Source organism: Catharus ustulatus, chromosome 12, assembly GCF_009819885.2.
Source record: "Catharus ustulatus isolate bCatUst1 chromosome 12, bCatUst1.pri.v2, whole genome shotgun sequence".
Lineage (NCBI taxonomy): Eukaryota > Metazoa > Chordata > Aves > Passeriformes > Turdidae > Catharus > Catharus ustulatus.
This window is the reverse complement of record NC_046232.1, coordinates 10,096,787-10,240,965: the sequence shown is the minus strand read 5'-3', so window position 1 is coordinate 10,240,965 and position 144,179 is coordinate 10,096,787. Positions and strand designations below refer to the sequence as shown.

At 39.7% G+C, this 144,179-nt stretch overlaps 1 long non-coding RNA gene across 1 annotated transcript; it reads right to left on the bottom strand.

Annotated features, from left to right (window-relative positions):
• Nucleotides 1-41,307: 41,307 nt before the first annotated feature.
• LOC117001823 lies at nucleotides 41,308-141,698 on the bottom strand. The gene is made up of 3 exons (XR_004419134.1): nucleotides 141,655-141,698; nucleotides 61,351-61,431; nucleotides 41,308-41,432 (listed from the first exon to the last, which is right to left on the bottom strand). It is a non-coding gene; the product is annotated as an uncharacterized LOC117001823 (long non-coding RNA).
• Nucleotides 141,699-144,179: the final 2,481 nt, after the last annotated feature.

Sequence of the window (144,179 nt, the reverse complement as noted above, 5' to 3'; positions counted from 1 at the left end):
CACACCACATCCACATATTAACAACTTCTGTTTCCCAGGAAGGCCACTTTACCTTGTTTTTATGCAGCTCTTATTCTAATCTTGTTTATTTTTCAGTGCATAGAAACATCTATGATTCACGTTTGGGGGAAAGGTGACTGAGGGGAATATCTTTTTCTCTTATTTTCTTTGCTCTTTTTTTTTTTTTTAAACTCCTGAGGCTCAACTATGTCTGATATATTAAAGACCACGTAGGTTTAATGAAATCCATTTATGATTTTATGAGTAAAATCTGTCCCTCAGCACCACTTAAGCTTGCACACAGGCCACCACCAGAGAACTGAAGTGGCTCGTTCGTGGGGAGAGGTCTTGCTCCTGCTCTTTGCAGAGGGGTGAATTGCAGCTCCTAGCACTGAAATCCAGCTCTCCATCACACTCTCCTCTGCAAGTGCCAAGTGATGGCACTGCAGGCAGAGCGAGCACCATCTGTCCCCCCTGCATGTGCTCTCCATGTGATGCCTTGCAGTGGGAAGGGAGGGTGGTCCTTGCAGGAGGCTGCTGCTCCTGCTGCTGCCCCTGCTCTTCCTGTGCTGGCCAGGAGCAGCCTCGGGATCGCAGGAAGGGCTCCATGTGCCCAGCAGGGACCACTGCAGAGGGGGATCTGTGCCAGGGGAAGGCAGAGCCACTCCAGCACCACAGCTGAGTGCTGAGAGCTGAACTGAGTGCTGCATCATCACACACCCCCGGATCCAGCCTGCTGCCTCTGGGGGCTGGCAGCTAATGCACAAACCGTCCCAGATTTTGGGGGAAATAATCTGTGACTATTTCACAACTCAGAATTTTCCAAATAATGTAGCAAATTGGGAGGGGAAAAGGGAGACATAAGTTTTATAGTTCAGCTCAAACTTAGTTTGAATCTACTTAAACCATCACTTGATTACGAGTATAATAACAATGCTCAGCAGCACTTTACTGCTGCTGAGTAAATATTTAAAAGTAAATATTTAGATATCATATATTCTGGAAAAAAATATTTCTAATCATGACCATTTTCTTTCACTCTCATTTCTTGTGTATGACTTGCAATTGCCTTTTTAACAGTTTGACTGAAACTACAAAACATTGTGGAAGATTTTTGAATTAAACTTACATTATCTTATCAGGCACTGTTACTAAGCCTTATATGACACAAGTCATTAGGGATATTTAATTTATTTAAACTATGATTTCCTGAATGATACAAACAGGTTAATTCACTGCTGTCTATTTTGAAAAGTTTGGTATTTCAAAATGAGTCTATGAAACCCTGCTTATTATCAACCTTAAGCATGTGATTCCAATGAAATAAATGCCTCTACTTGCATATTCAAAGGTAAGCATGTGCCTACTGCTTCGTTGAGCTGGGGCTCAGACATTTCCAGAGATTTTAATATCACATTTGCAAACCAGATGGTAGAGCCTTAGTTTAGTAACAATGGAGCAAAGTGTCCTTCGTTTATACTTTAATCTCAGAAAATGAGATCAAGACATTTTCAGCAACTAGTTGATTGATACTATGTGAAAGCTGAACAACCTTGTTAATTAGGCAGTCCTGCTGGAGTGTCTGAAGTGCATGATGAACCATAATTAAAATATACATTACAGTGATCTGTGGAGGCAACCTGCTGTATCCCTCCCCAGGAGCTGCTCTCCTGAAGGTGCACTGCGGCTCTAGAGGGGCACACAAAGAGCGCTGCCATGCGATCCGCCTACAGAGGTTAGCAGCCTGCAGTTTTACAAAAGGGTTAATCAGACTGGAAAACTAAAGACAAAAACTGTTTTTCTCCAGCTAAAGATCTGAGTGTTCAGCAACTACATTCCATGTTATTTGTTTGGATTCCCCAGTTCCCAAACACAAACAGAGTGACTTTGTGGCTCCCACTAATGCCCTGTGAAGAGATCATTTTTGGCACAGCAGAAAGACGTGCATGGCTGAGGAAAGTTTCTCATCTGCACCGGCCCGAGGCAATGAATATTCAAGAGGTGCTTACCTTACCCAGTGGAAAGAAATCTTCAGGGAAACTGGAAGGGTCAAGTTCATGTAATCGCTTGTCTCGTAAACAGTGAGTTTGTTGAGACTGTCCTGAGATAGTTTCATTTGGCTACAGCCGGAGCTGCAACGGGAAACTTCAGCAACCAACTTTATCTTTAGATAAGTTTTCCACAGCTACTTAGTAACTTGCTTGGTTTGCAGATCACATTCTGTATTTTCAACTCGCTCAGCAAGCTTAGAACAAAACTCACAGATGGATGTACTATTTTGATGCAATTAACAGTATATTTAGATATACTTGTATTACACTTCTGGAGTCCGTATAGAAATGTTTAGTTTAAAATAATACTGGAACAATTGATATTTCCATAGTTTTAATTACTGTCAAAATTTGTATCCACTTTCTGAGACCTGGAGGCTGATTTTGGCTTGGATATTTGTTTTGTCTTTATTCAAAGACACTTTGTGCTACTGAAAATATCCTTTCCAGAGATGGCAAAATATGATCCAAAAAAACCATCTCAGTCAAAACTCTGAACACTAGAGAAACTATAAAGTGTTAAAATAGCTGGGACTACGTAGAATAAAGCCCCTATATGTTGCTAAGTTTAACTGAGAAAATCTTTCTCTACAGCAATATCAGTCTCCTGTAGGTAATATTGTTTTTAATTCATCACATACCAGCATTCAAAACACACTTTATTTCAAAAACTGCAAAAGCAAAACAATGGAAGCATGTTAAAACCCTATTATTTATTTAAAAGCGGTAAAGAATATGTCTTAAGTTATACAAAATTACCATATTTTTATTGGTTTTAAGCTCTGGGAGGAAATGTGTATGCAATTATAGTATGTCTTCTACATCTGTCTGCTGAGTTTATAGTAAGAATAAATTGTGGTTAATCATGTACAGTCTTGTATTTGCTCATAACCACAACAGTGATATGTATGCATGGAGCATCCTGCTGTTTGTTATTGGATTTTTCCTAATTCGTATAGTATTTCATGTTTTGCTACTGACAACATAAAGCTTTCAGTCTTGCATATATTAAACAAAATCACATTATTGAAGTGACCAGAGTTCCCAAACCTTGCTGATTATCATAATGTACATACAGATCAATGTATTTGCACAGCTTTGGAGTGGGGTGTGTGTGTGTTTGTGTGTTACCTAAGTAGTAATGAATATTAGGCGTGCCTCCTGATGAAATAACCCAAAATAGGAAAGAATATTCTTTACAGGTTGACATTTGTGGGTTTTTCTTCTCAATTTCAAAGTCCAGATTTTTAGAATTAACCTTGCACTCAGTGAGAAAAATTCCCTTAGGCACTATCTGTTCTGAGGCTGACTCACCTTTGTGGGTAATTTTTTTCCCCCATGCCCACACCTTTTGAACATCCTTGCTAGTTTTAGTGAACAGTTGAAAAATATGTCTTTTTAAAAATAAAAAACTAAAAGGCAAAATTTTAAATTCTCTGCTCATAAAATTATTTCATTGCATTTTGCCTTTTCAGTACTAAAAGAGCACAGCTGTGGTTTCCTTGAATCTGGACCATGTGAAGAGCCAGGCCACCCACCAGGTGAGAGCTGCTCTAGCTCATGGGGAAGCAGTGGGAAGGACATGAGGAGGTCCTGGTTTCCATTATTCATTACCTGACTATATCCTGGTAGATTAGCACTTGTGACTTGTCACAAAGTGTGGTGCCACCACACATGTCCTACTATGTCCAGAAGACTTGTGATGTGCCACGTGGTTATGGCCAATAATAGTGGAATCTAAGATCTGACTTGATTCACGTTTTGATTTTCTTGCTTGGCATCAGTACATACAGAATAAAAGTTATTTGGGGCTCTAGGCCTAAACCCATGACACTGGAGGGAGGCATGAGATCCACTCACTTTCAGAGACACTTTCCTGTGTCTATGGATACACTGGAAATACAAACGACCTCATTGCACAGAAATACCAGATGCAGAGAAAACAGTTTTCTACTGACTGAGTTTGCACTTCTCTCATTCCCTTTTTTATAAAAGGATATATTTAGATAAAGAATTAATATTCCAATTGGTTGATTTGCAGGGAGTTCTGAATGGTATTTAGATGCTAATTACTGCACAATTAGAGGGCTAAGGTCAGGCACATCTTCCAGTAATGGAGCAGAGAAATTTACAGTGTTAAAGTACCAAAATAATCCACAAATACAGATATGAGAAGGCTTTTAAAAAGACTACTGCACATGGGTTTCTGCAGTTCAGAGGGCAAGCCTTGCCCTTGTTAATTATATTTAAGTCCAAGGGGGCAGGATGTGACTGTAGTGCCTGCAGAGCAGAGCAGAGCAGGTTACACACTCCTCACACCGAGAGCAGCAGGCGCGCATTTGGGGTTTGGCGCTTTCGCTCTCTCTCGCTCTCTTCTCTGGCCAAGCTCCACATGTGCCCATTCAACATTTTTCACTAACTACCGCACAACAGATCTGCATGTTTCTTACTCAGATGTTCAAGGGGAAATTACTGTGTTAATAGCATATCTATCATGTCTTACTTCCTGCTCTGAAATCTGGACAGAGGAGAATTTCTGTGTTAAGGAATGCTGGCATCAGAATGCAAAACAATCATAAAACATTTGAGATTTGGGTGCACAGGCAGGGCACAATCTGTTTTATTGCCACTACACTGTATGATCAGAACCTTTGCAAAAGCAGGCTACTGGAAATGCACAGATTTTTATTCTTCAGTGTGTTACAAAGAGGTAACTCAAGTTCTTTTCTAGTTTGAAACATCTAAAACCTGTCCTCCGTTAGGAAGAGGGGTTTTGTTTCCTTCCACTAACAGGCTAGTCCAAAGGTGCTACTATTTTGCATTCAATGCTGCTGAAATTGTATCTGAACTGGAAAATCAACGAAATTATATTAGAAGAAATACTTTTTCTTTAGAGCTTGAATGGAAAATAACCAGTAAGTCCTGCAGAAGAGAAGGTGGTCCCATGCTCACTGGGTCTCACTGAATCACCTATGGGTAAAGGCAGCAGCACCTGGCTCAGGTCAGGTGTCAGGGCTGCTGCTGCTGCCCCAGTTCTGGGAGCATGTGTGGGAGAGGAACCAAGGTCTGGGGGATCTTCCTTCAGCCCAAGTGATGAAGGGCCCTTGTCCTGAATAACAGGATTAGCTTCGCTACTCAAATGAATGGTGTCGTGCTCTATTCAGCTGTGACCAGAGCAACATTCATCAGCAACTGCAAAACACCTTCTTTGTCCTTCTGGGGAAGGAAACGGTCAGACTAAGGGGAACTTTTCCCTGGTAACTAAGGCCATGCACAGCTTGGGAAATCAAGGGAAAGCTACACTGCTTTTTTTTTCTCCAGTATCCTCTTTTGTAGGGGAATGAGAGCATTTCCATTTTCATAACTCTTATCCAAAAAAAAATCAGCTGGAAAGTAATTTTTTCTTTTCCTTTAAAAAAAATCCCAAAAATGTAAAGCTCCTTGTCTGACCGGTGGGATTGGTGTTTAGCAATGAGACTGGAAAAGGGGCAGCATCAATAACATGAAAAGACAGCCTAAGTTTTCCAAAATTCATGGCTCCCTGAGAGTTTGCAAAGCACAGGATCAGGTCATACCTGTGAGCAGCACTATTTCTTTTAATTCACTCCAACTCACCAGGAACCAGCCTGTTTCTATAAGTAACCTTCTCTTCTGAACAGATACAATGCAAAATTAATTCAGGAGAATATTTGAATATTCATGGAAACAACTAAAAGACACTTAACAACAATATATTCACCTAGATCTGATGGCAAAAAGAAACACACTTGCTCAGCTCCAGCAGTACTGACCCCTCAGTGCTGGGATATGTTTCCCATTGCCTTTCTAAGTCAGTCAAGAAGCCTCAACCTCTTTGGCTTGATGTCAGTGTCAAGCCAACGATGGGCCAAAGGAAGGAACCAAGAGCAGATGTTAATCAGCAGCCCCTGGATATCACACTCTCCAGGACAGGCAAGCCAAATGAGAGAGCAGCAAACACACACCCTCACTCTGCACCTGCCCCTTTCCTGTCTTTCCTGCAGCCTCCTCTCTTTCAGGTCTCCAGTGTCACACTTTGTTGGGTGCCACCTCCCAGCACATGGCCAACATACCCACCCACTGTGGGAGCAGCTTGTAGTATCCGAGCTGACCTCTGTTCCCTGGCTCCTTCCCAGCTTTTGGTACCCAGATGTCTTCACCTGGGCCTTGCTCCTGCAAGTAGAGGGTGAATTTTCATGCCCTGCCTATGAGCTCTGCCACAGGAGGTCCCTGTGTTGTGTGGCTCCTGCTGTGCCATTTTTGACCCTTCACTGACCCAGGTTCATATGAAATTATCAAGGCTGTTTTTTCCATTTTTCTGTGAAGACAACTCTGCTCAGCCTAGCACTCTCCACACTGCAGGCTGGCTGCACTCAGGCCAGCTCTGCTCTCAAGGCTTCACACCAAAGTTAACACAATGCTGAGGTACCAGTGCCAGCCTCAGAATAAAGCTAATTTCTCTGGGCTTAAAGCTCTGCTTTGACCTTTCAGAGTGGAGCTGAGCTGCAGCTGGCCAGCATGGGCAGTGCTTGTGGCATACCCCCAGGCTCACAGTTCCTTGTGGAGGAGCTCGAGGAATTTCATCAAATAGCACAGAACTGCCTGGGCTGGTCCCATCACTCTCATTTGTTTCAGTGTTAAAAAAGAAGACTGATGTCTTGGTTCTGGGGAATGATAGAACTGAAAATCCAGCAAACTTTCAATGCTTGCCAAGAATGAATGCTTCACTAACAGAAATATTTTTCCCTCTTGATCTTCTATAACATGGCTGCTCTATGGCAGTCAGGAGTATGATGAGCTCAGGGCATAAGAGTCCTTTTAAAATCAACACTTATCCACCAAAATTGGGGCTGCTAGGAGTTATATTGGACACAGGAGCCATTCTTAATATGTAGTCCATGACAAACCTGATTTACAGATTAAAATAACAATATTATGGCATTTATAGGATATATAAATTTAAAGCTGAACTGTACTAGCCATAAAATCTTGGATGTTTTTGTTACAGCTGCAACCAGCAGCAAAATAATACAGCAGCAAAGCTTTGAAATTAATAATCTCTGAGTTTAACACATTAAAAAAATCAGGGTCCCTTTCAGAGTACATTACATGAACAGGTATCATGTCACATCAGACTTTCTTCAGGCAATAGCTCAGAGCTGACATAACAGATGCAAAAGACTAAGATGAGAACATTTAGAAATATGGATTCAAAGAAGGGTCATGTGACCTTATTATTCAGTTTTAACTACTGTTCTGTGTTGTATATTTATCACAAGATTTCCAGTTTCCTTTAGCCTGATGCACAGGAAAAAATGGTCCCTGAGAACTCTCAGTCCTTAAGGGTATGTGTAATATAACATTTCTACCCTGTTTCAGTCAGCACTTGTGCTGTGCTTGTGCACTTGGGTAGCCAGCCTTCAAGAAGCCAGTTACAAACCCCTAATTTCCAGCATGGCCTGCTCTGCCCTTGGCCTGAAGGCAGACACTCCAGGCAGCTTCCCTGGGCTCCAGCAGCCAGTCCTGGTCCTGAGGAGCCAGGGAGGGCTGCACTGCTCTCTGCCTCCCTGCACAAAGGGTCAGGGAAGGCTCTTTACCCCCGATGGAGAAACGAGAGCTACATCCTTTTGTACCACAAGAAAAGTGACAGTCAACACTACAAATACATAGTTTACAAGACATATTTAAAAATAAATGTCTTTTTAATGAACTACTTTCTCCAGGCAGACAAGCAAGGACGTTTTGCTATGCCAGTTCTCTCTCTAGCATGCCTGAAGGTTCTCAATTCACTTCCAATAATGGGTATTACTGGGCCAGTAATTCTCATTCTGGTTTGAATAAATTCACACTGGGAAACTCAACACTTGAAAAATGCAAGGGGTCAGCTGAGGGAGCAGACCCATGGTGCAGGATCTCAGCCAGAGACAGGTTTTAGTTCCCACTGGCTGCTTTCCTATTTAGAGAGCAGTAATAATTCTGTGTGCACTCTGGTCCATGCCAGGTTTGTGAAATTAATGATAAAGCTGGGTGCTGCTGAAAATAAAAACCCTCAGAAGAAATTCTCAGAAAAACATGCAAATTGATTTCAGTTAATTGTGGCTACTATGATGACTATATTTAATTTGCAGCATCCTTTGACTGGATATGGTGAGGGATAGCATTAGCACCACACTACTAAGAATTAGCAAGTCAGAGAATACAACAATCTGGCATTTCACACTGAGTAATTAAGATCCTGCTCACCTTGTTCACCTGAGTAGTAGCCACTGGCACCAATGCAAAATCAACCATTGATCCTAAACTGTCTTCAGCACAATGCACAGATCACCAGCCCCATACTGCAAGTGGGGAACCTGAAGCCCAGGTTTAAACACTGCTGAAATAGCAGAGATGAGAATAATTATTATCATGGTCTTACACAATTTCCACTCAAGTCAGAAAAGTGAGAGCTCTGTAGTGAAGTTCCTGCCCCACAAAAATCAATAGCTAAACCCCCTCCTTGCCCCTGTTCCTATTCACTGAACCATAATAACGACAAGAGAGCTATTTGCATGTTTAAAGAAGCAGAACTGAATGCATATAGACTCCTTATAATTAGTTTCACAGCAGCTGACTGCAAAAACACGTAATTTAGGTTCAAATAATATATACTTTTAAAAAATGCTGAAATGAACCTTGGTCTGTTTTTTGGCTCTGAAGCCATAAAACGCAGCACGGTGTGACTGAAAAGTGTTCCACGCAAAAAGGTAGAATGCTGGGCTTTGGATGAACATATTGTGAGTCTGAAAGCTGGATAATCAATTAGCATCCACTGGAAGCCTGACAGCCTGTCGTGACCCATTAGGAGGTATTCGGTGCTCTCAATAGCTGTGGCTATAGGGACCATTTACACAGATAGCAGGTAAGCCCCTACAAAGCTGAATATGGTAAGGTCAGCTCTTTGTTTTACTTCTAAGTGCACTTCCAAGATGATTTTCTCTCGGGTGGAATGAACATTGCAGTGCAGCTAAAAATGGCAACACTGTATTTCAGGTAAGTGGGTTGAAAAGTCATTCTCACTGGGAAATGAACTCATGACCTTTTCAACGAAAGGTAAAGCTCAAGTCATAAAAGTTTGCATGCAAGATGCACTAAATATATGGTTGAGAAATAGCTCAAGAGGGCAGTAACAACATAACCTGCCTAACAGCTCGTGCTAATGCAAACATAATGTGCCACGTAAAAAGAGATTAATCAAGTTTTCCTACAGGAAAACTGACAGCCTGTCACGACCCATCAGGAGGTATTCTGTGCTCTCAGTATCTGTGGCTACAGGGACCATCTATGAACTGACAAATTTGGGTGATTGGTAATATCACACCACGACAAAAATAAAGTCAGCGATGGGTGTCACATTTCTGGTCCTTTGCAGCACTTTGCTTACAGACATTTCCCTTCCATTCCTGCTCTTCAATGTACGTACACGGTGTGCACACACACACACCTTGTGTTAGCTAAGCACAGTGAATAACTGTGCTGTTAACGCAGAAACCTTCCCTAGCTCCCAGAGCCACTGCTTTTGGTTTCTCATCACAGGCTCATGGGCTCTGCTTTCAGCAAGGAAGCACAACTAAAACTGGTAAGGACATTCAAACCATATCTGATTCCTTTCACAAAAAACAGAGAAAAACCACATTTTTCAGATCATAATTTAAGGTCAGAGATGAGTAAATATGATTTAACAACAATATCACCAGTCTTTGATGAGGGCAACCTCAAGTCGCTGGCTCATCTCTTCCATAAATTGGAATCCACTGTGATTAGACTCCATTTGGCATTCTGCTGTGCATTAGTCAGTGAATGCAGAGCTTATCCCAGCATTATTTAATGAGGCAGCAGGCGTGCCTTCCTTTGCAAGAAAGAGCTTATCTACATGTCTATAACTGATTTCCTAAGTGAGGCAGCAGATCCTCGGGCCCTGTTTGCTTTCATCTGGATGTTTGAAAACATTGTGTCCTGCGGTGGAAGGTAAAATATTGCTTCATAAAAAGCTGCCACACGTGCTGTGTTTTGAAAAAAACCACAACAACACAAATCCCCACTCCCCTCCTGCCTTCCACAGAATAATAGTTATAGAGTAATAGTTTCAGACACCTTGGTTCTTTGCTGTGTTTGTGATGGCAATGTTTTATCTCCTTGTGCATATCACATTGTGATTACTTAATCAGGGATTTACTGGATGAAGCAGTTAAGTGAACACTAAAAAATTTGAAGCAATAGTTTCACCTAGCTATACTCTAAAAAAAAAAAGATGTTTCAGTGAATTAGAATCACTTGAGCTAATTTATTTAATGGCTCTATCTAACTCCAGCCCATCAAAAAATACTGGCAGTCTAACTCAAAACCCCCTGCCACTGCAGCTATCTACCCTATTGCAAGGCTAGTGTCAAATGCTACCAGATCAGAACGAGAGCCCTACATATTCATTTCTGTAGGATGACAAGGTATACTGGTGAGACGAGTGAGGATCTGTAAGTCAATGTTCATTTTCATCCCAAAGACTCCACAAATTGTATTTTGATTAAAGCCAACATCACCCACTCAATTAGAAATGTTGGCAATGTAGAGACACTATCATAGGATATTTATCTCGATTTTTTCCTGACAGAAACTGTATAAACTTGTCTTAAATGTAACAAAGCACGTATGAGATCACTTAGGATCCAGTAGTGCTGTGGCAGCTTAGGTGGATATTTAGCAATGGAACAAATTCCAGGCTGAGTTTGGAGCCTCTTTTGGGTTTACATCTTTTGGTACACAGCTATGGGGGTCACTTTGTACCTTAGCTCAACTGAACCACAGAAAAGAAAAAAATGAGGTTAGAGGGGGCCACTAAAGATCATAATCAAGTCCAAACTCTTGTTCAAAGCAAGCCTAACTTCAAAGTTGGATCATGTTTCTCAAGGATTTGCCCAGCTGTGTTTTAAAAACCTCCAAACAAGAGATCCTACAGCCTCTCCGGGCAGCCTGCTCCCTGCTCTCACAGTGACAATTATTTCCTTATGTCCAACTAAAATTTCTCTTGCTACAACTTGTGTTTACAGCTTCTTGTCTTTTCACTGTGTGCTTTGGGCGGGCTCTGGCTCCATCTGCTCTGTAGCCCTTTCTGGAGGCAGTGTAACGCTGGTTACACCCTCCTCAGCCTTCTGCAGGCTGAACAAACCAAGCTCCCCATGCACTGTGTGTTCCAGCCCCGACTGTCCTGCCCTGGCTCCCCACTGGACATTTGCTGTCCTCAGGCACCCCAAACCAGCTGCAGTGCTCCAGATGCAGTCTCAGAAATGCCAAATAGAAGGGAAAGATCAGTTCTCTTGTCCTACTTGCTCTCCAGCCAGATGTCCTGCTGTCACAGGGCAGGAGCATTACATCACAACCTTGAGCCTACATTAGCAATATTTCTGGGCAGTTTACATTGATAGTCTGTTGTTTATATGGAAACCAAGAATCTTCTGTAATCGTATATATTTCATTCATTAGTATCTTACCTTATTATTTTTTCCAGTGTACTCTGACTGTTGTGACATTTTTGCAGGAGTATTTTGTGGGCAGTTCTTTCCCAATTCAAAGCAATGTGATGAGAAGCAGAAGAGATTGCAATATGCTAACATTTTAAATGTGCTTTTGAAGGGGCCTTTGGGCACAGATGTTCCATAAAACTGTATTTATTATTATAATAATCTGCTAAAGAATTCAGCTGTTTTTTCAGGGGTCTGAATATTGCAGACTCCCTAAATCTAATGATTCTGAGTCTGCCCCACTTACTTCACTTTCAACAGTAATAAGAAATACAAATTTGCAAAATCTGTATATACCAATGCATTTTAGAGCACCACAGAATAAACACTGACTTACAGTATAAATGCTGCTAGAAGAAATCTTTCAGATGGAATTCCTTCAAACTGCAGGTGATGCCAAAAAAGCTTCTAAGTAAAAGACTCAAATCCACAATACAGAGGTACAAGTAGAATTTAATGCCCAACCCACAGAAGTATATTAAGAGTAGATGCCTGAGAGTACCTGGCTTGTAACAGAACCAAAACACATTAAAGACTGGTTCATCAGCTCTCCTTGAGACACTGTGGAGATGCAATTTTAACTCCATGTGACTTCCTGGACAATGTTATTTCCTGATACTAGTTTGAAGGGGGGAACAATAGCGGAAAGAATAATTGGAACATCAGAAATGTGAAAAAATACATGACAAAAGTATAAATGTCACAATTTTTTTTCTCAGATGATTTGGCAATGCCTTGCTCAAACACCTCCAGAACTGGATTTCTTACCAAATCTGGGATGCAGTGATTGAATAATTTTCTTTCAAGTCAAGGCAGATAAGAGAGATAGCAAAAGAATTACAAAAACTTAGTTTAAAGATGTAAACTACTCTCATCTGGATGCACAAATATTTAGCCTGACTGTAATTCTCCATTCTGATTTTTTCCCCTGGAAAGCTGAATGAAACCCAGAAGCTTGCTGTCTTTGCTCTGAGAATGCCTCAGTGAGAGCTTCCTTGGGAAGCTTTTCCTTACACGCTCAGCTCATCCCCAGCAACGAGCACTGGGAGGTCTCGGAGCACCTGGCTCTTGAAACAGATGTTTGGCACATGAGGCTGGGGGCTGTCTGCTGCAGATAATCCTGAAAAACCCAAATCACAATAATTATTTACTTTTATTAGCCTCAACAGGGTTCAAACTGGCATCTATTTAATCATATCATATTTACTATTGTCAGGAGCAAGCTCTGAGGAGTCTCCAGAGGAAACTGCCTGTAGCTCTACAAACCTCCTTGTGAGCCTGTTCTTTTCATACTGTCATGCTCTTAGCCCTTTCTGAAAAATTCTGATTCTCTGTATCCACCCAGTAATGAAAATGTGTTATTCTTAGAGATATTAAATTCATATGCTATTTTAATTCCAAAAACATTGTATTCCACTGAGGAAAAGTCCTTTTTGTTCATTTGTTCATGAACTCTGCAGTCTGTGCGTTCACTGGGGGTGACTAAAATACTGCCGAAATTCTTTGGCTTTTCCTCCTCATTTTTGCAGAGAAATATCCTAGAAACTGTTAGTTTTCCACTTCATTATTTTATTGTTAAATACTCTAATTATTAACAATGCATGAAGAAATATTTGAATTATTCTCTTGCAGATGATTATGATACAGGAAGCCACTATTCCAAATGGGAAAGGGTTCATTTCATCTTGTACTGAGACCTAACAATTCCCACACCTTGTGTTTCCAGGGTCCTGAATTTACTGTGATAGATTCTCTGTGGAATTGCTTGTACTCCTTCCTTCTTGTTTGGTCTGGAGGTGATTTCTTGGTGGGTGTGCCCTCTGTGTCCTCAGTCTCTGTCCCAGGCAGGCTCTGAGGTGCCCCAGGAGGCTGATCCATGTCTCAGGCACAGGAAAACCCGTCAGAGGGTGAGTGAGACTGGCCCTGCACGTCTCCATCACCACCAGCACTGCTGGGAACAGGCAGCAGGACTAACAACCAAGTGTTCCTCACACGTACAGCTGTCCTTGCTGCCATGTGTGCACATTCCCCAGGATATTCATACACTTCAAGGAGGAACAGGCCAGAAAAATAAATGAAGTTAGTCCAGGCAGAGGTGTTTCTGGCTACAGTATGTATTCTGTGCTAATAAAAGATGCAGAAACCAGCAGTCCTCTCAACAGAGCACCAGCTGTCTCCACATGCTGCAATAATAAGCTCTGCTCTAAAAACCTGGCCTTCCATATCCCGTGTGTCAAATACAAAATCAGTAATGGCCTACAAACTGCCTACAACTGTAGTTGTGCTTCTGAGTTACCACACAATTTATTGACACAGAATAAAACAACACCTTTAAGTTCTGTCTGCTAGAGCAGTACAGGAGTGGCTCAAATCTCAAGAAATATCCAATCTTCTTGACTTGACAATATTTTATGCCCTTTAGTGAGAGAAACACGCCAGGAGTGGTTGTGTAGTATAAAATCACACTTAGCATGAGGTCTGATGCCACAGTAGATTAAGATTGGGAGAGCTGAAGAAGCAGTAAAAGTGGGTGCAATGACATGCATCTTTACTTCTTCCAGTCCATAAATTTATCATATTTTCTCTAAGCCATTAATGGACTTGTTTTTCACCAGCCATGGAGCTAATTTTCTTTGGGAACATCAGCAGAGAGAGAAGGCTGCTGCTAAAGGACTTCCAAGTGTGAGAGAGCAATGGATTTTAAGAGCTCAGCAAAGCAAAATAAACTTTTACCAGAATAGTTGAAGGAACCTCTTCCCCCAAACACCTGCCAAATTTAAGCTTCCTAGCCCAACTGCTGTGGCTTTTGTGTAGCTCATTAACAGTCCCATGCAATTTTTATAGTGGGGAAAGTGTCCTTTATGCTTCATCTCTTTCTCAAAAACAATAAACTATTTTTTTTCTGAAACTTTACTGTAATTAATTTTTAAATGTAACTAAAAAAGAGTCACTAAGAATGGGAAATTTTTGCTTGAAAAGCAAGAGATCCAAAAGATATAAACAGCTGCTCACATAACCCCTGAGTGGAAATGATCTTGGTCTCAGAAGGATGGTATTTAAGCTGGCATGTGATTTTAAGCACTTGAGTAATTCCTAAGAAACAAAAAAAAAATCAAAAATCATGTGCTGCAAGTTACATGCAAGTACAAAATCCTGCTAACCCGGGACTGTGGACTGTAAGCATAAGCCAAAACCAAAGAACTTCTATATAAATGCTGAAAGTTACACACTCATTTAAGAGCTTGGAGTAGACAGAACCTAATGGAGTTCTCAAATTGCTACAGTATTTCTGAGTGCTGTGGTAATATATTCTGCTGTATACAGTGTGATGTTAATTTTTATGCCTTGCAGTAGAATGTGCAGTGAAGTTGAATTACAATTGCTGTGGGAATCATAACACTGGAAAACATGTCTAAATCTCAGCTTTAAGGCCGTGCTAACTTATCTTTTACATTTAATTTCCTTTAGGAAAGAAAAAGAAAAAAAAGGAAAAGGAACAACTGGCTGTTGTTGACTTTGCCAGTAAAAAGAACCAAGATACTCCAGTGTGGGTTATCTGGGGATCTCTGTCACAGTCCCCTTGTTCTCTCACTGGTTTGTTCTCAGCACTGGTTTGTTCCAGAGACACCCCAGTGAAGTGTGCTCTCTGCCACCTTCCTAAGGCCTTATGGAAAAGGGGAACAAGGATGGAGTAAATATTTAATCTTCTCAAGGTTATTCTGGATTCACAGTCCACAAAAGAAATGATGTGAGGCAAAGTTACATCTCTTGGCAATCAGGGACAACTCAAGGTCTCTCCATGGAAGAATCGGCAGAGATACACTTAGAGCAAGGTGAAAAAAGGAGAGAAGCAAACCTGACATTCCCATTGAAAAGAGCCTTTGTCATTCCACATGTGATACAGGAGCAAGGTGCAATAAAGACTTTTTACAGCCAAAATGTCATTTTGTTGACTAGTGACCTCCTGTCTCCCTTGAACTTTGGAAGTGATTTTAACTGGCTTTTGGATGCTCTCTTTCAGTTGCCTTTTCTTTTTCTCTTAGACTTACCAAGTGGCCTTGTTAAACCTGTCCTTTTATTGGATTCCTGGGTGTTTTAACAGAGTATTACCAGGATCAGAACCCCTCTGAGAGTTTTTAAACTATAATTGTTTCTATAATTTCTGTATATAACTTGTAGAATAGTTTGGTGCCTTTTTCCTTCACAGGGATGAATTTCCATAAAAAGAAGGAGAGTGCCAAGGTTGAAATGGGAAAATCACTAGGTTAGGAAAAGGAAGGTGATACTGTGCTCTTAGTATCTAAAACCAGCATTCCCAATTCATTTTGGTGCCCTGAAATGGTGCTAAGAGTCAGAAAGAGAATGGGACAGGCCATCAAATTTTCATCATTTGGACTCCATCTCTCTGAACCCTTTCATGACATGGCATTAGAGCAGTATGAAATGGAAAGAGGTGAGCAGGTCCACATTTCTATGTCTGAAATAGCAGAAGGATTATTCAACTCCTGTGGTTTTCACCTGTGTCTCCTCACAGGAATCTCACCAGTACCATCAAGTTGTGACTGCATGTACATGAATATGCTCAGGTGCTGTGCATGTCTGCTTTCAAAAAAACCATCTGTGAATATCTTACAGATCCTAAAAATACAGACATGTTTTTTGGAACTTGGTAATTTTACAGTGTTTGGCATCTTTCATTTAAGAGTTTCTTCCTTTTCCAAAAAATGTAAGTTCTTTTGAAAAAGAGTATTGAGGGTGGTCTCCCTCATAAAGAGCCACAGAGCTTGGGGCCAGCCAGCTCTTTTCAATTATCAGGTCCAGGTGGGAAGAGATCAGGTGGTTCCTACAGAGGGTGAGGGACTGCCTGTGGAGTGGGAGGTTTCTCTGAAATCTGTTTTGGCCGAGGGGAAAAGAAATTATATTTTACTAAGTTTGAAAATAATCTGACTCTTGAAGATGTGGTGTTTGATGTTCTTGGCCTGGGGGCTCTTAACTATGGAGTCCTGTGTGTACCTTCAACAAGTCCATTAGACTTGTTAGCATTATTTTACAAAGTTATTATTATTTACAAATTATTTTACTAAATCACAGAATATGCTGAGTTGGAAGGGACCCACAAGTAAAAAAATAACAATGAAACTCCCTTTTCTCCCCCCTCACACTAAGCAAAAGCACAAAGCAACCCAACCCCAAAGAACACACCACATACATATTAAAAATTCTGGCTAATGTACACAGAGAGAAAAATGACTTTTGTGTTATAGACTGCTCTTGAATGAGGCCTAATGGTGGAAGCATCATTGCAAACTGTTTCCCATTGTCAGCATGCATTTGTGATAACCATTTTGTCCAATTTCCTGTTTTTTGCTGGCAGAAAGGGACTGAGTCCCCCTCCCTTACACTAAGGTTTTTTCGTGCTGCCTGGGCTCTACTGCACAAGTGCTCAGCCCCTTCCTGGGCAGCTGAGGAGATGGAATGATGATTGTTACACAATAATTATTTTTCCTTTATTTTTCATGGTAGGGGGAAAAATGTATAAAACTACTGGCCACATCTGCAGTGCACCAATTAGAGATAGAGAGGAGAGGTATTCAGCCCCCATGGATGGTTCAAGGTTAGAGAAAATTACCCACTTTTAGCAGATAACAGAATCCTAACTATCTGCCTTAAACTGGGATTGACTGTGCGCTATCTGAGCTGATAGAAGGTACAATATTTCATCCAAAGACAGGCCTATTTGCCTTCTAGTTTTACCACTATGTAATATTATTGTGTTGACCTTCAGCCACACTGGCACAGGAATTGATGTAACATGAAGGGATATGACAGAAGGCAATCAACAACAGAACAAGATATGAAAAGTCCTAAGAAGAACTTACATCCTCAAGAACAGGACACCAACTATCCAGTCATACACAGAGTTCTGAGTGGTGAAGAGCTTCCAAAAGATATAATATAAATCAATACATGTCCACTTTATTCACAAAAATGATGGATAATGTAGCAAGCCAAGTTGATTTACCTTAATTTGCAAATCAATTTCCTACACATTTTTTTTTTTTTCTTTTTATAAATCCCACTAATCAATTTCAGATCAAAATAGACTGATGTACAGGGGGAACTGCAGCCCCACCTTACAGTTGTGTGGGAGCTGTCCTGGGCACAGGCAGGAGGCACCTGGAGCTGTGCCATGCTGGGGCACTCACTCCATGCAGCCTGTAGGTGGGATGTGTATCCCTGCACATCCAGCTTCATCCTGTGCCTGAGCTCACAGAACAGCACTGGCTGTGCACTGGGGAGAAGTGACAGGAGCCCAAAGGCAGCACTAGCAGCAGCAATGCAGGCCATGTGCTAGGGCTTAAATGACTGCTGTGTGCAAATTCACCTTTGGGAAGCCATGGATGGTGACTGGCGCTGGCCTGAGAGAATTTATGGATGAGTTGGAATTGCAACATGTGAACTTCTCTTTATCACTCAAAGAAATGACTGCAATGCAGGCAGATCTGAACAGGAGCCAGCCCGCAGGCTGCCCTCATCCTCCCAGCCAGGCACACAAACCATCCCGCTGCCTTTAGGCTCCCACAGCAGTTTGTGGTGACCTCGTGTGCACAATGTCACGTCTGACCAGGGACACTGCACAGGGGCTCATGTGGCACAGAAGCTCTTGGGAAAGAAGGGGCAGCAGGCCAGGGCTGTCACACCCTCCTGGGCCAGGACAAACAGAGGGAACTGGTGGCTCCCCAGCGCTCAGTCCTTGCTCAGCCACTCCTATGGCTGGGGCTGCAGCTGAGGCTGCTCTTGCTGCCCTACCCTGTGTTTTTACTTCAACAAGGGGCAGGGGTGCAGGCCAGCTGATCTATGCCAATTATTAATTTGGTCAAAGGTATTTTAAGACACAAAATTGCAAGACTTGATACATAGAGCTCTGTGGGATTTTACACTTGGAAAATAATCTTCAAAATGTTCTCGAATATGTACAGTACCTTTCTGTGGTGAATCTGTATGGGAGCTACACCTAGCCTCACCTATCACAGTATTGTAGCAGCAAAAGTAATTACTACATAGTCTTTTAACCAACAAAGGCCTTAAAGGGCTTGTGAGGGTGCAGAAAGAGACAGATTTCAACAGACATGGAAAGTATTTCTTATGTGAGGATTTTAAAGGGAAAGCAGCTTTAAGAGAGAAGATATTCAGGAAGAAGATCAGATCTGTTAAAACACTCAGATACCCTTCCATGTCTATACTCAAAGCAGCACTTTGCAGAATACATGCAGACCAAACTCTGCTCATTAGTCCCATTTCACACTTGGCTGTTCTTTGGGGGACTAGGAGAAAACAGCTGCAGAGTAAAACAGCTTAAAGCCTGAGCTCTCGAAACAGACATGGGTAATACTTCTCCATTTTAAAATACAGACAGATTATTTCCACAGATGATTTGCAGATGTAACATTTAGCTATTTAAAGACTAGAGTTTTTTCCAACACTTTTGGAAGAGCAGTAGAAAATCATGTCTGTGGCAGGACTTAAACTGAAATTGTAGAGCTGTTCCAGTAGTACCCATAGCACCCATCACATTTTTGCTCTTTGTTTTGGTCAAGGGTTTCCCCTTTCTTGTCTTTGCCTTTTCTGTATCTCACACTTGGCTCTTTTCTGCCTGTGTCCATAGCAGCACCCTCTGGAAGACTGCAATGATGCTGAGATGGATTTGTACCAGGGAAGGAACAGAATCAGCAAGCAACAGGCAATGCAGTTCAAGGTCATTCTGGGTTTTTCCCCTTCAGTGCCCAACCCTTCTAAGAAGCAGTACCTGACTGTTCTTTCAGTCCTGATAATCTGGGTGAAGTGGGGCCCATTCTGCTTTCTGTTTTATCTAATGTGTCAGTGGATGCCAGTAAAGTCCAGCTAACCAATCAAAGTTTACTGCAACATGTGCTAACAGGTACAGCACTCAATGCCCAACATTTGAGTTGCCTTCACATGCTTCTAGGAGCATTTAAAAAAGAATGAAAATGTTTGCTATTGTATACAGCAGAGAAGGTGCATTGAAAGCATTTCTATTTCTTACTATTTCTGTGTCTTAGGGAAGACACAATGTGCAAGCAATTGCTGCTTATTAAGAGATTTACTCCTACTTTAAGACTCACAAAGAGATCCCTTTGTAGACAGATGAGTAGAGAAAAATTACAAAGAATGATGCATTTCTAACTATTTGTGGTCTCCACACATTACAACATAAAAATAGTTAAACACTGCTAGGTCAAAGCTTTAAAGAACCTGGAATCATTAGAATAAGATTTTCCATGTGGCTGAGTTGAAGATTTTATATATCCACATTGTGATAATTTTTTCTATAAGCAAAAAAATATTTGGGAAAGTGGGTGGGGTAGATGAGTGGTGAATGGATGTTGGTCATTATTGGCAGATGGCAGGCAGAGAGGCAGGGATGCCAAATCAACGAAAAAAATAAAATTAATACAAAGGGAACTTGTGGGACATGCCAGAAGCAGTATGCATAAGGAATGTCTTAGTTAGATGTAAGTACTAAAACATTTGGGGGTGTGTGGGATTTGAAAAATATCAGGATGAAAGGGATGAAGTGTGCTGTCACCCCAAGGAGTGGAACAGAGCCAAAGAAAGGATCATCTGAGGTGAAACAGCAAGTAAAGCTCACTGACTGTGCCATTTATTTGCTTCACATATTCACTTTTAGTTACAGCCATCCATTCATAGTTGGCACGTATCCAAAGAAAAATTTGTGAATCTCACAGATTAATTATTAAACCTTTCCTTATTCAATCAATGCAGCATAATTGCCAATAATACTCTGCCAAAAAAAACAAAATCAAAAGAACCACCACCTTCACCTACATTAAAAAAACAACAACAAAAAAAAATAAACAAAAACCCAATCCTTCAAAAATACTCCAATGCTCAGAAAAAGAAATCTTGACTATGACACATCCCTTACAGACCTACTGATTGAATATATCTCAAATGGCTTAAAGGAAATACTCTGAGAGAAATGGAGTTTAGCAGAATCATTTCAAATATGGTTTTTTGCGACTGCAAAATCTCCTCCGTTCAATCACCTGTGACAATTACTCCTGAATTTCAAAAATTATATCAACTGCCTTGAAATGTCATGGACAGGAAAAAAAAATAGTATCTTGGGTAGCTGGACCATGGAATGATACATTGGGACATAAAGAGAGACCCAGAGGGGTGGCTGAAGTGAGGACCACATGAAGTGGATGTGTGATACTTCCTCTGAAATATTCAGTTTAATATACAAAGCAGTGAGCAGAGGTGGGGGGAAAAAACCCAGTTATACATCCAAACACTTATGTTTCTTTAAGCATTTATAGATGGAAAATTGGAACCTCCAGACACTAAACCCTAAACCTGAAAATCCCACAGTTCAGACTTGGAACAGTTTCAAAGTTAGCAGAGTTAACCACAAGCCAGTTTATCAACCACGGACTCAGCTCATTTCTTGCTTAGTCCCAAACCATTATATTAGCACTGCCTGTGTAGTGCTGTAAAAGCAACAGCAAGTTTGCTTTCAGCTGCTAGAAACTTTGACAGTTCTACAGGAAATGGGTAGCCCTTTAAAAAAAAAGAATGGTATGAATAAATTTGCAACTAAGCTACGCTATCACAGAAACCAAACTTTTAAAATGATGTGACCAAAGGCTGAAAATAATGACTGAGAAAAAAATTGCGAAGTTGCTATGGTAACTATTAACAATTCAGACAGGCTGTTGATATGAGATCTTATTAAATATGTCAAACCAAACATTTTATTTATAATTTAAAACTCCAGCGTTGACACTTTACAGTTAACAGAAATTAAAAAGAAATTCAAGATGTAACTCAATAAAGACTTGAAAGTTACAGCTGAGACAACACTTTCATTCTACCTTGTCACTTCACACATTCTAAAAGACCTTCAAAAGTCCTTTTATGCTAAAATTTTCTATGCTTGGACATAGCCTGGAGAAAGGCAGAAGCAAAACCATTCACCTTCTTTTGAATTATCTACTTTGGAAGGGGGAGAGATGTGAATGTCTTGATTTTTAGCCCTGACTTAATCACTCTGGTGTTTAAAGATCACATTGTGACTGTGCACTATACACTGCTGCCCTTACTTGGAATAAGTTACACTTGCTCCATTGTTCTTGCCTCAGTGAATCTAGCTAACTTTACAGACAAAAACAACAGAAACTTTCCCAGAAATCCAAACTTTTTCAAGCCTCCCGTTCTGCAAAGCACTGGTATCTTCACTGGCATTACTCATGTGCTGGAAATTAGGCATGAGATTAATTCACAGTGTAGTCTAATTTATTCTGTGGTGCAATTGCAATCCTTGAAAGAACATTAGCACATTCATGCTGTGTTACAGAAGCCAAGATTCTCCCTTTCTTGTGGCCATGCTGGACCCTGGGATTAGCTCAGTTGGTTAGACAAGAGTGCCAATGATGCCAAGGCTTGATCCCTGCATGGGCCATTCACATAAGAGTTGGGCTGGATGATCCTTGTGGATCCCTTCCAACTCAGAATGTTCTGTGCAAACTGGAAGAACTGTGGCTCAACTGAGGATCTGTTGAAGGGTCCCAGATTCCACTCAGCTTGGCTGACAGATGGTCTCAGAGACCATGGACCCTCCACACCCTCAGGTGCCAGCCTTGCAATCCTGACCCACCTTTGGGCACCTTTATGCCCAGACTGGCACTTGGATCTTGGCTGTGAGAGCACAGCTGGGTCCAAAGGGCAGTGGTGACCTGCAAGCACCAGCTGCCACTGGAGCTATCTTGTGCTCCAACTCAGTGTGCTGTGAGCAGTCAGATGTGCAGTGGTGACTTCTTTGTGAAGCCCTGGGTGCTGCCATGGCCACCTAAGACTAACTTCAGGGATAACTGAAAGTTCCAGAAGGTGCTGACATTTCTCTAAAGAGTGGAGTAAGTGTACATGTTGTGCACTTGGTTGAGTAACTGTGACCATGCAGTGAGGGGCTGTGGAAAGGCACATTCCCAGGGAGGCAGGACCTGCAAATTTCTGCACCTGTCATGAAATAATGCTGAAATGGCACTGATCTACTAATAAAATTACTTTTTCCTGTGGAGAAAGCCTGTAACAGGGTGGACCTACAGCTAACTAGTTGGATGACATCTAAATATCAAGATGTATCAGCTGTTTTTACCTTACAGTCAAATTAAATTATATATAATATTACTGTTTTTATATATGTGAATTCTATTCTTTTGAGCAAGATGCATTAGTAGAGAGTTTGGATTTCTGTTTAGTGGAATGTGCATTTTTCAAATGTCAAACTGCATTTTGCTTGAGCCTCAGAGTGGGCTCTATGTGACAGTGTTTCCACAGGCAAGGCTAGCTGCAGAGATTTCCAACTCTCCCTCTGCTGAACCACCATGCAGTCATGACCTTGGTGCTGTAATTTCCACACCTTCAGAAATTCTACAGACACATCTGCTTGTGGTGTTACCCACTAGCTCAAGTTTTAAATAAAAAGTGCACTGGAAAACCTCTCATGTGGAGACCTCTTCTAATCATCACGACATTTCAGCTTTCCTCCCAGAATAAAGTACATAAACACTGGGTCCCAAAACCAATCTATGTTTTCCTTGATGACCAATTCCTTATCCAGTTAAAATCTGGCCATTGCATATTACTGCAAAGGTTCTGGTTACTGTTTACTGGACACATATGGCAGGCCAATGCATGCCTCCATTCATACAATTATTTGCAGGTGCTGTTAAATCCCTAGCAATGAAATTGCCTACATCTAATATTTCTAATTAGTTTATTTAGTAATCATGAAGGAAACACAGGAAGCATTTAGTGGTGTCCTCTCAGATATCCTTAAAAATGAGGAATGTCACTAGGGGCATGTCCTGATGTGGGTGTTTTTCCAGCCCAGTCAGTATGCATCATTTAAATGTGACTGTGATGATAGCCCCATTGTGCCTGCCAATCCCAATTAACAGAATCAGCCATCCTAGGGCACAATTTATTGCTGCATGTGCAGCTCACTGGGACATGGAGCAGCAGCCTTGCAGTCTCCAGGCCTCTGCAAGAGCCCTGCCACTGGGAACAGCACTCAGCTCTCCTCAGCTGTGAAATCTCTCTGTTGCAAGGGACGTTCCTGTCACATACTTTTCCTTGTGGCAGGCTGAATATTTCCCTTTTTTGATGACTCTAATATCATCAGTGGTATCTAGATAAACCTGAGTATATTCAGGAGATAGCCCTGCTGTTAATCTTGAAGTTACCATTCAGCCTTGAAAACTAGGGCAGGTTGGCTTATCACTGAAGACTTGTGGTTTGTACCAGCACAGTGAGTTTTACATCTGAAAACAACATGGCAACAGGCTTTTTTCACTCCAGACTGATGTGCATGCCATGTTACATGTGTCAGCACACAGCTGAGACATCCATGGTGTATCACACAGGTAATTCATTTGTGTGGCTCCTCTATGGCCCAGCACCAGCTTTCTTCTGCCAGTGTCAGCAACCTGACTTTTGGTGAAAACAGCAAGTAAGTCTTTATCAAACAAGACATTTTTTGGCAAAAAGCACCAAGAATTTCGGCAGAAACAACCAAAAGGCTGTGCACAGTGCAAAAGATATTTCATATCTTTTTGTATCTCCAGAGACTTTCCCTGGAGTCTGTGGCAGACAGACTGCAAAGAGATTGCTCACAGCTCTTTTGTTCTTTTGTCTCTTCTCACCAATTTTCATTTAAAATCAAACACTTTTGCTGGAGACAAAAGGTAAATTTTCTGGCTTCATGTCCTAGAATTTCTGTAAATTGTTCTTGCACATGTCTGCAGCTGACATACAAAATATGCAAACTCTTCTCCTGATTTATGCTTTATGCACTGCATGAAGCCTGTATAATTGTGGAAAAAAAAAAAAAGGCCAGAAAGTAGTTTTCCTTGAATTTCAGAAAGTAATGTACACTGTTTGAAAAAGAATCCACAGCTTTTCACTGCTACCCTCAGTAGAACAGTTCATTTCCACTGTGTGTCTTGTAAAAAAACCTGAAAGAAACCCCAGAACTTTTTTCAACAGACCTAGTTATGAATCTTAGCATTTGAGAAGGCTTCCTATTCCTACCACTGCATTTGATAGCAGAGAAAAGTTGGGAATAAGGTTTAGGAAATTCATTAAAGGCCACTTTTCCAAATGGACTTGCAACCAACCTTTCAAATACAAAACTCTGGGCCAAATTATCAAAAGAGCTCACCTCCCATTTGGCACAAGATTAAGGACAGACTTTCAAAGCATTTAACCACTTGAAGTTCTCAGTGTGACACTACTGGCCAGATTTCCAAACTTTCCACTCACTTAAGGACCTAGAAATGAGCTGAACTCCTTTGAAAACTGTTATTGGTTTTGGACATTTCAAACCTATATTGTACTGAATGCAGTCCAGAGACTACACTAACTACACTACTTGAAATATTAATAATTACTTGATAAAACACAAATGTTTCCTTCAATTTCTCCACACAGTTTTTTGGTTTTTTTTGCATTTCTCAGAAAACTTCTGGATCTATAAGCAGAAAGTTTCCTTTCTCTTCAGAGTACTTATTCAAAAGCTCAGATAAAAGGGCCCTTGGTGGTTTACTGATAACTTGAGTAACTTCCACCATTTCTCTTTTAGATTCATAATCACCCTAAGATTAGCTCTCTTCACAAACAGTAAACTCCTTAATTCCCTTATAAAGACTTTGAAACAACACTTCTGCTAGGAAGTGATTTTTATCACTAAAATCACACTCATTAGAAGTTAAAGATACTGAATGAAATGGAGTAATCTCAGATCAAAGTAGCCTGCTCTCAACAACATAAAAACAAATTAGAGCAACTAATGAGAAACAGGATAAACACATCAAGGACTAAAATAATTAACTTATATTTAGCAATTATTTTGACAACTTACTAAAGCAGGACTGAATAACACTGACCAGCTTTTTCTAAATTAAAGCTTATTATATTTCGGAATTTATACGAAGGAAGAAATGATGGTTTGGTTATTTAGCAAGATCTTCCTTACCAGCAAAGAAAAAGCAGCATTCTTAGCAGAAATAAACTGACCATGACAAACATGACTCTCCAAATTATGTTTTCTGCATATCAGTATGGCGATACTACTGATTCCATAGTAAAAACCTTCAGTGTTATCACAAACCCAAATGTTTAGGGTTTGATCACATGCAGTATTAATCCATTTAAAATTAGCAAGACTACACTAAGCTTTCTATTTCACCATGATTTATCTGTAGTATCAGGGAGATTTTAGAAGTCAGTTTCTTTTATCTGCAAGTTTAATTTTTTCCCCCTCCTGATATGGTTTCAGTTATTAAAAAGGCAATGGAAGATGAAGAGAAAGTTGTAAAGTACAGGAACACAAGACCAGAATGAACTTCAAACAACAAGAAATGAGGATTGAGACACCTATATTAAGAGAGTTAAGGAATCATGGAATTATTCAGGTTGGAAAAGACCTTTAAGATCATATAGTCCAGCATTGCCAAATCCACCACTAAACCATGTCCCCAGGTGTCACATCTACAGGTCTCTTGTACACAGGGAACAGTACACTGTCCAAGCCACAAGCAGCCAGTTTCTCCAAAAGAATGTTCATTCTTCATCTTTGGCAGGAGAGATTAGGGTTAGCATGTTAATGCTGTATGGAATAAAAAGGTCTAAAGCCTCCAGACAATTCTATATATCGAAAGACAGACCTGCAAGTATATTTAGTGAAATCAAGTATAACATTTAAACACATTAGTGAGCCCCATACTAGTTCTACTTTGTATTTTTAACAATAGAGTTTGATAGATATGACAGTACTGAACAAACAACTCATATTTATCACTTGCTGCAGCAGGAAGATTATTTGTATTCAGACTCAATTCTGTCTAAAGATATCTTGTGAGTTATCTCATAATATGCAGGAAGAGGGACTGGAATATGTATCTGTTGTTGAATGTCCACAGGCTGTCTAGGAGGGCTGCATGTCCTGCACAGTCTGTATCAATATATAATATAAAGCTAATTAATCTTGATATAAGAAATAAATTTTTTACAGTGAGAGCAATCATTCATGGAAGCAACCTCCCCAGGACTGGTAGAGTTCCAGTCACTGGAGAATTTTAAGATGTGATTGGACAGAGTGCCAGAAAATCTTATTTAGGTTCCCTTTGCCATAAAAGGTTGGACCAGACAATCTCTTAAGGTCCCCTCCACCGTGAGCTGTGTTGTGGCTCTCAGTGATAATGATAATGTTCTGCAGGTATCCACAGTAAGGTGCAGAGGCTGCTGTCACAGAGCAGTGTCCCCATCCATACTTGTCTTCCTCATCACCCTTCTGAACCTCTGAGCTATCACAACAATGAGCACACATCACAACAAGCTCTGACCTATCACAACAATTTCTCTCATTGAGATAAACTTAAGTGTTTCAAAGATTTATTTTTTTTTAACATGGTAAAAGCTGAACATTTAGAATTACAGAAAAAGCTTAGGTTCTGGAACACAGTTACAGGGCAAATTGGAAAAAAAAAATCTAACACCCTAACAGTTATGCGGCAGTTGGCTCAGCAAATTACCATAATCATCTTGGAAATACATCACTGCTTCTTTTCTTCTAGGTGTGCAAAACTACTCTGTGCCTTGTAATTCTGGGATACCAATGAGACCTTTCAAAGAGTAACTAGAGCTTCAGAAAATACTTGAACACAGACATGTACAAACCATTACCCTTCAAGCACAGAGTGGAGTGCATCCTAAACTTAACAGTGAAGTTGAGAACTGAAAAAATTCAGAGAGTATCTCAAAAGGCTGGATGATTTGACTGATCAGTGATGTATAGCTCCAGCCTGTGGGCATGTCCTAGTGGATATTCATTTTACAGATCACCTACCAGCAAGAAATACTCACCCAAGGCTGGTGAAGAGGGCTGTGTGTGATAGCACAGACAGACACAGCAGAATTAACTGCATGAACTCTTTCATGCAGGTGAAGGTTGTGCTCACCTTTGTCCTGCTCCCAGCACTGGCAGCCTGGAGGAGCACTGTGGGCTCTGTGCAGGCTCCCATGGCCCTGCTCCATTGCTGGGTGCCCAGGGGCAATGGTTCAGGCACTTTGTAGATTAAATCCAGTTGATGCCTTAGAAAAATGCCAGTAGCTGTCAGCAGCTCACTGGTCTGGCCAAGGCTAGGGCTGGTATAGGCACCTTGAACAAATTTTGGGAGCTTGTCCCTGCTGGAAGGGCTCCTTCCCTGCGGCCTGTGACAGTGTGCCCCGGGGCACCAGCAATTTCCCAGTGGCCAGGACTTCACTCCTTCTGTCTTAGGAGCTACTGCTCGATGAGGATGTGACCACAGTGCTCACGTGGAACTCACACATCCCCTTCCTGCAGCCAGCACCTGGGGGGATGCTATCTACCTTGCAGAGAGCAGATTTCTGCATACCTCATTTTGTATTTCCTCTGGTTTGTATTCTATTTTGGGCCCCTGGCCCAGACTATATCTTGAAGAGACCTCAGGCCAAATTCTGTTTTCAGCTACAATGCAGCTGTTCTGAAGGAATTGCTTTGACTTTCACTGCAGTGTTCTGGATTAGCACTTTAGTAATAAAGGGTAGAATTTGGATCATTACATTCTTTTCCTGCCATCCAAAGAAAAAACAGGTTAACAGATTTGCATCACAGTGCATCAGATGAGGAGTTCTGAAGAAACACAAAAAATGAGCCCAGACAGATAAAAAAAGAATGCCTAAACCCAGGTAGCTCAATTCAAATGACAGAATCTGCTCTTCTGACTTTTCCTGGTTTCATCTGTCAACAACATTTAACTGTACATATATTTAAAAAAATAACAACCTTGAAGAATGCAAATGTTTTTAAGCAATCTGGGGGAACTTTAATCACATTCAACTAAAATGCTCACTCAACTCTCAGATCTAGTTTGAATTCTTATTTTTGTTCTTCTGTAACAGTCATGTGAAAAGCAACTATAGCCTGGGGTTTTGAAGTTGAAAGATTATAATTTGGCCTTCTGGCATGTATCTTCGTCAGTTTTTTAATCTTTATATGCCGTCTTTCAGCTTTAGAGAGAGAGCAATTGATGTTCCCTGAAGCATGTATATTCTTTCAACACCATAAAAGAAATCAGCCACTATAATTTTCGATCTAAACATTTTATTCTCTTTATTTTCAAATTAATTTGTCTTACTAGTTCAATTGGCCATGTCAGGTTCAAAAAACAAGAATTAATGTAATCTGATTGCTATGGCTATCTATAGGCCGTTTGTCACACAGCCTGATATCTGAATGTGATACAAATATACTCAGCAAAACCAGACACCTCAAATGGCTTAAGAGATAAAACCCTTTAAATAAGCTTGAGACAGATCTGAATTTATTTAAATGTCTAATTCTAAATGTACTTATGCCTGGTAGTAATGTTTACCATCTGCCTGATTCTGTCTGATGAGGTAATTGTAAATCTATAAATAGCTTAACATATGCTGCACATACTCTGGCCTTAAATATAACAGCCTTTGTGTAAAACAACTGGAAATAATAAGAAGGGATATTGGTTCAGGCATTATTCAGGGTAAGATGGGAAAGAAGTATAAAGTGTTTTCACTTTGTATTATTTGTATCTTCTCCTGCAAAGGCCTGCTAAACCCAAAGCATTGTTTATAGGCCCAGTTGTAAGGAGCTGTCAGTACTTTCTGTGATTCATACCTACCAAAACAGACATTTGAAATGTAGTAAAGCAGTTACACTCAGAGTACTGTATACTGTAAACCAAAATGAGAGCTACATTCGTTTAAGATTAACAAATAGTTTTGATTTTCTTTCACATGGTAGAAGACGGGAAAATGATGTACAGGCATGGTGAGCATTAAAGCTCATCTTGAAAGAATTGCTTTACAGCCAGATTAGGGGATTCCTGACACTACTGCACCTACAGCCATTGTATGAGCAGTCAAAGTGCTGTTTCATAATTACAACTAAGAATACCATTAAAGCCAATTATCTACTGAAAGACTTGTAATTGCTCATGTGCACTCACCTAGAATGAAACCACAGGAAAGGAACAATGCACTCTGAAATCACACAGCTTTTGAAACCACACTTACTGGCTCAGCTTTTTGCCTCCATGGTGGTGGGACCATGAGATGTACCACAGAAGGCCAGGTTGGGTAACTGGGTAATGCCCTCTTCTGGGTCACTTAGAAAAATAATTTCTTAGACCTTAGAAAAACCATTTAGTTAAGAGAGATCTTATTTTCTCTTGCGTGATTCGTGCTCCAGAATCAAGACTGCACTGCAGATTGCAATGAATTAGCCTGGGAAATCTCACATTATCCTGCTTATTCAAGCAATCATTTCAGCTGCTTACAATGGCACCCTAGTGCAGGTGGGGGGAAAATGATACACTACCAAATTAGAAATAAAACAGTGAGTCACCCTGCAAACCTCCTTCAAGTGGCATGGTCAGTCTCTATCTTGTCTGTAGCGTTGATACAAAGCTAAAAAAAGGGCCTAAATATGCATATAGAGTCAGCTGCCCACTCCAAACAAAATTCTTAATGTGGAAAGCTAAGAGCAGGGCTATTCTAAAGCTTCTTACTGAACACTGGGTTCATTGAACAGGATGTTGGCTGTTGTGCTGTGAATTGTGTGTCACATGTGCAAAGAGGCAGTTATTGTATTTGTTGCATCATTAATTTGTCCCTGATGTTTGCATGGGCTTTTGATTTGATTCACTGAAAAGTTTTGCTCCATTTGTATTTAAAGAAGGTTCTTCCCAAGCATCTGTTTCTTGACCTTCAAAGCCCTCACTTGGCCCAGGATTCTCCCCAGGTTATTCTGCATCAGCATGAAAATTTTAGAAAGCAGGTGAGAAAAAATCAATTTCCAGCTGTGTGCAACTATCCCCAGCCAGACATCTTCATACCATATGAGTGGCTAGACTTCAATCAATCAGGCAGGACTGAGAAGCTCAGTGGAAGAAGGAATTCTCTGAGAAAGCTCATCTCCCCTAGAACTATCATTATTTTGAGAGTGCTTGCACATATTATGTCAATCTTTACTCTGCTTTCAATGACCAGTGAGTCTGGACACCAGGTGACCTTGGATCAAAAGGTGCCCAGATGTGCCTGTGACCTGACACAACTGATGGCAGCCCTCCCAAGGAGCTCGCTGTCAGCCTGCCCACTCACACTGAATACAGCAGCTCTGCCCACCCCAGAGCACAGAGCACCCACCACAGGGAACAGGACAGCAGCAAGAAGGCAGAGAGAGCACTGCAGATGAGGAAAAATTAATGAAAAATAAGCAGCAAAAGTGATTTTCATCAGGGCAAAGCAAAACATGGAGTGAACCAAAGGAGAACTTCAGAGCACTAATATTATTTTTTAAAATACTTAAATTAAAAGCACTATCACAATACCAATTAGTGCACTTAATTATTTGTTCTGCAATCATAAGACAAGGATACACAGATTAAAAAAGTGGCAGATACTTATAGAATGCTTTCAGAAATTCACTAAGGGTATTCCTGGCATCTTCTTACATGGAGGTGTGGGCCATGCATTGTCTGCCTTGGCAAGTGGGTGGAGGGTGGTGGGAGGTGAAATAAGGAGGTAGGGTCAGGTGCTCCTTCAGCAGTAAAGGAATAATTCAATTTATAGATCACAGGATTCATGTCAATTGAGCTCAGATTGTCATTCTGTTTTCAATATAATAGATTTTATGCAGCTTTTTTTTCTCAACTCCTAAAGGTAAAAGTTTTAGGTAGCCATCTAAATATGTGAACCTCCTCATCACTTCCTGTAATTTTTTTACTACTTCACAATAGGGTCAAAGCCAGTTTTCTTTTATATGAACAATTTCAGTAATTTTACCTAATTTGCAACTGCAAGCAGATTATGGCCTTCGTTTCTTTTGCATACACTCGTTATAGAGCAAGTTCTAAAATAAAGGCAGAATGGAGCTCATATCAAAGTAGACTGTGCTTCCTGTCCCTCTAAAGCAGTGACATATGCTAGAAAAAAAGTGGTGAGGTCCAAGAAAATAAACAGACAGAACACGTGAAAAGAAAAATATTAAACTGTCCTAATTCAGAGATACAATGACTGTGTATCTCCAGTGGCTTCTCTGTGATCTACCCATATCCACAGGAAAACAAAAAGTACTAATTTCTTGCATAGCTTGAGTGTCAGGAGAAAGCCACTTCAGAGTAGGATGCTTTACAGAGACTTAATTAAAAGCCTTTATGATTTTCATGCTATGTTCAGACTGGGTCACCACCCAGGACATGGTCCCAAAGAAGTCATGATAAAATCCACGTGGTATCTTCCTCCCACTTTCTTACTTTAATCTCTCAGTAAAGTCAAAACTTGCTGCATCAGAGAGTGTTAATGGATGCAACATCCAGGTAGATCTAAAGGATTTTTTGCCACATTGCCAAGCCCTGATCTCTTTTCTTTGAAGATTCAGTTTAAATCACTGTCGATCCAGTGAAATCAATGGGATTACCTCAAAACTGGGCCAGTGTAAACAGAACACGAACTCTGGCTAGAAATGGCAGCATGTCTTGACTGTATATTCCAAAGGAAGAGACTGATGCACTAGGAAAGGTAGAGGTTGGATTTGCAGGCTGTACAGTAATTCCTGAGGCCAGTGCCATGAAAACAAAATACAATATTACTTTATTTTATCATAACTTACCATTGCCTAAATGCCTACACAGCAAACATTTGCTTGTGCCCTTAGTTTATCTGTCCCTTGGTAATTATTAAGATAGCTGTGGTTACTGTGCTGATCTAAGGTACTGAGCAAACATTCTGAAACATTTAGAATTGCTTCATTTATGGTAGAAGGGGAGCCAAAATAACTTCTATCCTTGTTCTTCACTATCAGTGTAATGATATGTGCTGGAACAGCCTGGGGCCAGGAATATTAGATAACTGCTTTTACAGAACAATGACTTAGTGTCAAAGCCCAAAAGTGGGGGTTGTTTCACCTTCCTTTTTTTGTAATAGCATCATAAAATGAAAGGTATTTAAAACAAGACCATAAAGAATGAAAAATATTTGTCACTCTCTTTATATTTCACACACATTCCCACTTCATCTTTCCTTGCACAGTGATTCCATTTCTCCTTCAATTATCTTTTGAAGCCTTCTTCTCTAACCTTTCTCTGATACAGATAAATTTCACTGCATCTTTGGGGTAATGTGAGCTTGTAGACAAAAACCAGGGTTTGTAATGCAGAATCCTCAGGGCTACCTCCTGAACTTCCTTACACTAGTAATGGGTTGCAAGAGTACAAGAATCCATCCTTGAGGGAGGCACAAGAGGAAGCAGAAAGTGTTATGTGCAGCGATGCAAGGAAGCAGAAAAGTGTTACATTTCTGTATCAGTAGCTAAATCACACTGTACCATGGATCAACTGTCGCCAGCTACAGCACTCTATTTCAGCAACAGAGATAAGGATTTCAAATAACTATTACCAAAACCAGATTGTTCATAATAACTGGGACACAAAAGATGAAATAAAATCAAGAATTTGTCATTGAGTTTAGAAGGAATAATCTGGCACATGCGCTGTCTCACCTTTACAATACTTTGGATGGAATTTAATAGAAAATTGTAGATTTTCCCCTTGCCATTTATTTGAATCTATCCTGAGAGTTGCTTAAGGTCAAATGAAAAATTTGACTATAATAAATATTAAGAAGATCATTACATTTAATTAACTTCTAAAGTACTTCAGTCAGGCCTCTAACTGAACAACACTTTTGAAGGAGTATGGCAAATATCACCAGAGCTGAGTTTTGTTGTATGGTTAAATTAAGGATCCCGTAATTCTAACACATTTCATGGAAACAACACCCTGGCCTTTTGACTGTCGTGATACACAGAGATGAACAAAAGATCAAGGACAGACTATGGGTTCTGGAAATTGAGTTGTATGGGTCATGGAGAAACTTGGGTGCAAACCAGCAAGACAGACACTGTACTTGAATGAATTAATAATTGCAGCAGCTACAGGGGCTGGACAATCTAACATGTCCTTCCTTAGAACAGCACATGCATCAGCTGCTAGCATAATCAATACCCAGCCAGGGCAGAAATTTCTCTGCACACAGACTGCCATAAGAATGGTAAATGACATTTGGTAGTCACATAAACCAATTGCTGCTGCAAGGACAGATTCAAGTTGTGCCATTTCATGTTTGGTACATTCTTTATAATGAGCAGGTGGATTCAAAGTTTTAATCCTGCTAGCAGGTGACCTTTTCAAAATTCTGTATTTTTACTGCCTATCAATTTTGTTTCTTTCTTTCAGGCTCCTGAGATTGTAATCAAAGATGAATAGGAATTGCCAGAGAATTACTGAATACTGAAAAAGCCAAAGCCTTAAAGATGGCTTTCACACAGTGTATGCCCTAATGCAGCCATCATATCTGATTTTTAATAGATTAGGTGCAAATATGCACATTATCAAACTAAACAATGTAGTAATATCCACAGAGAACAGGTTTCATCGATTAAATCATAAATATAGCATCTTATTATGCTTTTGGGGAAGCAGAAATATGAAAAGCAATGCATGCATTTTTGAATTATAAGAGGAGGGAATATTGGCAAATCTTTCAACAGCTGTTTATCATGAAAAAGAAGTTACAGTTACCATTCCCCAGCCATGCACTCTGAAAAACTAAAAACTGTACATTAATAAATTATAACAATGATGCATGAAGCTAATATAAAACTTTTGAAGGCGGTTTCTTAGTCCAGAGGGAGTTGTCAAATTTGCTATTTGTGACTTTAATGTTACTTGAAATTTCTTCTAGGGCATTTAAAACTCCTTTTGTGACTCTTCATCAGCAGTTTCACAGACAGCAAAGGCCTTGACAATATACATTTTCACTTTCTGCATGGCTGACGGACTTCATATGCTATATCCAATTTAAGGGTAGAGCAGTAGATTACATTGCTAGAATATAGAGAGCCATTGCCATTGAGACTGAATCATTGCTGTTTATAGTAATTCTTACTATTTGGTTTTTGACAGCCCTTTGTGACTGGAATAAAAGATGATGCTGAGATTATTGTCAAGCTACTGTAATAGCCAGTAGTGCATGAAGTCTGCAGCAGATGGACTTGAACTTATGAGCTCTCAGATTCTCAATAGCCTTTCAAATGAGCAGTGTTCTCCTTGGCCACGTGTAAAGTGACTGGCTTTGACAAACCCTTATTTCAGAAGATGAAATACTATTTCAGTCAGCTTTCTTTGTTCTATTTGAAATGTTTCATAGCACTTAATTGGAGAGGCAGCTTAGAATTGAAGAGAAAAAATTGATTTTCAGTTGCATGAGGTAAACTATGTTGCAGGTACATCCAAGCTGAACAACAACAAAGTGACTTGACATAGTCTGAACACTTCAACAAGTGCCCCCCAGCCATTTCCATTACAATACACAGTTGCTAGATATCTTCCTTTGGCTAAAGACATAATTTTCCTCATGAACCCCACTAATTCACAGACCTTTAATCTGAAATATAAGAGGCAATAGTAAACATTTGTTTGGCATATGCTACCCCAGAAGGATTCTCTTGAAACACAAACAACTGCTATTGACTTGGATGCTGTTTTAGCTGCTGTCAAGAACATGGATAGAAAGCAACCATCTTGTATTGCTGCAGGAATGTCTTACACCTGATTTATCTCACTAAAGACCCCTAAACAAGCACATTTCTCTCAGGTCACCGGTTTACTGATTCCTTCTGCAGCGCAAACTGAGAGTCCTTCATGCACAGTCAGCTGCTCACGCCAAAATGGGGCAACACAAACCCATCAGAGTGAGCTCAGCTTCAGCAGCTCTCTGGACCAACCAATGCCCACCAATGCCCCAAAGTCAAATGAGGCTGGTTTAAAACTCTGTCAGATTATTACTTTCATCAATATTTAGTATCTTTGTATTAGGATCCATTACTCCTGCAAACCCTTTGCTCTGTTTTGCATATCACCATTCTTTCTTTATAATCTAGCATTACAGTTTGATCTTTTATTACACTGCTGCTGCTCAAGATTCTATAGTTAAAGTTGTGTCAGCACTTTTACTACAAAACTCATTTATGAGGGGTTTATAACATAGCTATAAAGATGTACTATAGAATTGAAAGGTGGTGTACAAAATCTCAGTATGGGGCATTGTCTTTTTTTTTATCACTTTTTAATAAACAAATTAGACTTGCTATTTTAAGCCTTTATGAGTGTAAAGCAATTCCAGTTTATAGGTTATTGCCTATATAATGTGGCAATCAACTGTTATTAAAAAAAAAAGTAAAATGAAACAACTTATAAGTACTATGATTAAAACTGATTATGGAAAAAGTGGAACTTTGCAACAGTAAAGACAGGCAAATACATGTTTTCTTCTGTGAGTGAGCACTGGGAATGTGCTGAGATTTACCAACTGGAGAGTCCAGCTTGGGATGCAAAGTGTGAACCTGGAATGAATTCCCCTGGAATTTCTTGTGCTGTTGCTTGTGTTGCAAGGACACTGGTTCCCAGAGAGAGAAGACAGGGTAATGCATTCTTCTGTTCTCAAATGTCATTGGAGCTGGCTTTCTGAAAAAAGGTTTTCAAGTGCTTTCAAAGGGCAGGATGCTTATGCTCCTCATGGATGTTGTGTGTTTTAATAAAATCATACTGATGAGGGTCAATGAAGGATTGAGTGTGTGTGTTTTGGAATGTGGTTTACCCTCATTACTTGCCCTTCTACTCATAACTTAGCAGTGAGAACATCACTTATCTGTTGGTTCTGTTTAGTCACATCCAACACTATTTTGATGCTCGCTGCCATACCCCTCCATGGCTACTTGGTTGAGCAACTTTCCTTGATCAGCTACTGCAAGTCACTGGGGTTTGATGAACAGTCTCAGCTTCTCACCAGTGACTCATCCTCCAGAATGAGGGCCCAGTAGCCAACTCAGGACCCACAGGCCTGGAGTAACATGGAGTAATGAGTCTAGAGGGATTGCCAGAGAAAGCTGGTCATAGTGCTTGCAGTACTTGAACCAGCTTGAATTTCATCTTCCTGGAATTCTGTGTTGCACCTTGGAGACATCCTTAGACACACACAGTTCCCCAGACAGACTGGTGACAGACTAGGAGTGCCCCACTAAGTCACTACATCTGAGAGCTCACTCGTGGCCCTGGATGGGGCTGTGGTGTGATGAGGCTGGGGGACTGGTTTCAAAGTATGCTGACTATAAAGGGGATTCAAATAAAAAAAAAGAGCACTGACTATGTACATGGATGAGTGTTATCTGCAAAAAACTGGCAGTATAACTCTAAAGCATCTCATCTCACTGGGACCAGATGTAAATTCAAAGCTGCACCTGTGAATGTCCTGGATGAAACACAGTGGCCAATTCAGATACCAAGAGGGAACTGCACCAGCACAAACTTCAGCCCAGGCTGCTCATACCTTCCAAAGACTTTGGAAGCTTCTCAGCTGAAGTATGTGCTGCCAGAGTCTTGGCTATTAGCATTGCTACAAGTGAGACAACAGATGTGCTACTGCCTGCAGTGCAGGGAGCCCTGAAGTCCAGGTTCCGCTGGCTTTTACTGAATTGTGGATCTGAAGTCATTTTAAAATGTTAATATCTTGCACTCAGTGAAATTGGGGCTGTCTTGGATTCTGATCATGCAGGCAACTACACAGATAACTTTACACATGGGACTTTCTCAGAGCTGCCTAAATTACAGTATGTTATTACAAACTCCAGCGAAGGCTGGCACAGAAATCAGGAATGATTTTTAAAAACAGACCACAAATTCCAAAGGAATAACTAAAGGCAATGAGGGGAAAAAATTAAAAATCAGGTTTTACAATGGTGCTAGCCACATATTATCAGAAGATCTCCTGTCGTCCCTGTCATAATTACTGTGTATTAAAAAGAATTCATATAATACAAATACGCCTTCATAGGAGATGAAACTTCAATTGTCTGTACATAAAATACCTGTGATGTATTTAAATAACCTTTTAACAAATGAACTACTAAATATATTTTCCATTACACCTGGGAAGGAATCATTAAATTAGTCATATTTTCCTAAATATTTAAAACATCACTGCTTAGGCTAACAATATATTTCTACCAATTTAAACGGTTCTGTAATAATTTAAAGCAACCTTAAGTACCAAACGTAGAACTGCACAATCACCTCCCAGTGACCCTGGATTTTTCCTCTCTTTTGCAAGGAAGGTTGCTGGCAGCAAGGTTGTTACACGAACTGACAAAAGCAATTGGAGACAGTGAGCTGTGCTTATTTAAGTCTCTATTCTTCCATGCCACTCAGCCTCAATCCTGTGCCTGGCAAAACATCATCAGTATTCTCTGCCTCTTTTAACTAAAGGAAGCAAATCAAGAACCAGACAGGCTAATGGGAACTGAACCTCATTTCTTGGCCTGTCCCTCAACCTGGGCAGCCAAACGGAAAGCAGGCACTTCTGCAGGCCCAGCTCCCCTTGGCAGCTGGGAAGGCGAGCAGCTCCCAGCCCGGCTCCGGCAGGCAGCACGCAGACTGCTTTCCCGGCTGTGCGCGCCACCGGCCAGCTGGGAATCTCACTGCTTCTCCAGGTCTCCTGTCCACTTGCCAAACTCAGTCTGCAGGGCTCCTTTTCCACTTGCCCCAGCCAGTTAGGAGGTGATCTATAGTGCTATTATCACAGCTAGCGAAACGGGCCAAAAATCTCCGCACAAAAATGAAATTTTGGTAAGGTTCCACAAGAAGGGGGACCAAAAGAGGAATTTAATAAGGAAAGGGCATCCTCTGCACCCTTTCTGAGCTCCCTGTGAGTTGAGTCATATTTAGGGGCTGTATTTCCAACCCTTTTCCTGTTAACACTTAATCTGAGGCATATTCAACTTGAAATACCAGAGACACATTAGAGGGAGGAAACTGAAAAAGCAACAGCTACTGACTAGAGCTGTTTGAAACATTTTCAGCAAAACCTGAAACCCCATGAAATCCACCACGTTTCATATTTCACTGCAACCCGAAACTCAAACCAGATTTGCTGAAAGGTTCTCTGAGGATTGTGGTTCCAGTCACAACTGGCCAATCCATTTATAGTACACAACTTTATTAGACAAACTGAGGGCTGGTACAGCTGGGCTCTGTTTCACAATTCTGAAACCTAAAGGAGAAGGGCAGCTTGTCCTGCACACTGTCCGGTGTGGCCTTGCCAGACTCTGAGCCCAGGGAACAGCCCCACTTCCCTCACACAGACATTCAATGGCAAGACAGGACATATCCCCTCTTTTCCATCTCCTTACGGGATAACCAGACAGTTAAAAGACCTCAGAGATTAGGAGCCAGGGATGCACAGGTGCAAGGAAAGAAGCATCCTTCTTCCCCATCAGGAGAGGACAGATTGCTCCTGCCACACACAGGCCTCAGCAGCCTGGTCTTCAGCCCATTTCTCTTCTTGCAGTTTGTCCAAGATTAGGTTACTGTAATCACCTGAATTAGCTGCTGCATTGAGTGACTTGGCAGATGCAAGCACATAAAGTCTGCCTCTGAAGTCTTACAGACAGTTCTCTGTTGTCATTCATGTTCTGTGTCTGCTCAGCTTCAGACAGTACAAATCAGACTATTTCTGGTTGGTGAGTCACTGGTCACCATTTTTACTGTTTTATATTGCCACTGCTCACACACATAGGTGCTAGTAAACAAAAAAACCCACACATCCAACCTTAAGTACACCCACAAGCCTCAACTGCTCCAAATTTGCACAAAGAGCAAACACACAATCATCCTGTCTGTACACAGATCATGTCACCAGCTTTAGTAGTGTGGATATTTAAAACTACCTTTTCCATTTCCCTTCTTTCTTCTCTCTCTCTGTGTTTTTCCAGGTTTAGTTTGAGTTTAGTTGTGAAGAACTGGATTCATTCATACATCAAAGAGAAATTGAAGGCATGAGAGCCCACATAGACAAAAAACAAAGGCACAGTTTACAAGGCAGGAACTTGCTGAGAGAAGCAGCTGAGTTTTGCAAGGCTCACCCACTGACTGCCTCCTTGGAGGTACATCAAACACTATTACTTGCTCCATCCAGTCAAACATATTTCTTTCAAAGACTCCTAATATAATGGATTATTTGTATTACTGTAGTAATGAAAAGTCCCAGCCCTGACCAGTGCCCTGTACAGAACACCTTCCCCTTTACTGAGTTTTGCTGGAAGAGAACAGTCCAGCTTTATGGGCACAGAGGTCCCTGTGGGCTAATCTAGATCAAATTAGGCTGGAAGGAGCCACTTCCTACCACAGCATCTCAAAACTAGGCATCCATGTTAAGGATGAAACCTTCCCTATTCAAGGGTCTGTACTAAGTCCAGAAAAACAAAGATCTTTTTTATCCAGATGAGTACCTGTCACACTCATTATATACTTAGACTAACATATATTTGGCCATATTTTTGAGGTCCTATTTTCTATTTCTCATTTAAATAACAAATGTTTTATAATAACAATACATTATATATATTTATAATAAATGTTTTCCTTTTTCAGCAGGGTCAAAAGAGACTCTGGCATGGGAAGGCACAGGCAAGCTGGCTGTTTCATACACAGGATTGCACTTTCCAAGCCAAGTGTGGAAAGCCACAGCATATTCAAAACCCATCTTCCCTCCATCTGGCAGAGCAGGAGCTCAGTATCCTTCCTGTCTTCTAGTTTCACCATACACCAGCCTTTGTCCTTTAGCATAACTTATTAATTATTGTTAGAATTTTGCTTTTGTTTGTTTTTGCAATGTTTTTGCTTCTATGCCAGGCTGCATATAACGCATCCAGTACTCTGGAAATACAGCCTGACATAGGGAAATACTAGGGAAATACTTACCCTGACACAGCTGACATAAAAAAAGAGGGCATAAGTATTTTAAATGGCATTATCTTGCAGTTTCCATACACTATGAATATTTTTTCTTCATTCTGGATAAATGTTTTAGCAGTTAAGTGAAAAAACACACAAAAATCTTTACCCTGTTGCTGCACAACTACAGAGTGCCTTGTACTGCAGAAGTACAATGGACTTCCAGTCCTTCAGTCCTTTGCAAAACTTGGAAGAGCGCCTTGTCAGTCAGAAACTTTGGTTAGAAAGGCCAGGTTAGTATCAATATTAACAAAAAGCCCAGCTCTGATCACAACTTGGAGGAAGCAGACTCAAAGAACTGTAAGGATTTTGTTGGTAGTATCAGTGCCATAAATGAGAACAAAGTAGAGGGCACATCCAGTTCTGGATAGCCTTTAGAAATTTGTTGCTAGTGTTTATTATATCAGATATACAACATTGGCTTTCCTATTAGACCTGATTTTCTCCACTCTTGGAAACACAAAACAGTGCTTAAACTCAAATAAATAGTTCCCTTTTAAAATGTGTACACATTAATTTGGCTTACAAGATAATAGCCTTATTCTAAGAAATGCATAATAAAGTCTAGTTGATGATTCCTGAGGAATATGTTGGATGACAGCACAGACCACACCTGTGCCTGGTGACTGTTCACACTGAGAAGGGCATTGCTTACCTATGGCTTCTTTGGGAGAGCTGATTACTGTTTGCAGTGATGGGGATGCTGTGTTGGCTTCACTGTGCCAGGTCAGTGAGCAAGAAGATTTGAGGCTTATGCAGAGCTTGCACTTTCATTGGAAGCAAGATGCAACAAATAGCTATGAGGAGCAAATACAAGGAATGATGAAGAGGAATAAATGTTATATATAGAAAGAAATTGTAAGCTAACAAAATAGTTATTTCACAGTTTAATGATTTTAAAATAATCTGAAAGGTTTTAACAAAAATCTCCACCTTTGATTTTGTCTATCACAGAACCCCTGCTGTCCCTGTGTGTGACTTCCCATGGTATCACAGCAGACATTTCTTTAAGGAGATATTGAGAGAAGAAGAGCTTTTCATATGTTCATTAACTAAGGCACTTGAAAAGTTATAAAATGGAAATAGTGATCACATGAGGATAAAGTACCCTGAGCTAGAACAACTGGTGTAAGGAGAAGAGCAAGGGGGCAACACAGCATTTAGAACCATTCTGCTTTGTGAATAAGGTCCTGTGGCTGGGAGGGAGAGCCCAGCAGAGCCTGATTGACTCTCACTGAGAGGCTGCTGCTGGACACAAAGGAGAGCAGCAGGCAGCAGGAGCAGTGGGACCCCGGGCCAGCACCTCAGCAGCTCCACTTCAGGGACAAACACACTCAGAGAAAGCCAAAAGAGGAAACTATTTTTTATTTCATCAGGAAAAAGTAATTGATATTGTGGAATTGTTAAGGGAAAGCTGAAAAAATCAAATCCCATCAGATCAATATTTCTGTAGATGTCTAAAAATGCAGGAAGTTGGAACAGTTTAGGCCTTCTTTATCCAGTACCACAATGCCAAGAGTCTGACAATTAAGAACCATCTTTTCACTCCTTAGCAATAGAACTGCTCCTGGCCAGAGAGCCTTGGGAAGAGCAGGAACAGAAGTGGGGCTCTCTTGAACCTTTGCCCCTCCATGGCAGAGGACTGTGTAGGAGCCCATGATTCCTCTTCTATCCAAAACACGAGAATCAAATTCTCATTCTCTCTTTTCAAATATACACCCAAATCTTGCTCTGTATGTATATCTAAAACTACATAGGTAATCTCAGTTATTGTATTATATTTTACTAATCAGAGATGGATATTCAAAATTCTCATTGCATCAGGAGTTCTACTTCCTCAAATCATTTCTTCTAAGATCTTTCACAAATTTGTACACTAAAGCCCATGCTTTCTATAGCACTTGAAATAAACCCTGTGTAAATATGTTTTTCTTAAGAACAAATTAATGCTTTCTATTATGGGAAGAAAATAAAAAGACACCAAATTGTTTGAATCTCCTCAGTGAATACAGCATATACTGAGCATATGTGGAGTTATGCATTGACTCTCCTCCCTCCTCTTGACTAAAAAATCTGGCCATAAATATCTCAGTTATCCAAGACATATATATACACACACACACATATATATGTGTAGGTATTACAATCCATGTTGAGCAAAGTTGCATTTGTAACACTTACCATGGCTAATAAACATTTAAATTATTGATTTCAGCTGAAAAATTCCTGAGGTTGAGCATAAACAAAAGAAATAAGTATCTGTCTGAATGTTTTTATTCAAGTGTAGAGGTGAAGCTATAGATCCAAGAGATGGAAAAAGCAATTTGCTATTCTCACTCATATTTAGAACCCTGTTAGTGGATTTGTGGAAAAAAAAAGTCATATACTTCAAAAAAACTGGTCATGAATTAATGTTTATAGATTTTATTGCTTTTTCCACCTCTCTCTATTTTTATTCTTTATTCTTCTTAATAGTCTCAAAAAACCCTAGAATTATACTTTTTCTATTAAACAAACATCGATCCCTTGCTTTTTCCCTTGTTTTGTTCCCCCCTCGCCTTTTGTTTCAAATGGATGTGACATTATCTCAGATATTTTTGTGTTTATCATCAACAACTTCATTTCACATGGGTCTGATACAGAGTCCATAATAATCATCATCATCATACTGCTGTATATTACAAAAGACTTCATATTTTTCATTGCATAAGACTTCCTTTCCTATTGATTCGGGTCTAGACTTGAAAAGCACAGCCTGCTGTCCATCATGGGCCCAACCTGCTCACTGGGAAGTATCAGGGAGGAGGCAGAGCTGGTGATCTGCTCACTATCCCCAGCACAGATGACCTTTCCCTGTGTGCAGGCCTGTGGGGCTGCTAAGAACATTCCCAGAGAGCAGACAAACACACATTGATGGCTCTGAAAGCCTGGCCAAATGTACTGTCACCAACAGATAGGGACACATAAAACTTCCAGTTGTTCTGCTTCTGGAGGGTCTGGATCACACTGGATTCATGCAACACAGTTCACTTTATTTAGTCATCGTGTTTGGGTTTTGCATTTGGCAAAGAGCTTGCTCTGAAACTCAGTCAGAACAGCAAGGCACTGGCCCCAGCCAGAAGGGTACAGCTCTTCTCAAATGCACCAGCATCAACATTGGCACAGCTGTGTGGGGCATATCTACTCACTTCAGGAACCAATAGGAAACCTGATGTGGGATGCCCCCAGATAGCCATATTCTAACAGTTTAGGTTGTACTGACACATCTTTTCTTATATGAGAATCAGATTAGGGTAACTGAGTCTGCCTATGAAACAACTGTATGATGTTCCTGGGCTTTTGATATTTTTATGATATTCAGCCAGGTATGATGATCTACATGACCAGAGAGCACACTAGTTAGACAAAAACTTCAGGATTAGCACCGTAAAAGTTCTTTTCCTCTTTTAATTGTATTTTCACTAAAAAGAAATTTCTATCCCATTGAAATATTTTGCATTACATTTTTCCTAGTGAGAGAGGACAAGTTTAATTCACAATTGTCCTGGTCACAAAAGTGCTGGTGTAACAGGATGGAAGGACTGGAGAATCAGACCTCAGAATGTTTCTCTTCCACTCCTTTTTCTGCACCATTATTTTGAACTTATTTTGTGACAAGACAAGGACAACAATGCCCCTGGATTCACACTGATAAAACTTCACTGACTTCAGCAGTTAATGCTGGTTTTGCTGTTATTAAGTGCCCCAAGGGTGATATAAAGTCCACACCTAACATCTGAAACACATTCCAAGATCAACAATAGCAGTCACCAGATAATTTTCTTCTCTGCTGAAGGTTGCTCTAAACTTTAAATGCTTCTCTTCACCTCATGTTATACACATTACAAATGACTGTTCAGTTGCACTTATAAGCTTAAATCCATATACTCCAACTTTGTACCCAGAAGGCAATTTACAGATTATAAAAGGCAGATCCCTCTTTTGCAGCACATCTGCTCATTTTACCATTCAGTCTGAGAGAAGGAGAAACAACTGGGAGTTGGAAGATCCTGGTGCCAGGAGAGAGGGGCAATCAGTGAAAGGAAAAGGTGGATCTTTAAAAGAAATCCTTTTAAAAACAACTGAAGGCAAGCTGATAGGAAAGTCAGATATGGTGGCCAATTCAATGGCTGGGGAGAGACACAGCCCCATTGCCCAGGCAGCACAAACCAGCACATCTCCTGCTCTTACTCACCCAGTGAGCAAACCAGGAGTGTCAGTGCTGAGCTGCTGTGCATGCAGCCACAACAAACCCTGGAGTTTCCCCAGCACTTAGGCTGGGCGCTTCCTGCGCTTGTTTGTTGATGCAGCCCTCCCACAGGGCTGTCCCAAGAACAGGTCATGCCCTGGGGCAGAGGCGGCTTCTGCAACACCCAGGCACCACCCGGCTCTTGCTAAGCATCCCCTGAGCCTTGCAGAGTCCCGCATGCACAGCTCTGCTGGGCTGGGCTGCTCTGCCTCCAACAGGGAGTAAAAGGTGCAAGTACAGCATCCTGATCATAAGCTATTGCACGAAGTCATGATTTTTAAAAATAAAAGTACATTGAGAACTTATGGACACGTGTGACAGATAATTACTTACCTATGTCCCTTGCCTAAAAGAAGTATCTTTGTGTGTTTTCTCTAGTGAAATATTTGTCATTCCATGTCATAATCTCACTTCATACATGCTCACAGTAATTAGATCAGACTATGAGCACAAGACTATAAGGAACTAGACAATCTTTCGTTGAAGCAAATCACAAACTATTCTTATTTCTCTTAGAATTTTTCTTCCATTTAAATAAATACTTTTATTATTGAACTTCCTGCTTTGACAGAATTTTACTAAAAGAAATTGATTTTACTAGCTCACTGAAGGATATTCTGCTGAAAGATAAAGCATCATACCTAATTTTTGGTCTTGATTTTTGTTAAGAATATTTTTTAAAATTAAATAAGCCATTGACTAAAATATCCAGTATCACAAATGCTATTGCTTTAAAAGACTATAATCTTTGTAATCAGATTTCAATGTACTAGAAATTCTATACAAAATTTTAAAAAAACCCCTTACTTTTAAGATATTCTTTCAGGAAAATTTAATTTTAACAACTAAACACAACAATATGTTAGATTACATTTTGAGCAGAATGTTTACCTTTCACTGAGTTTCTCTGCCAGCTGTGTCAGCATTGGCTGTATAAAAAATATTAAAGGGAGCTGTTTATTTTTTTTTTAATTGCCACGATCATGCCAAAAAACACAATGTGTGGGCTGGAGGCAGAGTGCTGGGAGCAATATTATTCATGCTAAAAACAGTTGCCTGATTTGCTTTCTTTGAAAATTAGGATACTATAAATAGGAGCCCAGTGGGATTTGTCGATTGCAAGTTATGTTTTAAAAGCTGCTAGGATGAAACTTTTGAAAGGCTTACAAAAGATAGAACAACTCTTGCTTGTCATTTACCTTTGGCCTGCATTAGACCTTTTTTTTTGGAGAGTGATGTATTTAATATGGAGGTACCTCCTGTTTCTATGCATATGTCAAAATACATGATTTTTAAAAGAAAATTTCTATAAAGATTTATTTCCTTTCTAGATGTCTTTCTATAAACCAGGTATCTTAACTCACTGTTCTGTTAATCATCATTAAAAATGTTGTATTGCCAAACTCATATTAACTCTTTGTTGCTTGCTTTGCAAAAATCCTTCCCCACAAATCAGAACTTATGATACAAAAATTCATCACAAAAAAGTTGTGTCAAGCCTCTGTCCCACAACAGTACCACAGCTGTCCTTCCCTTTATTTATTCATACTTTAGCACCTTGGTGCCTCTCCTTTCTTGCTTGCTTTACAACCAAAGGCAAGCTTCCATTAAAAAAAGCCAAACCACCAAACACGACCAAAAATCCAAGGAAGCAGCAAAGCCCCAAAACACATAAAGCCCTAACATGAATAACAAAACAAGAAAAAACTATTGCAGAGATTTTATCAAGCACTTTCTTTTCCATGAGAAATTATACATGACATTCACTGTTAGCTGGCATTTTGACCTGCATTTGGAATGGAAGCAATGGGAGCTATTGGGATATATCAACATTTTAACAGCAAATAGAGGGAAAGGAAGAAAAGATGAGCAGAGGGCCAACAAAGCAATGACACAGATTGTGAGACCTACTTAAATTCCTAGCTTTGCCCACTGAATTCTGTTGAATATAAAGAAACATTTTTTTCCAAACATTCACTGTTTCTCTTTCAGAGAAAGAATTTTTACACAAGCATTTTCATAGTGCACTGCTTACATAAACCAAACATCTTTGAAAGGGGTGTAGGATTTTGCTGTGCATCTTAAAGCATGAAGCAAATGGCTTAATGGCATTTTCCTGAAGGCACAACCTCTCCTTGGGAACGTGGACCCGCTCAGAGGAGTTTGAGCTGAAGCACTTGAGAGTGCTCAGAAGCTGACAAGCCAGGTTCCATGCCTGTCTGCGAGTCTTTTTGCAACTCCTCTGTTCTCTGCGTGTGACCTTTGAGTTTTCTTAACTCCACAGCCTCTGACTTGCTACATCTCGACTGTAGCACTCAAATTTCAGAAGAGAACAGCAGAAAATAGGGAAAGAGGGCAAGGTGGGAAAGAGGGATGTGGTAACAAAGAGAGGAACACTGTGTTTAACACTGTTCCAACAAACTTTTAACTAGTGCCATATTTTCCTTTGGAAGCTAAGTACTTCATGGCGTGTATCACACTGCCATCCTTACCTAAAGACATTTTTTGTCCTTATCTAAAGCTTTTCTTAGTAGAACTGTACCTGAGTCAGAAACAAAGAGCTCAGTCTAACTTTAAAAAAAATATTTAGCATTAAGAGGTGATAATTATCCTCTGTCCACCAGAAAAATTCAATCAAAGTACGGAAGCCTGGGTTTATCCTATACAAACCATGGAGAAACAATTAAGAGTGTGACAAAAAGCCATCGTATTTCTCAGGAGAGCTGACCCTGTTCCAAGGATAAAATGATAACCAGTGTCCTGAGTCCAGCTCGGTGACCTTCTGGAGCTGGAACTTTCAATTATGTCAAATTAGCCGTGTCACATGAGCTGGCTTTGTGAGTGAGGCTGGATCAATGCAGTGCATTTCACTGATGATGACAATGATCTAATCAATCTCAGCCACTCAATGGACAGCAACGAGGTTGTGAAGTAAGCAGAGAAAAAGAATGCTGGGATCTGTCATTGTCAGGGTTACCTAGAGGCTCCCCATTTGTGCTTTTCCTTTAAATGCTAATTTTAAACGATGAAAAAATAACACTAAGTAGCAATTTCCTAGAAGGGGTTTTGTCACATCTATTCAGACTTACATTCTGCTTGCCAAATTGCAACCTGATGTTCAATAATGCTGTTTTTGACACTTCTCTGTAATAAAAGTGAAGATCCTTCTTTGCTCAAGGATGTCTATGACACTTTTGACACTTCTCTCCCAGAATTGCAGGCAGCCCAGATGTTCTTTGCATTAAGAAGAGTGTTGCTACAGCTGCCATGGCATGTCAGAAGATATTGGGCTCTAGGCAAAAGCAGCAAAGGGCATCCTTCCTCTTTTTAAGTGAGGAGTAATTTTTGGAGAGTAAAACCTTTTGATTGAAAATTAAAGCCTCAGAGGGACTTTGTAGGCAAGAGACATATTGCATTTTCTCTGCTCATGTTTCAAGGTAACTCAGAACCATTACAGAGCAGCTGTTTCCACTTCTGTTCAGAAAAATATTCCTTACCTATCAATGCCAGCATGGCATTACTGTATCTGCTGGACATCTGGATGTTATGATACAGGCAAAACAAAAAATAACAGTAAGAGGTCCTGGTGATAGACTCAAGCCTTGATTTCTGGGAACTCACAAGGGTGCAAGACTCCTGGATTGTTTAGGCTTCCCAAGACTTGAATCCAGACATTCACATTCACAAGTGTCTCCTTCCACAGGAGTGACAGGTGAAGAAACCTTGGCTACAAGAATTCTCTGCACCCCAGGATTCTCTGCAGCTGGACTAAAGTATGGGTTTGAAGATCACATCATGTTCCTGGAAAAAGAAGTGTCCCTGGGTAAAACTGAGCATTTTTTAGCATCATCCTCCTAATGTCTGTCCTTGTACTGTCCCCAAAACAGCTGCTAGCTGGACCAAGTAATTGACTGGACTGTGTTTCTCCTCTATTTGAGAAATACATAGGTTCTGCTCTTTAACACAGGCCACACAAGCAGTGGTTCTGTGCACAACAAAGCGATCTAGGATGCAGGGCTCCATGGGTAGCTCCCTCAGAAGAAACACTCCTTAAACTTAAACTAAAGCCCCAGGGCTCACACAAGGCACCACTCCTGTCTGTGGGTGGGCTGATGAGTCAGGGTGTTTTCCTTCATCCTGCTGCTCTTCAGCTCCATCTCCTGGAGTCACCCACGGCGCTGGGAGAGTCACCTTCCCACACCATGTACTGCCCTCACAGCAGAAACAGGTTAGCACAGTCTGACTAATAAGTTTTCTCTGAGAGGGAAAAAAAAAAAAAGGGTGATGGAAATAAAATTTCTAATTTGGAAATTTCAGTGCAGGGATCTATTTTTGAGTAATTGCAACAGAAGTTTCTCTGCTGGAAGGATTTTTTTGTTTGTTTCTTACCGAAATCTGTGTGATTAATACAAATTTTGAAAGTCTTAAAACAGCTCAGAGAGCTGTTATTTATAATCTTTTATAGACACTCCAAAAGCTTAAGGTAGACTCACCATCTCCCTTATAATAACATTAAATGGAATTATCTTTTTTTTAAGAGTCACTGTTAAGTCTTTCCTGTCATTTCCAGGGAGCCAATAAGTGGCACAGAAATTTCTTAAACAACATCTTAGTGGGATTACTCCTCGCCTGACTTTCCTCTGTGCTGCATGGTGAGCTGCCATGTGCAAGCTCTGTAAGGTTTGGTGCTGCTATAGTCACAGCAGGAACAGCAGCAGCCAAAGCAAGTAGTGGGGAAAATTAATATTTCAGGGTGCTGGCAAATTAGAGTTCCTGTAGAATAGAGCAGTTCCTGTAAGACTTGTGGCATCCATACTGTGATTTTTGTGCTGCACTGCCAAACCAGTTGTATCAAGGAGCCATCAGCCTACCCAATGAAAGGCAATGAACACCAGCATGAGGTGTGTACCCTACCAGCAGGTCCTAAACCATACCTGAGATCCTAAACCATACCTGAGATCCCACCAGGCACTCCAGCCCTCCTGCTCAGCCAGGTGTTAAGGAAGACAGGAGCACTACCTAATCCCTTATTCGAAATCCAGAGCAGCACTGGCCTGCAGTTGATCCTGCTGAGCTGCAGGGCCTGAGCAGCTGGAATTTTCAGTCAGGTTTTTGGGGTAGAGTGCTACAGACCCACCCAGGATGATGCTACTTTAGCAAGAGTTGTGTCCTAGTTTGGATCCATGTTGTGGGCTCCTTCTGCAGACATTTTCCCTGGTGTGGGTGTCACTTTCACACTCAAATGCCACTGGACACAGAGTTATGGCAGTGATTACTATGGAAAATAAGAAACACAAGGACAAATCATTTTAACTGAAGCGTCAGCAATGGAAAATGGCACTCATCCTTAAATGTCATAGTGCCTCCCAGTTGGGCCTGGGCTCTGTGAAATGGGGAAAGGACTCCAGAATTGCAGAGATCCATTATCCTCAATGGTTCAGGAGGACAAGCTCATTAGGAGCTACAGCTTCATTAGGTACCAAGGGTTGCCCTGTTGTCAGGCTATGATCTATTTCTTATCTAGGATTGTGCCACAGATTTTCTCTCCCACAACCCAACCACAATTGACTACCACACCTCGCTGCTTTTGGTGATGGAGCGTAGATCTTGCTTTAAGAATTATAAGCTAGAGTTTCAGTAATACCACAGGAAAATCTGCTGAACATTACTCAGTATAACCCTGTGCAGCTTTGCCCTTACTTCTCTCTAGCATGGGAAGGGATCACTTGCCAAATGGCTGCAAATAGCAGCTCCCATCACAGGGCTAATCTCTGCTCAGGGATTACCCACACCTGAGTGCACAGTAACAACAAAAACACTGAACCACACCGCTGCCATATATATTTACCTTTTAAGACATGCTACATATACTTACCATTTAAGGGATGCCCACATTTACAATGTAAATCAAGAAGTAAAATGAAACTACAAACACCAATTCAAAATACCATTTTAAAAAGTCACTGTTCTGGGCATGCTGGAGGCTACAGGGAAAATGCAGGACACTACTTTTTTCTATAGAAATCCTTTTTCCTTTTAAAATTTGTTTTTCAAAGGCTACATGAATTTTATCTCTCATTATAATGTTATATAGTATTTATAAAGAATTGAAAGAGTGAGAAAACAACAATTTCTATGTTATTTCTTAGGCTTCCAAAAGAAGTGCTCAGATATAATTGCTTAAAGCAAACTTCAAAAGATTCAATACACAAGAAGCTGCAGCAAATACATGGCTTTTTCTATTTTAATTATCTATTTCTTCTAATAGGTTTTACAAGACATATATGAATAGAGATCAGAGGGAGAGACAGATTTGATATTTTACCTATAGTATTCTGAAAATGGGATATTAATTATAGAAATGGCAGAAGCTTGCATGGTGGTTTTTTTGTACAAGAGAACTCCCCCAGTGTTTATCTTTTCTGAGTTCAATGATTAACTCCACTTAACACCCAATCCTTGTGTGTCTGTTGACAAAAATCTCTGCAATATAAAAGATTTAATAGCAATACTTGGCTTAAATATTTTGGCAAAATGAATTGAATATCATATCAAACACAGTTGAAAGGCAAACCTCCCAGCCAATAGAACAGTTTGATCAAACTCCAGATGCCAGTGTCCTTTTGTTGTGGCAGAATAAAAACTACTTCAATCTTACAGAATTTCTTTAGTCAAGGTGAAAGAGCTTTAGATATTGTTATTTGTCTACTTTGCAGAGTTGTTGTACATATGGCAAAACTCTCTGCTTCCTTGCTCAAAACTATAAAATATATTGCTGTCCTGTTTTGCAAAATTTAAAGCTGTTCTGATGAATACACAACTTTCATTTAGTTTTAAAAAAAACCCTTTCATGCTTCATTTATTTAGAAGCTCTTTGCCTTATCACTGCTCTAGCTATTTAAAGCACTGTTTTTCTGTTTATCAAAAGCCAACTTTCTTCTTTCTCCTTTACATTTTTAAAGAAAAAAAATTAAAAAGCAACTGTCATTATTCTCATAACACATACCAAATTGATTTGAAAACATTAGATTTGCCAAATTTCTCCTGTTTGTTGAACTGGAATCTAAATATTGCTCCTTTAGTCAGGTAAGTAGAGGCTTATTTGTTCAAGAGACAATTTTTGGAGGATTTTTGTAATGAGCATAGTGAGAGCAAAATTTGAACTTGTGTTTTTTGTGGGTTTTTTTGTGGTTTTTGGGTTTTTTTTGAACGTCAATTTTCAGTCAATTTTTGGGTCTATAATTGAACATGAGGCTAATTATCAGTTTTCCTTTGATGTGTGGCTCTCACTGCAGAGGCTGTAATGTGTGCCCAGCACCACTCCAGGTAGGAGAGGGGAGAGAATGACCATCCTTCACTGGCCTCCAGCAGGGGGCAAAGCCCTGGGGCTGTTCAGGGAGGCTCCTCCATGCATGTCCACCAGCATGGCCAGAGGGAACCTGCAGAAATGGGGAATTCCCTCACTCAGAAGGAGCTTTTGGCCCCTGTTTGTTACAAGAGGTGGAAGTCCAGTTGGAAATGCATCCCATAAAATGGAAATATGATCTCAGCAAAACTCCCCACTTTCACTCCTTTTAAAATTCTCAAGACCTGCAGCTTTTGTGCTGGGCTGTTACATGATTCAGCAGGTATTTGAAGGAAATTTTGAAGGAAAACTCCTCTGGAATTTTTTATGTTGTGAGGATGGCTGATGTAGGGAGCCTCACATCTGTCTGGTTATTTACCCCATGCCAAAACTGCAGCCCTGCTGTGCCTGAGCCCTCCTGCAGCGAGGGCAGAGTCCCAAAGTGCAGTGACCAAACACTGGGACTGACCGACCAGGTGAACAGTCCCCACTGAAGTAAAGGGACACAGAATTGAGTCAGAGGTAATAGAAATTTTTAGTTCTCCAAGGATCCTACAGAGAACCCTGTCCTTTTGGAGTTAATTTTAGTAAGTCTGGTTTTTTTTTTTTGGTTTTTTTTTTTTTTTTTTTTTTTTTTTTTTTTTTTTTTTAGCTGAGCTAACAACACAGAGGTAACAAATTCTACCAATAAACACATCTGTGCTACCAGAGCACCAAAAGCATCACACACCTCCCCTGAAATGTTACCTTGTCAACGAGCTGGAACTACATCTGTTCACTGCTCCCCTCCTTTCACACTCATTTCAATCCTGGGCTCTTGTCACTCCACCAACTACAGGCAAAAATATCAGGTAATTCCTAAGCAATTTCCTTCGTGCACACACGAGCCCATCATCTCTTCCAGCCACAGGGTATCATGTACATATTGTCTCTTGTTCATTCCACCACAATTCACACAATTCTGAAGTTTAAAATTATTCCTAATTAGTACATACTAATAAGAAAACAAAAGAAAACTCAAAATAAAGTTACAAGCATGCAATTAAATTTAGAAAACAGACCAGAGGGTATAAATGCTTAATCCTTTATAGACACAGTGGTGTAGATGTGAAGTTGACTTCTGACATGGGTGGAATACTTCCAAATTTATACTGGCAGAAAGAAGACAACCTAGCCAGCAGTTCCTAAAATAAATAATTGAAATAATAACTCTTGAAATACATATTTGTAACATAGATAAAAATATCACCATGTTGAAAGATCTCCAGACAAACCAGGCAGGATTATACTGCAGATAGAAATGATACTCTAATGAAAATATAGACATGAGTTTAGTTTAGGTGAGAAATAAGTTTCTCAAATATCAAACATTCTTTTCTCTGCAAGAAATATCTCTGTATTTACAGTACCTGCACTGGTCAATGTGACATCTAATTTTTATACTGATATAAAAAAACTGGGATGATAGAATTGGTTATGAAATTGTTTCCTACCAGAGGTATCCTATTCCACTAAAAAAGGTTTCCTTTACTATTTGAATTCTGTTTTAGGTAACTCTTGTTTAATTTTATTGTTTATATTAAGTTGCAGACTTGCACTAATATGAACTGGTATTTTGACAAGAGCTGTAATATTCTGCCCTTTAGTTATCATAAAATCCTGCATTCTGCACATATCCTCAGCTAATGTGAATTATTTGTTAGCTGTTAGGTAGATTTATGCCTTTCATCTTAGCCTGAACTTCCCTCAAGAGCATTCAGATAAATTATTTTGAAGGCATTCAGGAGCTAAGCATCCAATTGTGCTATGTTAATATTACACGATATCTCTGTACATGCATCAAAGGACTGTGCTGTAGTTTACTCAAGATTTTGCTTTATTATATAAATATGAGTCTTCATGCCAATGCACGAGTTGCTTTTTCTCCACAGTGTTGAAGGTTTTTCTGAAATCCCATTGATGCCATAATTGAGGTTGAGCATGTGCCTAAGAGCTGCCTGAGATGGGTCCCTATTCCCCAACGTGCTGTTTGGCTCTGGTAGCTGATGGAAGATTGCCTTGCTCTTTGCTCATTAATATAAATACATCTCACCCTCTCTTTGCACGAGCTGTGTGCCACAAAGTCAGGTTTATCATTCTGTTATTTATAGTCATGCACATTTTAGGAATATTCCACACACCTATTTGTGGAATTACACCTAAAAATGTAGCAATTCACTTTTCAAATATTTGGGGGGAAATGGAGACTTCTAACTTTAAAGTGCACATCAGTGAACACAACAGGGCTAAATTAAGATTAAGCACTGAATTCAACTCCGCCTTTTCTGTCTTTGAGCTCAATTGTGCCACCTAAATATTGGGTTAACACAGTACACACATAGAGTATTTGTTACAAGGTTTGTGAATAAGTGATTCTCATCTCCTTTGTAAGGAAAATTGACTCCATTACAGGAGAGGAGAGACATCAAGCTAACATTACATGAAGTCATAATCCTCCATTGAGACACTGCACAATGACATTGTTAACATTAGTATGCAATATTTATTATAAATAAAAGAGGCTATTGAGGCTTTCAACCCATAATCAGCTCTGTGTGGATGACTTCACTGTAGGAACACAGTAGAGTTATAATGAAGATAAAAGATTTATTTATACCTAAACATGTTCTCATTAGTAATTCTGCACTAGCATGTAACAGATACAATTGAAGGACCAGTAGGGTTTTTGTGGTTTTTTTTCATTTGTTTCTTTGGGGTATTTTGTTTGTTTGTTTGTTTTAAATTACTACTTACTGTTTGCACTTTGACTATGAACGTTTGCTAAGAAAGAAAATAAAGAAACTAATTAATGAATTGATTGTACTGTGTACTATTAATTCTCATGAATGAAGAATGATTCCATTTTTATAGAATACAGTATCATCCCATCACTCCATGACATGGAAATCTAATTAGCTCAGACCTTGGTAAAAAGGGAGAATTGTTTCTGAAGAGCTCCTACCTGCACATGTAACACAGTCACAAAGCACCAGTGTCATGTAAAATGCTTACTGACCTGCCTTTATATGATCCTCTTTTCCAAACATCCTATTTTATATTTCTTTTACCAGGAAAGGACTAACCCTCGCTCCCTGGAAGGCACCCAAACAGCTGCCTACAGACCCTCCCAGGATCTCTTACAGAGTTTGGGCTGTATCTCAGTCTGCTTGGAGGAAATGGAACTCAACTCCATGCCAAATCCTCTGCACGACCTCACTTTGTCTCACTACAAATTTCTCCCTCCTCCCTGGGGCCTGGGTTTACTTTCAGACCACAGTTTCACATTTATCTTTGCCAGGTGAAACTTAGAAAAAATAAGGCAATGGTTCAAATACATGTGCATACTTCAGTGGTTTGAAAACCACTGGTTTTGTTCAAAACCAAATCTTCTTTTCTGGCTGATTTGTCGCCTTTAATTACATTTTGATGTTCTCAAACAGTTCTATTGGTAAAATCTCTATTGGTAAAATCTTTAAGACATTTGGGGATATTTCACTACTTACAAGAAGTGTTAGTATGTTTATATATAATTTGGTGAACATTCTCTGTCTAACAAGAATCCACACCATATCCACTACTTAACAGAATCACCAGGAATAAATGTTCCAGTTGTGCATTATTTTTTATCTTGGAAGAATGAAGTTCATCAGGTATTAATTTCTCATCTTGGGAAATACACTGACATGGTTCATCTCTTTCTAAAACTGTGCTTAAGTTGATTATATGTAAGCTAACTGATAAGAAAATCTTATTCATATTGAAAAACAAACAATTTAATTTAGAACCACTCAGCTCAGGAGGGAAAGTTCTTAACAGCAATTACTCAGAGATCTGAAGAATTCTACTCCACCTTCACATCTAGATAAAACATTTACTTTTTCTGTTAATTTCAGCTGTTCATTTTCAGCAAAATAAAATATCAAACTTCTTTTTCTTGAAAAAAATCAACTCCTTGAGAAATACTTTTTCCTTAGCATTCTGTGCTCTTAGTCTTCTCCTCTTATTCAGTCTTTGCATAAAATTTTATTTATTCTACTGAAAGTGGGATTTTAAAAAATAAAAAAGCTTGAATTTTGAAAACCAAGACACTATTCCTAGTCAGATCTGCTTGAAGGAAGTAGCTGCAAAAACTTAACACAGCTGATAGAAGTTTCCTTTTCATATGCTCTTTCTCTCACCATGCTTCCAAACCCACAGGCTCCATTTAAACAGATATAATGCTGAGAGCAAGCAAGTTCTAGTTACCATGTAAAGGAGCAAAAAATAGAGAGACTGTGTGAGCTTCATATCATAAATACAGTGTCCTGTTTAGATCTTACTACTCTAGGGCTTTTTGCCTCAATAGTGACAAAGTGCCTGAAGTGAACAGAAAGATCGGTTTCATAATTTAGATTAAATTCTTCCCATTAAAAAAATTAAATATTTGCATATATGTAGTATTACACAAGTGCACAGTGCAGATTTTCAGACTATCCATTTGGGATATAGATTATGAGCTCCTGCACATTAAGTGAAATATTTAGAAAGTATTTCCAAATTTACAATTTCAATTATTTTGTGTTAATGATGCACAACAAGAACCAGGCTTGGAAGGTCCCTACTACCTCTGCTATCAATCCAGCTCTCAACTCTTTAATCTCTGAGGGTCTAGGCCAGGTCCTATTAAATGCAGTGAAAACATTTGCCTTACTTCACCAGAAACCAGATCCACAAAGATCTTAAATTCACTTATTGAACTAATATTATTTTCTTCTGATTCATGCATTTTTCAGGCATAAAAATAACCCAGTTTTGTTTCTTTAATGGGTTTTTCACAGCAATCTGGGTGGCTGATGCATCTGCAATCTGACAGAACAGATATCTCTTTTTGCAGAGAGTGTATATAAGTTTCCCCATCTATCTCAGAAAAAGTCTTACAAAGCTATTCAGAACTCAGTACACGTTCTTTCCTTTTCACAATTCATTTTCCTTTTTTTTTTTTTTTTTTTTTTTGACAACCTAGGCAATAATTCACAGCTCACTGGGTCTCCTAAATAACCCCCTTTATATTTACATGGTAGGCATTCCCCCCATTACCCTGCGGGATCCAGCCGTATTGGCAGGCAGTCATTAGGAATTCTTAAGACCATGGAGGTTTAACATCCCCTTCTCCAGTGTCTTTGAAAACAGCCTGGATGGTTACAATCTCAGCAAATACACAGAAAATTTCCACAATTTAACAATAACATAAAATGTGTCATTTTGTAATTTCTAAGTGGTTCCTTCTTTGGGTCCCATCCAGACTCACACATGAAGCCTTTCAAGCTCAGAAGTATTTCACCCAATGGAGGACTGTTATGTTTCTTTCTTTTGCTAGAAAAACGAGTAAATCACACCTGTTATTGATGAAGGGAGAAAAGTCCTTTTAGGAAACACAGATGAATTAATATAAAGGTAGTAGAATGCATTATGAGAAAGATGCTTAAATCTAACACTTACAGAGATGAGATTTTTCACTAGAAGGTCATTTTTTCACCAGAAAGAGATGATCTGAGTACAAAAGAAGAGCCAGATTTCCAGGGTTTATGGTCTTGCTCTGACTGAGAGGTTCCCTGCAACTGCCTTCCCCCAGTGCCTATGGAAAATCATCAGACACAGCTCTAGAGACTCACCACTGACATCTCCCAGCTGGTCACTCTGCTTCCCTTCCCTAACACACTACAGCAACAACAACACCTCCTCAAACCCTTCAGCCAGAGCCAAGTACTATTATGGGGGCTTGGAGGAATATGAAAGGAGAAACTAGAGAAGTTGATTCATATTAGCACTGCTGCTGCTTGGTTCTGGGAGTGCCACTTGTTCTGAAGAAATCTCCAAACAAACCTGGAGTAGCACATTGCCAATCACACCCCCAGCAGTTTGCATCCCATGAGCCTTGCACTGACACAAATGTTCAAAACTGGATTTATTGACTGCATGGATAAATATTTCAAATTATTGTATCAAGAGGCTTAAACCAGAAGAAAATCTCAAGGAAAGTGATTTCACTGCGAAGGAAAAAAAAGAAGAATACAACCACCCTTTTTTTACAATTGGACTATTCTCCTTTTAGTGTTATCTGAAAGTTTAATTGGGGTATCCGTTTCTTTGATGAGAAGCAGAGCCTTCATGATACAATGCCGTGTATGTGTCACATACAGAGTTATTAGATATGTCCAGATTTAAGGAGTGGATTCTGGGTAATTCTTAAAATTAGAGCCATTCACACTGATCCAGAAGCCATGACAGAATATGAAAACTATGCAGTGACAGTTAAATCTGCAATTTCTTTGCTCTTGTAAGTGCAATGAGTAAATCTTCAAAAATTAGTAAATCTTAAGACCAACAGGCACTCCAGTATATGGTTCCCATGCTTACAAAGTCCAAATAACATGCTCCAAACAATTTATCACTGCAGCTGTAATGAAAGAAAAGGGTCCAACCACCTCCTCAAATTGTTTGGAATTTCCTTTAATCAAAGTGAGTAGTTCTTGCATTTTTTCTTATGTAATCCTGTAGCTTCTGAAGACTTCTCTTTTACTTTTGAAAGATATGTAAAATTCAATATCCCTTTATTATTTTAAATATGTTGGTAATGCTTTTTAAAAAGCTGATTATTTGTTTAAAGTTCAAATAATAAAAGTAATACTCTATTGAAAGAAGGCCTGGGTGCAGAGGGGTATTTTTGGATGCTAATTGGTCATGTTTACCAGCCACACATGCTAAAAACAGTCAAAAGTGTTCAGAAATGCCTCTCTAAGTAATAAATCTTTTACAGGTAAAATTATGTGAGAGGAGGAATAGAAAAATCATATTCAACATCTGGAGTCAGATGAGTTTACTGAAGTAAAATTGCAAAATTAAATTTAGATGAACTTAATTAAAAAAGGGATCCAATTTAATATGGACATTCATCAACTTCTCATTGAAAATCTTTCTTGCCTCAAGAAAATATAATAAAGTATGAACACAAAACCCATATAAAGGCTGAAATGAAGTGTGAAGGGATGGTCAAATAAAGAAAGGCAGGAAGAAGGAACACTCTTTTTTCCTCATTTAACAGACGTCCATATACACACTTTCCTTTAATTGCACAGAATATTGAACTATTTTTAAACTCCATAACAGTTCAACAAGTGAGCTGGTCATCTGTGTGCCCTGAAGGTCATTGCTCCTTCTGAAGCATATGCTGTGTATTTACTGATAACATGAATATGGAAGTTCCTCTTTCTAGTCCATTAAATTTTTCTCCTAGATCCTAAAGGACTTTTTGTAAGTCAGTTATAGTTTGTATTTACCTGAGTGACTCTTGCTGAGGTGCGTGGGAGTTTTGTCACAGGGCTGGGCCTCAGATGACTTATGATGGATTTTCATTTGCCTCAGCTAAGAGACAACAAATGCAGCTCTCTTATTTTCCTTTGCTAGGTCATTACTGTCTTGCTTTTTTTCAGAAAAAAAAGATCTAATAGTTTAGTCCAGTCACTTCTGGCTTTCATGAATTCTGTCTGCCAGAACAGCATTGACTTTCAACTCACTAAGTCAAAGTGCTTATAGATTTAGTAATGTCAAAAAACAATTTGAAAAGTTAAGAATAGTGTTGTTAGGATCATATGATTTCCTCACAAAACTGCCTTGATAATTTGTTGTTCTGCACACTGGTTATGTGATCAAGTAACATGATATGAATGCTGCATTCTTTTATTTCTAATAAAGAACATTGCTAGAACAGTATGCTCTGAGGGAGATACTGTCCTTTATTAGAATCACATTCCCACATTATAAAAGTCACCCAGCAATAATGAAATGTAATCTGTCTTGAGGATTCATGATAACACAGCACAATGCTCATTTTTTTGTATGAATAGAGCATGACTGAACAGGAATGCTATTGTTGTTGAATTCATCTTTAAACTGAAGCAGTAATTTTATTGAAGTATTTGGTTAATGATAATAAATTGCTAGAGGAATGTTTCCATGTCAGAAAAGTTCTTGCTTTTGCAGTGTAATCGAATTCAAAAAAATACATACTTCAGTATCCTGTAACTGTAAGGACTTGGAAGTGATGGTTCTTAACCTCTGTACTGCAGTGCTTTAAAAGCAGCATGAGCACAACTGGCCAGGGTGAGTCCAAGGGCTGGCCCAGCCCTGCCTGCAGCAGTGGCCCTTGGTCCCTGCTGTGTGCACGAGTGTCACATGGAGCAGGGTGACTTCCCATGCCTCCTACCTGCCCAGGGCCCAAAACACTCCACCAGGTACTTGGCATAATGGAGAATCATTTTGACCAACAATATTATCACAAATAATATAATATAAAATTAGGCCTTTCTTCCTGAAAAAGCTGAGCACTTAGGCACCAACACAAGTTCCAGTTAAAGAACTACTCTGCTCTACCCAGCTACTGCAGAAGGTCTATTCCAAATGACACAGAAGTACAGCAGGATTCAGCTACCCTCTCTTCCCTTTCTTTTACAAAAGCTGGGAAATCATCTCTGCAGCAGGACTTCTGTGCTTCAAGATGCATAGATTACGTCTCCCTACAAGTTTCTCCACAGCAGTATTTGAAAATCTGACTCAAGGTTTGATGAATCAGACTAATTACAATAGAGAGAGCATTAGAAGAGAAAAGTAATTTGTAATTTTACAAATTATTGCTTTGTTTTCAGAAAGAAGAAGCCACTGGATTTCCTTTTGGTTCATTTTACTTTCACTTTGGAGTCTGCCCAATGGTTACATTCTCTAAAATGTACAATGTCAAACCTTCTGAGAGCAGTTACATTAGTAGAGAGGACAATAAAAAAAGCCCTTTTGATTTTAGTCTGACTAAAATTGCTCAGAACTTGTGTCCTGAGCTCCTGAGCTCCTGAGCTCAATCTCTCACAGATCAATACATGTTCTTATTATCTCTCTATCGTTGTATTGGTCAAGGGGAAGTGCTTAATTTTTCACACAGATTCCATTTTAGTGTTAACATAACAGACACCACTAATATTCTAACATGGTTTACTATGGCATCTTTAGAACTTACCACTGAGACAGAATGTGAAGATCCTTAAATTGCTGGCATCAGTGTTCCTGTAAACTCTGGCACAATTTCAGATGGGTTATCCTGCCAAAAGTCAGAGGAAAATACTCATCAGACAGATGATTATTTTTAATCACACTTAGCCAGTACCCATGAAAGCCTTATTTTATAAATGCCTACTGCAGGTTTAATGATAAGACCACTACAATAGCTCTGAATGCAACACACCTGCACATTGACTTTTCAAGTGCCTGTGAACCTCAGCACTGATTCTCAGAGGGTACTTTCTGGAGAAAAACTGTCCTTTCATGAAAGCAATCCAACAGATTTTACCAGAAAAAAATAACAGTGTATTGCAGTATTAATTTTAATAAATTTCAATAGCAGGATACCTCCTGGAAAAAAGCAAGCAAACAAAAATGCACAAAATTGGCCAACCCTAAATTAACGAAGCGTACAACTCACACGCAGTTCATTTTCCTTTCAGATCAAAGGGGTTTTGAAGTTCAAATAAATTTGCCTCCTAATAGTTTTAGTACAGGACTATCTCTCTTAACATCTGAAAAATAACATTCAGAGTTGGCATTTAACAGTTTATTTGTATTGCAGCACTTCAGGAACAAGAAAACTTGTAATTTCTACCATATGTGGAAGGTTTCTTTCATTAAAGTATTTCTGTTTCTTGACAAAAAAAATGACTAAGAAAAACTCCAGCAAAAGGATTATTTAAAAAAATAAATACATGTATAACATAATTATTTTTGCATAAATTTGCATATGTTATTGTAATACAGACATGTACACGTATACATTTGTTGCATTAATGTTGGCATGATTATGTTATGCACTGCTTAAATTACTTCTCTTTAGGAGAACACAAAATCTATCTTGAAGTGAGAGCAAAGAAGAAATGGGATTGATGACAAGAAATACATAGGCAGGTGGAGCAGTGTTCTTGGGTCAGAGCAGTTTTATGATCTCGTAGCACTCAAGCTGTCTCTACAATGACAGAGCAAATTCAGAACAATAAAACCTGTAAGGAGTCATCATGAAGGCCTAGATGAATGCAGAGGGTCTCCACATCTCTCCTTTCCTCTTTGACTCAAGCTCCCAATGAAAATATTACCATTTTCACTATGTAACAACAAATTCCTTAGAGTGAGATTTTCAAAGACATGTAGGGAAGTGGGTGTCTAATTCCCCCAGGCAGTTTTGAAAAGTGCATGATAAATATACTATAGAGCTCCTTATACATCAAACAATATCCCAGTGCACTTCACATTAATCTTTAATCTAGACACTTTAATCTTCAAATCTTCATCCAATAATCTTCAATGAAAGGTTCTTTCAGGGAGTTTACAGTATATTTAACACAATTTAAAAGCTACAAGTGCATTGCCCTGGCTTTTAATATCCAGAAAATGTTTTATAAATTAGATCAACCACAACCTGGTAAAGATTTCTGTATTTTTAATATCTTTGGAGGGAGATTACAACAAAAGGGTGCTGGAGGGAATGGCTTAGCTTTTTAAGCACCCCAGAACCATAGCTGCTGATCCCAGAGTTTATTCATCATTTCACTTTTTCCAAGGTAAGGACTTGCATCTCTCTGTAGATATGAAAACAGCACATGTTACAGTGCATACTGCTCTGTTTTGGCAGCTCTCTGTATGCACATCTGGACATGGACATAGTTTCCATATCTGTATTCTTGCCAAAAATATTAACTGTTAGAATAATGTGCCAGGCCCATTCTGCAGGGATACAGCCAAGACTTCAACTGCTCCTGGCCTTTACTGTTCCCTTCACTGCTCTTTTCCACAGCACCTCTGAGCTCTACTCGTGAGCAGGACTCACGGCATCAGCCCTCGCTAAAGCACAGCGGAAACACTCTCAGAATTTGTACAGCAGATTGAGGGCAAAAGGCAATAGGTCAGTATGAAGTAAGAGGGGAAAAAAGATAATAGCCATTATGACAAGCAGGATTTTCTGTAGGGAACCTGGTAAAGGCACATTTTGAGGAGGAATTTGAAGAACCAGCTTTGCAGAAGCATCTGAAGTGTTCCAGAGAAAGCACAAAGGTGCTGCCTTGAAAACAAGAGTTGAGGAGGAAATCGACACAGAGTGAAGAAAGGACAAATGAGCTGCTGGAAAAAAGGGAGAGTCACCTGACAATAACAGTCAGTAAAAAATACAGACAAAAAAAAGAAGAAGAAACTGAGAAAATGACTTTTCTAAGATCATTATTTGAGTTGTGTAAGGTTTTTTCTTTGGCTCCCCTGTAACCTCCACAACTGGAGATGTGAGAAGGCAAATTCACCAAGGAGAACATGGAGGAGAGAGTAGTGCTATGGAAGCCAAAAAAGGAGAGCACTGCAGTATGATGATTGAAGTTAAAACAGCTGATTGACTCAGGGTCAAAGGTGGAGTACCCACTCTGATTAGACTGGAGAAAGTACAGACTGGTTTGAGCAGTTCCCATTGAACACAAAGAGTGGGAATTAGATGGAAATGATTGTAGTATGCTCCATGTATTCAGGGATGAGAGCCTCTTAGAACAACAGGTTGGTAAACACTGGGATATCTTGAATAAATGAAAGGTTAAGGCAAGCTTGAAAATATGTGACAAAAAAGAAAGAAGAGAGTGAGAGATTGAAGGGAAAAGGGGATCAGATGGAGAAACGCATAAAGAGGGTGAGCAGAGGACAGCAGTTGGCAAACTTTATAACTTGTGACAGGCTTGAGGACTCTTTGAGAAACAGAGCAGCCAGTGAAGGGAGCACTTATGAAGATCATTTGTTTATCAGTTCTCACTGGGAAAAAATTGTCAAGATCCTTCTCAGAAAAATAAATTGTGGTGGGAGAAGAGGCTCTGAGGAATGAGTCAAAGGTGCTGAAGAGGACATTAGGGCTGTGGTGAAGATTTCAATTACAGTAGGTAGGCAACTGATAGAATTGAGAAAAAAGAGTGTCTGTGCCATGGAGGGAGTCAGCTTGGTCACAAAATTTCTCTGCTGGAAAGATCTATAGGAAATATCTATAGGAACAGTGGTCTTGGTGGCTTTGAGAGATTCAGAGAGAAGGCAGAAGCTGAACTCAATCAGTTCAAGAACATCACTTCCTTTTGTGCAAGGAGACCAAGGGAGGAGAATCAATAAGCTGCTGGTTATGTTCCACCCTTGCTAGACCAAGTCAGAAGTGGGTCTTTATTTAAAACCCTCATGTGTCTATCACAGGTGAACAGAACTTGACAAGTGGATGAATTTAATATATTATGAAGTTCCAGCACTTCAAAAATGATTACAGATCCACAAAAGGTCTCTGAATACTTGGTTTATATTCAGACATGAAACCTGAACTGGCTGAAAGATATGAACATATTTGTTCCACTATGTTTGTTATCTCAGAAAAATACTATGATTTGTACCTTGAGGAAAAACATATGAAATATTTCATATTTATGGGATATATTTCAGTGTGAGAACATGAAGAATTGGTGATTTGGGCTTAAATTTCCATTATTTTCATGTTCAAGCCCATTCTAAGGCTAGAAAGATGCATATCACATTTCTGGCAATGCACATGGTTTTCAGCACAGAGTTTTGAGCAGCGGCAGCAGTGAGCCCCTCAAAATATTGTCAAAGAAATGGTTGTTACAATTTCTGAGAAAGCTGATGCTATGATTTCTATAAGGCAAATTTATAGTCCTGAGAAGCAAAGAGAACTTGGCAATAATTGTGGTACTAATGGTCCAGAAAGCTTAGTGAAAGTAAACTACTGTAAGACATTGAGAATAGATTTCTTTTTTTTAAATGAAGGTATTTTTATATTAAGGACTCAGAAACAATATCACACTGTTTTGACAAAGTCAGGATTTGAGACTAAAGCAGTGACAATGAGAAAAAATGGTCAAAAAATTTAAGTGAAAAAGCTTTAAGAAAGACATCCTCAAGTGACATCCAAATGCACATTTAGAGGGAAACAATCAGCTGAGAGGACATAATTGATTCCCTTAAAATGAAATTTATATCACAAGGATTAGTGCTGGTAGTCCTGACTCCAGCTTGCTGAGTAGTGTGTCACAGATGGTATCCAGTGCAACAAAGAGAAAGGCCTTAGCAAGAGGAACATTATTCTCAAGCAAACAGTGACACTTCCAAAACACTTTCAAAACTTTAGAGATAAGAAAGAGAAACTAATGCTTGAACTGGTAATGCCCTAAAAAATTCTGTAGGAGCCCAATGCTTAATTTAGCACCTTAACTTGACTGAATAGATTATCATAAAATACTCATTAATTTACACATCATTAATCTGTGCTAACTATTTTCATGACACAAAAAAAAAAGAGAAGAAATCCAGTAGCACCAAATATAACAATTTAGAATGAGATTTCTCACCATTTTCCATCTCCTTTATGAATCTACTCTTTATCTATTTCCACATAAATGCATTGAATTTAACAGATTTTTCCAAAATAGTAATAATAAATTTTTACTTCTTTAGACGTGTATGCATACATCAAAAAACTGCATCTATCCACCTTGAATTGATGTTCATGCTTCACTGAGAGGAAATGCAGCTGAGTGTAGCAACAACTGCTAGTACATCTAACAGTGGAATGAAACACTAGAAAACCACTGCTGGTGTTATTTCCTCAAAATAATGTAAATCCAAAATCGAATTGGTTACGTAACTCAGCTGTCACAAGGTTTCATGCAGTATAGAAAAGCTGCATTTTAATGTTTTATGAGGGAAGGAGGTGTGAGGAGATGTGAGTTCTGTTTAACACTAAACTGCTTTTAATGCTGTGAAATATGTGGAAGCAAGGTTAATTGAAAACCTGAAGTAATATAAAAATAGGTTCAGACTTTAACAGAAATACACATGGTATATAAAGCTCCACTGAGCCCAGGTGGATAAGTGAACATTTTCAATGCACATTAGTTGGAGAAACGAAGGAGTAGAAGCAGATAATAAGTACTACTAAACTGGAATATTCTGTGGGTCTGGAAGAGAGACAGAAAACCACTACCATGGAAACATTTTATAGATTAGTTTTACTTCCCACCCAGAGAGTACTGGGTCCCCTGTTGCCCTTGAGTTGCTGCCTGTGGTTATCACTGCCCCACGGAAAAGGGGGTGGCTTTCAGAGACAGACTTTAAGCAAGAATATCTGGACACCCCCATAAAGACACAGCATGGGTGAGGTACAGGGTTTCACACAACAGCTCTTTTCTGCCTCAGCACTCCTACACCCTGCAGGACAGAAACCCAGGACCACAGAGCAGAGGAATGTGCAGGTTTGCCTCTGTCCTGCAGGGATAGTTCTTTCTTCTTAGGCATGCTTTTATTAGGCTGGAGTTATTAATGATCCTTGAGAAAGTGTAGGAATCCCAGTCTGAGTATGCATTGTAGCATGCTGTGCCCCACATCATTCCTAAAAACCATTTCATTATAAGCATATCTATCTCCCTATCTCCATAAAGACATATATAAATGTTTATTCATTGACACATAAATGGATTTCTGCGTTTGGCTCCTCTACTACTGACACATCGGTAAATGTCCATGTTCTCTGTTACGTTGTCTCAGTCAGCACCAAGCAGCTGACACCACATGAACCTACTGGAAACTGTATTCTCCTCCAGTCAAACATTAAAACTGTAACTGTCCCCAGTTCTACAAAAACTGCCCTAACATAATCCAGCTTGTTACAGTGTTATTGCTGCCTAGACTCTGTTCCAAAAGGATGCAAACTTCACACCTTCTCACTACCCAATGAATTTAATGTGGCTCCCAGGCCAGTCAGTCAGGATGATGGAAATACACTGAAATACCAAGGCAGAGAAACCTCTCTACAATGGAAAATTCCTGAAAAGGTACTTTTTATCAAAAAGCACAACCCCAAATAATGACACATAACAGATTAATGAATATTACTTGCTTATTTTGAAAATGTGATATGCTACAATTTATCATTCAAAAAAATAGCTGATTGAAAAGCTTTTCTTCTGTTACATCTTTTATTACCTGATTTAAGATGTCTTTATCTTATGGCAATATCATGCTTTCCTGTGTTTGAGACTAACAGACAGTAACATCACTCCCACATTTGAAGACCATGCCTTAAGCACAATTAATACATTAAAGTCTGAATGCTCCTGAGGATGTATGTGAAAAGCAAGGCTTGTACTTCATTAGCTGCACCCCAACCAACAGTTAATGGCATGTGTAGAACACACTCATTTAAATGCTTCTGCATCCGTGACATAGCTTTGAAAACTCTGGCTTAATTTAACAACAATTTTTTGTACTTCCATTTTCTTGCCACTGATTTACAAAGGACTATCAAACCCCTTTGATTTCATAGTTTAATAGCAGCATGTTTTGCTGTTAACAGGATCTGAAATATGTACTCAGGCAAGGATTCAGCACCTTCCAAACCCCTTCTTGTGAACTAGAATACTTCTAAATTGAAACCCATTTCTCCCTCTTCACAAGGCAGTCAGCTAACATAACCAGATGTTGATAATTGCATCAAATTATAACTCAGAACTTATTAAGTTAACAACTAGAGAAGAAACACCCACCATCAAAGCAGCAAATTTAAACTTATTTTTATCTAGTGATTTGCTACAAAAGGATGCACCACCAGCTTCACCAGTTGGTGATGCAGACCTGCCTGTAGCTCGTATTTGATGCAGCCTTTTGATTTTTTAAGACATTAGCTCAAACCAATGAAGTCAATGGAGAAGGGGATTTGCTCCAAGAAGGACATGCCCACATCTCCATGTACCTTGCAGAGAAATGCTCAGTCCCACAGCCTCTGCGTAGCAGCTCCTTGCTGTACGCCAATTTTTTCTCCAAATCTATCTTTCCAAACCTGGCTCTAGACATAAAGACTTGTGTTTTTGGCACAAAGACACATTGGTGTAAGTATTTAACACATCACTTTCATTCTTAATAAATTTAAAACTGTACAGCTTGAAACAGTATGTCAACAAACACTTTTTTTTCATCTTACATCTGCATATATAGTTACATCAAAGGCATATTTAGGTACTTTGTCCATTTCAGAAGATTCCCTTTGAAAATGCATTTGAATGAACGTTACCTTTTCTACAGAGATCTGGCTAAACATTTTTGTTACAGCAATTTTGTTTAGCATGGTAATGCAATCAGTATCCCAGGAGGCTCATCCTTCACAAGATGCCTGCCTGCAGCTCTACCTGCAAAGTTGTATTATGGCAGTCTTCACAGATAACAAAGTACAGAAACTGTAATGCATAAAGCAGTGCAATTGTCTGTCAGAGACTGTCTGAAAAACAAACCAAAAAAAAAACCCAAGCAAAAATCTTCCCTTCCCAATTTTCAACAGAAATACTCATGCCATGACAGAGCTTCATTTCAGGAAGCAGTGGGCATAAGCTGTATTGCATTCACTTAAAACAAATAGTGAGGCGATTCCATGAACAATTTCTATTTCCTGGACAAAGCAAAGAGCATTACTGCTTTTCAGAGGAAAGCTGAAACAGCAGTGATCAAGCTGTGAACTGAATAAATATACAGACTATGAAGTGATTTACTATTCTTACTGCAGCCAGCCAGTAACAAAGTCAATCTCTGGCTGAGGCAGTGATTAGTGAGTGCAGTTGACCTGTGATACCCACTGCTTTTAATCCAATGGCTTGCACATTACGTTACAGGCTGAACTTGAAGAACAATATTTACTCCTTTGGAAACCTTTCCTTTTTTTTCAAAGATCTTATTTTCAGAGTGCTTATGTAAAGAACTATGTACAGTTAAATAATAACTGAAAATAATTACCAGCAAAATCATAATATGGGTCACATTTGCATACATATGTGTTTACATACATTTGGCACTGATAAAGAACATGAGTCTAAATTAGAGTCTTGGTAAAGCGGACTTGTAAACAGGTTTTATTCCTTTTTTTTCCCCATATCCTTGAAATAATTTGGATAATAGACACCTATTCTTTTTAATAGCCAGGCATTTATTTCCATTTTGCAGCTATCACATGAAGCTCTTTTTATGCTCTTTTTACAGTCCAGCTCTTCTATTTAAAGATAAGTGACAGGTTTCAGAGGAAGTTGGAATCCACAGGCTTCACGTTTGCTATCACATCAGCTCAGTTCTGGGGCTGATTATCACCATTATGTTACACCTTGTAGTGCCCCATATGTGACAGGTGCCTTCTGAGCACCATTAAAGGTATCATCTCCTAAATTAACTGTGTCAGGAACAGATAAAAAAAGTAACAGATAGATGCTGGAAAGGCAGGAGGAAAAGGGACACCTGCCATCATGAGATTAGCAGTGGTATTTCCCCTAGTAGAGAAAACTTTAATGGTAGTGATGTTGTATTTTTACATGTATAGTTTCTATAATCTTTTTTCCCATGTAAAAATATGAAGATGTATTTACACTGCCAAATAAAACCAAAACAGGTTTTGAGTGAGAATCAAGTGTCTTTAATAAACCTTTCATGAAAATAAACCACTGGAGGAGTCTGAGATATCTCACATTTTCCTGCTTACAGGACACCTTGGCTCTCCACCATGTTTGCAGATGAATGAAGGCACTGCAGTGTCGTTCAAACCCTTTCAGGAGAAGCTCTTACTGAAAACCAGGGCCCAAAACTTCAGCATACATGGTTAACCTGTCATCCTAATCATCTCAGTATGAAGATGTTACACTGAAATCATTAATAAAATTTTCCGTCTCTTAAATCTTTATTCTCAGCAGGCAGCCAAATATAATTTTTAGTTCAACAATTTCAAACATGTTTGTACATTGTTGTGGTTTCAAGAGTGCTGAAAGCTATTTACTTATGCAAATCTTGAGATCTGCTACACAAAGAAACAGATGCATGTGACATTTGCAAGGCAGTGAAAATGAAGTGTCACATATTGGACTGGGGAAAAAAAGGTGTGCCCTGTTTCACCCAGCCCTCTTCCCTGAAGGGCTGAAGGACAAACTGAAAAGGAAATCTTGGCAGCTACTGCAAATCATAAAGTGAGAGCAGCAGTATGGCTTTGGACAAACTTCACAACTATATTTGTCATCAGAGTACTTTCTGCACAGGGGCACTCCCACATATATTAAAGTATTACATTTTTTTTTCCCTTTAAGATGAGGAATCAATAAACTGTAAAGAAACCCTAACATCAAGAATCACAAGAGAGAACAAGAGAAATGTTTTGAGGACTGGAGAGAAGGTTTTTAGGCCTCCACTATTGCAAGAGCTTTATCTGTTAACTGTATGCAAAAGAAGATTGGTGACCAAAACTGAGATAATGCTTGTTACAAGTATTTCTATAATACCAAGAAGAAATGGATAATGAGATCTAGTGGCTGAAACAAAGGGAATTAGAGTTACAAATACAACTCCCTTTCTCTTAAATTAACCATTAGACACTCTAAGGAGGAGTGGTGCATTCACTAGAAAATTGGATTGGGTATGGCTTAGCAACTTGTTTCAGTTGAAGAAACCTATTAAAACTCATGTTGCTGTAACCAAGTGGAATGCCATGATTTATGATCTACAAGGAGATCTGATCTAGCCTTTAATGAAACTGGTGCAAGCTGTAGGCTATGGATGCCATGGGTCTGAAGATTTTGGCTTTACTGCATGACAAGTGCACATGAACCTGTTAATGCTGGAAGTGCTATTGCCTGGTACATTTTCTGCATGCATTTAATAAAAATATCTGTGCAGGAAATGCTTCCCAAAGGACATCCTCAGAACTTGTTTCAGGGGCATCAGCTCTTACTCAGGCCTTGAGCATTAATATATATGATTCCATTATCCTTTCTCATTAGGTAGTACTAGAAGCTCTCTTTGCTAATGCAAATAATACATGGCAGACGGGACAACCCTATCAGGTCCTTTTGGGAGGAGAAAAGCTCTTTCCTGATTAGTTTAAGTATCCTTCGAGAGACATTAGTAATCTAATTCAACCATTTTAAATAGAGGAACAGGAAAAGGCTTGCATTACTGAAATGCAAGGTATTTCTAGCATCTACTAACTTCTAACACCATGTATCTTACCACTTCACTTCTTTTTCTGAAAATTAACCTTATTTAAAAAGAGTAACATATTAAAATGTAGGTGATATTTTCTGCCAAATAATTTCACTAAAATATGTAAAGACATACTTAATAGATCAGCTTTTTTATATGACTCAAAATTCTATACTGAAAATTTTAATCAAGTTTCTCTTACAAGAAAACAAAATCTGAGATGCTTCCCTGAATGGCACACATAAGTATTTCTGCAATATTTCTCTCTAATTGTTACAATTTTTCCATGCAAATCAACAGGAAGCACAGGCAGACTAGGCATTCACCCCTTACATGGATCAGAATTAATATTTAATATCTACAACACAGAAGTTCTAATACTGATGTGAAATTGGGGCCTAATTGAGGAAGATCTGCTGATCTAACTAGCTGTCCTCTCCCTAGGGAGCTGTTAGAAGCCTGCAAGTGACAACATCATAATCATCTTCAAAATATGTATTAATTAGTTATGGGGATATGTTATTGAGTCATCAGGAAGCTATATTTCATGTAAATAGCAACACTATTAACTATTTTCTAATGCACTAGCCATGCCCATAGGTTGCTGTTTTCATTCCCCCATTTCTAACCATGTTGCTTTCCTGGAAAAAACTGTGTGGTCTTTGTGAAAAAATCAAAGAAGTTTGGCATCATCTGTGAAGTTGTTATTCCTCCAGGGTTAAGTTCAGCTCTGTGAAGAAAGGTCTCAAATTCCACTTGGTGTTGCACAAGGGTGAATTTCATCCTTGTGATTAAAGTCACCTCTGAGTTTCTGCAGTGAGGTATCACTGGAGGGTGACAAATGCACTCAGTTGGACCAAGAAGGGAAGAGGGCTGGAGGAAACCATTATCACATCTCACAAGCCTCCCTCAGCACCAATTCACAAAGATATGTTGTTAGTGTGCCAAAGTGGGGCTTGTCAGATGCAAAAGCTTTTGCTTCTATCTCTGGGAGTCCCTGACTCCATTTCAAACCACCAGACAAAGGCGAGCTCTGCCTTTAACGCTTGTCTGAGGTGCTGCTCCCACACACTGTGCTTCGAGCCCTCACAGAGCAGCCCAGCCCCAGCCCATGTGACAGAGGTGACACCGTGACAGCTGTGACGCCGTGACAGATGTGACCCTGTGACAGATGTGACCCTGTGACAGATGTGACACTGTGCCAGATGCCCGCTCTGTGCTCCAGCCTGGGGACAGCCCCCTGTGCTCCCTCACCCAGGGCTGCTCTGGAGCACGAGGAGAAGCTGCACTCCTCTTCCCGTGTTAGCTGGAATGAAGTCACAAACCCCAAACACTCTGCAGTGAGCAGAATCCATGGATGTATTTTGATGGGACATCGAAACATTTGAGAGCCTTATGTCAAGGTGGCTGTGTGGGTGACCCAGCTGGCCACCATCACCCAGCGCCGCTCCCTCACCTTCCCCCTCAGCAGGGCAGGGGGAAATGAGACTGAAACCTCGTGGTATGAAATAAAGCCAGGGAAATCACTCTCCAATTGCCATCAAAGGCACAGCACACTCGACACGGTGAAAGTTACAGCAATTTCACGATTATAAGCTGCACGGAGTATAAGCCGCACTTCCGGGTACCAGCATCTTTCCATTCTTTGTCCATACATAAGCCGCACCTGATTATAAGCCGCACGTTACAATACAGAGTGTGATAAAAGGTATCTGTTCTATCACCATCTGTTGAGGGTGGGGGCAGTGATCCTTATCTCAATGGCAGATATTCTACTAATGGGCCATCCATTGAAACCAGGCAGGGCATTGTTCTTTATCTTTTCACAACCCCATCCTTCCTCCACCGAGTCATTTTCTGCTAATGGCCATTGAGTCCCACTGTGGGACTGATAAAATTACTGCATCCCATTGGGAGTTGCTCCAGCCAGGGGGAAGAGCCCAACATTTCTTACCAAGATAAAAACAGAGGTTTTGGGACACTAAGGGAGCCCCTTTCTCCACTGGACTCCAGAGGAAAACCGGATTTCTCCACATCACCACTGGACCTCCAGAGGGAAACTGCACCTTGTACAGGAGCACTGCTCCAACTGAGCCACATCTGTCACTGCAGGAGGATGCAGCCACCATTTAATGGGACTGCTACCAACACCCTGATTGATGGGGTGTCAGGTTGTACTCAGACTTTGTCAGGGTTTGCAGTTTGTTTCTTTGTAGTATTGTATTTCTATTTTAATTTCCCTAGTAAAGAACTGTTATTCCTAATTCCCATATTTTTGCCTGAAAACCCCTTGATTTCAAAATTATAATAATTTGGAGGGAGGGGGTTTACATTCTCCATTTCAAAGAGAAGTTCCTGCCTTTCTCAGCAGGCACCTGTCCTCCAAACTGAAACAGCAAATTTTCATTCTTTGTCCATATATTGGCCACACCTGATTATAAGCCGCACTTTGGGTTCGGACCAAAATTTTAGTCAAAATGGTGCGGTTTATAATCGTGAAATTACTGTAATTTATTGCTAACTAGAAGGGTTTGATGGTGAGATACAAAGACTAAAACACCTTTCTCACACCTGTTTTTCTCTGCTGGGCGCTGCCAGGGCTGTTCCTCACAGGTTTTCCCTCACACCCGGGCCCGTGGGGCTCTGTTTGCTCTCACACCGTCCCACAGCCGGCAGCAGCTCCCCTGAGGGGCTGGGCCAGCCCCGCGCTCCTCTCATGGCTCCCAGCACCCCCGACCCCTGCACGGCCAAAGGACAAATCCTGCAGGGACCCAAAGCACAGCAGAGCCGTGCCTCAGCTAACACAGCTGCTGCTGCTCAAAAACCACCTCGGACCACTGTGCTCTTTTCCCTGCTCCAAGAAACGCTTCACCGTGACCGGCCCTCAAGCTACATCCATGCGGTCAATGTCTCTTGCAGAAATTACAAGTTATTATACATAAATTGGGTCCTAATTCTGGAGTAAGTATCCACACATATTCTGGTGTTGCTATTTTGAACGTATAAAGGTATAAAGGTTAATTTGAAAGGAGCAGCTCTCCACCAAACCCAAGAACAGCTTCTCTGAAGCCTTGCAGTGAGGCATTGCCATGTTCCTGGTGAGTGACACTGCTGCTCTTGCTCTGCACACCGTGGTTCTGCCAGCAAATACACAAACTGCACCCATTTAAAGAAGAAAAAAAAGGTAGAGTTGCATTATAGCACTCTCCATATTTTTTTTTTCTTTCTTGTCAGTGATAGCTGTCAAAACCAGTTCACTTGTGAGTACAACAGGGAGCTTGCTGCTCTTGGTGTACTGGATGTGCTCAGAGCAGCTGTGACAGTCACGGGACAGGGAGGGTGCACGATTCTGCAAAGCAACACCGGTTCCTGGGTCTGTATGGGAACTCGTAACCCTGGCACCAGAGGCACAACCAAGCCACAAGAGCAGCCTGAAATCTGTTTTTTTGAGGAGGAAATAGGTCTGTCAGCATTTGATTTCTGCAGATAACACGTGGAATATGATTATGGTGATAAATTAACTTTGTAAGAGTCTAGGCTATCTCTAGAATTTGTGCCAGTGCTGGTTACTGGTTCAGAGCAGGAGCTACAGTGACAGTTCCTAGCAGTGCAGCATGCATTTCCAGGAATGATTTGGGATGGAGACATGGGAGTACAATCAGAGTGTGAGGAAAGGAATCATGCCTTGGAAGAGGAACAGGAGGGCCTGCCTCTGAAAATTATCTGTTCTTCCCTCCTCTAATGGAGATTTCTGAGCTGTACTGATGCATAGTGTGCAAGACCAGATGAAGGTTTTTTATAAGATAATAAGCCTGTGCTTGCACCTTTGACACCTGAGAAACCAGTGGTAGAGTTGTAATATTTTGTCTGATGGTTCCTAGGTAGCAGATAAATGTGCTAGTCAGGGATACATGAGGGTTTCTCCCAAGAACCAGAGATACATACAGCATCTGCTTTGAATTTTTACAGATGTTTTGAAAGGACAAGGCTCATGGCCTTGATAATACTATCACAGATCTAAAGAGATTTACAAAGGGAAAAAGGAATGCATTACATTAAATATATGAAATTAATGGTGATTAAGAGAAAGAAGTTCCATGGTAGAGCAGTGAACCTTTTGGAGTCCTGACACAGGCAGTAAAAAACCTGGACAAGGAGAGAGGTGAGAGCTGCCAACACACAGAAGGCATCCTTGGTCTGCCACATTTCCTGTATGATTCCCCTCAGAGACATTTCTGGCAACTATACAAGAGAAAAAAAACCACCCAAAATATGCACTACTAGAGGTACAGGAATATAAGATCTGCTTGAAGCAGCAACATGATGCTAAACTGACGTCTCATAAGTCTTTATTTTCTATGCTTGCTAATACATTAGTTTCATAATAAATATCCAAATCCTATGCAGTCTTTGGCAGTGAAAGCATTGACCTTTTATGATAATTTTGTGTTGTTTCTAATAATATTTACTAGCTAATTTGAAAATCTTTCAGTCATCAGTACAAATTAACAAAACTCTTGGGTGGGCATTAGGGTTTAAAATTTGTAATTAGCTCTTACCTACCTTCAGCTTGAAATTAATTCTGACAGTAAGGTAAATACAACTCAAAAAAATTCATCATCTCTGTATTAGCAGTACAATCAGTTTTCTAGAAATAAATGTTGACTACAAAAAGTTTTGAGTATTTCCTCTTCCTACAAACTTCAAAACTTCTATCACAAAATCCTAAGTATAATCAGAAAATAATTATATTCTAGCTGAGTTGTAAATTAAATCAGAATTGCTAAACACAAATTCCTATCTCACACTGGATCATTACTGTACTAAAGAAAATTATGAAGCACAGGCCCCCTCCTGAGCTGAGTATTGTCATGCAGGACCCTATGTGTTCTGCCAGTTACAAAAGGAAATGTGGACATTTTGTAGGATGCAACAACTTCATAACTTTCTCAATAAAAGCCTCCACATGCAGCAGCTTTTGCAAACCATCAGTAAAATGGATGGACTCACATTAACCTGTGAATGATTCACAAATGTCTAATAATTTCTGTACCATCACTCCATCTCCTCCTCTCCTCACCCCAGAAACCCCCAACCAGCCACAAAGCCCCACCTGTTTCTGGATTCAATGTTTCATTAATTTATTGCGATGTCAAAATTAACATTTGCTTTTCCATCTCCCAGGGACAACACTGTTGTTATTGTTTTGGTACACCTGCTGCTCAGTGTTAATTTCTTTAGGTGTTTCCCAAATTCTTCTGTTTATTGAGCAGCCTCTGCACTCTCTCATGCTATGAGTACAATACTTCAGAGGGCTTTGCATTCCTCACAACACCATTCTCTCAATCCATCTTTCCTTCCCAGATACAAGCTCCCAAGGAGAGGGAAAAAAAACAAACCAAACCAAACCCTCCTGTGCTACCCAACCCAGACTTTCCCCCAGTGTCTCTGTAAATTCAATTTCCCAGACTCTTGGCCTATATTTTCCTTCTGTTTTGTGGGTTAAACATGAAATCATTGAGCTCAATGGAATGGAGAGTATCTTCTTTGCCACTATGCCAGAAGAATTAGATTCCAGTCAGAGATTCCTTTTTGTTTCCAAACCTTTTACTGCAAATGCCTCAAAAATTTAATTTGGAGTTTAAAAAAACCCAAACCAAACCCCAGCAAAAATATATTTGTATATATATTGATTTGTCAAAAATAATCATCCCTTCATGTATTTGAACTCAAAAATTAGTTTTAGTTGCACAATTTAGAGTCCTTTTCTGTGATCTGCTGTAGAAACCACCAGAACACTGAAGAGAGAGAGAGACAGCATATCTAAATAGAAAAGCCATGCATGTTTATACACAGTGGTAAACAAGAGTTACTTGGAGCACAGCTGTAGTTCTGTGGTTTCCTCCTTTTCTCATTGCTGGGTGCACAGCACAACAGTGTGGGATGATCTGAACTGCTGACAGCAGTAAGAAGCCCGATTCCTACTGCCCTAGAGATGTCAATACTTACCATTTGAATGGTGGGCAGATCTGCTTGTCTGGATGAAACAAGGCAGAGGAAAAGGAGATTACTGCAAATCTGGCTCTGCAGAGTCTAAGGAGTGAAGTAGGACGTGGCATAATCAGAACAACTGCAGAGCAATGTCACACACTGAGCACAACTAGCCAGCACAAGAGGAGTAACTTGACCTAATCTTTCCATACAGTTTAGGGGGAAAAAAAAAGACTTGGTGATCAGCAGTGCAAGCTGGTCTCTACATTAAAGCTAACCTGGGCTAGTGAATAAAAGGGGAGGGAAGAAGCATGATCAGAGTGCAGCAGTGTGCATGAGGAAAGGCAGAGCAATGTAAAAAATTCATGGCTAGGACAACCACAGGAAATGATGTGTTGCTGGCAGATGTTTGTTTTAAAGTTTTCCACAACTCTGACTATGCACAAGAGCAGCAGTGCTCTCAGTATGCTCAGAACCACAGCCAGAAGAGAGCAGGAACAGCCCTGAGGAATAGCCACTAAGAGAAAAGCTTCTGAAGAGCACCCCTGGAAAAGGCAGCTGTTCACTGTCCTCGCAGTGCCAGCTGGGCATGGCCCTGCCCCTCAGCTGCCATCCCCAGCCCCCTGTGCCAGCCTCCCCTGCTGCCTCCCCTCAGCAGAGAAATATCTTGGCTTTTCCCCATTGTCTTATAAGGACCAAAACAGATTTTCAACTTCCTTTGCCTCTCTCCAAGACTAATAAATTGCAATGCTTAAGTCAGAGGCGTTTATAAGACATTGTATACCTCAGGCCATTAGTTACTCCAGTAATCTTGTGTGTGACCTTCCAAAAAGGCACCAGGTCCTGACTGCAGATTGTCAAGAACTGGAAAACCTCTGCACTCCCTTAGGTTCGTTCAAGGTTAATCAGCACCACTGTTCACCTTCTGTTTGATTTCTCATTTGAATTTATTATGTTTCAGTTTCCAACTGATGATTCTTGGATGAGATAACTACACAGAATAAAGAGTCTTTCTTGTGGAGAGGAAACACTACCACCATCTTATCTTTCTTTTCAGCACCTTTTTTGATTTGTCACAGCACATAAATTTGAGTTTCTGAACAAGAAGCATTTAAGTAGCAGAACCATGGATGTTGCATAAATTATTTATAAATTATTTAGACCTATATGATGCTTAATATTTTCATTGGTTACTAAATGACTTCAAATTATTTGCTTTCTTAATGTAATTAGTACATTGTCTTGCATAATTCCAAGGACAGAAAATAAATCGTAAAAGCATACTGTAGTCTGAATACTTAATTGGTGATCTTGCCACTCCTGTTCACTATTAAGCAATATTATATCTAGGATGTAACCTTTTCCTAATTGACCCATTTTTGTAGCCATATCAACTTTATCTTTCCTCCTGATACCTCTACTTTTCCATTTCAATTTTCTCTTTCATGAATTCTTTATATGGATTACTATAATTTTTTCCATTATTACAAGGTTTGTTATTAATTTCTTATCAGTTCCAGCTGTCAGTTCAGATCCAAGTTAAAGCAGCCTTTAAGCCAAATCTTTTCTTATTCTTGAAAGAACACTTGGAACTTTCTGGACACTAAACACATTCTTCCTGAGCAAATCCAGATTTAAACTTCTGTTTTTGTCCTGTGTCATCCCACCACCCCACCCCCTCTAAAATTCCACATTTTTAAATTCTTAGCAAAACAGACTTTTGGAAAGACATTTTCCTATGACCAAGGCTGCCTTCTTCAGTGATGTGATATAACAAACTGCCAAGCTTTGTGATTAATATTTCTAATATAAAATAGCAGTCTGACATTTTGGATACACAGCAATATGTCTCAATTAAAGGATCATAAATATAGAGGGAATCACAGTACATGAATGAGTGCATTAGCTTCTGGAATTCTCCTTCCTTTTTTTTTTTTTTTGGCTGAATAGCACATACAAAGGGTAAAGTTAAAAAATAACCTTCCTGTGTATAAGCAGTATAAAAATCTGTATCTGACACTTGCATATAAAGTGCATTGTCCATGGAGCTTTTGAAATCTCTGATTGTGTTTGTATGCACAAGCACACACATTATTGCACACATGCTTTTATACAAATGGGCTTTAAGGCTGACAGGCTTTCAGATAAGGGATATAAATATATTAAAGTATAATCTTTAATTCTCTGCACACATTATAGCAATATGTTCTATTACTTCATGCCTAAATTTTAGAACCATTGCATTTGTTCAAGCTATAAGTGTCAGTGGCCAATACTATATTGAATTCAGCTTTTGTGTTTCACATTGAACACATGCTATGTTCTAATTCAGTGTTTTGAAATAAATCATTTACTTCCTAACTTTTCTTCCTTCTATCATCAGAGTAATTTAACACATGTCGTTTCCTGCAATGCTATCCAATTCACACATCAGCAGGTGGTATACAATTTTTCCTTATTTCCCCCCTTTTTTTACTGTATAGCTTTTTGTGTGTTTAGATAGGACCCATCTTATTTAAAAAGCAGAGCAGCACTGTAGAACAATGACAGTTTCTACATGTATCTCAGAGTTTTTAATTACTGTTGTCACTGTACCATTTAGTTTCACTCAGAGATTATGACTTTAAGCCAATGATAGATTTAGCATATGGCCCATATTAATACATTCAAAGAGCAATTACCAATATCAATTAAACTAAAGCTATGTGGACCAATTCATGTGCATTTGCTTAATGGAAAAACAACAAAAACCCCCATAATTCATCACTTGCATGATCCCATGTGCCAGACACAAGTAGGACTTCTGCACATTCTTCCACTGCCCTTTAGAGAGGCCTTTTATAGCTGTTCCTGGCTACTTTGCCTGCTGCAATCACTACTTTAGTCAACACAGTGAGGATTTTTCTCAGATTATTTATTTCCATTTCTTCTGAACTAATCTTCTCTACATTTTTAAACAACAGGAAATACAATGGGAAAAAAAATTCATGCAGACACAATGATAGAAGGTTGTGGAGTAGAACCAACAGTTAGGAGAAGACATAAAATACCAAGATCAGTACATGGACTACTTCTTTCAACCCCCATCAAAATACCAAAAACCAGAAAGATCCTAGAAGAAGTCAAGCAAACCAGAGCCATATTGTCAACCATCACTGAAGCTGAAAGAAAATCTATGCTGAGTCAATCTCGTATTTGTGTATTCTTTAAACACATAAGTTTATCATCCTTTAGCAAACTACACATAAAGCAGAATAATAGCTCTGCACAGCTTAAATGAAGAGTTTGGTTTTTCAGACGAACATTTTTGTCTCCTACAGTAGCAATTATAGGAGACACTAGGAGTTGGCTAGAAAGCTCAGTACAATCTATAAACACTTATTCATAGAACCACTGGGTGGACACTGTATTGGAGCCAAGTCTTACATTCAACATTCCCGTTGTGAAACAAGTCTGACATTTCTGTCTGTCTCCCTTTTTTTAAAGGACAAATCAATTTGTAACAGAGAGACAGCAGTTTGCCACCAACTGTGCTCAAGATCAAAATGAATTAATGATATTGAAATAAAGGTAACAGTGCAGTAAAGAGCAAAAAATTGGAAATAAAGAGTAATATAAAATGGAGATCTGAATTAGAAAGGTGCACAAAAAAAAACGTGGATTAGCCAACAAAGCTCTACTTTTCCTAATTTCCTCCTACTAATTCTTTTGTATTGTAGCAAATTCATCAGCTGTTCAACACATGGTCCCCTCTTTTATAAAAGATTGCTATCTTTTGTGTTTGGCTTGAAGCTAATGTTATCTAGTCTCTCAGAAAATGATACTGGATATCCCTTTCAAACAGCGTCAATTCTTTATCTCTGCTGCACTTTGTTGTTATCCTGCTCAGATGTATCTCACATTTCTTGTGGGCAGACGTTATCTAGGGATCTGGCATCACTTCTGAAACAACGGGTCTACTGCATCTCTCACCTCCTCAGAGTGAAAAAAAGAAATTTGCTTGCAACCCAAACACATTCATCGGAGGGCTTTATCAGCTTACATTAGCAACTTACAGTTATGTTCATGAATTAAACAAAAATATCCATAATAAGTATTGGCAACATTAGTAACAATAAATATTTGTAGCAAGGAGAGACCCCAGCTGAGTTTCAACATGAATAATCGCGCAGCCCTTCAGGACAGAGCGCTGCCCTGCAGCTGGGCTGAGCAGGCACAGCAGAAGCTGCGCACAGCCCCAAGCTGTGAACATGCCATCAGCTCTCAGTGTCCCCCAGGCAGCCAGCAGGACTCACAGTCTGCACTTCCAGGAGTAAAAGCAAGCTTGGAGCAACTAATGCAGCCTGCAGAGCATTCCACTTGTGCTGGGATCCTCCCAGTACAGTCCAGAGAACTGAAAACATCTCTGGCAATGGTGCAAAATGCCTGTGCACTGCTTATGGGGCAGAGTGGGACTTCTCAAGCCAGCCTTTTAGCCTCCCAGGACAGCTGAGGTGCCTTTCATAACATTGAATGCATTACTATTTTAAGCTGGCGCTCAGGCCAATCACGCTGGATGGAGAAAGTGCACCTGAAAAATTCCTTCTTTCCTGACTTGGGACAGTCTAGAGACAAGCTGAAAGATCATGTTAGGATAACAGAGGAATGAACTTTTCCCCCCTCCAGCTGCTCTCTGAAAGGCACTTGTTTTTTGTACAAAACACTTAAACAGTCATAGAATTAGATGCTGGAGTCCTGATGTTCTGAAAAATTTCTGTCTTCTAAGCTATGAGACTACCCTTTTTCTTCTGCAGAGAATACAAGATGGTACCCCTGTCTCCTCCTCTTCCCTAAATAATACCTATAGTTTGATCCTACTCTTTCAGAGATGTCCTAAGTTAACCAAAATGTTTAGATTGCAATCAGCATTCAGAAATTGTTGTTATTGAGTAACTCCCTGCAGAGCCAAAGTCTCAAGAAACAGACAGACACAAATACCACAGAACACTTCTAAAATTAGCAGATCTAAGTTGGTTAGAAACAGAGGGATCACAAAAATTCTTAGCAGCAGCTTAATTACTCTCAAAATTTTTCACTCAGTTCCATGTTAGATGAAAATCTGTAACTGTAAAGAGGCTGCAGGAAAGATTGAATCTTCTTTTTAGGCACTTCCAGAATATCTGTTAATGGTACTTCAACTGAACTAGAATCGGCAGCCTGTGTAATTATGGATGGCCACAGATACAACAGCAGAGTGCCTCTAGAGGAGACAAAAGAGAAGGATGAAGTGATATATTCATAAACTGATTGTGACCTGACTGTGGAAGACACAAATACCATGATGTGATGCCTGCTGCAGCCAGGCTGGAAAGGTTGCACTGCTATGACTACTAAAACTTTGGATTAAGAGATTAGAAAGAACACTACAAGGGACTGAAATATCAACCTGATATATAAACAGATCTTTCCCCCAGTATTTAGCAAACTTGTGGTGTCAGTACTGCAACATGTATTTTTTGCAGCAGGTTCTTCTAGCATTCTGTATTCCCCTGAATTGTGCCATTTCTTTGATGTAAAACACATAATTTCTAAGTTTAAAACCCATAAAATCAGAGTTACATAAAAACTATGGCATAGAGTGGATGCTCTGGAAATTTTACAGTATCCTATGTCTGGCTGAGCTTACTCAACTGCCAAGGAAAAAAGTCCTTTTTAAGTACAAGATTAGCACTCAGCCCTTAAACAGTAACGTCTGTTCTCTTTAGAATTTAATTGCAAATAACAGCAGAGGATAAAAATAAATAATTTGAACACAATTATGATGATGAAGCCTTTTTTGACAAATACTTAAAACAGAAATGGTGAAGGTGTTAATGATAATTTAGATGGTTGTCTGGAAGAAGCTTCTCTAGAGTCCATGTTTTTATGACCTGCTTAGTCATATACATTTTCCCTGTTAATATTACTTCTGTTAGTGAGTAAAATAGTTCTTTGGGATATTCACTTAACTAGATTAATACAGAAACTGGAAAAAATGAATGCAGGAACACAAGTTGGGCATCAAGAGACTCCTTGGTTATTTTACTGAGAAGTTCCAATTTATAGGTCTCTAAATTATGTGACAGATACTTTCCTGGAAAATGTTCACTCGACTCCAGTGCACTTCAGCATGGTGGTGTGATTTTTGTCCCAGCACAGAACTGGGCAATGTTTATACATCCTCATCACTGAAATCTTTTCTGTCTGTAGGAACATGAAACAGTGGCTCTCTTCTAGAAGGCTATATATTCTTTAAAACAGGGGCTGCACAACAGGTCACTCTGGGTGGTTTACCTGGCCTTTGAATAATTTTGAAGGTAAGTCCATATATCCTTTTCCTCTTTGTTGCATGCTACATGTTTCCATGTTTCTCTTCTTGGAGTTCTCATGAACTCCAAAGGACAAAACTTACACTTCTCCTAACATGCAACATTATGACTTTCCCAGGAAAAGGGAGAGCTGGACCTGCATCATCTGAAACACATCTTTGCCAGGCTTCCTTTCAGCTACTGCATAAGCACCTGGCTGAAATAGGAAGTCCATAATACACACATACAGTTTGCTTAAAAATGAAGAGAAGTTTTGAGCATTTCAGCTAGGCAATCTGGTTTTCTGCAGATTTGTGTCTTCAGCTTTTATCTGCCTGGTAAGGTGCAACTGCTGATTGATCTCTCCCATAAGTCAGGGCACAAATCTTACGAGACAGAGACCTGTCTTCTGAGTAGGAATTCCTTCCATAGTTTTTCACTTTGTATCACAGAGCATCTCTTTTGCCCATTTGAAGAACTAACTTATCCCAAAGTGCTCCACTTTTGCTCCTTGTCCCTGCGGCTGGCCCATTGGTTCATAGGTCATGAGGGTAAAGGAGAGACAGAGAAATGCAGACAGATGCTTTCACAAGGCTGTTGAAAGAACTGTGGGTACACAACACGAGCCAAGGCTGAGCTGGGTGCATTGAGGGCAAAGAGCAGCCTGCCCACAGCACTGCATTCCTGCATGACAGGAACCCAAAATCCTATTACTGGACACTTCATATGCTTCCAATATACCTGTGAGCAATTCATTTGCTGCTTTTGTGTCCTGCCTATATTTAGAACTCATTTACCTTCTATTGGATTTCAAAGAAAGGTTGTATTTTACTACAATCTTACACAGTTATCTGGGTAATTTGGATACTTCTGTCAGCTGCTGTAATATAAATAGTTAAAACAGTCCTAAGCATGGCTTTATTAAGTAGCTAATAGCTAATGGAGAATGAATAATTTTTTCATGCACTGTAAATTACCAACCTGCATGACAATCCCTATGTACAGTAAATCCTCTTCACACAGCAGCTCAGCAGGTACAAGAGCACCCAGCTGGGAAATGGTTGTGCTCTCACCTATTCCACAGAGCCCTCCCTGGCAGACAAGTCCTTGGCATTAGAACAGGTAACACTATAATGATATTCATAGTACAAAATAAATACAGCAGAGTGAATAAGGAAAACCCAGCCTTTTTGTTTCATCACTGTATTGATGTATGACAAACCCTTCTGGTGTGGTATGTATCTCACACACACCCAGGTCGATTTGTACAATAAATATTTAAGACTCCTACTGCCTCTAACAAGAAAAAACTTAAAAATAGAAACTGCCCATCTTAAAAACCCCCAAAGATTTAGTATGTCTAAGACATAAGTAAAAAAAAAGTTCTAATATGCTTACTTTATGCTCGCATTAAAATGCAGTGTGATCTCTGTAATCATCAGCAAGATTCAGTCTGAACCTCATTTCAAGATAATTGCCATCTTTTAGTATTAAAGAAAACTCTACTTTTCCAACTGCAATTGAAAATAATTTAAAATCACAACAGCAGTTTTTGATTTGCTCTTTAAGTAGTGTGGGTGAGCCACCATGGAAAATTAAAACATAAGGCAAAGAAATTTGCTAAGAAGGTATTAAACCTATTACAAATTATTCAGTCTTTCCATAGCAAATCTTCACTATATTGGAAAGGTATCTAATAATTTCAAGGAAATTATATAAAATTCCTTATAATTTCAAAAGATCTTATGTATTCTAGGAATAATAGTGGCTTGCTTAAAACAAGCAAGGCATTTTGCTTAATCCTCCCTGTCTCACTTTGTATTACTGTAGCATCACTCTGAAAGAGGAGCACAGGTTCTGCTCAGATTCTCTGCCATCTTCCTATTGCACTGAATGATGCCCAAGCAGCTGCTGGCAGGCAGCAACACACCAGGGCAGGAAAGTTGGATATCCAGCTTCCCAAGATCCCTGCTCCTGGAAGAAATAGGTCTCATTTTGTTAAACAAAAGTGCTAATGAGTCAAAAGCTTCTCATCAGCCAGAAGACAAAGACACAGGACTGCTTTAACTTATTTAATTGAAGTGTTTGATATATATTAGTGCTGTCAACACAAAACTGGGAAATACATTCCTCCTCCCCTGAAAACAGTGAAACATTAACATGGGAAAGTGATAGACCCCAGCTTCAGATCCCACTTAGAGAAAGTGAACACTTTTTGTGTAACACTGTACAAATGCCTGCTGAGAGCTTCTAATCTCCCTTCCCTCCAAGCAGACAATCATTAAAGCAGTCAGCACTGCACAGTCACAAATGCTGAGAGGAACTGATTCCAGAGGAATCTGCTTTAAAAACAGAAGTAATAATTGATCATAGCCTCTGGAGCTCTAGCAAACTCAAAACAAATGCTTATCTAATACTGCACTTTTGCCATGCCTTAACATGGAAAATGCTGACTTCTACAAGAAGAGGAGCTTTGTGTTATCAGAGTGAGTTAAATTTCGCTGCCACACAAGCAGCAGAAGTGGCTTGAAAATCAACAGCAGAAATAGCACAACCAGTGGCCTGTCTGCAAGCAAAGATGGGAATTTAAATACATGTACCAGTTAAATTGGGAATTTAAATATATGCACCAGCTAAACCTGGTGAATGTCATCCCACCAGACAAGACAAATGTACCGAGGAGCTGATCCCTGCCTTGCTCTTCAGCCTGGGCTGTGAGCTCAGCTTTGTAGAGATAGGAGTTCAAAGGGTGCTTGAGGGTTTGGGGTTTGGTTGGTTTGTTTGAGGTATGTTTATTTTGTTTTTTCCTAAGCTGAATTGCCCCTTAAAAAAAAAAATATTTAAATCATGGCATAAATGGCATATTTAATAGATTTGTTATATCATATTGTTAGGCTATATTATCTTAACTACATCTCATTTGCAAGTTTAATTTTCTTGATTAGATACAAGGCAATGCGACTCTGAGGTACAAAATGTCCTTTTAATTATGAAATATTTTATCTATATGTGTTTTTTGTATAAATAATACATCTAGTTATTGCTTTTTATTTTGGGATTAAGAAATTACTTTTAAAATTACTTTCATGATACTTTGCCCCACTGCCACATAATTAATATCCCAAAAAATAGCTATTATTTTATGCAATCAACAACTGTCATGCCAAGTTACTCTTGTATTGACATGATGTTAATGAAAATACAACAAATCTAAGATTTTTGTGATATCTTTATCCTTTCCAAAAGACAGAAATAGAGTAAAAACATTTGTTCAGCCCCAGGATATGCTTCCTTTGGGTTTTTAACTGAGACACAAAAAATTATTTAAGATGTGAACAAATGATCCCTGAAAGTCAGGCTTTTTGTTAAAAGAAAAAAAAAGCATAAATATAAATATATATAAAATTTTCATTCATAGAAGTCCTAGATTTTAAAAAATACATTCTCCATGTATTATTTCATAACACCTTTTATCTTTTTAATTTTCTGCTCTTAAGTATATCATCATCAAATAAGGGTGTGGAATGTTCACTTTCTGTGAATTTGAACTGAGGGCCTGACTGGGAGAAGCCACCCCTATTTATTTCAGGCTTTGAAACAGAAGTGTTTTTCATTGCTACTCATGGCTGTCAAAACTGCCAAAGTATTAATGATATGATGTGGCTCCTTAATTCTCTCCATTTTTCTTTTGTTTTCTCCTTGCCTTCCATCTCTAAGAGGCTAGTGCTTGGTGGATACAAGAAACATAAAGAAAGGTTAATTTCTTGCCAGGAATGTTTTTCTCTTTATCTTTTGTAGTTTTATTTTTGTACTTCAGAGTGAAATATTCCTACTGTGCAGCCAGATGTTCTATAATCCTATTTTTATAAAGCCCAAAGGACTCAAATCCTAGGTAAAGTCACTTCCATGATGACTTGAATGATGGGTAAATTTAGGCTTTAAAGTCAGATAAGAGTTTAAGGCAAAACTGAAGTGTGCTTTTGCTAAAACAAAACCACTCCATCTAATACCACACATATATAAATATACTAATATTCCTTTACCAGGAAATGATGGCATGTGTTTGCTACCACACTGCTATGAAGAAGAAATGACATCTGTTAAATGTTCTGCTGCAATACAAAAAGGCAAAATATTTAAAAGTTGAAAGTTTGTATATAGGTAATTTCCAATAAATAAGAACCAAACCAAACTTAATTCTATGAAGGGCCAAAAAAGTGCAGCTCAACCATAACCAGTGGGAATTTGCTGGCCTAAGAATTTCAGGACCCCCTGAATCTGACTTGTGGGGCTGAATCAGCCATGTAATGACAGTAAGACAGCAAGAACAGGTTCAAAATTGCACATGAGAAGTTTGCATCCTAAATAAGAACAGAGACGAACTTGTGCCTTTGTCCAGACACACAGGGCTGTGCCCAAAGTCTGTTTCCCAGGAGCAGGTGCCACCTGCCCCAGAGGCAGCTCCCCCAAGGCAGTGTCTGTGCTGCAGGTCACACACAGAATGCAAAGCACATCAGGTGTACTTGCAAAGCCATTGGCTTTGCTGCCCTGATGTCTGCACATAACAGCTCCCCAAAACTCCATCAATAAAACTAGCAGGAGGCCAACCACAACATATGCTGCCCTTTCTAGTGTCGAGAAAGTTTTTCTCTCACTCTGTAAACAGCTGATTCCACTATTTACTCTTGAATGATGGGGTTAAATTTCCCACAAGGAAAATCAATACAAAGACCCATAAGGCAGAAGTACTATTGCAGTTAAAACACTAAAGAGCTGCTATATGGCAGTAGGGTTTCTAATGACTAGAGAGATGTGTTTTTAGCAGAAATCTCTTCCTACCACGGTACAGACTGAAAGGAAAACTAGGTATCACAAGTCAATGAGGAGAGTGGATAATTACATGCTTTTAAACAAGAAAGAAAAAGAGATGAACATAAGAGAAGTAGATGATAAAGATTCAGGCACTGCAACTGTTCTGACTGTGTCCAGTTCCAGCTTTTATCACCTCCAGTTTTCACCCCTTCCTGAAATGCAAAGTGGACATAAATTATCCACACATTGCCAGTGAGCAACCACTCAGTCCCAGTGGGTGACACGATCCAACTGTACACACCCCAATTAGCTACAGTGCAAGAACTTTATGTTCAAAAGAATATATACCCCACTTCTGATCTAGTACTACTGCCTCACAGAACACATTACATTAGGCCATCCCTGGGATGATGATGCTTCCTCCTCCTCCAGAAATCTTCACAGATTTTGGGATAACTGGACTTTGAGCTGTAAAATTCTAGTTTCTGACTGCCAAGTCTGAGTTCTTAGCTCTTTCTTGAAATAGCAATATCCTGGAAGCAAGTGACTAAATAAGAACTTCTGCTTTCTTAAAAATAAAATCCTAAACTGCTCAAGAAAAAAATCCAAGCATGGAATTATGAGCTTCTGTAGTTTTGATGCAAGAACTTAAAAACAGAGTATACCCTAAAAGCTCAAATACTGGAATGCAAATAGTTCATATCTTAAGGTAAAGAACAGAAAAATTCTGATAATTTGGAGAATAATGTATATTAGAACTGTAAGAAAACAAGCCTTTTCCAACTTTCTCTTCTGGAAATACTGCAGAATACTAATCTTTAGTCATAGCTGGGTTATGGCCTACACTCCTGTGACTCTCTTGAAAAAATTAAAAATGCTAACACCTACAAATATTTTTATTCATTTTTCCCTTTTTATATCCATTTTGTTTATTTTACCTATCAATTGCTGTTAGTCTTCATCACATGGTACCATCTTTGAAATGCAGAGTATCTCATGTGAGATGTCACAGTGCTTGACACAGCAGGACTTGGAGCTGTATGGAGAACACAAGAGCTGCTTCTTCAACCAGCCAGTCCTCATGAAAGCATTGGAAATTCTCTTCTGCCTCTCCAATTATTAAAGATCTATATTTCTGGGCAGAAAGCAATGATACCTGCATCTCAGCTTAAAATTTAAATAAATTAAATCAGTTTCAGGTTAAAATAACAAGAAGTTTAAACTATTTAAATATTAATGGACTTTTAATGGGACAGATAGAGAAGGTATAGATATCTGAAGATACCTGTAAAATTTTAGGTTTGTCTTTAAGATAATCATATTTTTTCTGAGTTTGTTTGAAATTGTTCTTCCTCTGCTTTTTGTGTACTTCTTTTCAGCTATCAAAGGGAAGTTTCCTTTGCTGCTTGAAGATCCACTCAGCCCTATGAGACAAAGCCTAGGGGAAAACAAAGCCACTGTCACCAGCACTGGCCACAATGGTGTGGTCTGAGGTTGAAGCAGTTGAAAGCTGTCACCTGCACTATCTTTGCCATTCTCCTCAACTCTTTTGAATCATCTCAGTGGAAACTCCATTTGAACAGTAAAATTAGCACTTGTGTTTAGTTTGGATTTTTTTTTTAATAATCAAAATAATTGAGCAGAGGTGAGACATTTAAACACTCCATGTCACTGTATTGTACAGCATGACTTCACTTCTAGGCAGGCTTAATTTTAAACTGGTCAATTCAGCAGCTGGCACCTCTCATCAGAAACAACATTTTAATGAATCTTTATTTCACATACTCAAGATTGCACTTCTCATGTTTTATAAACAAATTAACTTTTCCTTACAAAATAAAGATTGGTTGAGCTGCTGCAGACTTCAGAATAAATGGATGTCTAATCAGTTACAAGAGCCTGATTTCTCCATGCACTTTCTCAATTTCTCCTCTCAGCATTATATGAGATATCCATTATCACCATTCTCACCGATTTAAAGCACCTACTTCTGTAATTTCCACTTTCTTTCAGCCTAAAGATGCAAGAGCAACAACAAAGTGGCACATACAAATGGTGTGCAAGTGGGTTCAGTAAGTGTGAGCAAATAGGTAAATGGCATCTATCTTCTGCTTGCACAGATCTATTTTTACATTTGTGGCCTGTTGAAAATCTGCATCGTGTTGCTCAGTCACTTTCTTGGTTACATTTCCATCAGTGACTATCTAAAATACAGTCATCTCAAATGGGTAGCCAAGCAACCAAAAATGCCCCCATTATGAAAGCCAGGGAACTGCCTAAATCAGGGCAATTCATCCAAATCACTGTCTTCCTAGTAAGGTTCAGAAAGTTAAAGGAAACACTATACAAGTTCCAATCTTCCTTTAATTATAGGAGCAATCAGGATGAAACTACAATATCTGAGTATCATGTACCTTGCATGTGACTGGATGGATATAAAAGGTCCAGCTATAAAAGGTCCAACCAAACTGTTTATTATGACTAAGTTGAATTTTCATCAAACCAAATTTATTCTGATAAGAGCTTTCTTTCCGCTTTTTTATTTCTTAAGCTGCACAGAAACATGAAACGTCAGGTATTCAATTCCCAGACACAACCATGGGGATTTACAGCTGCTCTTTCATTCTGGCCTTCCTGGGAGTCTGCATGCTCCAAGAAGGAGACAGCACAGAACAAACCTGGAGTGCAGCCAGAGCCATGGAACCAGAGAAAAGTGCAGTCTAACCATGGAAACCAGAGCTGTAGACACTGAAGTTTGGGGGGAGAACCAAATATCTACAAATCACACATTTTGTGTAGTTTCACTTGAGCCATCCTAGCCTGGTCCCACAGACCACCAGCAGCTGGAAGGCACAAGCTCTCCTCCTGCAGTGCATCCTCTGAGCAGTGTCAGGCAAAGGTGATCAGCTTCCACCTGACACTGCTCTGTCAGCAAATCACAGCACGGAGAAGGGCTGGCAGAGCCACCTCCCAAGTGTGCTCTGGGCTGGAATGCTAATGTAGGGCATCCTGAGATACCAAACTGCTACACCAATACAGCACCAGGACCAGAACTTAGGGGTCAAAAATAATTTACCAGAAATAAATGTCAGCATTTAGTCAAATAGTGCCCTGTGACATGAACAATTTTTTGAGCTTATGACTTTTATTCCTCATTCTCAAATAATATTGCAATGTCTAGACATTTCAACAGCAGGCATACTTCAGGTCATTGTTTTTTTTAGTCTGTGCAACAAAAACCTTTGGATCATTTCATACAGTGGCCTGCATTTACAGCCAAATGAACATTAGCCTAAGCTTTGACTTTCCATTGATTACTTCCATTTCCACAGTTTCCATGCTTGCAGAAATGGGATTAATTTTTGCAAGCACAATCATACAATGAATTTGTTGCTCGTGTACTGGGCTGTCTATGATCAATGGACCAGCAATTAAGTCATACTTTGTTAACTGATTAGAATAAGTATAAAAATAGATTTTCTTCCAGGCTTGCTCACACTGCATATTTTTCAGCCTAGATTCTAATTTCAATATGACAATTTCACAGAGTGAGATACTGTTCAATGTGGGAAAACAATCACTGACAAAAAGAAAAAAATTTTCTTTTTGTTCCAGAAAAACTAAGGCAGGGAAAAGAGAGTGCAGTAAATCTTAAAATTAATAGATATTGCAAAGGAGACTTAATTCTTTACTCATATTAATACTAGAAACCTCAACATTTTATTCTCTCCAAACGTCTACCTTATCACAAACTCACTCTTTATCACATCTTACACATATTTGAGATTATTTCTGCATGAAAGAAAGGTACTCAGGTACTCTACATGGGAAAATCTAAACCTTTGCCATTTTAAATCAGTTTGAACTTTGCTTTCATTCCTGCTATTTCTTAGCTTAAATAGGTTTTAAGGGATGTGCAGAATCTTGATGATAAACTGGGAATAAATTCAGAACCTGCTTTCTGAGTCTTTTCATTCCAAGGGGATGGACAATTGGACACACACATTTCAGGCAGATTAAATTCTTAAATAAACCCACTTGGTTTCTCTTTCCTACACTGTTGCTGCCAGCCTTAGAGGTTTGTTCAATGTGGATTTTAAGCCCTTTAGAAAAATCACACAAGTTCTTCTTTTAAGCAGAATGGCAGGCAGCCATTTCTAACTATAACTGCTATCTGCCTTTATATCAGATGACAATCATACAAGGTATCTCCTGGGTAAATAATATGATGTCCTAATAGTCAACATTTAGGCACAAAAGAACATATCTGGGATAAATCTTTCTGTGGCCTTTTGGTAAAAGTTAAGAAAAAAATGCAGGGGACATCTTTAGAAAGCATAATTTTTAGATGTGTGTTCTTTTGCATATTTTATGTTTAAGGTATAATTGCATATTAGATATGTTCTTTACATTAAAAAGATTGTATAAGAGGAGATTAAAAAATCACTTCAGAGAGACCATAGAATGCTATGAATCATTATTTACATACTGCTGGACTAAACCTATCATTTTCCTCAAATATGACTTTCCTATTCAGTCAGCTACAAAATTACAGAAATACCTCAGATTTCCAGAACAAGTTCCTCTTGCAGAAATGAGCTCCCAGGCTCAGTTATAGTTCCCAAAAAATCCCCTTTCTGTCATTTGTCTGCATATCCACTTAGGCTCTAGCTTTGCTAGCATTATTAATGATGTGCACTGCTGTCTGTCTTAGACAAAACAAACCCCACAGTTATTTACCTCCTTTAAGATTTTAGTGCCATGTGAAAGAAATGAGCAGTAGAGCAGATAATATTTTTTTCTAAGTGTGATGAACCAAAAGAGTGAATATTGGCAAATGCTCCACCACTTTTTAGTTCTGCTGTACAATCTCATTTCCTGCTTCACACCAATCACTGTACTGTCCTTGTACTGAATACTATCTGAAGCTTTCAATAACCTACTCAACAATTTGTGCAACACTTCTGGTGCAAAACAAAGGCTATCATGCAACAGCCATCAATTTATTTTTTTTTTAAAAAGCAATTAAAAATAGTCAGGATTTTTTTTTTTCCTAGGTCAGAAGTCAGTGTATGCTGAGACATGGAAACTTTCCCTGCAGGGAACTGCAGGGGAAATGGGACAGGACTGATTTAAAAATACAAGCACAGAAGACTGTGGAAGAACTCCAAGAGAGTGAAAACTGTCTTAGAAACTGTAAACAAGGAATGGTTATCAGTGGGAAATACTTCAAGAATCCCATGGAAACAGACCAAATAATATTTTATGAATTGGCTCCTTTAAGCCACATTTTGTGGGCTTTTGAATAGCCTTTGGAAGACATGTGCTTGAGACCTGCTATTCATAATAGTCAGTTTAACCTTTCTCACTGGGCTAATGGCCTAAATTAAAAGAAGTAAATCTGAGTGCGATGGTTTAGAGATGAAATTAGTGTCACACATCACTTGCAGATGTTTGGTTTCACAGGTCTTACAGTCATCAACCCAAAGATCCAATTTATTTGTTTTGCCCTGTTCCCAAAGTTTGCAGAAGTTCATAGAACTGCGCAGACACTTCCTCCCTCACACCCTAAAGATACTGAAGGATATTTTTTTGTTTGAAAAAAGAAACACAAAACCGCTTTTCATGATTACATAGAAGAACAAAACACAACTAAACCCCATTCCACACTGAACAGCCCAGGCACAGGTTGGGCAGGTGGTGCTTCCTTTGGAACTCCTGCTGCAGCCCTGGTCACTCGTCCTGGGGCGGGAGGGCCCTGGCAGCCGCTGCTGCTGCTCCCAGGATCAGACACTGACCCTCCCTGCTCTCCTGTGAAATGCTCAGTTTTCATCCAGACACAGGGCTACTGAGAAAAACAAGCACACCTTTGCTTTCTGACTAGATTTTGTATTGTACCACATTACACACAAATGTTTTCCAGTATCACATTCGCAGGAATGAGGGAGCTTGGCTTCACTGGAGGAGGTTCTCAAGACATGCATGTTTTAAAAATATCATGGTGGCCTCCACTGAAGGCTTCCTGTACAAGAGCCAGCAGGTAAGGACACAGGAATAGAGCATTAAGAATGCAGAAAAGAAGTAATACTTTTAAAAGATTATGTGGTTTCTAGAAGCAATTTACTTGCCTTTGGGGTTTGATAAAGGCAACGTGCCAAGTGCATGCAGCACAAGCACTGAAGTGAATGGGAAAACTTCAGTTGCCTTGAATGTTTTTTTCTGACTGCATCTTTAGTGATAGAATGGTCTGAGCTGCCTCCTTTGAATAACTAAATTTTCTTAAAGTGAGATCCTAGGCAAGATTGAGCCAGGATATAAAGAACAGCTCCTGTCCTGGCTGTTTGTGCACTTGGATTTGCAGAGGAGGATTTTGGCTTGAAAAACTAAAGGAAAAACCTGCCCCATTTTTCACTTTAGTGATTTCTATATGGTCTGAAACTTTCTGTAGATATGAAACTTTGCTGCATGTATTTTTGACTGCAATGTGTATGCATGTCCTTTTCAATTACTGTTTTTATACCTTTTTTATACCCCGTTCTTCACAGGAGGACAAAGAAGGAACTGTTGTGTGTGCAGTCAAGTACATCACTTAGAAGAGCTGCTACCAACATCATCTTCTCAACTGTGGTGTTGTCACAGAAGCCTCTCAGAAAATCCCTGTCCCTCAAACTAAACACAGCAGTGCAAACAAAGTTTTTGTGTTTTAGGGCCACTTGCTTATTTCAGAAGAATAACGTTTATTTAAGAAACAACAGGGAGATGAACTGGAATGGATTCCATTGTTTTCAAAATCAACTGCCAAGAAAAAAGAACAGAAGCATTTATGATTTTCTTCCTACTGTGTTGCTTCTGAGGAACAGAAAGTTTGTTTTGATACCCAGCAAATTCATGGAGTTGTATCTTAATTTCTAGAGCTACTGCAGAAACACATTTTACCAAAAACTGAAATTTGATGAAATTGAAGTCCAGACATAATCACATCCATTCTAAACCACAATATTTTCCTATTGCTGCTGACCAGAATGAGTTTAAAGTCTCCTCTCTTTTGATGACAAGGCTGTGATGACTATATTTCTCTGTTAAAAAACCCCAGCATGATCCCACTCAGAAAATTCTACAAGTTTGGTTGGTTTGGGTTTCTTGTTTATATTTTCCAAGGTTTTTTGTTTGTTTGCTTTTAGTTTAAGTGAGTATACTATGGGAATTTACTTGCCTGTTTTCTTTTGCAGGTTCCTCAGGTGAAACAGCCCCACAGAGCAGGGGCAGTGAGCAGGCAGGTGCTGTCAGACCTCTGGCAGCAAAGGAAACAACAAAGCAAACCCAAACAAAACAGGTCCAGAACCAGCAAGAGAGCAATCCCTGGAGCTCCAAATGTTTTAATCAGATAAATTATGGTGGGTAAGACTGTGTCCACAGTGTCCTATATGCACCAAGCAAAACCTTCCACCAGTACTTTAACTCCCTAAAATACTATCAAATGCAAGAAGTGGTAAATTATTCTAGGTTGCAGCCAAAAATTACAGGTCAGGAATAATGATGCGAGTTTTTTTCTTATCAAGTACAGAAGCAATGTGTGAAATTTCCTGGTTTTTTCTCTGAAGGACTCATGATATCAGTGTTGTCACAAGTATTAGCAGCTGTATTTGCTAAGAGTCCTTTTTTTCCTGACTTTTCAATCTGATGATTCACACAGGCAGTTAGTGTTGTCCACTGCACAGTCCCAAAGTAAACAATACCTGCACAGGTCAGCCAGCATTATGAGAATTTAAACAGCACCCAAGCATAATGGTTAGATGAAGACATATTTTTAAAAAATATATAAACATAACAACCAAAATTATAATAATATGCTACTATTTAAATCACTCTAATGACAGCAACAGCAACATTCAACCATTTTAATAAAAATTAGATCTTATAAAAATTCTGTGTTCATAAAAACACTTGTCAGAAATACACTGTGGTAAATTCCACAGTTGAAAATTAAATTTCTCTTCCCTATTATTATTTTTATTAACCTTTGCTTTGACTGAGCCTAACCTGGGTTTGGTGTTAGAAAAAGGGAGGTATTGAACACTCCAACAGTTTGTCAGGCTTTTCATCTTTTCTTTCTTAGCAAAAAACCACCCAACATAACATTTGAGTTGTGTAAAGTCTCTTAAGCATGTCCCTATACCTTGTGTGTTTATCCCACATTTTAATGAAACATGTAATTGTCTTAACAGACTATCTATTATCATATAAGGTCCAGTAAATAAAATGCGTTCTTAAACTCATTTGCAACAACAGTCACATGAATTGACTAAATAACCATTTTAAGTACAAAATGAAGGTGTGATACAATACACAAACACTGATAGAGAAAATGGAGTCTTTTCTCCAGCAAAGCTCTTCAGCTATCAGGACTGATTTTCAAGCAGAGCTTCTCAGTTAAAGCTCTTAAAGGAAGTCGTTTTAGAGGAAAACTGCTCTCCCTGTTATTACAAATAACAATAGATAGGCACAGACTGCAGTGAATTTATAGCTGTGTCTCGCTCTTGGGACTCTGCTTCTGTTCATAAACAACTCAGATACACTCTCATGGTTTGTGCTGTTAGCAGAGCCCCTAGAGGGACTTAAAACTTTGTATTCATGCAGCAACTATCCATTATGCTATATATTTTAGATGATGAAATTAGCACCCAGGAGATACATTCATGAAACATTACATGGGGTTTTAGCTCCGTGACTCCCCTTGATTTGAATGGCATGTGTGGTTAAACCCTTTGCAGACCTTGGAGAATTCAGCCTCAGATACTTATCTCAGTGGCAATAACACAAATATTAAGGCTAATGCTCCTCCCTGAAGCAGCATTGCTTAATCCTTGTTCTTGATGCTGCCATCTTAGTCCTTCTGAAGAAAGTTCTTTCCCTCCCTTATTCATCAAACTATTCAAATAAAAGCAATAGGGCTACATGTAGAAAATGTCACTGCTCAGCAGAATAGTGCCAGCATTAGCACACACATTCATACAGTCACCAGGATTGTCTTGGGGAAGATTATCTGCTGCAGTCCTTAACACAGTACGTGCCAATTCTACAGAAGATGTGTTTTCAGTTAAATTATACATCTCAGTTTGCAAAGGGCTATTATTTGCCAGCTCATGGAAATTATGGGATTGAAACCCATATTCAACCATGGCATATTGTTCCATTTTATTCCATTTTTTCTGGGAGCAGCCCTATGCCAAGAAAACAATGCCTATAAAGCAATCAGAGATACCAAGACTAGTGTTAGAATAACAGTAAAGACCAAGGTGATGGACTTCTTTACTCTCATGACACTGTGTCACAACAAATGCAGTGGCAAGACAAATGTCACAAGACCAAAACAAAAGGACATTGCCCTTTTAGATAAATACAAACCTAGATTCAATTCTACTATTCCCAATGAAAAAGGCCAATATTAGCTAAAGAAGAGCTCCCACCAATCACTCAAGTACAGAGCTTGAAATATTTATAGGAATTCTTGGAAATAATGCCAGCATCCTCTTTTGTCAGTGCTTAGCTATAGTAAGAAAACACTCCTTCCTTACTAGAAATTTGGTTACCTGTTTCCTTATTTCTAATCACTCATTTTGTTAATGATCTGCAGTCTTTACTGCATTCAGTGCAAAGCACTGTGACACCTTTCAATCCTCAGAGTAGCTCTGACTTCTGCTGGCCAGGGCCAGTAAATCCCCTTTTCACTCCCCAGGTTGGGGTTGAGAGGAGGGGTAAGAGAGAGACAGAGAGACTGCCATTGACAGAAAAGACATCTGCAAACAACATTTACTTCATTTTCAGCTTTAAATAAATTCAGGGTGGATCTGGTCCTCTGTGTATCTGTTGTTGTCCCCTGTTCTTGTCCCACAGCCACGCCTTTGGAGACAATATTGCCTGAATCCCCTCTATCACAGCTGATGTTGTCTAAAGAGAGGTGCATCAAAAGCAACCCTGGAAAAGGTTGCAGCAAAGACTAAAAGCAATTTCAGTGGAAGCCACTTCTCAACTTTTCCTGCTATCTTTCATACAAGTCAAAAAACCCACCAAAAACACAACCCAAAACCCAACCAACATTAAGAGTTTGGTTTAGATATCTCAGTCCACATACAGAATAGAGGTCAACAGCAAAACCATTTCAATAATTAGAGAAACACATCAAATCTTCAAAAGCCACTAACTAAGCAGTGGTCTCTCCTCTTCACAGACAGTGAAATGCACAGCATTCATTATTAACTCAAATACATTTTCTCTGGTCAAAAATCAAAACAGCATTTACTATTAAATTCTCTGAAGTAATAAGATCACAGTGGCTGCTGACTTCAAAATTTAAGTATGATCGCATAGAACTTTAGTTCCAGTGATTTTTCTGCCCACCAGCTAAGAAATTAGTGCAAAATTGCATTTGAAAGTCTGTTCCCCTTAATGTTTTTTCACAACACAGTGCCTCTCTGATGCTATACTGCTTATAGAGGTTTTTTATAATAGCAAACAGTCAGCTGCACTTGCTTGTATCCCTGTTGTTCAAAGTAATTTAATGCCAACTACAATTCCTGAAAACCTTCAAAATTTCCTGCAAATCCAAATTCAATTATACTGGTAGAGACTAATCAGAGACTACATGAGTACTCTCTTGGTATCTGGGACATCATTTAATACCACAAATGTAGCACTTTTGAGTCTTTTTCTTCAGCAGGGATGCTAAACAAAGCAGAAGAATCACAGCAGATAAACTTCTCACTGTAACCCTGCCCTCCTCTACATTTACTTGGCCAGCTACAGACACTGACTAAAAGGCAGACAAAGCACAGGTTGAAACACAGGAGGGAGAAGAAATGCAAAGGTGTCTTTGGAGACTAGGGGGCCATTGGAACTCTACAAAGGTCCAGGGATTTCAGGGATGGGAAATAGGAGTAAAGGAAATGAAGACTATATTGCAGCAGAAGGGCAATACCAAGATATCTGCAAGCAAAGAGGAAAGGAATGGGGAAAAACCCCCAAACTATTGGCTTCAGCAAAGTAATGGTTTGGGGAAAACCACGCCCATTGAAGCCCCACGTTCATTTGTACCTTCAGCTGCCTCCAGCTCCTGTTCCTCCTCCCTGGTGGTTTGCAGCTCTCTGGACCTGCTGGTGCACTCGCCCATCCATCAAGAGCCTGTACTGCTGTTCTGGGAAGGATAATGGACTTAGAACAGCCTAACAAAGAATATTACATTATCCAAACCAGTAAGGTAACTGGAGGCAGGAGACAACCATCAGGCACGATCTGGCATTTGTCACTGTCTGCAATCATCAGTGACACAGGATTATAGAAGAGAATTATTGGAAGACATTAGGGTTTTACTCAAACATCTGAGAATTATATTAAAGTCATATTTGCAGCAACACACTTACAGAAAATTAATGTTCTCTCTGTCACTGCAGGGACAGGATAGGAGAAGCTGTAGGCACTTCAGACAGAATCATCTATCACTCAGTATCAGGACCTGGTTTGGAGGCTAATTCTGGGCTCCCTCAGTTCCCAATAAAAAGCAAAGGGTCCTTATCCATTTAAGGCCAAATCTATCACAAACCTGGCAGCAGCTCTTCTTCACCCAAGGAGTGAGAAACCATTCTGATTTTTCCACAAAAAACCCAAAGCACCCATTATTCTTCTCCTCCAAGGAAGCAGAAAGAGATGATTGATCTATGGAAAGACTCCCTGTGCAAGAGCAAGCCATTACATATAAACTATTTTTTTAAAAAATCTCGTTCACTCTAATAATTTTAGAAGACTTAATTGAATACTTTTTAAACAACCTGGACTTCTAGCAATTGCAATTTATTTCATATTGCAAATTTAAACCTAAAAAAGTCATTAGCCTTGTAAGAAGGGCAGAAAATGAAATCCTCAGATGTTTATTCATCAAAAGATGCTCCTTGTTTCCTTATTAAACAAGTAATACACCATTATTAATTTAATTTTGATATCTAATATACTGCAGATTTTCTAAACTCTCATTAATTACACCTTGAATGGTTATCAGGTGGAGTTGTGGCCTGTAGATTTGCATTGTCTGGAGCTCTGCTACACTATGCTTGACAAATGAGCATTTTAAACCCCAGGGATTCTCAGCACCACAGACACCAATCCCCTCCTCAGTCAGCTGCAGGTGTGCTGAACACAGGTATGTCCCACAGCACTGACCCTCCTGGCTACCAAAGACTCTGCTTAGTAGAAGCTTTAGATGTCCAAATAAAACCTTCAGAAATTTGGTATTTTCCAGACTTTTGGGATTCAAAAAAGCCCTCACCACACAATCTCACAAGCCTCAAAGAGCCCAGCATCTTTTACTTTCAAAATACACTACTTCAGCATGATGCTGAAAACACACTCCACAACACACTTAAACTGCTGAAGAAACACAAATGTAATATACATTATATAAGCACCTAGGTTGGGCAGTCCCACAGATACAGTCTGGGGGAGAGTGGATTGAGGGCAGCCCTCAGGAGAGGGACATGGGGGTGATGGATGAGAAGCTCGACACAACCTGGCAACGTGCACCCACAGGCCAGAGAGCCAAATGTGTCCTGGGCTGCATCCCAATGAGTGTGGCCAGCAAGCTGGGTGACTTTAAACTGACAGATGACAGGTTTGGATTAGATACTGGGAATTCCAATTTACTGTGAGCCAGAGGAACAGTGGCTGTCCCACCCCTGGAAATGTTGAAGACCAGGTTGGATGGGGTTTTGAGGAACCTGCTCTAGTGAAAGGCTTCTCTGCCCATGGCAGGGGGTTGAACTAGGCAATCTGGAAAGTCTCTTCCAACCCAAACCATTCTGTGATTATGACAAGTTCTTGGCTTACTTATTCCTAAGAAATTCAGTCTCCTCAGCTCCAGCTGCCCAGCTCATGAAATCAAACCCTTCTGATTGCTGAGAACAGAGAAACTGTGGAAAAGGCTTTGTCTCTTAGCTGCTGTGTCAGTGGCCTTTGCCTGCTGCAAATTGTGATAACTACATTTCTGCCTTCCTCTGAGAGGTTTCTGCACCAACCTGAGTTTGCCACAAGGAGGGCCCTGTCCCTGCTCCTGGCACAGACATGATCTCCCTTCCACCCTGGAATTCTTGGTTTGGGCTCCCTTCAACTGCTTTCTTGACTGGAGACCCACGCCAACACTGAGAAGCTCTTCAAACTATTTGAGCAGCGTGGGCACAGAGACAAAATACGACTGATAAAATACTTCATTGTGGGTTTATGTCTGAGTGTGATTTGAGGGCAACACAAAAACATGTGGATGGGGTTTCAAAGGTAACAAGGAAAAGGTAGCTGGCACAAAGCATAAGAAATTTGTATAATCAGGATCTTACCTGTCTCTTTGAAAGAAGATAAGCATGGCTACAATACTGAACAATTTAGATGCAATTTTCTAGCAGGGCTCCATACAGCTGTCCTTATTTAATATCACATTGAGCATAATCTTGGTCTTAAGGGATTAAAAATGTGCAATTATGCACAGGTCAACGAGTTCTCCGACAGCATGAGCTTTTAGATTCTACAAGGACAAATGGCTGGTCTTATTTACTTGTTTGGTTTTTTGTTAATTATTATTATTAATAATAATAATGTAAAATTGGTGGTAGATAGAGAAGTTTTCTCTGTGTTATGCTCTATATTTAGAAGCAATTCCTGGGAACTGGATATTGGGAATACAGGAGTGTCTGTGTAGCATTTGAAGCTGCCTCTTTTTCCAGGCTTGTGTATTTGCATGTAATAAAATAAGTTACAAAAATTCTGCATCATTGATTTCTGGTAGGGTGTCAACCTGTGATGTTATCAGGTTGCTGACAGACTTCCAGAAAAATGACAATATTGTTAATAGAAAAAAGTAGCAACATAAATCTGTAACAGCTTTCTACAGGAAATGGGAAATTTCAACTTTTGACTCAAAAAGATTTGTACAAGGTAAGAGTAAATTGAAGAGAAAAAAAATTAAATTGACTCTCTCCATTCCTATCTCATTTCTGTTATGCTTTCAAGCATTACCATCCTTAGTGCTCACGCTTCAGGTTCCCAAACCCACCAAAAGAATGTTCATAAAATGTTCATACTGAGTTGGTTTGGGTTTTTTTAAGTGATTCCTACAGCCTCTAGTTCCATGTGTTGCTTAATCAGCACTCTTGGAAGCACCTCCTGCCAGGTGATTGACAGGAAGTATTACTTATTGTTTCTAGGAAAGCTAATTCAGCAAAACCAGGATTTCACTGAATTAAAATGAAAACGATGAACAAAACCACTATAAAATATGATTTAGGCAACCACACTCCCTTCATATGCAATGCTAAGTGATAAAATCTTTAATACAGGTAATTTGTCACGGAAAGAAAACAGGAAAGGTGTAAGCAAATAATCTCCACTTTTTCTCTGAGGCTCAGTTATTAATGACTGCACACAGTCTCCAGCAGAAATAGTCTGCTCACTGTCACTGGTGCCATTTCTTTCCTACCTTTAGTAGACACATGCAGCTAAAGTTTTGCTCCTGAACTAAAAATCCCACATATTGTATAAACACTTAAATATAACAAAAATTTAAAATAGTCGTAAAATATAGAAACAAGGAGAAAGATTTTCTGGAAAACTTTACAGAAATGAAACATGCAATTTAAAAAAAACCTCCCTAGGATCTGGGCTGTGATTTCACGTTGACACTATCTTTTGTTGAATGTTGTTTGCTAAAGTTTATGTCCAGCTATAGTTTAGTAACACTGATACCCTAGCAAGAGACCTCAAAACCTGGGAAATGTGAGTTCCTTCACGAGTTCCTCGGGTTGGGTTGATAATCTCTTCCATGAAGAATTCAAGCTTCCATTTGGCTGTTTTTAAAATGTAAACATGTAATACCTGCAGTCAGAGTAGTGTGTTTTTCATCACAATGAATTCTGTCACACGTGCACATCTCTCATACACTGAGAGAGGTACAGAGCCCCTGTGCTTTGCTAAATAACATTTTTATTTTGTGCACAATGCTACTTCCCAGCATTGCAGCTCCAACAAATGCAAGGGAAACCCTACAACAGGGAAACTCCTACCAGAAATTGCTTTCTGTTTACTTCCAGTCAGTGTCTGACTTCTCAGCCCTTCAGCTTCAGGGCGTATTTCTAACAAATTTTTTACCCTATTTTTCATAAACATGGGTACTCTCATTTTTAGAGGAAATGTTTAATCCTTTCTTGAATCCTGCTAAGCTTTTTGATGCAATGATATGCTACAGCAGTGAATACCAATCCACCAAGCCTTATCTTCTTTGCAATATCATTTTTAGAATAGCTCATCAGAACTGAATACAAGATTTAAAACTGTGGTAGACGATTTATTCCAAATACAGAACTGCAGTATTTTCAGATTTATTTTCCAAAACCCCATTCTCTAGATTTTTCCATGTTATGAACTTTCCTGACCACCATGTTCTGCTTCAAAGATACATCTATTTAACCTTTCCACGAGGCTTTTTCCCCCTGAGTGATTACAGGTAATTACATGTCTGTAATCTCTTTGAGTAGTTGAAACTATTTTAATCTGCAAAACTTTGCCTTGGTCAACATCACATTTCACCTTCTATTATGCTGACCAGTAGCTGAGCTTTAAGCCATGCAATCTCCTTCACTCTTCACATTCCTGAATAAAAGCATAATCTGAAAATTAATTACTTTTTGCCTATTTTTCCCCGCAATACAAGAAACTTTGACCCATCTAGGAAAATATTATGCATGAACATCAAAGCAGGCTACAGAGTAAGGAATTGGAAAATAATTTGGTTGCTAGGCTTCTGAGGTCATATTTGACGTGAACAACATTGCACACTAATCAGAAGACCTAATTCTTTCCCAAAACAATTTAGTGTTCATTAGTATGTATATAGACAGAAGTCCCCCTTTTATATCTTGACATTAGATGTGAGTCCAAATGAAAATCCAGATCCATGAAATCTCTATGTTCATTTACATCCCAATTACTTTGTAGACCACTTTTTTTAGTAAAATGAAGTAATATAATTAAATAAATACTAATATAATCCTTGCCTGGTATCAGGATATATCTAGTATAAGAATTTAGTCAATACCCCAATTTTACCAATTGAGGTTTCTGGAGTGTCCATACCCAGTAACTTAAGGTCATGGGAATAATGGGATCTGAACCAACACTGAAACAAAGGTGAATGCTTCCAGTTGCGTGGTCAGCAGATGAAGCATTTTTGTAGTTTCATAAATTCACTTGAAATGCCTGTTCAAAAAACCTGCCCTGCAAGAAAGTTTTAATATTTGATGTTATATTTTAAGAAAACATCAGTCAATCATTTATTTTTTTATAAGTCATTCCCTGTGTTAGCAGAAACACATACTAAGGGAATCTCACCTAATAGAACAGCTTGGCATATCCTGCCTCATCCCAAGAAAAAACTTAAATGGTGTCTAGGACAAGACTGCATCATCATAACCTCACCATTTTGAAAGTAGAATATGTTATGGTAGATGACTCAATTACTTTCCTCTTCATTACAAGCACTTCTGCTATGACAGTTTTACCCAAGAAGCCGCCAGATTTTCTGTACTGAACCACATTCCCATTACTATTTTAGAGGCAGATGCAAAAGCTACAAGAAGCAAAGCTCTTGGATGATTCTATAATCAATTTTAAATGTATATTAAACCCCTCTATGTTGATAGTTCATACTTTTAGTAGTGTATATAGAGATGGTAGTAAGCCAAATGGGATCGGAATACATTTTCAGTTTTCCTGTGAGACTTCTGAAGAGTGAAGAAAAACCAGCTTTTGAAGATTGTGTTTTTAGTACTGTACTGTAAGCAAGCACTGCACCTCAGAAATGTTATAGGGATTATAGTTTGGGAGCTTAGAAAATTACTCAGAAAACATTTTCCACTGAAGAATTCTATCTGTGGCAGGAGTCTTTTGAAACAGGCTGCCAATTTAAACCATCAGGCATATTGTCATGTTCCTGTGGGCACTTCAGGATGGATTCAAGCTCACTGAATCATGCCTCTCATTACTGTTTTATCTTGCAATATCAGTTTACTATGTATGTTGTCCAGGTGTCAATGGCCAACTTTCCAAAATAACAATGCACAACAAAGTTGAGATATATCTAGGGTAGGACTGCAAAACTCCAAATGGACATAATCAATTTACTGCCAGATCTTGCCCCACCACTCATTTTCAGCTGATCTGATAACTGTACCTCATAAATAAATAGACAGAAGAACCAAATGCTGCCATAGGGTCTTAATTAAAAAAAAAAAAATCAAAACAAACCACTGTTGTTTCCCCTACCACCACCCAGAGGATCAAATTTATGTCCCAAGCTTCAGCAGTGAGATATCAAAAGCACTGGTAGAAAACCTTCAGTGATTTTGCAATTATCTTGTGTTCATATTTTGTTTACATTTTCCACTTTGATAAAGAATCATGTGTGGATCATTTGAGTTATCAATCCGCCTATAGTTTTTGATACTATTTTTAGCTTCCACTCAGTCTTTGCTCATTTTTACCTTTTCAGCTAGTGGAAACTGTTGCACACACTGGTGGCAACTGTGATCTCAAATAGTCACAACACCTTAGAGCAAGTCACACTAACAAAATATTGCTTTACTACTTCAGCTGTTCAGAGAGAAAAAAGTACAATTTTGAAAGCATCTTCAGGCACAAACTCATGCAGAAACTCATTAGAACTTCTCTACTCATCATAAGAATTCTGATTAAGCTGGAAAACATAAAATGCTTCAGGCCAAACAAGCAAGTGTGTCATTGTATATAGATCTCTTATGTAATTCTTGTAAATCATCTTCCCGAAGATGGCTTTCAATGCTGCAGCGTAATTAGGATAATTACTGCTTTGCAAGTAGAAGGAAGTTGTATCCAAAAGGGACAAACGAGCCAGTTTGAAGAGATGGAGGAGGAATATGAAAGAAAACACATCATCCCAAATTCTGGTGTTGAAAAGATTCAGAATTAATTTCAGACTATTTAAAGGGTTTGCTTCATGTTGGAAATATTTCATTTTAGTGACAATATTCCCTACAGGGCAAACAGATTCTTTTAAAAATATGCTTGGCTCCCTGAGAGTCCTGTTAGATATCTTAGAAATTGAAGCATTCAGTTGAGTGATGAAATAGGGTAAAAAGCTGCAATTCAGTGTGACCCTCTGAGAAGAGCAGGGTTGAAGAAAATGACTGGAAATGGGACATTATCACAAAATAGTTAACTTTTTTCTTATGTTAAAAAGATTGATTTACAGTAAGTACCAGAGAATGTGAAGCCATAATACAGACACTCTTACATGATATACAGAGAGATTTCTGTGCCTTCTGAGAAAGTGCAAACTCCAGAAAGTTTAAAAAACCCAAACATGACAAGAACAAAACACCCCAAAACCAAGGATATCCCCCAGCTCCCACCCCAAGCATTGTGCTAAAAAAGGAAATATGGAAATGAAAACACTTAGAAGCCCAAGACTCACTCAGCAACTTGCCTCGTTTCTCAGGTTTGATCCTAACAGATGCATCAGCTGGAAGCAGGTCCCCTACAGCTTTATAAATTATTCTGTGGATTTGAAGATTAGTACAAAGTCATAAACAGGGGGAAGGAGCATAGGGACTGCACCCCAGGGGAAAAGAAGTATTTTTGAACTCAGCTAGCCTGGGGCTTTTGACAAAGCTCAGATATATTTTGCAGCCCAATTTATGTCCCAGGATATCACAATTTTTCGAGATTCTTTAATAGCTGCATCAGTGCTAATTTTATGCTAATCTCTTACTGTGCACATCCATGATCATTAAGACTTCTGGAGATTAGATGTTACACACAGTAGCTGATAATTCGTTAAATAGAGAGTTAATGGAAAATATCTGATGAATTTAAACATTAACTTTGTATTTGTTTCCAGTACAGCTGTACACAATAAGAAATTATCTGGCTGCATTAATGTACTTTGGTTTTTGCATTATTGCTTTTTTTAACTAATATATCGCAATATAAAAGCAGAGCTTTTTTAGAGAATACAGAGTTATTCAGAGGAAGAGTCCTGGTTTTTTCCATTTCTGTATTACAAGAACAAAACTGCTACATGATCTGAGATAATAAAATACTTTTGCCTCTTTGATTTTCCTGAACCTTATTAAAGTGCCGTTTAACTTGTGCAATTACTCCAGATTAGTCCCACCTCCTGGAATTATTTTTAAATCTGTTGCCCATAACAAAGCTTTCATGCTGATAAAACTGAAAAACCTGTTGTTTCTTGGCTTTGCCAATCAACTTTACTCTTACTGCCAAAGATAAATGACCCAAAGCAATCAAAACTGCATTAAATAAAATTATGGATGTGCATCATTTGTTCTTCAATTAAAGTAAATGCAGCCTTCGAAGATTACATACTCATGTGGTAGTTAGTTTTATAGAAGTAGCCTTTATGTTTCCACAACACCAGAATATGTCTGCCTTTCTTGGAAGTTCAAACACAGCTCTGCTTCCACAGCAAGATTTTTTTAAATTTTTGTTCTAAATTCAGTTCTGCTTAGAAATCTGTGCTCTTGAAGTAAATAAAATAATTACATTGAAAAATATTGTTTTGCGACTTCTGTAATTCCATTCACATGCTGGGAACCTGAGGGATTGCTTTGATTTAGTTTTATCCCTCATGGTTCAAGGCACAGGGCTCTCTCTTCACTGTTCACTGCTCAACCAGTTCTGCCCCTGAACCAATTCCAACAGTATTTATCAAAATTATTTAGCTGAAAATCTTAATGTAGGATATATTGCAGTGAATCTCTCAGGACAAATATGAGGGCATGAACCAATAAAAGTTTCCAGCTGGTCTGGAGAGTCTGGAGCCTGAACCACACCCAGTCCCCACTGAGCCCTGTCACACCCCCACCACAGAGCACATGGATGGGCAGGATGTCACCGACTGTCCCCTGCAGGTCACAGGAAGCTCTGAAAGGGTTTTGTCAGCCTGGGAGGGAGCTCCTGCTGTGCAGACTCCTCACTGGACTCACCTCACCCCTTGCATGCTGCTTAGGTTGGGGAGAGTAGCTTTGATCAAGTTTTGACCACAACCCTACAGGGTCCAGTGTCCCCCATTCCCTTCTGTTCCCACACAGATGTGCAGGATGACAAGCAGCAGTGCCCCAGGATGTTAAAAACTATCCTAACAATTGTGTAGACTGAGACCTTGGAGAACTCAGAAGAAAGGAAAAGGTTTCTATCAATGTGTTTGAGATGTTCGTGATGACTTGCGAACCTCGATTCTCAAAGTGTGTAAGCATTGTCTTCCATTTCTTACTATTTACTAGATTTCTCATTACTACCTAAGGGAAAAGAAAGAAAGCATGTTTTAGTATTTTCAGTTTCCTCCCCTCTTCTCATAGTTCATCCTCTTTATAATTTACTATGTTCATGTGTGTTAATAGAAAAAGGAAGGTGCTAAAAAACCCCTGTAAGGATAATTGTCTGTTCCAGGTTTATATACTGTACATCATGACAGTTTGTGTAGGTATTTACTAATCTTAAACAAAAGGGATTATTTCCTCTCAGAAGTCTTGCATTTTGATAATATAATACTGCAACAATATGTTATTCTGTTCTAGAAGAACAGAATCATTAAAATGTTGTATACAGTTGTGGATTTCATATGTTGCTGTAAACTACAGAGACACATAAATGGTTTTATACTTAAAATTTTTCTCTCAGAATTTTTTTCTATTTTTTTCTATTCTCTGTCTCAAGTCCTACTTAATAACACTTAAGTACTATGTGGCTATACAGCTATTGGGCTTTCTGTGATGTAAAACCAGCCCTACCTGGTTTCATGAGTCCTGTCCCTTGGAAATGCTCTAACCACATAACAAGGGGATCCCCCCCTGCCCAGAACTACTCACCAGCCTCTTTCCCCATCCACTCACTGCTAGATCTCAAAATGAAACATAACCAGGGAAACCAAATTGGTCTCTTCCAGTCTCATCACCATCAGGTTTTGCAGATGCACAGAGCCCTCAGTTCCTGAGCTGCTGCTCCATCCCCAGAGATGCAACTGGACCCCCACTGCCCTCAGTGTCACTAAAGGCATGAACTGAGATGAAAGGGCTTTACAGGTGATTGTGAGAGGCAAAGCAGCTGCCAGCAACCCTCAGAGAGAGACCAGTGAGGGCTGAGGCTGCTGCAGATGCCCAGATCACCTGGCACAATGACAGCTGTACAGAACAGCCTCGCTCTGCCCCACTCACTGAACAGGGGAGTGAAAAACACATCTGTGGGAGGGCAGCCTTGTTGAACCGGAATCTATTTGCACACATTCCTTCCTTAGTGTAAAACCCTTTTACTCTACACTGCATTACTGTGCTAACCAACACACTGAACACAATTTTGAGGTTTCTGCATTTAGAGTACAGTGAGAGCCAAGCAACAATATTGCCCCAAGTTATTGCCCTTTAAAACTTTAAAACTCCAGAGACCAGAAGTGACTGGTGTGCTTGCAAGGACAGTTCTTTACTATACAGTTTTAAATAAATGTGTCAGTTTTTCTGAACACTCTAGCCCCAGGCCTGTAATATTTTTTGTTTCTTGTGTCCCTGTTGCTCAGTGGGACACAGCCAGCTGATAAAAGGGTGAGGAAAAAGAGCCCAGTGGTGACCATTCTTGACTATGCATCTTTGTGGGAACCAAAGTTCACCTCTTTCCCTATATAAGGGACCTACATAGAAAAACAAGTCTTGATTCCTTTGGGGAAAAAAGCGCCAAACAAATATTTTTCTTGAATCTCCCTTAGATCAGGCAATTTCCACATGATGGTTTCCTCAGTGCCTGAATTTCTAGATGGATTTCTGCTGGGCATTCTCTAGGCTCTCTCACTTTTAATAGGTCATCCATAATTTTTACTATGACGGCTGCATACATATAGAGGCATTATGGTACTAAGGTACTAGAGCTCTATCTTCAAATGTTTTGGTAGAATTTAGTACTTCATCACTCTCCCAGCTGCTCAGTGGCACACTCAGGTTTTTTTCTGCCTCCCTTTCATGACATCTGTTCCTTCCTCACAGGTAGCCTTTCTGAATTATAGGCTATTTGAAGTGTTCACTCAGTCCTGAAATCCCTTTCCTGTTTTAGTTACTCTTCAGAATTACTTCCTTCAGGAGCTGAAGGTGATTATTCAGTGAGTGCCTTTATATTTGCCCCTTGCGTCTTAAGCATCTAGAACAAAATAGCCAAGTGTACAGAAAAACAAGTTACAAATTTTGAACTTGTCCCATGATAAATCTCTCCCAGGGTGAGGGATGCTCACACATAGCTGGAAAACATTCACCCTTAAAAATGCAAGAATCCAAAACAACTAGAGCTGTATTATATTATATGTTAGGATATATACTACATTATATTTTAATGAATAGAGAAATAAAAGTCTTAGATAAAGTTAATAAGATCTGCACAACGATTCTGTAAAGTTTTTTTTAAGATCCAAGAATCTTTTCTTGATAATATAGACACAAATGGAAACTTTTACTGAAATAAACAGTTATTTATAGGCACAAATCTTTAAAGATTCAGGACATCACAGAATCAACACAATTTTACTTGAATGTAGTAGCAATGTTAGCTTCTGTTAGCTTCAATTTTATCTATTTTCATCTTGCAGGCAGCTTTTCAATTTGCCCAAGAATCATGTTTTACAATTTCTAATACATAAGCAACAAACTGTTGTTTTTAAGCACAGACCAAATCAACTTTCACAAAAATCTCCTCCAGTCACCACCAGTTATTTATGCCTCAAGTGTTCAGTGTATTTGCCTTTCTTTTGTAAACAAATTGAAGACAGTATTTCAATTCAAAGATGAATAGATTTCCCTTGAAAAGTTCAATATAACATACTTATTATGAGTAAAGCAATTCACAGCAATAACAGAAACTTTTCAAAAGAGAACACAAAAATAATGATAAAATTAACAGCAAAGTAAAATAGCCTGCCCTTAGTGCATTTGGGAAACAACTCAGGAACAACCCAGTGAAAGTCAGGAACTGCACACATCATCTTTATGATCACAAATAGCTTAGTTCCAGCTGAACACTCTCTCCACTTGAAGCACTTTTCCAGAAGTTTCACTTTTTATCATCACAGAAGTGACAAGGTTGCATTTAAAGAAAGCATTCCTTAAGAAGTCAGATCTGAAGTGCAGCCCACTACTGCAGTCCCTGGCCAACACAGGCAGCATGGGTACTGCTACTAAAATCTGAGTCTTTCATAAAACAGGGGCAAAAACCCTCCACAAAACAACAAAAAAACAGATGAAATATTTCTTTTCAGTCAGAAGGTAAAGATGGTGAATGAAGTAGAACATGTAACTTATGTGAGGTTTTAGCTAAGACTCCAAAAAAGGAAAGAAATTGAATTTTTCTGTAGAATCCCTTAGGTATACAAAATTAAACTATGCTCAAATAGTCAAAGTTTTAAAGAAAAAAGAAGTCAAGCTCTAGAATAAAATTTATAGATGATGGAAAATACTTAATTCAAAATTCAATAAAGAATCCAAAACTCTATAAAAAAAAGATGGTTTTACATAGGTAGAAGTACTGATAAGTACCCATCAAGCACTTTGTATCAGTTAACTCCTCTTAAGCCTACTACCTTTGCTCCTCTGAAAGCACTGCTCTGTATTTTTAAGGTCTCTATATTTTTGCTTCATTTTCCCAATGTTACCATCAAGAACGACAGATCAGCATACAAATCATTTTATTTACTTAATACTATACCTACTGGAGAGGGTAGCACAGTATTTTTAGTACTATATATGGAAAATTGCTTTGCAATTCACTGCAAATGAACAAAAGCTATTTAAATCATAATTTCTTCATTAAAATAATGGCTGGAAATTACTAATTAGTCCTAAAAAACAGTTCAGGAAAAAAACTTGCCTGGTTGTAACAGTACTTTAAGATATTAGAGTGACTAATGTGGTCATTATCTAGAACATCAATATCTGGAACTGACAGCCAGACAATATTTTCTTTAATGCATTTCATTAGGACAAATAGACAACAGTCTCAAGGAGAAAAACAAAGCATAATCCAAACAAATTCATGATATGACACGTTCTTGTCACTGCAAGTGCCAGGAAAGCAGATGTGGTGCTCAGGAGGGAAAAGGAGGAGGGGAGCAGGAATGTGAGGATGCTGCTCAGACAGGTCCTGCACACTCAGGTCAGAGCAGCAGCACCAAGCTTTACCAAAGTGCTGAGCCCCACTCAGCAGCAGAGCACAACTGCTGCCAGCAAATGGAGCTGAGCAGAACTAAGGAACTGCTGAAACAAATGAAATTAGTCATTTCCCCCCACCCAACAAAATAAAATAAGCATAGTGCCAAGTTCCCTGTCCATAACCCATAGTTTATAGTATTGCCAACTGCTCTGAGTATAGAAAAAGAATCTACAATGGCTTGAAATGGGACAAAGATGGAACATGTGAAATTTCATGAAACTCTCTTGATGGTGAATAAAAACATTCTGAGATAACACAGTAAAAAAAACACCCAAAAAGATTAATATTTTTGACATGTCAATGCAGCCATTCATATTTAAAATCTCTGTAGAGTGACATTTTTAAAAACTATTATTTAGATTTTTCTATTATTTTAGTTTGTGAGGCTCAACAGCAATAATTCAGCCAGCACATTTCCCTTCTCATTAACACTCCTCAGTACAGCACAGCCCCCATGTCACAGGATAAAAGAGAAACTGTGCCACCTCTCAGGGCCCTCATTACCCCAGCTAACCCAGAGAGCAGAGCCCATTCACTAAACCTGCTCTGAATTAGGTCACAAACTGGACTCCAGCACACTTCCCCCTACAATTCATGATAGCTAAATATGATCAAAAGTTTCCAAAGATGTTAAATGTAATCACTGTTTTTGGGTCTAATCTGCTTAAAATAAAAACTGGAAAACTGCCAAAGGCTGTTTGAAAGGAAAGAGAAAAAAAAGAAAAACCCAACCAAGCAGAGCTTATTTCATTTTTACCTTACTGCACAGCTGCCAACTAAATTTAATAAGTCTTTGTTTTATGAAGAATCCTAAAACCAGTCCAAAACCAATTTTATATAGCCAAAAGGTACTAAATAAATATACTTTCACTATAATACACAACTCCTTTTTTTTTTTTATCCCATAAAAGCAGCTCCAATTTTATATTTCTTTTTTTGTTGTGTGTTAACATGTAACTTGTCCCCAAATTGGAAGGACTCTGACAAAATACCCATGACTTTCTTAATATCCAAAATGCTTCCCAGTTGCCCTTCTTTCATACTTATCTATGTAACTACTTCCAGCTTATGCCCAATGCTGACTTCTCTTCTGTTCCAAATATTCCCTTTCCTATTTTTCTTCAGGGCTATTTCTGTGAACTTCTGGTTTTCTCCAGGCTCTACTCCTAACCACAGTTCTCTCTTAATTCCCTACAGAAGAAATGCCTGCTTTGCCAACCTACAGGCACAGCTCATCCACAACATTTGCTTTCTCTGCTATTATGTCCTGCTGTGGGCATTCCTGGCAGGAGAGAACTGACCAACTTGACATCTTTTATTATAAACGTTTTTATCCTTCAGCTCTGACATCTTCCTAGTTAAAATACTCTTATTCTCTGCCCTGGCAGAATTGTATGCTTATAATCCTAGACTTCCTTATGCTACTTCGTTTTTTTTTTTAAACAATTTTCTCTTTTTTTGTAAAATTTTCTCTTTTTTATCCTGCGTATCTAATAATTTCTTCAAACAATATATGCCTAGAAGCTGATTTTTCTTATGTCATTCTTTGTTGTCTTTCATCTCTTCAGCATCAACTTACACCAAAATGTAAGTTTTGCATCACTCTTCATACTTTAACCCCTGTTTGCTCCAGTAACTATTCCTCCTCCATGTCACTGCCCCCCCATGCCATTTTCCTCACCATGCCACATCTGTCCTGCTCTTTTGCCTTCTAACACATGCAGTTCTTCCTGGAAGTATAACCTGATTCCTAGCAAAAAGCTTAGCAGCAGTCAATATTCCAGCTTCTCTTCCACCCTCAGACCCAGCTCAAAAGCGGTGATCAGACTCTGCTCAGGGTCCTTCCCTCCCTGCTTTCTCCTGATTCTCTCTCTACCTCTCTAACTTCAGGATGCCTTTCACAAGAACCTCACGGCTCAGCCATTGGATCTCTTCCTTCTCTGTATCTTGGCTCTGAGTAGTTAGGTTTGCACTTGGGGCTGAGGTCACCACACCAGACCCAAGGGGTCACAAATAAACTACCCAGCTCTAGACCCTTTCATCTAAGAAGGAAAACCTATCCTCCTTACCCCAAATGACAAAATCTAACCAATACTATTAACCAAAAACCTTCTAAATGAAGCCAGATACAAGTTTAATGCAACATCTACCACACAGAGTTTCTCATTCACTAATTAAAATTTGGGCTTGGACTTCCATGTTACATCATTTCTCTCCTGGTGGGTTTATGCCCTTTCTGAGTTTATTCATTAATTACTCTGCAGCAAAAATAATTTTGTTTACTTTTTGCCTTGGTCATGCTGCTCTGTTCTCTGCATTTGGTGCTCACATTTTCTTTCATGGTCACATCCAGCTCCCAAATTCCACATGAAAGCACCCTTTGGAGGAATGGGTACTGTTTGCATTTGTGTGAGGTATCTGAGGCAACATTAGCTAGCCTATTAATTTCAGTGTGCACATGTAATTCTGATTAATGCTAACAGGAGTTTAACATGCACACAACCCCACAGTCTGTTCAGCTGCCATATGCTGTGGGACAAGTCTCCTTCTCCTAGCAAAATGTAATTGAGGAAGGCATTACAGTATCCAAAAGGCATGTCCCAGACTTAGCTCAGAGTACTAAGGGAAGTCCTTTAAATTAGCATTCTCTTCCATTTCACTACAAGTTAGTGTAATTCTTTACCATTTTAATACCAAAAAAAGAAAACAAACAAAAAGTGTCAGTAAGACCAATAATGCAAGTAATGAAAAGTTCATCTCTAGAAGCACCCAGAGCTACACACATTTTACTTTCATAAATCTAATATAAAGACAGTCAAAACAAAACAAAAAAATGCCTTGGGGCTCCATCTTCAAAAATTCAAATCAGGAAACTTCACTCTCATGGTGTACCTACTCAAGAGTTTAAATGAAAGTTTATTTTATTTATTAGTAAATAACAGGGCAAAAATGTAAGAATTATACAGACAACTGTACTTCCTCCTTACTTATAAATAAAATCACTCTAATCATATCTGTTTACCTGTGGTAGCTATAAAGTACCTCTCACTTAGGTCTTGCTTCAGACATCAATTAAGTGTTCAGCGTGTGATTAAGCCAGCCCTAATTAAAGTCAATGGGAGCTTTTCCACATTAATGTCTGTTGGTTGAGGCCCAGAAGTAATCATGCAAAAAGCACAGTACATCACTTGACAAGCCTTTGAAAGGAATATCAGAAATGCACTGCAAGTTTCCCATTCCAGACCCACGTGCTGAAATCAGCTGCCCAGATGGCTGCCCAAGCCTTTTGATAAATTGTGAAATGATTATGCACAAATGCTGATAACCCTGCTCTCCCTAAGGTGATGCTGAGGCTCTGATGTCCATCTCCCAGACACCACACACAAAGCCCTGAGAAATACACTGCATCATATATTACTGCACATTTTCCCACAATAGCAGATCTCAACATCTCTGTAAAGATTCTGCCCACCACAGCAGCCAGTCACTCACATGAGCAGTTTTTAGGATCTAACTTCTCTCCAAATGTCAGTTACAGCTGCTCTCAACTTTTCCCCATAGGTCAAATCAATGAAGAGGCAGTAGCTCACCTGGATATAAACAAAAAGAACAAACTAGGTATGAAATCAAAATTTTGGTTTTCTTAGAGAAATGCATTTCCCACACAAACCTGATCACTTCCATGTTTTCTCTGCAGTGGTTGATTTTTTCCACCTTTGTCTCTGGGATGATCTGTTTCAATTTCCCTGTCACTTCTAGTTAGTGGAAGAACTCTTGGCTGCTACAAACTTGTTTCTCAATTGCTCATGAGGTAAGGCCAAGAGAACATTAAACAGTTTATAATTCCACTTAGATCTTCCTGGATTTTAGGATTTTCACGTTCTCATAACTTTTTTTGATTTAAGAGAAGTACTGCTACCACCATAATTACTTAGAAGAGTTCACTGCTATTACCATCTACTCATCTTGGAAGAGTTTTAAATGAGAAAGACCACTAGCTATTTAAAGCTGACCTTCATTTAGTTCAATTATGAGTCTAATAAACAAAGTATCTGCTTTCCAATTAAACTATATTAAGCCTGATATTGAGTAACACAATGGTTACTCTGCTGTGATATACAAGGCCATGAAAAAGTGATCCTTAGGTACTGTACAAAGCCCAGGACTTTCTTTTCAATTGTAACATTTTTCAGCATTTTCACTTATTTTCTCAAGCACATGCTTCCAAACCAGTATCACCACAACCTACAAAATTCACTGCATCTACCAACATATCATTTTAATTGTTAATCAGATCTAATATATAAAGTCAAGAAACCCATCACAACTAAAAAGCTCTCTTTTGGATGTGAACTTTTTTTGCCCCTTTTCACTGAATTAAGGGCCTTTTCTATGTATTTTTTTCTGCCTACAAAAGATTTACACATCTTAAACTATCTTCCAATAAAATTTTGATTAAATGTGCTGACTTGGCTTATCAAATGTTTCACTGCAAGTATTTTCCCCACTCCTCAAATAGGTGATTCTATGCTGCACCGCCTAACTTTTTACAACAATAATTTTTGAAAAACTAAACATGGATAAGCACACAATAACTTCTTACTGGTTTAGGGTAAAGAATTCCCATTTTAAAATTATGACATATAAAAAACTGGAGACAGTTGAGGGAGGTTGTTTGTGTGTTTTGAGTTTGTTGGAGTATTTTTTGGTGGTGTTTCACTTTTGTTTAAACATCCCAACACAACCCATAAATGTAGCCACCCAGCCAAGCACTGTAAAGGCAAAACTGAGGGAATAGCTGAACTTTACACTGGGAGACAGGATCTTCAAATGTGATTTCTCCCAGAAAACAAAAGTACACAAGACTGTGCCAAATGTGCCACCTTGCTGAGGTGGCTGGGGAAGTTCAGTGCTCTTTATGGCCCTGAAGCTGGGGCTGGCTCACACTGGAAGGGGTTTGGTCAGAGCTCTGTGCAGAGCAGGACCTCCTGGCTGTCCACATGAGCCCCCAGCACACCCAGTCTCACAGAGGTGCCCACTGGGTCTCAGCAGCCTCCTGAGTCTTACACTGTTAAGTGACAGCCAAGTGATTAGGGATAGTTAACATTTCTCTAAGGGTTACACTGGGCACTCTGCACATGGCTGTCCCCTAGGGCAAACCAAAAACACCTGGAGCTTGCAGCAATTTACTGGGCTATCAATTCAGTTAAAATAGCACTAAAACCAGAGGGAAATTCCATTAAGTGTGGGCACCATGCAGCTGCTACTGAATCCCCACTGCAATGACTTCACCCAGCCCAGGTCTCTGCAGGCAGTTCCCAGGGCTGGCACCTGGCTCCTCCTGCCTCCTGCAGTGTCCTTTAAGGGAGCTCAGTAACATTCTGAAGGCACAGGAGACAGTGACATATGCACCATCTCATTCTTATATAAGAACAGCCATAGCCAGGGTAGAATTTTTGACCCAGAGTATTGCCCCAGTCTGGCAAGGACTGTAAAACACGTCACCAGCACATGAAGAATACAGAGTTGCACAGCAGCCCTGGCTGAACAAGGGTCTGTCATTCCAGCATGTGAGCCCCAGGGCTGTTTCCCCTTTCCAAATCCAGCTCATGGCACTTGCTAAAATGGGGACACATACCATGCAGGGACTGAAAAGCACCACATAAAATAATGCAACATTATGCAGACAGCTTGAAAAAAATTATCATTTTTGTCTGTTGGTTCTGAATCAATGCTATCCATGTGACATTTTGGACAAGACTGTAGGGGTAACTTTAGTTTAATGACTAATTAGCAAACTTCTGCAGGAATAACATGGCAGTGTACTAGACAAAGTGTCACATCATAGCCATGCCAGGCTTCTCCTGACACTTCCATTGCACCCTCTGTCTCCTTTTGGGCTGGCAGAGCAGGGAGGTTGCTTATGCTAAAAAAACTTCATGTTTCAAAACAACAAACAAAATATAAGAGCCATAAATATTTACAGCACAAAACATAAAACATGAAAGGCACAGTCAGTGGAATAATCAATCCCCTTAGAAGTAATTTCTGCTCCATCTTCATATCTGAGTCTCTTAGTAACAGCAGCCTGAACTGGTCAACATTGGTTCCTTTCACCAAATGACCTTCCTGCACAGTTTAATGGAGTGGCTTCAGAATGAGAACAGCACAGTTATCAAATGGAACTTCTCTTCAGCTGTAAAAGCAGTGGGTAAATTATATTAACTGCTTTGGCATCCATGGAAAAATAAAGACACAAATCCCAAAGATAATTTGACTGACACAGATTCTCTTTGCAGCTGAAGCTGGAATCAAGGTACTTCACTTCTTTAACAAAAGTTGTTTGCTGTATGTGGCAATGTACCTAATTGTTTACTGTTTATTGCAAGTAAACAATGAAACTGGCCTTTGGAAGAGGCTGAGTATTCCACCAGTTAGCATATCTGTTTGATGAGACAAGGAATTAGCACTTTTCCATTGCAAACATTATGCTTTGCCAGGCAAAAATTGATGGGACAGGACTTAAGGGCTAGCAATAGAGCCAGCTGGAAAAGCAGTTTATCCCATTTCGGGGAGGTTTTTTGATGGTTCAGATACAGTGTAAAAGTGGATTTTACTGAGTTTAATTGTATTTTTTTAATAAATAAGCTAGATACTAACCATTTCCATCATTGAGTACCCAAACAATAGTAGTTTGAGAAAACTGGTGACAGGATAACACTATCAACCCCCTTCCTCAAATAATTAATTCACACACACAGCTCTCAACCACCTGGGACTCACCCTCTGCGGCTGCAGTGGTTAGCATGTGCTTTGTTTGGTGTGATGTTTGTTTATTTAGTACACAATGCCACAGCCTGAGGAAGAAGTGTTTAAAAATAATGTCAATAGACAAAGGATCTTGCTCAAGAGTCACCTACCTACCCTTGCTGTTCTTCCTGAGGCAAAAGCAAATATGAATTCATTCAGGGCCATTCTATTATATATGCAGGGAAGCATTTATCAAACTCAGAATGAGGAGGAGTTGCTCCCTACACAAGGTCTGAAGGATCATGTCTAATAACTAAAGTTTAATTTCAAGATTTCAGAAATTCTCATTTAAAATTACCTGAAGCAAAGTCTAAACAGGGGGTGATAAGAGAAGTAATGGGTGTTCCAATTTGGGTAGTGTGTCCTTTTTCTGCTAGGAAGTACAATACATCTTGTATTAAAGATTAGGACAACAAGTGTGAGCCACCCCAGTAATAAAGCAATACAACAGCCAGTAGAGATAGTGTAGCATTAACTCTGAATTTCCTGATTGCTGACAGCCATTTCCACAGCACATCTTTTTGATGTATTCTCTAATCTCCTTGATTTTAAAAAAGAATTCTTTTAAAGGCAGAGGTTGAGAAGTTATTCGTTCAAGAGACTGAAATAACCGTTCTCTTTCAATTTCTCCTTTTTCTAACCTTCCTTCATTTTACAGGTTTCAGTATAGAATTCTTCATACAACTCTTTAAAAAGTGTATCTCGCCCCATTATCACCTTATCTTCCCTTCCTCAATTGTGACCTTTTTATTCTTTTCCTTTTGTCTTCTTTGCTCTCCTATACCTCATTTCTCCCCTTAAAACATCCTTCTTCTTCTCTATTTTCTGTCCCTATGTCTCCTCATCATACCAAATGCATTCATGTCTACCAAATACTCGGGCAAGTTCTATCAAATATTTCAGCAGAGGTATGGCAGAGCATCTCAAGGGAAGAATTCCCATTATTTTGTAAAATTGCTGCAATTATCAGTAAGACCTGTACCAGACTTCTGCCCTTTCTTACACTGAGAGAGAATAGCTGGGAAAGAGCAGCAACCCAAACCCCAATCAAGCAGAGTCATTTAGTGATAGTCCTGTATTCCTGGGTCAGACATGGACAGTGAAGGGTCAGGGAACAGATACAGCACCTGTTATCTAACCCTACTCTTTCTTTGCCAATCCAGCCTGAACCCTTCAGTAGTTCTTCTGGTTTTTTAAGCAAGATCCATCCTTTCCTGTCTACTGACCAATGACAGATTCTGTACAAAGATTTACAAAAAGTAAAAAAACAATGTTGCAAATCAACATATCACAGCAGCACTGCTCAAGTAAATATTTTTATATTTGAGTGACTCCTCCAACATTATACAGGGACATTTAAAGCATGCAAGACTACCTGCATCCACAGTAGGACAGAAGCTGCAATGTTCCAGTAGTTTATTTCTCTTTCCCTGTTGCACATCATAAATCAGCAAGGTGATATGTTTACTGTAATTTGTAAATTATTGACTTTGATTTCCTAAGTGTTGAGGATGATGCAACTGAAACATGATCAATAAAGGAGGTTCTGTAAGCAAAGCATCCACCACAAGAATCCATGGTTTTTTGTGGGTTTTTTTTTTCTGATGGGGAAAATACAGTGCTGCCAGTCTGCATGACTTTTTATAGGCAACCACATATGCACTGTGACATTCTGCACATAACACATCTTCCTTTGCTACACTGAAGAGCTTCTATTAAAGAGTTGCATATTTTCATTTTGATTGCCTGGAATAAGAATAGAAATGTGTAAGGAATTAATGGCTTTGTTCAGTCACAGGCATATGTTCGGACCTTTTCAAAGCTTTGTTCTGCTTGTGCAGTCATGCTTTTAAATTACCTTTCATTATTAATAGAGCTCCTATTAGTAGCTCTGCTTAGCAAAATACCTCTTTTAATTTGTACCTACTTGGAGAAATTGTCAAATGTTTTGACTATATTACCCAGTTCATTTTGTCTATTGAGGAGACTAAAGATCATGCCTGTGATGACTGACAGTGGAGCACAAGGACAACTACCAGATAAGGGACATGCAGAAGATAAAGCTACCTCTTGATAAAAGAAAAAAAAAATAATTCCATTCCATAATTTAAAATCTGAGCAGTTGAATTTGCACTCTAATTAATAAACGAATGTATGCTACATGATTCCATCAATGCAATGCACTGACACAGCCAAAGGCAAATAATGAAGAGGAAAAGAACCCTCTAAAAACACAAGAAAAATTATCAAAGAACTCTTAACAATTGTCAGAACAACTGGGTCACCATCAGCTTCAAATTCATTATTTCATTCGGGTAGGGGCTTTTTTCCCCTAGAAACTATTTTTTCTCCCTTTCTAGCACCCTAGAGATTCCATGTGAAAAATGACCCTATTGAAGCCAGTTTTGTCACTCTCCTTCAAGGTAAGCTCTCAACTCAGATTTTTGAATTTTATGCTATTTCTGTAGCATACAATTATTCAACAAATACAATCAAAGTGATTTATGACATGTGAGGTCTTTTTTCAATGAAGACAAAGTTTCCTGAAATTCATATTTGGTGAATATTTCCTTAGAATAGGACACATTTAATGATATATTTCTGAGAATATCTGAATGGTTCCAAGTAAGTGGGAGAACACAGAGGAGATACAAACATTGAGATTTGCCAGTGCCTCTCCTTTCTTCTTAAGTGGATGGACAAATTCCTTAAAATGGCAGCACTGTGCTTCTGGCATGCTCATTTCTTCTCCCCCTCCCCAGGTTTTCTGTGGCTTTGTAAGGTTGTGTTAGATACAGGCAATCTTTTCTGAGACAAAGAGCTGATTTCTCACAGTCACAGAGATATAATTAGGTTTACCAGGGCTAGATTCTGCTACCTTATTCCACATACACAAGAAGTCAGTGAGTAGATGAGACCTCAAAATGATTTATCACCTGCAAGAGAGCTGATGGTGGAGCACTGCTGTACGTGAGGCTGGAAAGAAAGAAGCAATGTGTACATGGAGCTCTTCCAGTACGAGCAGTTTTTCACTTGTCAAAAATCAATTTCATGTTCCTCCCTTCTTTCTGCTCATCTGGCTTTGTTAGCTCCTTTCAGAGTTAACAGCAAGCCTGAAAACTCCAGCTCACAATGGATGCGTCTGTGGGATTGTATCTGCCGATGTCAGTAACAACTCTGATCTGCCATCTTCACACATTACCTTAATGTTTACTGTATAATTCCTTCCTAGAGGAGGACCTGAAGTGTGCAATAGTCTGGATGCCATGCAGTGCTCTGCACAGATAACCACTGACCTTAAAATACACCTGTATACACCTCTCTGCATTCAGCTCCCTTCCCCTGGGAAACTGCTTCCTTACTTTTTACTGTTTAGAGATTATTGAATGTAATCTCCAAGCAGCAGTTAGAGCTGCACACTTCCTTTCAGCAACAGAGCAAGTGTTGAAAGGCACTTAGTGATTGCATGCAAAGTGTGTGACTACAATTTCCATAATTTAGTCTAGGATCTAAATTCTTTTTATTAGTTCTTTGGCAGACCAATAAGTACTATGGAAGTCTGAGAAAAATTTAACACCTGTACATGCAAAAATTATTACCTTTCTAGCCAGTCCACAGTGTTGCCCATTGACCATTGAATTTTCCCCCTCATTTAGCAGTGTATGTGTTACAGAGGCCCTGTGGAGAACACATAAGCAATTTGTACAGTTAGTCAAGTAGTTATGAGAAAGGTCAGTTCTGTGCACTAAGTTAGAAGAATAGAATATTTATTCCCCTACTTCAAATATGGCTTCCCCCAACCTTAATATCCATTCCTGCCCCATGGAAGAGTATGAGTTTCTTCTGTGCTTACAGTATGACCCTACCCCTTTTCTCCATGGGGTGGGCACTATGTGTACATGCATGTACAGAATAAAACAGAGTTGCTCACCACATATAAGATTCATACTCAAAGGCTGAAAGAGCTATTTTGCCTTCTACTTCAATAAATATTACAATGACAAACTCAGAAGGCAGCCTCTAGCATATGGATTCACAATTATGATTCAGATTTCTCTTGTTTGTGTACACATTTACATGTATAATAAAATGAAACTGTTGAATAGCAGTACGTCTGTCAAAATACTAAGATCCAACAGTTAATAATAATGTCATATTTACAGCAGGAATAACGCAGTTTCTTGCATCTTAAAATCATTTACAGACAGGGCAGAATCATGTCCTGAGAAGAATTATTTCATATACACTCATATGTCTTGAGAAGGATGCCAAGTTATTCATTCTACAGTTATACGTCAGAATACTACAGGATGGATTGTGTAGGATGCCTGTATCTATATTTATAAAGATCATCAGAAGCTTCTTTCTCCTTTTACATTTCCACTTTTAAATGTTTCAAACCTCTCACCACTCAAGCACTTAGTGATGCACAAGCTCCTCCTAAGTTCCTTCAGCACCTGCAGCATCATCAGGTGTGGGGGAAATGAATTAGAGCTTGCTGAAGAACAGCAAAGAGCTGGCACTGCAAGCTGCAGTTAATTACACTCAATAAATTTCAGGCCTTGTTTTTTTTCTTCCTGAGAGAAATACCTGATTTGGAAAGCAAAGAACAATTTTAATAGCCCTCAAACAGTTTAAAGGATTCATTTGACATGCATCAGTATATATGCTACAGTGGCCTCTTTATTTTGGTAATTATTTTGAATTTGCTTTACACACAACAGTTACAAAAAAGCATTTACTGACATATGGGGTATAAGGTTCCTATAAAACTGATTTGACTGCTTAGCCTTCCAAAGGATTTCTGCAGACAAAGATTTGGCAAGCTTTAATCAGGTCTCTGGTAGAGTCTATAATAAAACTCTGCCACTTATCTTGTTTCTCTCATCCTGAAAGACAAAGTATTTTAGGTTTTATAAGCATTAATTCTGCTACTTGTGCAGCTCACAGAGGACTTGAAAGGTTTAAACTTCACTGAAGAAGCAGGACCAATTGAATTTTCTTGTTCTGGAAAGAGTGAAGGAAAAACAAAACTTGAAAAACCTACCAGTGAATTGAATTAGTATGAAAACATGAGTTCTTAACCTAACTAGTTTTCTGGTTTTTTATCCAGACCCTCAGTAAATGTGCCATCCGGTCTTTCCCTTCCTAAGTATCCCAGTGTGGTTACCAAGGCACAAAGAGATGAAGGCAGAGCGACAAAATGAATTGCCCTGTCTGTAGCAGACATGGTAAATTGTAAAACAAACTTGTATAGCAAATTAATAAGCTCAAGCACAAGGCAGGGCACTTCAGAGGGAACAATGTGGACTGCTCTTTGGCTGCTGCTGGACAAAACAAGCCAGCTTTAACAACTGCCTGTTATCAGGGAGCTCATTCAGCCCTCCCCTAGCATGACCTCTGCAGTTAAGCCAGTTCAGAGATACGAACAAGAAAAAAGAAAATATTTTGCACATGCCAGTTTTCCACACTTTAAAGTCCTTGATGTAGCTCACAATGGGTTTATGAGCTGGAGGAAGCAGAAAATCCAGGCCAGGAAAATTCCTCAACAGCTCCTAGGCAGCACACCAGCTGGTGCTGCCAAACTGACCGAGGTGGACTTGGAATTGCCAGTGACACCCCAGGGTCTAGCAGGCAGGAATCGAGAATTAGCTCCCTCCTGCAATGGAGGTGCTTTGGGTCCTGGCTGAAGTCAGAAGGAATATGAAAGGCAGCAGAGGTTGCTGGAGATGGTTTTTAATCCATGTTTTAAATGAGGTTCAGTGGCATTTGCTAGAACTATCCTCTGCACAGTCCTGCTTACACATGAGCTTCAATCTGAACTGCAAACACACTGGGAAAAAGTATTAGCACACAGAGAAGCAGAATAAACGTTGAAAATACAATAATGCAATTACACAAGTCAACACCAGAAAACACTGAATGGGTCCAGGGATGGGCAATGAAATGATTAGAGGCAAGGAACAAGGCTTTAAAGGCCAGGAATATTGAGTTTCCATAGGGGATGAACATACAAGGCTTGGAATACTAAAGCTATGGACTAGAAATCAGATAATCAAATAACTAAATAATTAAATAAATTAATAGTAAGAGAGCATTGTCTGTTTAGCTGAATATCATAAATTTACAGATTACATACAAATAACTAAACTTCTGTTTCCTTTGCTGGAAAGAATAAGGAATAAATTTTCTTATATTTTGGATTAGCCCTTCATTATGAGATATTGCAAATTTTAGACACTTCTGCTTGCCATTAGATTTAACACGAAAATTTCTGTGTTTCCTTCTTCACCCTTATGACTGTCACAATACTGCTGGCTGCTTGCTTTTATTTTTTAACACATTTATTGAATACTGCAGCACTAGAGCACAAAAGCAGGAAGAGAAATGACTGTGGCTTCACAGGATCACATGCAGCTTGGAAGAGACACTATCAAGCCAGTTCCACAAGGGGATCCCCTTCCCCAGCCTCCTTTGCAGCCACAAAAGACAGAGATAAGAGAAAAATAGAATTTTTAGCATTAAAATCCCAAATGTCAGAAAAAACCTCACTATATAAAGTAAACCAAAGGCTTCTTCTGTATTTCATATTCACGTGCAAATAGCCAATTAAAAGAAATATTCCAAATAGCTCTAGGAAACAGATCACCCCACAATAAAGACAACAAAGAAAAATTTCCAGTGCCCAAGTCCATATGTGGCAAGATATTACTTCACACGAAAACAAAATTAATACATTCTTTCCTGCTTCTTAATTGTGCAAACTCATTACACAACATTCTTTTTCCATGTAGATTCTGCAGTCATTGCTTCCAGCCCATGAAAGTGCTCCTCATCACTGTACTCAGCTGATCAGCACACAGAGAAGAACCAAAACATGGTGGGATGTGGATGAATTTGTTTGTTTTCCTTCTCAAAATAAAACCAAGTTAAAAACAATTTCTGCACAGAAACAGTCATAACTAATGGTTACAATAGTTTTCCCCATCTGTCCACATTCCAGGGCAAGATTAGCTTTTATCCAGTAAAGATGAAAAACAGTGAACCTGCGTAGATTTCCTTTAAGACAAAGTGTAATTATAAAATCATTAAAGTCAAGGGAAAGGAGTAATTCACTAATATTTCTTTAGAGGTAACATCTTGTATGCCCTGAAAAAATAAGCTTTCTCACTAAAATTTTAATAAGCCCTTGGGTTTTCTCTGAAACATTTAAGAATAGCTGGTAAGAAAACAATTAGAAATGAACAGATGTTAAAATCTATGAATATATACACTTCCATATTTTAAAATAAAAACATCTTGTACTAACTGTGATTGTATATAAGACCAACAAGAAAAAAAAACCCCAAGAAACAAGTCTGCTCCTGTTTTTATTTGCTCCTCCTGTACTTTGCAATAATGCACTGTTAGGTAGATGTTCCATACTGGAAAGTGTCAAGCGCTATTAAAAAGAAAAAATTGACTTGCACTGCATTATGGTTTTCACCACTCAAGCTGTTTTTTAAAGCACAACTTATTTCTGGTCTTGCTTTGAATAAATTATGGATAGCACATATTGGAAAAGTTACTTGGACCACTGAGTGCAGCTGTGTGTGTGCTTTGCAGCTTTGGTAGGTCTGGTCGCTGGCACCGTGGCACACTGGTCTGAACGAAGCAAACATTCACATGGAAACTGAGTACAGCAGCAGGGAGACCAAACTTTGGTTAAAACCCCCTTTAAACTGAAGAGCAACTCCTTGAGGATTTCATTTATTTATTTAAATTTCCATTTCAGAACCATGCAATGCTCCCAGAAATGAATTCATGAAACATGGTAGTTACACTGCTACACTCTTCAGCTCATTGCCAACTCCACCTCTGACATCAGGATATTTAAAAGGGATTAATGCCTGTTGTGCCTTATTATTTAACTACACATTGACTACAGAGAACATTAACACATAATACATTACCGAAATGCTCAATATTTCTTTTTGATCACAGAGCTCGATGGGTAACTACCACTTCCAGAACATGTCATTTAGAACTTATTGTATTTATTTAAGTATCTACATTACCCAGGTACCAAACACCTCAAAATAAGAGGTGCTGCATTCACTTCTGAACTAACAGCACATCCAGGGCACGGTCTGTGAGGGGGTGGGTGGGTTCCCACTGCTCCTCTGCTGCAGAGAACCCGAGTCTGAGCTGTGCCATCCCCCTGTGCCTGTGACAAGGGAGGGCACAGCAGGAGCAGGCACCAGCCCAGGTGAGAGGCCACCAGCCCAGGTGAGAGGGCACCTGCACAGAGGACACTGCTCGTGCACAGCTTCACCACAAGCACACCTGGGCAAAGGCTGAGTGACCACAGCCCTGCTCTCCGCAAACACAGCCTCACCCCAGCACGGCACAGCCGCATGGAAACTCATCTTCTGTTCAAACTGCTGGGAGCCTGCCTGATCCGGTGATGGGAGTTTGACACTAGTTAGCTTACAAGTGGCAACCTCTGTAGTTCAAAACACAACAAGCTTAATAGGAGGGATTATCTAGAGCTTTGTAACTGATCATTTAAAAAACAAAGGCACTGCCTCACTTGTTGTACAACTGCAAATTTGCATAGATGCTGTACTACAAGGAAGTTTTAAAGGAATTTAAATTGATACAAAAGAAAATTTAGATAAATCTCACTTTTATCACTAGCTCTCACTTCCAAATTACCCCAGGTGATTTCTGAACCACACACAAATATCCCTACATAATTGTTTAAACCATTTTTGCCTGATCTACTTCATTTTACAGCAGAGCATTCAGGAGGGATGCCGGTACCTAAACGAATACATTCAGTGCTATTTTAGATGCCTGAGGGCATCCCACCCTGGCTCCCAACCGCTGCTAAAAAAGGCATTAAGTCATCTGTCACACCTGCTAGCCCTGACAGATGTCTCAGGTACCCAAAGCATTCAAAACGGCATTAGAGATCTCTGTTTAGGCTTCTTTTCCGTGGTGCCTAGAGAAAGTGCAAAGAGGGGGAGAATTGGTGTCCTGGAGTCTGTCATTTATCTCAAACACAAGCAGTACAGAAGCAGCAGGAGTGTGAAATCTTTACATTGTCTCACTAATGCATGTTTCCACTCTGCTCCCCCAGATCAATCTGTGCCAAAAGTATACAGTATGTTGTGCATTATTATAAGCAAAAGCTGTGGCAATGAGGAAAGCAAGAACAGATTCTGGAGGGTTATAGCATTTCCAAAATATCAGACTGGATTTGCATGAGAGAGAAGGATGAAATGCCCTTCTTCAACCACAATTCAAGTGGAATCAGCTTCTTGCTCATTTCTCTTGCAATTTATTTGTAGCACAGCATGGGCAAAAAATAAAGATGATTTTTTTTTTCTCCCTGCATTTTTTACATATTCATGCTCTCTCCAATATAGCACTATGTTGACACCTCTATCTGGACAATCCATAAAGAAGAACCAAAAAGAAGATAATGACAAAGAGTCCGAAAATCTGCTGTCCCAAATGTACTTCCATCTCATCCAGGTGAAATGAAAAAATGACCTCAGAATACTCTATCAAATAATCTTCTTTTTCATATCTAGAGTCTTCAGGCATACAAAAGGGTTTCTTATAACATACTACAAATTCTTCCTGGGCTTCTACTTTGAAAATTACTTATGTGGAGTTTAATATTCAGGCTTGAATAGTCTTCTGAAGGTTGTCCCAAACAAAGCTACATAATGTGCCTATTTTACAGCACCTTCTGCCTCCAATTTTTTTGAGGTGTAGGTCATGGGATTTCCATATAATTTTAAAAGTTAGTTTTAAATAATTATTTTCAAAAACAAACAAACAAAGAAAAAACCCAAAAAACCAAACAAACAAGCAAGCAATTAAAAAACAAAACCCAAAGTAAACAATATCCCTCCCTGCAAAAAAACCCAAACAAAAGCAAAAAAAGGCATTCTGAATTTCTCCAATTAACCAAAATTTCTTTATTTCAAAGTCTTAAAACTGCCTCTTTCATGTGTTTGCTTTTACTATATTTTGCCATAGATGTTCTTAGTAGCAATACCTGTTGCCAAAATTAAAGCTATCATGCTTTCATACCCATTCCTACCCAAAGGAATGCTATGGGAAATAAAATATTTTTAAATCACAACAGAAACAATTACCTCAGACCTTTCTTGGTCACGTGAATTTTCTCCAAGACAGTAAAATAAGTTGTACTCCAAACTGGTTGTGAACAATTGAGATTAACCTACCAAGTTTGACAAGAAGTTAATTAAGCCTTGCAATGAAATGCTTAAAAATAATTCATTCAGTCTCAGAATCCTCACAAGTAATTGCACAGCTCCATATCCTCTTCCTGGTTTTACAGTTTTTTCTAGGTATAAAATATTTGGTATATCCCTGTAACTTGGCATATACATTTACTGCTACAACTACTAACAAAGCAAGGAGTCCATTTCCAGGATGAGCTAATTTAGACATTAGCAACTTGAGGAGAACAGAACGTGTCTGTTGTGGAAGCACAAGCTGGGAAACGTGCAGGGGATAAGAGTTATCTTGGAGCTAACCCTCAGCCTTAACTCCAAATATATTGCACATGAGAGAGCCCTGAGCTCCCCACGGGGCTGGGGCAGGCAGGGGAGCCAAGGGAGGAAGCCAGGGAGCTGCCCAGAGTCACAGCTCAGCTCTCCTGAAAGCTTTCCACACCATGCACACAAAGTCAGAGTCTCTTCACTTCCAGAGCAGGAAGAGAAAAATCAATATTGTACAGCAAAGGCAAAAACCCCACAAAACAAAACAAGGTATTTGTTTTCATCACCAAAAGCTGAATGAGCGCAAGGTCATCAGCTGGCTGGGAAGGAAATCCACTCCCCATCTTGCCATGATACACCTCTTTACAAAGCAGAGAAGGAAATTAGAGTTCTTTGTGTCCATGCCGTGTTATGATGTGACAAAATCATTGTGTCAAAAGAATACCCAGAAAACCAAAATAACCCTGTCTTCCTACAACATAACACTTGAAAATGGCCCTAAGAAATTTCTCTAGTTTTCTACATAATCACATGTTCCACTGTTGAGGATGGAGGAAAATGAACTTTTCCCTTTAGACCACCTGTCTGAACCTCAATAAGCTGATTATTGTTATTGTGCTTATATACTGCAGCAGCACCTAGATGAAGGATGGATATAATCCTCTAAGGCTCATAATCTGTCTAATAGTCATTTCATGGCTTGTTGAAACAAGCTGACATTAGCACAACAAATGAAATCTCCTGAACACTCTGCATGAACAAGAGCAAAGACTGAAGAAACCTTCAGGTTAATTTAGGAATTTTTTCCTCCACCTGTTCCTCTCCCCAAGAGTACATGTCCAAGATGCACCTACTCAGAATGCAGCTGTGAATCACAAATAATCAGAGGAAAACATAGAAGGTGCTCAGTCTTCAGTTCACCAATGCTGCTCTCACAAGCAACTTCTTACCAGCTCTTCAGGTGAAAGTTTCACAAATATTTTGCTGTTGAAGCCAATACTGATTTTGATGTAGCCTGGGCTTGTGATCAAGATGGATCACTGACTTTCTTCAGCCTATTTCAGCCATATAAAACCTCCCTCATCTAAACTAAAAACTCAAAAATGTAGGACAATAAATTAAGCTCTATTTCCATTCATTAAACATATAATATTACTGTTATAGCTTTTTCTTCCCTTCTCCATCCCCCAAAGTTTTAGTAACCTTTAGCAAAATTACTTTTTCCTACTCACTTGCACAAATTTGGGTTTCTACTACAGAATTATCATCATAAAGGAAAAAAAAATAAAGGAGTCCAATTTTTCTAAACTGAAAACTGAGAGGTTTTGGTTGGGGTATTTTCTTTCTGGGATTTTTGTGGGGCTTTTTTTTGTTTTGTTTTGTCGGGTGTTTCTTTCGAAAACAAACACAAAAATGCCAATCAATGTTTGCCACTGAAAAGCAATTTAGACTTTCAGCCCACCCGTCCTGCTGCAATCACAACATTGTTAAAGCTCAGGATTTCCAACATGACAGAAATCCTGACTCAGACTCCTTCTGCTTCCCAGCAGCACCTGCACAAATGCAGGAGTGTTTCCTCAGCAGCCCACAGAGCCCACAGCTCAGTAATCTGGGGAGTCCAGCACTGACTTGGAAAAGCTGCCAACACATCCTGATCTCCATAAACTCAAGGCTGCTAAATCCAAACCACCACACTGAATGCCAGAATGAAACCTGGAAGCACCCTGAGAGGATGAAGAAGTGACAGAGGTGCCCACCATCCAGCTCCCAACATTTTCCAAGTTTTCCAGCCAGGTCTCACTTTGTTTGCACTTCTCTCACGGTGGAGGGTTCCAGCACACACCCACAGTGGAGAGCAGCCCATGGCCAGGCTGTAACAGCAGTGAAAATACCAGTGGAGGTCACAGCTCTTGGCAAAAGCAAAGTTTCCACGTGTCCCCAGGATCTACAGGCATGACCTCCAACACAGGTAAATGAAACATCACCCTCATTCAACAGGCTGAGCTAGATATCAGTGTTCATTAGTAGGAATAGTTAATTGTAAAAGACACAGGGATTGTGAAAATCTTATTTCCATGTAAGGATTTAAATTCTATACTAGACACAAAGTTTACATAAAAATGTGGTTTTTAGTAAGTTACTGGTATCACCAACACTGCAAATTTTTGTGGCTTCCTGGATTTTTCCAAGATAAGAAACAGCTGATCAGTTTTGCCACTACATTTCATAAATTTTATAAACAGATTTACAGGAAACAGGGCACTGATCTCTTTGTATGCTCCAATTCTCACAACACTGAGCTGGTCTTATAAAATATTTTGCTGTAAATATCAGATATAATTTCAGGAAAAACTCAACAACAAAAACTGGAGGAATTTTTTTGTTTTTCCACATCAAGAGGACAATATTGAATAGGAAAATTATAATGAATTACAGATCAGACATATTAAGAAAGAAAATTAAGTGAGCCATTTTGTACTACTTTATCAAACTTTTTTTTCTTTTATTTCAGGGGATAAAAAAATCCCAATAGCTGTTTTATGCAGCACAGGAAGCCGCTTTTAAACAGTATATTGTTTTGTTGCTTAATCAACTCTTCCACCTTTCAGACTAATCCTTCATATCACCAAAACCCAAAGATTTGCAATAATGAAGTGACAACAGAGGTGTTTGTATCAGTAGCCAGAGGTGCACATTTCAACCAGTACAGACACAGTTAAGAGGAAGGCTTCGTTGTAAAAAAAAAATAATGTGCATAATTCAGCAGCTATGCCATTCCACACACACATATAATTAACAAGTCTTCAGCTCATTAGCAGGCTGTATAAAATACATATAATATGCTGTGCAAAACTGATTGAGAATAAAAAGCTCCTTATGCATTAAAATAAATTATTTAAATTGTTTTGAAAGATTGCTATCAGTAGCATTCAAGGATATGATTCCCAAACCTATTCATGGCTTCAGCTGCTTCAGCCTGATGTTTTCACCAGATACCTTGCCATGCTCATTCCAGCAGGATTCCTTTGATCAGTGACTGCTGAGGTTCTGCTGCAGCCCTGAGAGGGGAAGGGGACCGAGGCAGCACAAGCAGCTGCCCAGGTAGCCCCAAGCACACACAGACCCCCAAAGGCAAATTCCCACAGCATATTCACTATGGGTGCAGAAAGGGCCCTTTTGGGGAGCAACACACCTAGCACACACTGTCATTTTCTCTTTAGTTGTCTATATACCAAGTAATAATCTGCACAGTTTCAGTGCTCCCCCTCCAGCAACGTGGTAAAGTGTTGGGCACCCACAACAGCAGCACTCAGAGGAGACCCTGACACCATAAAAACGGGTCTCAGGGGATGAAATAGTTACTCCTGGGCTGCAGTGACATCTCCTGGCAACAAATCAAGGTGGTCTTTTCCCACACTGTGAGCTTTCTCCAGAAAACTCTGGAGGGTTTCAGCCAAAAGGCGACAATCATGGTGCTCCCTCCAGAGGCACAGTGCCCAGAACACCAAGCAGAACCTCCTGATTTACAAGGACTGCTGACATTTTACAAAGCAAGAGGCTAAGATACAGGAATATCAGCTCTAACTTCTCTGGATTTATTGTACCCCACATTGGCCTTTCTTGAGTGGTTGGAAAAATTGCTGCAGAAGCTAATCAACTAGCAGCTTAATTCATACCATGAATCTTGCAAAGTGTTTTCTCACTTCACTGTGAAGCCCTGTCTGTTTGCTAAGAGTTTATACCTCTGCCCTCCATGGACTCCAGACAAATACTGTAAGCATGATTTTGGTAAAAAGAATGTAAGTTAACACAGAAGAAAAAAATACTTTAAGACTACCTATAACCCAAACATCATAATATGCAGAAAAAACATTTCTGCCTTCTTCAGTGTAGGCAACAGAGTCAGTGTAAGTTGTAAATTCTGCTGAAAGAGATGATAATAAATGCATTAAATGTCATTGTAGTGGAAATGAAATTGATTATAGAAGTTCTGAACAGTGGACTTAGAGGCAGGGGGACATCCCTGAACCTTAGCAACATTAACCCCACACTGAAGAGTCCTGCAGACCTGGCAACTCAAATATTGTATTCAAGTGAAAAAGTCAGACAGTAAATGTGTTTGATAGTCTAAGTTTAGCGTGTTGATTGTTTTACACAGCAATCTGTGTCCCCCCCCAGCGCTGACCTATCACTGAATTCTGGTGGGTTTGATTGCTGTCATTATATTATCCCTGTTGTATTTTTTGTGCTGCCTTTATACAGTACAATTTTCTTTATACTTGCATCATAATAGAAAGCTGAATTTTCCCTTGTTTTCTTTTGTGTTGTTTTCTCCCCCCACCCCAACTCTTCAGAGGCAATTACAACAATTTTAAGTACTTTGCATATGCTGCAAGGCAATCAAGAAAATTCATTTGACAAACTGGATTACAACTGTCTGCCAGAAAGCAAAGTGGTGAAAACACTTCCAACAATTTCTCAATGAGTATGTCTGGTAGATGCTCAGAGCACACTAAAATCATGCACAAGGAAGAAGAGTTCTACATTTACAGTTTCAATAAAGCAGAAAGTCTCATGAAAATTGTGTATTTCCTCTCATCACATCCAAAGTTAAACTATAAAACTCTTTTAAACAACTGAAAGCCTAAGAAGGTAAATCCCCTTTTGCAAATAATTTTCCATCTTCAGAAATTCCATACTCACAGACCATGAGCTGAACCACGCGTGTGAACAATTCTACAAGGTAGAATGGTTGCAGAGCAGTGTTACTTCCAGACTGCAGTGCTCTCAGATTTAACTGCATTTTATCTTCACTCCAGCTTATTCTCAAGCTGGTAAATACCTACAGATGTACCAATCTCTTCCACTCTCTGCACCCATCCATCTCCATTGTGAGTAATGCTCTCATCCCAGGCTGGATTGCTATGGAAATCTCTGCTGCCATCATTATCAGGTAATTTCTCCCCCTCACCCCTACGCTTGCAGACATGCCAGCCTGTGCCCACAGGTAATGGCTCTGCAGAGTACAGCTCCATCCTGTGAGACAAAGTCACTGCCAGGGACACTGTGTACAGAAGAGTAACACGGGAAATCTCCAACTGCTCCACATGCAGGAGTCCTCGTGGCAGTGGAGTGCTCCAGTTGTGTTAATTCACACTGCTTCTCCTGCTTAACTGGCTTTCAAGCACAGACACATCCCTGCAGGTCAGGGGATCTGCACACAGAATATTCCAGACTACCCCTGGTGTGCCCAAAGCAGCCCAACGTTCCCTGCTACAAGTGTCATTGCACTAACATTTTACATAAAGGCTTTTTCTTTCCCTTTCTTGCTCTTTTTAAATAAATTATTCATCAGTGATGTATGATAAAGCAAGGGCTTTAGTTTGCTGTATGTAATTTGCTAAGAGGAAATGGGAATGCTTTAACAGGGACAAGTGATGTTTTCCTGGGAAAGTCTGAAGGCTTTCCTGTATTGGGGAAAAGACTTGACATTTGATCAAAACAAAATAATTTTTAATGTGCCCTCATGACAGAGACTAATGATTCACATACTACTTTATAAGTGTGGGAAATTCTTCATTGAGTTTAGAGTTAAACAGCTGTTTTCTCTGGAAATTCAGCATGTGTTCAACACATTTTATCTTACATATTCAGGGACATGGAAAAATCCTCCCCAGATTTAGTTGTTTGGTTTTTTTTTTTTTAATTTGGTGGAGCTATCCAGGCAATGTGTAGGAAAAGTTTCTCTCCTCAAGCAGTTTGGAGAGAGAGTGGAGTTTTGTCCATTTTCAAAGAAGAAAAATATTCAACTCACTGACAGAACAGGAATGAGAGGTCTAAGGAGACTGTCTAGAAAACATTAAGTTTTAGTTTAGAAAAAATTTGGATTTGGATACTTGACTTTTTGACTACCATTCATATACCGGGATTTTTTACTTTTTAGGCTATTTTATGAAACAAAAAAGGCACTTATTACTGCATTAGAATTTTCACTATAAACACACATTTTCATGCTAATAATGTTTGTGTAATTTCTCATTTATAGCTGAAAAATCTCATCTTGATCTTCTGCTTTGTGAAATAAATGGTTGATTTCCATTCCTTCTGAAGGCAATTTTTCTTTTTAATTTTACAGCCTCAGACAGGTTCATTCACCTGCTCTTTGAATTATGAGAAAGTGAAAAAAGTAATACTTGCTTGAAATGACAAAGTGTAAGTGGGCCTCCCTCACCTCAACCTCAATTCAAAGATGCTGAACTTTATGATCTGACATTTTCAGCTTGGCTATGTCTGATTCTCTACTATTCATTTTCATTATATGTGAAGAACTCACTCTTTTCCTTACCACACACCAACAGACAAATGAGGTTAAAGCAGATTTAAAAATCTTGGTCAGTATTGGAATTGTAATGATATTACCCATTATGAACTAGCAAGACACTATTAGTCACAAGGAAATACAGGGTGGGGCTGGTCCTTTACAGAGCAACCAGAAAAAAGCCAAAATCTGTACTTCAGCCTCTCCCAAACAGACTTGTAACACATACTGCAGACTAAGTTCTGCAGAAGGAAACAGATCTCAAAGTTTTCAGCCTTGGAAGACTAGCAATGAAGAGGAGCAAGGCTGTTGACTCAAGAAGATGGGTCTTTTTGGTTAGAAGCAAACAGAATTCATCAGCAGTCTGCCAGTTACCTTTTTAACAAAGAAAATTAGGATCACGTATGCCTCAGCCATTCTGTGCAATGGTTCTGCTCTTACCCATGGGATCCAATTCTGCTGCTTTCAAGAACATGGATGTATCACCTGCTTTCATAGTAACACTACTTGTCAGGGTGAACCCTCTCCACAGAGAAAACTTCATGTGCAGTGTCAGTGGCATGAAAATTCAACTTGGGAAACACAATACCAGTTACATGCTACAGCTGGATACAGAAAATGTGCTGTCACATTGTCATGACTAGCTTTGAAGTGGGAGAAAAAGTTGTAGGTGTAAAAAGATCTTAGAGCTAGTGAGCAAACCAAACAGTTGGAGTACAAGGAATTGGGTTCTTTGGATAGACTAAAAGAGACAGAAGTGATGTATCAGCAGGAAACATAAGGATTAAGGAATTCAAAATATTTCTGAGAACTGAAGGAATATGATCAAAACCAGAAGTCACAAAATAAAGGTAAAAGTGGACCTTGTAAAGGGAATTACAACCTAGCAGAACAGGCAGGGTGGATTCAGCAGAAGCTAACCTCACTGAAAAAGGTCAGAGATACTGAAAGGGGAGCTCCCGCTAGTGAAACAAAGTTAAGAATATGTAATTGAAGCTGCTTAAAAGTACTACTGCAAAATGGACAGGAACTCCTCCTGCTCGGGAAGAAAGGACTCAAAAGCTTCTCTTCCAAGTGGAGATCTTTCCTACTTAAGCTAAAGCAGCAGAGCCTTGGCTAACAGCAGCACAAGCACTCACTGCGTTTGCAGGCCTGCCACAGGAGCAGAACACACTGAGAAATACAATGACACTTCCTTGCCAAAAAAGGCTTGTCTCAAACATCTGAATTGTTTGACAAAGTCAAGTGATCTTCAGCTTACAAGGCAAGAAATAGTTGTTTTACACCATAAAAAAAATACTCCCCCAAAACCTCTCCTTCGTTCTCTTGTTGAATAACATTCATTTCTAGCTGTGAGACACTGCCCTGCATCAGCCTTCAAAAACACTTCATCTTTCTTTTCCCTTCTCACTTTGATTAAAAATTATGTTGAAGATTTTCTGGTTTTCTAGACACCATTTACATTAGTTCACAATTAAAGTATCCACAATACCACCATAATTTGAGATACAGACTTTTCTCCCTGAAAACTTCCCGTACCTGCCATGCTCACTGCCTGTTTCCTTGTCTGGAAAAGAGATGAGCATTAAGCACTTCCTTGAGGGCCCAACACCACTTGCTTACTTCAGATCAAACCTAGGGCTGCCTTTGTGACCTGCAGTTCCTGCAGATGTGCACTTTTGCAATTTTCTGTTTCACCACATTGCATTCAAGGAGAATCACCGGGAGTATCAGGAACAATCAATGTAGCTGTAGTAGGGCACAGAAAACCAACAGATAAATTGGTGTGTATTCTCCAGCTTGTGTTTTATCATCTGCCATTAACACTGTCACTTATAAAAGGGTCTCCTGCATTTTCAATCTGCTTGGGTTTGAGTTAATTTAAAAATATAGTGCCAAGGCAGGAATTAATTCCCAAGACAAAGGTTTAAGAGGCAGTATTTGAAAATAAATTAAAACCAGTTGTAAAGAGCAGTAGAATTCAATAATAAATTTTCAGTACCTCTCCTTGGTGAGCAGCAGAGGATGTGATCCTCCCACTCCATCCACATCCCCAAAGGAACCACCCAGTTTTGTCTCAACCCTGAGCACAGCAGCCCCAGTGCCAGAGCACAACAGGACACGTGAGGGGCTCCCCTCCACCTGTGCCTGGCTGTGACCAGCACCTCTGCTGGCTCTCATGGCACCCAGGAGGAGGTGGGACGAAACTGAACTCCAGAGACCCACATGTTTCAAAGAAATCCGTTTTTGGGAAGTGACAGTCCACAGAGTACAGTGCCAAGTATAGCCATGAACTGAGGCATTCAAAAGCTGTAAATTGGTTTGGGCCTATAAATACAGAGCCTTTCCAATGGCTCATTCTTGAGTGCACAGAGAAGGAAGCAGCACTAGAAAAACAGTAACTGTGTTATAAATACCATGTTCAAGAAAGACTGAGTTGTTAAACACTTAGATAAATACACAGACCACAGAAATATTTTTTCCACATCTTAACGTGTTAAGAAAAGTAATATTTATGCAAGATGTCCTTTAAAATTAGCACATTGCTGTTTTTGATCTTTGGCAATTTCAGCTACCTTCTTTCTCAGACATTTGGTAAACCTGACCTCCTGCTGCAGATTATATGCCCTTAACTCTTCCAGGATCCAACAAAGAATGCTCCCAAACCCCTTCTGTAGCTTTCCCACACTACCCAACAGAAAGTTCCATAACCTGAACACACTGAGGTATTTAAACATAAATTTCCAAGATAAAGACCAACCAAAGATCTGGAGCTAGGAGGGAACTCATTTCAGAACAATAGCTTTTTTTATTTATTTCTATTTTTACAATGACAACATAATCAGAAAATATGCAAATATGAGCATATAAATAAATCTCTATTTTGGGGTCCTGAGAAGTTTCAGCAATTGCTTGTAGCATAATGAATGTTCGTAATTCATTAGATTCTGTTTAGAAATGCAAAGCACACCACAACATCAGTGATGTTCTCTTTATCTTAACAAAAAGACTACTACATTTACTGTTCTTCTGACAGAGCTAGCATGTTTTAAAGTATGTAATTCTTTTCTACAATATAATGTTTTTAATGGTGTGTTCCTATTTGAATTAAATTAACTGTAGTAATGTCATATTTCAGGCAAGCCTCTGCTAATTATCCCAAAGAGCTTCAAAATCTTTACAGTATATTCACTGCATTTACATCTTCTCCACAAACTCACTGGTCTTGTTTATATAATTTTGCAAATGACAAGATGTGGAGGATAACAATCTAAATGAACTAAAAATTGTGTCATGGGCAGATCCTTCATAGATTTGCAATTTGTAGCTGTCAATCTTCCTACAGCTGCTAGATAACAAAACAACAGTTCTTTTCTTCATGCAGACGAGCAAATTCAGTAAAGATTGGTAAGGGTTCTTTTCCAAAAGAAATCTCTAGTTCTCCACTCTGTTAAACCTTTCCTTATACACATCCTAATTTCTTTCTTGATTTTCATAAGGAAAGAAAAACATCAGAGCAATTCTATTTTAGCACCATATTTAACCAAATTTGTCTTATGTGAAAAATGGGCTAAATATTTTGGTGAAGAGGAATAATACAAGGGGAGAAGGGGAGAAGAGATGCAAAGACTTGCAACTCACATCACACTATAACTGGAGAACACACAATGGCAGTAATCAAAATGATCATTAAAGGAAGCCAGTACATTTTTTATATCGCCTTCTCAATCAAGACCTGCCTGAAATGGGCCAAGTTATAACACTTGAAAGAGAACACAAACAAACAATAAAGGGAAAAGAAAATCTTACAGGTTCAAAGTTGCGAAATTATTAAGGGCGCTGCCTGTAGGATTGGGTTTTTTTCCTTTTCCTTGAGATGAGGGCATGAACTGAATTGTAGTTACAAATACCATTAGGAATTGGATCAGGGACTAACATCCACAGTGACAGGAAAGAAATTTAATCAAGAGGAAATCATTACAGAAAGAGAAATAAGAATAGAAAATTAAAACAAATTGCTACTGTTGTAGAAAGGGACTAAATGGCTATATTGAGGGATAATGCAAGCATTTTATTCCCGGAAAAACCTAGAATTTCATTTTTAAAACTTCTGTAAGGTTTCTTCTTTCTTTAAGGAGAATATATAGTAAGTTTCCATAATCACAATGTCAGTTCCACATCATGGGCTTCCCTTTGAAATCAAACTCCACGTTAGACAGAGGTGTTCACAGAATGTGTTGCTCCCAGGGGCTAGAAAACTCTAAGCCTCAACAGACTAATGCACTTAGCAAGTCCACCAAGGATCATCAAACGAAAAGCATTCAAGGCAGGCACGTACATTCGGTCGCTCCACTGAGATTAGCACCCAGCACCACTTGATGCACACAAGCAGTTTGGTGTCACGAGTTGTACCACTTCTTACAGGAGATATTTTGAATCGTTGCTACCTTGCACAGCTAAAGAAATACACCTTTGTGGGTGCAGCAAAGTGGTCAGGACACAGACTTGTAAGAGGAAAGGATGCTCTCAGGTGCCTGTGCTCGGCGAGTCCCTGTCAGAGAGTATTCATTCGCCTCATACATCTCACTGATTACTCGAGATGCACATGTCTCATGATGGCAAAGGGGATTCATGAATGCTGCGGAGAGACCTGTAACAAACAGCACGGCCGCTTCTGCTCCAAGACAACCGAGAAGAGGTAACATCATTTAAAATGAATAAACCTTTCCTCACTCAACGAGTAAAAAAGACTGAGGCTCCAGCTGGGAGCAAAACTGGAAAGAAGAAACACCTGAGAAGAATTAACGGGAACGGCAGCGCCGAGCTCGCAATCGCCCCAAGTGCCGGGCGGACAGACACACGGACCGCGGCGGCAGCCCCAGGCTCGGGGCTCGCCAAAACACCCGCGAATCTCCCCGGGAGAGGCTCCCAGCCGCCCCAGCTCAGCCCCAGCCCAGCTCGGCCCCACCTCGCCCCCACCTCGCCCCCAGGCTCGGGGCGCCGCAGACAATGGGCGGGCGGCGAGACCCGCCCGGCATCCCCGGCAGCGCCGGGCAGCGGCCCCGGGCAGGCACGGCCGGAGCGGCGGCCGCGGTGCTGGGGCACGGAGGGACACAAGGACGGAGGACAGAGGCACAGGGGGACGGACTTACGCGGGTGCGGCGGCGCCGGCGGGCAGTGCGCGGCTCCGGGCGCGGCTGGCGGCGCAGCGGACTCGGCGGCGCGGCTGGAGCCCGGCCCGCCCCGCCCCGCTCCCAGCCCGCCCCGCCCCGCCCCGCACCTGCGCCCGCCCCCGCCCATTGTCCGCCCCGCGCACCTGCCCGCGCTCTGCCCCTCCGTCCCCGCTCCGTCCCCGCTCCCCCGGCTGCTCTCCCCTACCCCTGGAGGGTGCGCGGCCGCCCCTGGGCAGCCCCTGCAGCTGCCCCGGCCACCGCCCGCCCGGCCCCAGCTGCGCCGCGAATGCTCCTCAGCAATCAATGCAGAAGTCATTTGACTCAGCTGCGGGGAAAGGTGGCAGGCACAGACTGTTCTCTGCACAGTAACTCTTTCGCTTTTCCTGCTTTGCAGCCGGGCGAACTTTCCCGTGGCTCACGGCTGAGTCCCTGCGCTCACCTGGCTCCGCGGGTCCCGTCCGGGCGAGGGAAGCGCTGAGCGGGGAGCGCCTCCGCCCCTCGATAACACCTGCGCAGACAGATCAGGGGCACTCCCGACGGTCCAGGGTCTCTAACAAAAGCCCCAGTTTTTAACTTTCTTATGAAACGGAAATCTTTCTTTTTGGTTTGGGTCTGTGTCGTTGCAGATTTTGTATTGCTAACTTTTCAGAACGCTCCCTCAGCCAACACCAGAGAGAGCTGGCCTTGAATTTGAAAAAAAAAAAAAAAAATTAAGCTCATTTCTTTGTAGCCTCCGGGTTTGGTTTTTTGTTTGTTTGTTTGTTTGGGGTTGATTTGTTTTGTTTTGTTGTTTTTTGGGGGTTTTTTGCTATTGTTTATTAAAGACCAGCATTCGTGGAGTTGCAACCTAATGTCTAATCTGAACGCCTTACTCTCAGTTTCACTGAAAAATGAAATTCAGAAACCAGATATTCTCTTTGGAAAATAATGGAAACTAAAGCATATAGATGAGAAACTGTTTTGCAGTTTATCTTGAAGCATCATCTATTAAGGAAAACATCACACCCTTCTCCAGGTACAGGTTCCTGTACAAATAAGGAATAGGTTTGCTACAGGAGAAAGCGATCCTTGTGTGGTGATGAAGAGCTCTATTATATACTGGGGTTTTGGTTTTGTTTTTTTTTCTCACAGTCCTGTAGTGCAAATTTTGTTTTTCAAATTCTGCAACAGCAGCTTGGCTTACAGCCATGAGCAAGGAGCTGACTTTGATATCTTCTCTGAAATTCTCTTTCCTTCCTTTTCTGTCAGTGGCAGATGCAGATTCAGTGCCACAGCCTTTGTCACTTGTTCTGCTGAGCCCTGCCCGGCCCGGAGCCCACCTGAGGGCCAGCCTGTCCCAGCCCTTCCCAGCCTGTTCTCACTGCCATGAAAACCCGTGTGCTGCCTCAGCCTGACACTGGGGGATTACCTGTGCGGGGATGTGCCCTTAGTATTTTTGCTGCTTTATTTCTTGGTGGCGTTTTTCAGGTTCCCAAACTCCACTTCTTCCTATTTTTCTAAAGGAGCTGAAGCACTCAGGGTCCCTGTTCTGTCTTTGGTTTTGGGAGTGACCATTATTTGTCGCTGTGACCATGAACCAGACCCATGAAGAAGGAGTGACCGGGTAGCAGTGCTCGGGTGGAAGCAGCCCGACTCCCTCACGCCGCCCTGGCACCTCTCGGCCCTGCCCCGGCTGTTTAACCTGGTCCGGCTGCCTTGCGCACCTCGCTCCGGCCCGGGGGTCCCTCTCCAGGTGCGGGGCTGAGGGGCTGGACCCGGCTGGACCCGGCCCGTCCCGGCTGGACCCGGCCAATCCCAGCTGGACTCGGTCAATCCCAGCTGGACCCGGCCCGTCCCGGCTGGACTCGGTCAAATCCTGGCTGGACCTGGTCAATCCCAGCTAGGCTCTGTAAATCCCGGCTGGACCCGGCCCGTCCCGGCTGGACCTGGTCAATCCCAGCTGGACCCGGCCCGTCCCGGCTGGACTCGGTCAAATCCCGGCTGGACCCGGCCCGTCCCAGCTGGACCCGGCCCGTCCCGGCTGGACTCGGTCAATCCCGGCTGGACCCGGCCCGTCTCGGCTGGTCCCAGAGGCCCTCCCGTGGCAGGGCTGTGCCCCTCACAGAAGCTCAGGGCAGGAGGGGGAAGCAGGATCAGGGGAGGGAAGGGGGCACGACGGAGTACTTTTTGTTTCCGACGCTGTTTTAAATTGACAATAAAATAAATTTTTCCCAAATCAAGTTTTGCCTATGGCGGTAAGTGGTAGAGATCTTGTTGGTTTTATGTCCATCGATGACATTTCCCCCTGCGCTGTGGAGGAGGACAGTGACAGAACGGCCAGGTGTGCTGCGGGGCCATGGCGCTGCAGAGGGGACAGTGCCGGTGGGACACAGCAGCTCCAGCACAGCCTGTCACAGATCTGTGTGTTCGGAGGGTCCAGCACTGGCACAGGGCTCCCTTTCTGTCCATCCTGCCATCACCACCCAGCTCTTGGCTGCCTTTCCCACTGACTCTGCAGAAGGCAT